The sequence below is a fragment of the Rhinolophus sinicus genome, chromosome 8, assembly GCF_057876585.1.
Source record: "Rhinolophus sinicus isolate RSI-liver-muscle chromosome 8, RSI-T2T, whole genome shotgun sequence".
Taxonomy (NCBI): domain Eukaryota; kingdom Metazoa; phylum Chordata; class Mammalia; order Chiroptera; family Rhinolophidae; genus Rhinolophus; species Rhinolophus sinicus.
The window spans coordinates 27,836,263-27,980,441 of NC_142508.1; the positions used below are offsets into that span (position 1 = coordinate 27,836,263).

General features: G+C 37.6%; 1 protein-coding gene and 1 pseudogene across 4 annotated transcripts; both read right to left on the minus strand.

Annotated features, from left to right (window-relative positions):
* Positions 1–5,334: 5,334 nt before the first annotated feature.
* On the minus strand, positions 5,335–94,884 carry MDFIC (MyoD family inhibitor domain containing). Of its 4 annotated transcripts, none has more exons than XM_019743224.3 (5): positions 94,588–94,880; positions 94,146–94,318; positions 74,982–75,104; positions 42,125–42,400; positions 5,335–7,948 (listed from the first exon to the last, which is right to left on the minus strand). In XM_019743224.3, the coding sequence occupies exons 2-5, from the start codon at positions 94,228–94,230 to the stop codon at positions 7,701–7,703; spliced, it is 732 nt and encodes a 243-aa protein (XP_019598783.3). In that variant the 5' UTR covers positions 94,231–94,318; positions 94,588–94,880; the 3' UTR covers positions 5,335–7,700. The 4 variants fall into 4 exon arrangements, with proteins under 4 accessions (XP_019598783.3, XP_019598781.3, XP_019598782.3 ...); XM_019743222.3 differs by having other exon boundaries at positions 94,146–94,321; XM_019743223.3 differs by lacking the exon at positions 94,588–94,880 and adding an exon at positions 94,452–94,580 and having other exon boundaries at positions 94,146–94,321.
* Positions 94,885–138,461: 43,577 nt separating this feature from the next.
* LOC109453467 (double homeobox protein B-like) lies at positions 138,462–139,004 on the minus strand (annotated as a pseudogene).
* Between the last annotated feature and the right edge of the window lie 5,175 nt (positions 139,005–144,179).

The following is a 144,179-nucleotide window of genomic DNA, read 5'->3' on the forward strand; positions in this document are numbered from 1 at the left end:
ATGTAGTAAGAGAGAAGCAGCACAATGGCTACGATTTCCAGTCTACCTTAGAGCCCATGTCAGGGGACCCACTCAAGGTAGGAAAGATGGGAGACAAGAGATAAAACAGAGACTTCAGATCCTGATATGCCCACCCCAGCTTCAAGCAGAGCAGTTGTGATTAAATCTGCTTATTATATTAAGTTATATGTAAGATTACTTAACAAATATACCCTTCTACTGAAAAGATCCAGGAGTAGAAATCAGGTTTCTTAGGTCTATCAGGAACTGTTACATTAGGAAATGAACGTAAGCAATCAGTTTCTTTCATCTGTAAAATGGAAGTAAAAATGTATATCCTAGATGAATCATAGGGTTGTGAAGATCAAATGAGAAAAGGGATATACTTTCCTTTTGAAAAGCTAAACAAGTTGTACAAACGTCAAGCCCTGTCCCTTTTGGATACTATCTTACAAAGCTGGTCCCTAAGTGTGTGTTTGCCAATCATCACATCCTCTCTTTTTGGCTATCTTTCCTCTCCACATGAAGCACTTCACTCAACTCCCAACTTAAACATCACATACAAAGAAAAGATAAGCAGTAAGAAAATCCCAACGCGTCGGCAATACCACTGCATGTTAAAAAGAAAGAAGTAGGTTCCGCGGAACTCTGCTTTCCTGGTGCCTGACTCCCTTTTCAGAGGTCCTATTAACTTCAAAGGGAGTTTCGTGCATGTAAATGATTCTATTTATTGGATGCGCCAACTCCTTCATATCCTCTGGGCACAATTAGAAATATCATAGAAAAATGAATGTCAGAGACTTGGATCCATATTTGGTATTCTATGGGAAATTTCCCGTAGTTACAGATGTTAAAAATCCTGCCCAATGGTCCAGTTATGAATTTGTAGTATTTCTTCTTCTATCATCCTTGGAATTATTTTCTCTCTGCTTTTAGAATATTCCTTTTTACATTAAATGAAAAATATTACCTTTAGGTCCAGAAAAGCTAGTGATAAAATCTTGGCTTGTCGTACAACTTGGTATAATTATAAAAATTTAGGCTGTATGGCCTCTCTCTTTCAAGGAATCGTTAGCCCTTCCCTGCGATTATATCATTAATACTTAGAGCAATCTTGTTCCTACTTCAAGTTCACTCTGGGAACTACTGGTAGAGTCCGTTTCTAGGGACTAAATTCCTGGTTGCCCAGTTTAATATCATATACACTAAAGCACACGGTAATTGCAGTGTCCATTGTAAATTCAGGCCATTATCAACACCCTTGTTAGTGTAGCTATAAATTCAGATTTTCGCCAGTTGAAATCCCCACAATGAAAACAGATGGTAGGTGTATGGACAGCTGTATACTGATTTGTTGTTTGTTCTCTTTATTTTTTTAAATTTATTTTTCAGTTACAGTTGACACACAATATTATATTAGTTTCAGGTGTACAACATAGTGATTAGATATTTATGTACCTTATGAAGTGATGCCCCGATAAGTCTAGCTGTTTGTTCTCTTTAAATTCAGTCGTCTCATGGTTCATGGTAGAAGTGTCTCTCTAACTAATTCTGACAAACAGCTGAATGTTCTCATCCCATCGTATCAGTGAATATAAGGACCTTGCAAGTGTTATAGACATGGATCCTGAGCAATATTATATATATTACACATCCAAGAGGGCAACTTAACTCTTTAACTGTACAGTTTTTTAAAGGGACAAAAAAGAGAAAAATGGGAGAAGCCTCTCAAATTAAATATTTAGAACTTATGAAAATATTTAGAAATTATGAAAGAGAAAATGTATACTATTAAACAATGGAAAACATTACTGGAAATGTGCCCACGTGTGATAGGTGGTGTGAAAGATACAAAGATTTTTTAAATAATATTTTGATAAGCAATACAACTTAATAAAAGATTCATTCCAACTAGCGGTATAGACAAACAAAACCCTATCAAATTAATTTGGATCCACTGACTTATTCGTAAGAAGCAAAGACAGTCTAATTTTAGTAAATATTTAGAGCAAAACAATCCGAAGTATATATAACAATCAAATTTCTAGTGAAAATGTGTGTAAGTAGGTTTATTTTGAAAGGAAAAGTCCTACTCTCAGTGTCATAACCGATTAAATTCTCCAGGTAATGACCCCATTTGCATAGTGAGCAAAACCCACAAGTGGGAATTTTAATGGGCACACCACCTGAGTACAGTAATTGAGAGTGACACAACTTGAACTAGTTTTGTGCTTACCCCACTGAAAATTCTACTCATATTATTTTTAATGTCAAGCTACAAGTCAAATTTCAAGTTGATGGATTTGTTCTTTTTTAAGCACTGAGTTTGAATAAAAGAAATGCTTTAATTCTGTTATGCATGGCATATCTTTGCTTTAACTAATCTGTAGTTCTGATTCTCACCATTACTTCATTTTCTTTAGTGATTGGAATTTAATTTTATTCATTAATTTGTGAATAATTAGGTAAGAAAATAATGTCCTCAGCAGCCAAATTGCTTTTGGATTTCAATTTAATGTATTTTTATCAGAATATGTATTATAGTTAGGCTGGCATAATAGTTTACTAAAGTGTAATTGTGTAAATATGCCCAATTATTCATCCTGATGATCTAACAAAATCTAATATAATATGTATTTATGGGTATTTCCCTCCACCTTCACCTCAACACCAATAAAACACAGTTCCTGCAGAGCTGATCACAGATGCCTTGTCATCTGAAGGTGTTCCTTTTGAAAGATACTCTCCTTATCTCTCGGGCACTCTTCATGTCCTTGAAAGAATTGTGCATTCTGATGGAGGGATTGTAGGATGTCCACATTAAATTATATAATAAAAGCGATCTCAAGACTCTCAGCGCCATTACAAACAGGTTGAACTGTGCTTTTTCGGTTTTGAGGTGACATTTTAAAACTTCTTTTGTTTCACTCTAAGATTGCTTGAGGTCCTAACGGTGTGTAGGTGTTTGACACCACTCCACCACATCTGTAATTGGCATAGCATCCAGCAGACCGGCTCTGTACATCTTTACACTGCAACCTACCAAGTTAAGAAATGTATTGGTTCAATATAAAACAGCAGGCTGTTTTTAGACATAGTTACTAGTGCACAAGCTTTAATATGGCTTTGCTTCATCGTATAATGAGATCTTTTGGTTCCCTGCTCAACAGGCTTTTATTCCTTTGCAAAAGGCTATGAACTATGTCAAGCGAATCAGCGGCTTTTGTACACCCTCTTTCTTGGCTTTGGAATGCAATTCCTTTGCTTCTGTCCCTTGATGCATCAGACAGAACTTAAGAACCTTTTCAATTTTTCAGGCTAAACCTAGAATTTGTTTGAATTTGCTTTTTACAATTTTCCTAATAATTACATTCTCAACAGAACCTTGCACAAAGACCTGCCTGGAAGTGAACACCTAATTGCTGAGCTACACTTTGTCTTTAACACATATATCTATACGCCACATTGGTAATGTGTCAAAGGATAGTTATCTAAAATGTGTTCTTCACGGTCACCTCACAACCAAATTCAGGATTCTTTCTCAGCGAGCATTGAGGGCACATACAATGGCCAAACGATGGAAGTAGAACTAGTCATCATGGTTCGGCTGGAAGGCAGGGGACGCCTCAGGTTACATGTAGCAGCATAGGAGCTATAGCTGTAACCCCAGTGGAAAATGTCACACTATCATCCCAGGTTGCTGAAGAATGAGGTGGTAAAGATTTCTGCTTGCCTGTACAGCCTACTTTTTCGGTGGGACTTGTCTGTGGCTATGCTTATAATCCTTTTCACCTCCAGATTGCCTACTGACTTCATTAAAATTTGATCGTTTATACAATATTTTGATTGACAGTCCTTTAAAGTAGAAAGAGCAGCCATCGTTCATTGGGAATGTTGCAATGTGAAGGAAGATACATGGTGGATTTAGTCATCAGTGATAGTTTTTGCAAAAACCATTCTTCACATTAAGGCTGTATCATAATGTTATCCCCTCTTCACAGCCCCTTGCATTTCAACTAAAATCTTTAAAAGTATGTAACCTTAAATAAGCAAGTAAATATTATTAGCGTCACTATTGGAACTGAGCTTTTACTCATGGGAAGTGCCAAACCTCTTCCCTAGGTTGAAACTTCCTGAGGGTTATATGACTCTCTTGAGATGCCTAGACGACACAGTCACTAAAAATATGCTGGTTATAGGGGGCATGGAAATAAAGGGTTAAGAGGACTCCCTTGATAATATCTGATATGTGATTTAAAAAATATAAATAGTAAGTGTGGAATAAACCCTATCAATATATTAACCACCTTTTCAAACAAACATGATATGCTTTACTACATTAGTGTAAAAGGAAGAGAAAAATGGATATTGTAGTGTTTGATGAAATTTTATCTTGCCTGTCAGATTAGATGTAATAAACCTACAGGCCTACAAATCACAGGTAATTGGAAAGGGCATAAAGGTCTTGAATAATTTGAAAAATAATCTTATTAATAAATAAACTTATTCATTAGCTGGTTGGGTAAACGTAAGCACTTAAACTGGAATTCAAGAAGGCAAGCCAGAGATTCTGGACTTGACTCTTACGAGTATTTATACGAGGCAGTAACTTTGACGTTTATCACATTAGAATCTAGGGCACTGATAGAGTTTGTGTGGATAAAGAATGGAACATTATTACATAAGGTTGCCTTGGTTACTCCTTGAACTGTTCAGAGAAATACTGAATATTTCAGTATTTCAGGTGAGGAAAATGGTATAGCTGATATACTGTAAGAACACAAAAATGAAATTATTATATTTCTAAATAGAAAGTCTTCTAAATAAAGTGATTTTGGAGGAGTTAAATACTAACTGTAAAAAAACTTCCTACTACTTAAAAATTAGGCCCACCAAAACCCTAGATGAAAATACTTCTGATGATTTACATTTGAGTGAAATTCATTAAATCTAATACCAAATTTCATAAATCTTTCATGTTTAATCTAAGCAAAATAAAAAAGTACCTTCATTTTTATAAATTGGGAGATAATTCCAAAGCAAATAAATGAAAACAAGTTACTAAAAAAAGGTATAAACTAGCATTTTGACCTATTATGAATCTTTTAAAGAACACTATGTTTTGAAATCATGTCAATTGTGATTTGCAGTATAAACTGATCTGAATGTTTCATAGTTCATGTTGGGTGTGTCCTGTGATTTACATAAGGAGACTAGGAAGTCTTCAGAAAGGGAAGTAATAAGATAAAGAAAAGCTTCGGGTTTTCAAATTATAGTTGAATTTGTTCAAATATCAGTCAAATAATATATCAATTAGAAAATGTTACAGCACAGTAGAGAAGTCATTTTTTTTTTATTTCAAAATAATGCATTCAGGATAATACAGGTCCAGTTTAAAAATACTTAAGATTCAGTTTCCACATTTAGAAAGAGACCAACTCTATTATCTGTAAACTATAGCACTTAGTCACGATCGCCATATAATTCAACAAAACATTTTACATACAGAAATTCTAAAATATATTGAAACTATTTTCACAATTGCATATACATATTTTTTCTAAACATACACAGTACTTTATGGAATGACTGTGGAGTAGACAATAGAGGAAAAGAACTATGAATATAAATATGAACAAAAAATTCTGCTAATAATGTTCTCTGTTACAGAGAAACATTTCAAAAGTGCTAATGTTTTTATCTCAAATAGTAGCAGAATATATTTAAATATTAGACAAACCACTTAGTTGAAAAATTCTTCAGGATAAAAAATGAAATATTTTAACAATTCCAGGTCATTAGAAGGCTTTATATGTCAATACATTGATGACACTGTTATATCCTAATATATAAGCCTAAGTTAACTCTGGGTATATGTAAATACTCAGATCTGGTTACTATGAAATAGTAGAGAGATGTTCTTATATTTGATGTAACAAATGAAACACGCTCTTTAGACAAGGAAGAGAAAGACAGCTGTTTACCAGAATTCTATTTAAACCAGAAAATTTAAAGGGGCGTGTGTGTGTAAATAGCACTAAATGGGGGATTCAAGAGTTTGTTTTTTTTCTTTTTTAAGCCCTTTAAGTAATGATATAAGTAGAAACTAGGTTTCATCTCAAAGGAAAACCATAGGTGGCATTTCCATGCTTTAGGTTTAAAAGTCTAGGTTGGCTAAAGGATTCCTAAAAATATGCATTTGTTTTTAGTATTAATTTGTTATTTAACCAGGAGAATTAAAAATAACAATCAATCCAATTTAACATAAAATTGTAATACTGAAATTGGTCACATTAGTGGATCGAGACTCCCACTACATTGGAAGGAATGGTCTGCACTGAAGATTAACTGTGTTTATAAAATGTAACATCGGTTAAGAAATAAACCAAAATAAATTAACATACGCCCCACCCCTCTCAAGAAAGACTTACAGCTATCAAATTATTTAAAAAAAGAAGAAAAACAAAGAAATAAGAAAGGAAGGAAGGAAGGAAGGAAGGAAGGAAGGAAGGAAGGAAGGAAGGAAGGAAGGAAGGAAGAAAGAAAGAAAGAAAGAAAGAAAGAAAGAAAGAAAGAAAGAAAGAAAGAAAGAAAGAAAGAAAGAAAATCTGAATAAATCAAAATCAGAATACTGGGATTTCAATATTAAAAATCTCTTAATTTAAATGCAATTTGTCAAAATTATTCCACATTTGTTATAAAATATAGTTCTTTTAATATGGATTATGTTTTGTTTTGTCAAAAATTTAATCATTACTTTTAAATTGTTTAAGAAAATGCATATTTTTAGTTAAATTTTATTTTTAAAACTATAGTCCTGCAACTAAAGAAAAAACTTACTTAAGGCATTTTTCTTAATTGCTTAAGTGCACACATAGTTCAAGGCTGTTCACCTAAAACTTCGTCCTAAATTTAAACAATTCATTCAAGCAGCAGGTGTATCACTCATCCTAAGGGGCTTCCGCAAATACCACATTCTCCTTGAAGACTGCTAAATATTCCAGGAGATATTAGCTGTTCTTTTCTGTGTATCCCCATACCTCTTGAGTGTCTCTCTCTCATAATCCTCACTTCAGTGTACCCTGTGGAATGTTCATTGTTTACAGGTCTCTTTCCTCTGCTAAACTGTCCTCCTCTGGGTGGGAACTGGATGGCATCCATCTCTGCATGCCAGCAGATTCTATACAGGTCACACTCAATATCTGTTAACAAGTGAAAAAAGTGGAGAACAGAGCATGGAAATCAACACCGGGGGCCCAACTATTGTTTGGGTGTGTTTCCCAAAGTTTATTTTAAAATAAAAAATGTTTGTTGTTAACCATTAATAGATACACATCAAAAATAAATTGTTTGCTTTTAACACCCACTGAGAAATAATACATTTGGAGCAAGGAACTCCTGAGAATGATTAAAAAAATAGAAATATGTATAAAAAGGAGGAGACATTTAGTTTTTCTTTTTCTTTTTGTTTTGATTTGGTCAAAATGTCCCTCAGTCATTGTAACCTATTAAGTTTAAAAGTAGTAAAATTTCACATATTAAACCATGGAGATTTGGTTAGAGCAAAAAGGATTTCAGAGATTACTTAAAATGAGTTAACAGTGCAAATACTGGGTTGCTCTTACCATGTGCTTTTCTTCCTCCTTAAAAGAAATATTTTAAAACACTCTCCAGTTTTAACACTAACAAAATATAAATATTTATGAAGGAAAACAAATCCCACAGCATTCCATACAGATTTCCAAACAGTCTGATGATTCACAACAGGCATCCATGATGCCACAATCCATGTCACAAGGGCAGTTACAGTCGTCCCCCATTTCATCTCCACAGCAACAGCAGCAGGCCTCGGAGGCACAGAGGCCACACGATGCTTGTCCCAGGACAATATTGCAGAGGGTCAGGAATTCACAGAACAAGCAGGCCAGGATACAGTGCACACAGCAATCTTCATTTTCAATCAGGAAGAGACCACAGAGTGAGAAAAAGAAGGAACACAAAATATAGAAATCATCAATAGACTGAACAATGTGTTGATCAAAATAAGTACTCCAGAGCCCAAGGACATACAGTCCTAGAAGGCTTCTGTGGGTTGGAAGCTCAAAAAGAAACTTAAGTTAAAATAGTCAATAGTATCGTGATAGCGTGGTGCGGTGTCAGATGGTTGCTGGATTTATCCTGGTGATCACTTCTGTAGGTATATAAATGTTGAATAACTATGGTGTACACCTGAAACTAATATAATATTGCATGTTAGCTAAATTTTAATAAAAAATCTTAAATGAGCAATCTTTAGAAGTAGATACTCCATGTATAAAGGAAAGACTGTAGTTGTATATACGAGGTCGAACAACTAGGTTCGCGAACTCATCCTAGAAAAAGTGCTACATGCCTCATTGCTGAATATCACTACGGTCACCTTCAAAGTACTCCCCTTGGGAAGCTATGCACCGATGCCAGCACCTAGTCCACCCTTCAAAGCAATGTTGGAACTCTTTTTCCGGAATGGCCATCAGAGCTGTCATCGTATTACCTTTGATGTCCTGCATGTCATCAAAATGTCTTCCTTTCAATATTTCCTTTATCTTAGGGTAAAGAAATATGTCACTGGGGTACAGATCAGGTGAGTAGGGAGGGTGTTCCAATACAGTTATTTGTTTACTGGCTAAAAACTCCCTCACAGACAGTGCCGTGTGAGCTGGTGCATTGTCGTAATGCAAGAGCCATGAATTGTCGGTGAAAAGTTCAGGTCGTCTAACATTTTCACGCAGCCTTTTCAGTACTTCCAAATAGTCAACTTGATTAACTGTTGGTCCAGTTGGTACAAATTCATCATGAATAATGATATCAAAAAAGGTTAGCAACATTGTTGCAACAAGTTCGCGAACTTAATTGTCCGCCCTTGTCTGTGCATGTGCACATGAAGGCTAGATTATCACTTTCTTCCACTGTGCCATGGTCCTTGGTCCTAGGGTCCACTTCTCTATCCTCCTTACTCATCTTCCCTACTTCCTAACATAGGATAAAATGATTCCATGACATTAAAGTCCTTCAGAAATTTCCTTTAACTGCTCCACTGATCCAATTCAAAATTGGAAGGAAAACAATGTAAACAACATATTCAAAATATTATTGACTAATTGGATCAATAGTTAAATTGAAATTCATTAAACTGAGATCAGCATGTTTTACTTTCCAATAAAATTGACTCAATTTCATGGTCTCAATTTTTTTTGGGTTTCACAAGAATTGAAGAAAACCTGAGACTCTCTGGTTGGGTCCTACCATTGTTTCTGTAATCCAAGTTCATCTGCCTATTTCTAACTAAGGATTTGTACCTCAGCAAAGTGAATGATGACACAGTTACATTGTTTTCCCATTTCCTGTGTTGCGAAGTACTTTACTTTTCCATTATTTGCCAAGACATCTCTAATAACGACCCTCTAAACAACAATGTTTAGTAAACTTCATGAACTGATATCAAAGGGTGAGAAATCAAACAGATTACAATCTATCAGTTTAGTTCACCAGATTCTAAACTTCTTTCCTTTAGAATTTTGGGACGAGAAGAGCAGTTGGAAGAAATCTCTATTTCTGGAGGACGTTAACACATGTCACAAAATCATTTAAGACCAATGTTATTAATACATTTGTCCAATTTCAGAAATATTTGAGAATTTTTACCAGAGTTGTTTTTGGGTTTGTGTGTTGTTGTTAGTTGGTTTTGTTTTGTTTTTAATTCAATGCAAACTTTAATGAAGGGATTCTGCTTTCAACAACAGCAACAATACAGAACAATCCCCACCTCCATCCCACTGTAACCCTTTGTGTTTCTCTGTATTTGGTTTTAAAACTGAGTGCCTTTGATGGGTTTTCAATAAGTTATGTGATCATCCATAATAAACTTCCCAGCTCCTTGAACATACCCATTTTTCTAACTCTCTAACTTCGTAGAGAGTCTCTAACTTTGTAAAAGGGGGAAATGCAGAAACAGTCATACTCTACATGCCAGATGACAAAAAGGGGAGAGGGTAAGAAAAGAACTCCAAAGGGAAATTCCAGAGTTGTTTATATAATTAAAGGCTAAAAGAACTCACCAATCTTTCCTTCCACTCTTCTCAGTGCCAAGCCTACTCTCACATACAATGGCATATAGAACAACTGGAAAAAGTTTGTACAGTTATGGAGTCTGCAGATTTCTCTCCATCTTCCCCTAATGTTTTTAGTAGTATCCAATCATATCAGTAGAACACTAAAAGCAGCCACATGAATCCAAGTCTGTAGCCTTGGAAAGTTCTAGGTTTCTAGAGAGTGTCTGTGTTTTCCCTCTTTCTACATTCTTTCTATAACCTTTTATCCTAAGTATCTGTCTTACATGTCTCTGTATAGTTGAGCCCCTCCAGGATTATATTACCATGATTTGTAAAATATTTAAATGTTTTAAAGGGCTAGCTTTATTGTTATTACTATTATTATTATTATTATTATTATTATTATTAAAAAAATAATGTTTAACTAGCAGCAAGCCAGTTCTATTCAATATACCTTCAAACAAATACCCATGTTAACTAATTCTAACATTTTTGACCTTAACTTTCTGTTCCTTTGTGGAATGTTTGTATTTCAAGACTGAACAGGGAAATTTCCAAAAACTCATTTGATACTGAAGAACCTTTAACTGAGTAATCTTAAAACCCTAAGAATAGTTATTGAGTATTGGAGTCTTTATGTATTAATCATAAAATACACCATACACAGAATTATATGTGGTGGATCAATCAATTTCACAAGGAAAATAATAGTCGTCCCACCCAGCCTTCAAAATAGAGGGTTAGGATGTCTTCAAAGCCTCCATTGGTCCCTTCCTATGTACAGCTTCGTGTCCTTAGATATAATCACTGTCTTGAATATTGAATGAAGCTTTCCCTTGCTTTTCACTGTACTTTTTTACAACAGTGAATGTGTAAACATCAGTTATAATCAGAAAGGAAACCATACCATAGGAATTCCTGAGTAGCATCATCTGCTCAACATTATGATTTTCATATTTCCCCTTGTTGATTCATGCAGCTATAGTTCACCTACTTTCCAGGCATATAGGATTCCATTGATTTACTATACCATAAGTTATTTATTCACACTACTATTTATGAATATTTTGGTCATTTCCAGTGTTTTTGCTATTCCAAACATGACTGTTTGGAACAGTTTTGTGCAAGTCTCCTATAGCACACGTGCTAAATAACTAGCAGTAAAATGGTTGGGTCACAGGATGTGCATATGTTTAATTTTATTAGGTAACACCAAATTTGTTTCCAAATGATTGCTCCAGACTTTACTCCTAGCAACCAAGTATGAGAATGCTCATTACTCCACATTCTCACCAATCTTTGAAATTGTCATATTTTCATATATGCCAATTAATTGAGTGGGAAATGGCATCTCATGGTGGTTTTCCTTTGCATTTATTTATTTACTAGTAAGTTTGGACATCTTTTCATGTTTGTTGACCGTTCATGTTTCCAGTTCTTTGAAACGGCTGGTCAGAGTGTTCGTGTTTTCCCCTCACTTTTCTATGGAGTTGGAAAGAGGCAAATCTTATTGATTTGTAGAAGTTCTTCATATATTCAAGATATCACTCCTTTGGCTGAGGAAGTGAAATGGCAGATGGTCAAGTTTGGCAAATTATTCAGTGAAAAGAAGAGGTGGGTGGCATTAACAAGATGTGGTTGCACAATGAAATAAAAAATTTTACTGTCTGATTCCAAACAAGGGAGTCTGGCCATGTCTATATGCAGAAAGTGAGAAGAAACCAGTAAGTAATCAGGATGGGGAGACTGAAGGTGACTGGTGTGACGTCAACAGCCTTCAGGATGAAGAGGGATGGGAGCAGCATTCCAAACTAAACCTCTCACTGCAACTCACAGGATATATTCATCTGGGAATTAAAATCTCTTCCAGATCTTAGACAATATTGACAGTTGACATATAGAAATTAGAAGCCCTAAACCAAGAATACAGTCTCTCCAAACTCCTACTGTTAGCCAACAAGATCTACAAATTAATTTAAGTCTGTTAAATTATCTTTGTATTTTTTAATAAACAAAGAAAAATTTTTAAATGTCCTTAGCTCTAAGTAGATCAAATACTCTTTTTCTAGCCTATTTTCTACAACATAATGTGATTTCTATAATGAATAGGTATGAGTGGTTTCCTATAGAATGCAGAGCCCAGTGTTACTGAAGGAAAAGTATTTGTTATTGTTGTCAGAGTTAAGAAATACGTTATCTCAGGAGAGGAGATGTTTCATCACTCTTTCATTAAACAACAACAACAGCAAAATTCCTATGTATTAAACTCTGTTTTAAGCTCTTCATAAATATCAATTCATTTAATTCTAATAATATTCCTAAGAAGCAGTGCTGGTAATATGCCAAGTTTACCAATACAGAGAGAGTTACAGAAAATACAGGAAATGTATCCAAGTCCCAGAGGCAGTAAGGGGCAGGTCCCACGCGCTAATTCAGCACGCTGTGTGTGTTGCCACTACAGGACTGGGTCATCTTTCTGGGGGAAGGTCAGTTATAACCCTAAAAGCCCTGATTTGTCTTGTTGATGTGTCTGTTTTTAGCCTTCAGTCAAATCTCTTTTCCTTTCTAAAGATGATTCTGAATTTCAGTTTTAATGAAAAGTTGATAGTAAATGTTAACCTTCAACAAGAAAGAGCAAAGTTTATGAGTTGGAAAACTGATAAACTGCCAGTCACATTTTTGAAATAGACATAAGAGAGAGAGATGGTGTCTCCATCAAAAGAAATCTGTGAATTTGAAATATAAAAATTAAAGTCCCTAGTTATATAAACAAGAGCAATGCAGAGATTACATAGAAACTCTAGTGGTAAAACATATGGCAATGACAGAGGTCTCAAAAGACTAAGCTAAGTAAATATTAAAACTTACGAAAAATAGACATCCTCTTTAAACATAGGTCGTTCGTAATTTACTAGAAAAACACTTTGGGCTACTCTGAAAAACCAGATCTATTAACAGGCCCCTAAAGAAGCCACAGACCAAAATGCATTTTAGAGATTTAAGTGATACTGAACAAGGTGCATTTACAGAGACACCTACCAGAAACTTTCATTTCCTGTACTTTGTAAGCAGACAACTACCTAGATATAACAAAAAAGAAACAAACAAAAAATGAATCCCTCAATTTAGTAATCTGATTTTTATTCCTCTCCAGAAATATTTTCCTTTCAGTTGTGTTCCAGAAAACGTAGTTTAGTTGTGACTTGGGGGTAATGAAAAGGTTAAAACAAACTGTGACAACATGGATGGATCTTGAGATTATAGTGCTAAGCAAATAAGTCAGACAGAAAAAGCAGAGAACCATATGATTTCACTGATGTGTGGTATATAAACCAAAAACAAGACAAGCAAATGAGAAACAAAAACTCATAAGACTCAGGCAATAGTTTAGTGGTTACCAGAGGGTAAGGGGGTGGGGGGGGGAAGATGAGGGTAAGGGGGATCAAATATATGGTGAAGGAAGGAGAACTGACTCTGGGTGGTGAACATACAATGTGACTTACAGAGGATGTAATACAGAATTGTATATCTGAAATTTATGTAACTTTACTAACAATTGTCACTCCTATAAACTTTAATTAAAAAACAAAAAACAAAACAAACGAAGAAGAAATAGTTTTTACAGTTTCTACCAGTACAACCCGCACCACCCCCAGGGGAATCAAGAATCATAAAAAGCATTAAGATGCTGGTTTTATTTGCATCAAAGAGAGGATTATAAGAATTATCAAACTAAGAAGACTTAAATGGAGAAACAAACTTTAAAAAAGATGAGTCCTCTGCATCCATGTAGCTCACTGTCAGAAATAATTCTGTTCTTGACGTTTTTAGTTTTTATGGTTTTATTCAGTCATATTTGCAGCTTTTGCCAAAAGAGTTTAACCTTTGAGAAGCTAGCTAGATTCCGGGAAGGGTTCCCGTTGCAAACCGGGCCCCATTCCGTGTACTCCTGAGAGGAGAGACAGCACAAATCTGGCAGCTACTGTACATGAAGGAAAGCAGAGGAGCGTACCAGCAGTGAAGCAGCTCAAGGGCAGCATGAAAGCAAACCTTTAGCAAGTTTGATTTAAAACACAAAGCTAGGAATTACTGCAGACAAAATCCCAACCGCAATCTGTGCGTCCTATAGGAAAGGTCATCAGTGTTAAACCCACGTGTCTGGCATGTCTGGAAACTGTCCAGCTTCCCAATCCCAGGAAGGTAACAACAGAAACCCACTTCCGCGGCATCTCAGATGCCTGGTGAAAATACCTGTGACTGATCCAAGGGGCTCTGTTGTATTTAAAATGAGACTGGAGATTTGTTTCTATAAGAACATGGTAGTTTAATAATAAAATCATCCCCAATTGATTTCCCCAATCACATGTAGCCAAAAATACTAGGAAAATAGAGAAAAGCAGTTAGTTACAGTGAGAGGGAACTTGAGTAAGAACCATCAGAAAACTATTTGCACAGTAAACTCGGCTCTGTTCTACACAACTCTCTTATATTTCGTAAGTTTCCTTCTTTTAAGATGTGGTATGACAGGTGCTCTGAATTTCTTGGAACAAAGACACCAAACAGCAGAGTACAGGGGGCACAGAGCAGCGAGTTCTGAGAATTTTTTGAGTAAATGCAGATTTGCATGTATTTCATCTTGACTAATCTCTAATAGCGTTTCCTATGACTTAGAATGCTTGAAAATACTTTCTTAATCAGGCTCATGTCACATAAACTATATACTGAGAAGCAGAGGTTCATTATCCTTTTTAACAGTGCGCCCCAAAGCGATGCAGATTAGATCACGAACAATCAGTTATGTGTGATCAGTAATTTAGGAAATTGCACTGAGCTCACACCTCGTTGTAAAGCTACAGAAAACCCACAGGTGTCCCCTTGTGTTTAGCTGCTAAGGCTACCATCTGCCCGGTGCGGGTACAAGGGGACGCCTTGGGCAGAGGAGGCCCCATTGGGTGGAGGCGGTCCCCTTCCCAGATAATGCTTTGCTGCGACTGTTCTTCCTGAATTCAAACCAAAAGCAGGCTAGCAGTGGGTTTTGGTAATCCCAAATCACAGCCAGGGTGGCTTAGTATCTGGCCGCTGTGAAAAGCCTGCTGTGAGGGACCAGTCACAGCCCTCTCCAGGGAGTTCTGCCTTTCACAGCGCTGGTGGGGGCAGGAAATGTTTTCTAGCAGGTTAGGGAGCTCTGCTCCAAGTGACCCTGCATCTCCAAACCAGAGGGCACCCAGCAACTGGCCTGCTGCCCCACAGTGACCTGCGCCCGCAGAAACTGAACGCGCACCTCCTGCACAGAACCCTGGCGCACCCTGTTCTTCTCCCCTCCAGGCCTTGCGTCTTGGCCAGAGCACAGCCAATATTTTCCTACTGGAGAAGAAAGTGAGTTAGCTCGGGGGGTAAAAGAAAGACAACTACATTTTCCACTGCAACACAAAGGCAACCACATTTACGGAAACAAAATCTTTACTATTCTCTTTCCTCTCCATAAACTCAAAAGAGCCTGGGGAAAAACCAGCAGCGTCCTCCCACACCCCACAACAGGCTCCTCAGTCATTTTCCTACCATGTGTCCAAATTCTGGAATCCATCCTCCTCCTATGGGATGTGCATTTGTATTTTCAATTACAGGAAGTGGATGGCACAGATTTTTTGCTTCTCTTATTCCTTTATCCTGCTGCCTGATCTGTGGTCGATTCATTGAATATTCCAAACTCTCAGAGAGATCTGATCCAGGAACTGTTGGTCCACCACTTAAGGAAGACAACATATAGAGGAGGACACTTTTCCTGGAGCTTTACACAGAATGCTGAAGAGGAGCAAAACTGCAGTTAGTAGCAGTGTTTATTCAAAACGCTTCACGTGTAGAGTTGGTGTGCGGGCAGAGAGGAGGGGAAAGAAAGGCTGAAAAATATTGATGTTGATGGTGCAAATAAATATTTACATCCGTTTATGGAATCTCTCCAATACTTGATGATCACAAATTTGATAGCTGCTAATAAAGTGCTGTCCCTGTAGGATCACGGAAGGAGTGAGACAATGCCTGGAACATTCTCAATGAAGCGTTTATCACGTAAGTACTTACTGAATGTTATGACTATGACAGCAACGGCACCCCCAACACCCTTTCTTTCACTCACTCTGATTACCACACATTCTGTCCTAACCTCAGGAGGTTTATAAAAGGCTTCAACTTGAAAAGAGAGAACCGAGAAGGAACTCTGTGAGGATCTATCTGCAGAGCAGTGCAGCAAAAATCTGCCCACAAAGAACGAGTATATCTGGTGTTTGGCTACAGCAGATTTAAAAACCATCATTTTTCCCATGTTTAAATTACTACCCATTTATCTTCTCAGGAAGCTAGGAAGCAAAACAGTAAGATCCTACTTTATTTGAACCTACGCAATGCTGACTATATTAAGTTGGCCAGTTGAAATATCTCTAATCCAAAAAGTTTAATTAATAACAAGGCTGAATATAATTTCTGGATAACAAAATCTACTTTAGGTCTTAAAAGCATTTTCTTAGAAAGAATCAATGTGTAACAGTCTGCTAAAGTTGGTCACAATACTATCTATGGCTAGAACAAAATACAAGTAGGTAAATCCTCTAATTTTGATGAAAACATAAAAATGATCTAACAAATCTCTCCCAAAAGCTTAATAGTTTTCCTATTTTTATTTTCACAACCATATTTATTTCACAATTCACATTTCAGTTTCACTTCTTATTTGTGCTTGTTTAAATATTGTGCAAGGTGTATTAGGAAAATAAATCAGTTTTTGTGTTTTTTAAAAGCCATATAGTACTCACTGGGGTAATCATGCAAAAGGGGATGATGATGATGATGATAAAATAACATTCTCGCCATATTGGATGCTTTTCTATTTATTTTTATTAAGATACATTTTATACCTCATAATGTTGTATGTCATTACTTTCAGGTATACTAATAATGATTCAGTATTTATATATACTGTGAAATGACCACCACAATATGTCTAGTGACCATCTGTCATCATATACATAGTTACACATTTTTTTCTTGTGATGAGAACTTTAAAGACCTGCTTTATTAAAAACTTTCAAATATGTAATACAGTATTATTAACTATACCCATGCTGTACATCACATCCCCATATTTATTTTATAACTGGAAGTTTGTACCTTTTGACACCCTTCACACATTTTGCCACCCAACACAAATCTCATGCTTCTGGCCACTACCAGTCAGTTCTTTGTATCTCTGAACTCATAGTTGGGTTGTTTTGTTTGTTTGTTTGTTTGTTTTGTTTTTTAAGATTCCATATATAAGATACTATGGTATTTGTCTTTCTCTGTCTGACTTATTTCACTCAGAATCATGACCACAAGGCCCATGTTGTTGCAGATGGCAGGATTTCTTGTTGTTTTTATGGCTGAATAACACTCCATTGTACGAGTATATACAGACGGTGCCAAAAGAATGTATACGTATTTTAAGAAAGGAAACCTGTATTAGAATGGTAATACTCAATAAATACTGATAACAAAAGATGAATACAAGTCACGTTTGACTTCTGCAATTACAAGAGGTGCTCAAAGTGGTTACCATCAGCGTCTAGACACTTCTGATTACGGCGAACTACTGCTTGAGCAGCGTTGACCAAACTGCCCATTTATATACATTTTTTGGCACCCCCGGTATATGTACCACTTCTTTATTCATTCATTCATCAATGGCACTTGGTTTGTTCTATATCTTGGTTATTGTAAATAATGCTGCAATGAACAGGGGGGTGCACATATCTTTGAGTTAGTGTTTTCATTTCCTTCAGATAAATACCCAGAAGTAGAATTACTAAATCATAAAGTAGTTGTATTTTTAATTTTTCGAGGAACCTCCATACTGTTTCCCATAGTGGCTACATCAATTTACATTCCTGCAAACTGTGCACAAGGGTTCCCTTTCTTCCACGTTGCTGAACACTTGTTATTTCTTGTCTTTTCATAATAGCCATCCTGACAGGTGTGAGGTGATATCTCATTGTGGTTTTGATTTGCATTTCCCTTATGATCAGTGATGTTTAGCATCTTTTCACATACCTGTTGGCCATCTGTATGTTCTCTTTGGGTAAATGTCTATTCAGATCCTCTGCCCATCTTTTAATTGGACTGTTTGTTTTATTTTTGTTTTTGCTATTGAGTTATAAAGTTCTTTATATATTTTGGATATTAACCCTTTATCGGATTATATAACTTACAAATATTTTCTCCCATTCTGTACGTTGCCTTTTCATTGTATTGACAGTTTCCTTTGCTGTGCAGAAGCTTTTTAAATATGATATAGTCCCACTTGTTTATTTTTGCTTTTGTTGCCTTTAATTTTGGTGTCAAATCCAAAAAATCATCACCAAGCCTGTGTCAAGGAGCTTACTGTCTATGTTTTCTTCCGGAAGTTTTATGGTTTCAGGTCTTATGTTCAAGTCTTTAATCTATTTTGAGATAATTTTTGTGTATGCAGTAAGACTGGTCCAGTTTCATTCTTTTTCATGTTGCTATCCCATTTTCCCAACGCTGTTTCTTGAAGTGACTATCCTTTCCCCATTGTGTATTCTTGGCTCCGTCTTAAATTAATTGATCATATATGCATGGGTTTATTTGGGTCTCTCTATTCAGTTCCATTGATCTTTGTGTCTGTTTTTATGCCAAGATCATGCTGTTTTGATTACTGTAGCTTCATAACATAGTTTGACACCAGGGAGCGTGATACCTCCAGCTTTGCTATTCTTTCTCAAGATTGCTTTGGCTATTTGGGGCCTATTGTGATTCCATAAAAATTTTAGGATTGTTCACTCTATTTCTGTGAAAAATGCCATTGGAATTTCATAGGGATTGCACTGAACCTGTACATTGCTTTGGGTAGTACGGACATTTTAGCAATATTAATTATTCTTATCCATGAGTATGAAATATCTACCCATTTATTTGTGCCATCTTTAATTTCTTTCATCAATGTCTTACAGTTTTCAGAGTATAGGTCATTCATTCCTTGGTTAAAGTAATTTTTAGGTATTTTATTCTTTTCGATGCAACTGTAAATGGGATTGTTTTCTTAATTTTATTTCTGATATGTCATTATTAGAGTATAGAAATGCAACATATTTTTGTATATTTACTGATTTCGTATCCTGCAACTTTACCAAATTCATTTGTTAGTTTTATTAGTGTGTGTGTGTGTGTGTGTGTGTGTGTGTGTGTGTGTGTTGTTTTTTTGGTGGAGTCCTTTGGGTTTTTTATACACAATATCATGTCATCGGCAAATAGTGACAGTTTTACATCTTCCTTTTAAATTGGATTTCCTTCTTTTTCTTTTTCTTGAATAATTGCTCTGGTTAGAACTTCCAATATTATATTGAATAAAAGTGGCAAGAGTGGGCATCTTGTCTACTCCCTGGTCTTAGAAGCTTTCAGCTTTTTACCACTGAGTATGATATTAATTGTGGGTTTGTCATAAATGGCCTTTATTATATCGAGATATGTTCCCTCTATACACACTCTGTTTAGAGGGTGTTTTTTTTTGTTTTGTTTTTACATCACAAATGGATGTTGAATTTTGTCAAATGCTTTTTCTGCATCTGTTAAGATGACCATATGATGTTTATCCTTCATTTTGTTAATGTGGTGTACCACATTGACGGATTAGTGGATGCTGAACCATCCTTGTATCCCTGGAATAAATCCCACTTGATCATGGTGTATGATCCTTTACATGTATTGTTAAATTTGGTTTGATAATATTTTGTTGAAGATTTTTGCATCTATGTTCATCAGGGATATTGGCCTCTAATTTTCTTGTCTTGTGGCATCCTTGTCTAGTTTTGGTATCAGGGTAATGCTGGCCTCGTAAAAAAAAATTTGGAAGTATATCCTCCTCTTCTATATTTTCGCAGAGTTTGAGAAGTATTCCTGTTAATTCTTTAAATGTCTGGTAGAATTCACCAGTGAAGGAATCTTGTCCTGACTTTGTTTTTGGGTAGGGTTTTTGATTACTAATTCAATCTCTGTACTAGCAGTTGATCTGTTCAGATTTTCTATTTTTTCATGGTTCAGTCTTGTTTCTAGAAATTTATCAATTTCATTTAGGTTGTCAAATTTGTTGGCATGTAAGTGTTCATAATAATCTCTTATGATCTTTTTTGCATTTCTGTGGTATCAGCTGTAACATCTTGTCTTTCATTTCTAATTTAAAGTAGTCTCTCTTTTTTCTTCATCAGTGTAGTTAAAGGTTCTTTTATTTTGTTTATCATTTCAACAAACCAGCTCTTAGTTTCACTGATCTTTTCTATTGCCATTTAGTCTCTATTTCATTTAGTTTCATTTGCTCTTTTTTTCTTTTCTCCCTTCTACTAACTTTGGGCTTAATTTGTTCTTCTATTTTCAGTTCCTGACGTGTTTGTGCATTTAGGTTTTTTCACTTGAGATTTTTCTTATTTCTTAAGTGGGCATATCACAATGCACTTCCCTTGTAGAACTGCTTTTGCTACAGCCCATAAATTTTGATATATTGTATATCCATTTCATTTGTCTCAAGGTATTTTTTTTATTTCTTCTTTGACCCACTGTTCAGTAGCATGGTTTTAAGTTTCTACATATTTGTGAGTTTTCCAGTTTTGTTTTTGTAATTGATTTCTAGTTTTCATACCACTGTGGTCAGAACAGATGCTTGATATGAATTTCAAGCTTCTTAAATTTATTAAGACTTGTTTTGTGGCCTGACATATGATCTATCCTAAATAAATGTTCCATGTGCACTTGAGAAGAATGTGTGAAAAGATTTATACTTTCATATGTTGTCCTGTTACCAATTAGTGCCGTTTCTTTTCAGCTTAAAGAAATCCCTTTAACATTGCTTTTGGATGGAATGTTCTATATATATCTGGTAAGTCCATCTGTATGTTTAAAGCCAATGTTTCCTAATTTATTTTTTGTCTGGATACTCTATCCATAAATTAAAGTGAGGTATTAAAATCCCCTATTATTATTGGATTGTTGTCTATTTCTCCCTTGAAGGCTGTTAATATTTGCTTTATTTATTTAGGTGTTCCTCTGTTGGATGCATAAATATTTACAAATGTTATATTATTTTATTGGATTGACCCCTTTATGATTATGTAATGACCTTCTCTGTCTCTTATTATAGGTTTTGTTTTAAAGTCTATTTTGTCTGATATAAGTATAGCTATCCCAACTGTTTTTGTTTGTTTGTTTTTTGGTTTCTATTTGCATGAAATATCTTTTTCCTTCCCTTCACATTCAATCTGTGTGTGTCCTTACAACTGAGTGAGTCTATTGTAGGCAGCAGCATATAGATCGGTCTTTTTCCCCCCACTCTATTCAATCACTCTGTTTTTTAATCAGAAGATTTAGTCCATTTACATTTAACATATTTATTGATTGGTATGTACTTATTACCATTTCATTGATTGTTTTCTGGCTGTTTTGTACTTCCTCTGTTTCTTCTTCTCTTGCTCTATTCAGTGTGACTTGATGGTGTCAGTGGTATGTTTAGATTTCTCTCTCTTTATCTCCATGTATCTACTATAGGTTTTTGCTTTGTGGTTACCATAAGACTTACACATAACAACTTGTGTTTCTAGCAGTCTATTTTAAGTTGATAACAACTTAAGTTTTAGTATACTCTAAAACTCTACATTTTAACTCTCCCTGCCTTTTATGTTTTTGATGTCACATTTTACATCTTTTTATCTTGTGTCCCTTACTACTTATTGTAGTTATAGTTATTTTTACTACTTTTGTCTTTTAACCTTCATACTAGCTAAATCTAGTATAATGTTCGTACTAGATTAATCCACCATGTTTACAACATTAGATTATTCTGAATTTTACTATATATTTACTTTACCACTAAGATTTATACTTTCATATGTTATCCTGTTACTAATTAGTGCCCTTTCTTTTTGGCTTAAATAAGTCCCTTTAACATTTCTGGTAAGGCTGGCTTAGTGGTGGTAAACTTCTTTAGCTATTGCTTGTCTGGACAATTATTCCTTTTGCTGTTCTGAATGACCAGTTTTTCCAGATAGAGTATCCTTGGGCGGAAGCTTTTTTTTTTTTTTTTTTTTTCCTCAGCACTTTGAATATAGTATCATACCATTCCTTTCTGTTTCTGCTGAAAAAAAAAAAAATGTGCTCACAGTCTTATGGGGGTTCTTTAGTATGCAACAAACTGTTTTACTATTGCTATTTTGAAGATTCTCTCCTTGTCTTTAACTTTTGACATTTTAATTATAATGTGTCTTGTGTGGGTCTCTTTGGGTTTATCTTATTTGGAATTCTCTGCTTCCTGAATCTATAATCTGTTTCTTTCCCCAGATTAGGGAAGCTTTTAGCCATTATTTCTTCAGATGAATTTTCTTGCCCTTCTCTCTCTCTCTTCTCTTTCTACAACCCCTATAATCACTGTTGATCCACTTGATGTTTTCCCATAAGTCCCTTAAGCTATCTTCACTTTTTTTCATTCTTTTTTCTTTCAGCTCCTCTGATTGGGTGAGTACCACTGCCCTAGATCTACTAGTTCACTGATCCTTTTTTCTGCTTCATGTGTCTGCTGTTGAATTCCTCCAGTGCATTTTTCAATTCAGTTTTGTATTCTTCAGCTCTGTGACTTCTATTCGATACTCTCTTATATTTCTGTCTCATTATTGAAGTTCTCACTGTGTTCATCCATTCTTTTCCTGAGTTTGATGAACAACTTTATGACCATTATTTTTAACTCTTCATCAGGTAAATCACATATTTTTGTTTAATTAAGGACTTTTTAAAGGTTTCATCTTGTTCTTTCTTTTGGAACATATACTTTATTTTCCGTAACTCTGTTGGCTTCTATGCGTTAGATAAAACAGCCACCTCTCCCAATCTGAAGGGTGTGCCAAGATCTGTCATTGTCCCAAAGGGAAGACTCAGTCAACACCTATATTCAGACTTTTTGGAAGCCAGACCCTCAGTTAACAGCCTTTAAAGTCTGCATAGATAGATAGATAGATAGATAGATAGATAGATAGATAGATAGATAGATTATACATATATATGTGTGTGTGTATATATATATATATATATATATATATATATATATATAATATATATATATATCTATCTCCTGTGGTACAACCACAAGCCTAAGTGCCACTGGCTACCAGGGACAGACAATCTAGAGGTGCCTCTGGTGGCAGTTGCAAAAATCAGAGCACCATGAGTGTACATTTTCCTTTCCAGGAGATACAGGTGACCTGGAGTGAGGCAGAGGGCGAGCTCAAAGATGGCATCCACCTGTCTGTGTTCTCCAGAGTGCATACGAGCAGGTCCCTAAATGTGTGCTAAACCTGACGCCTGCCCAAGCTGAAGGTCAAGCACTTGGGTCTCTTTCACAGAATCACTGCAAGTATGTTTCAGACTGCTATCTGTGCAATGCCAGGTGGGTGATAGGTGTCAAAAACAGTCTCTCTGGTGTTATAGTCCAATAGGACCCAGGAACTCAAGCTGTGCAGCCCACCAGAGCTAGGCGATCAAGTGGTGCCCTGGTAAGCAGCCATGCAACCCAGAGTACCAGACACATATGCAAACTTGTCTCTGGGAGATATTGGCAATCTGGAGGGTGGCGGAAGAAGAGAACAAATTTAGTGCCTGCCCTTTTAGGTCTCCAGAGAAGATTAGACTTGGTGAGCTGGAGAGAGAGAGGGGCAGGGGAGAGCACAGAGATGGTGACTGCCAGCCTCCATTCCCAGAGAGTACCCCAGCAGGCCCTTACATGAGTGTTAAACTAGATGCCTGACCCTCAGGCTGATGAAAATAAGCCTCTTTCATATAAAGTCTCATGCGCCTCTCAGTCGCCACCTCTGTGCTGGGCCCTGGTGGGGTTGGGTGAGTCCTAGCACACGAGCCTTGTACAAGCCATTTCTCAGGTCACCGTTGCCTGTGCATCTCAAGGACCTGAGCCCCGATGGTTTTCAAAGCTAGAGGTTTTGGGGGCTTACCTCTCTGGTACCGGTCTTAAAAGTTGACGTGCCCAATGTGGTTCAAACTCTTCACTCCTCAGGGAGAAGCTACAGGTTTTCAGTTCCCTCTCAATTGTGGGTGGTTGCACCACAGGTGGGGTTTATGGCGAGACTCTGTCTCAGCCTCTCCTACCAGCTTTGATAAGTTCTTTTTTTTTAATTTCATTTGCTTGATGTGTGGGATTCACTGCTGGTTTTTAGGTTTTTTTGTTTGTTTGTTTTGTTTTTCAGAAGAAACTGCTCCATATGTAGCTAGGATTTGGTGTGTTTGTGGGAGAAGGTGAGTTCAGGTTCTTCCTATGCTGATTACTTGAACCGGAACTCCTCGTATGGAATGCTCTGAGTCACTGATGTTCACCGATTACAGAGACCACAGGGTTGCCTGGCCACCTGTGAGACGAGATCCCCATGGCAGCTTGGGTACAAACACACACCCTAAGAGGAAGCTGGCGGCATTCCAGAGCTGGGGGCAGCATGACTCTCCAGGAACTTGAGCATTCCTTAGCAAGAGTCCAGAGAGCTGTGTGGAGCCGTGACTGTCCTGCCATGTCCCCAGGAGCGTCCCCAGCAGGAGGTACAGGCATCCCGCAGAGGAGCATCACTTTGAGAAGGCCCAGCGGGCATCCCAGGCCCTGACCAACGGGCATCAGCCTCACATACACTCCAGGCAACATGAAGGAACAAGCCACATGACACGGTACAGCAATATTCTAAGCAGGCACGAGTGGTAAACTCCGTGACTTATGGAATTAATTTCTGAATCATGGCGTTACTGTTTCCACATCCCTCCCTCTCCACCCATGTTATCTATTAACACCATTTGAGTTTTTAAGGCACCATCACAAGACTCAAATGAATAGCACAGTATGACATCGAAATTATAAGGTATAAATACCTCCACCTTAATTTAGCATACAAACAATTCCAGAGCCAAGGAACTCTACGAATGTGCTCTAAAACTGACAAAAACAGATATACTGGGTTTTCTTGTACAATAAAAATTTTGTGCCTAACTATATTACTTTAAACTGTGGTAAAGAAGATAAAAATAAAAACCCTCCTACTGGCTGTCTCCCAATCCTTGGCACTTCATCAGGGCCACCCCCAACCGAGGTTTTCCTGAGTCACAGCTCATCACCCACTCCGGTATTTCAGGCGGGCAAGTGCAGAATTCCCAAAAGAAACCCTGTACGTGCCTGTGGGGTTTGTTGCTGTTTGTATGTTTGCTTTCAGTAAGGCTTCTAGCAAGAGGGAAATACCATTATTGGGGGCAGATAAACAAAGATGCTTCCATTGATGATCACCCTGCCGTCTTCAGGATCAGCACAGACAGCCAAGGATTAGCCTATTTATTAGGATCCAGAAAATCAAAACCTATTTGCTAGACTTGACTCTGTCATTAATTGGCGAACTAGACTTGAACACATCATGTTGCTCCGTGTCCACATGCATATAAAGAAGGGGGAAACGATCTCCAAGTTCATTTCTAGCACTAAGTCTCTAGGATGATATAATCTACTTTCTATAAGCAATGGATTTTCAAGTCTAGCTCAGGATCTTTCATTGGCCTGGAAGAACAGCATTATTTGGCTTAACCCAACATCCAAAGCACAATGAAAAGTTAACAGTTAATGTTGAATACAAGGTAACTTCAAGTTGGCTAAGCCCAGAAGCATGTGTTAGATAAAGGACCCAGGCAGTGTGGAAGCTATGCAAAGGCAGACGCAAGAATACAATCGTTTTTGAGATAAGAGTAGCTCAACATTTGGAGGTCCGGGAAAAACAGGTAGAAAGCCTGCAAGTTTCCATTTCAGAAATGAGGATGGAGGCCAGCATCAGTGGCAATATGGTGTCAGTGGCTCAGGCAGGATGACTCCGATGAATGTAAGGGAGGTAGCACTCACAGGAGCTGATAAGACACTGGATGAGGCAGTGATGGGGAGTCAAGTGTGACTCCCTGGTTTCTGGAGCCATTTATCAAGGAATAAATATAGTAAGGAAACTAGTTTGGTTTAAAACATTTTGAATGTAAGACATAGTAGGTCTGAGGATACTCAAATGCAGGTTTCCAACATGTGGCTGTGGCTGGAGACTCCGGTCCGGAGCTCAGGAGACACGTTGGGGCGAGGGAGTGAGAGGGAGCCGAAAGTCCTATAGTGAGTGAACTATTATGTTGCCCAGGGAGAATGTACCCAGTGCAAAGACATGAGAATGAAATGGGACAAGAGCATTTGAGGAAAAGACTGAGGAGGAGGGGTAGGAAGAGGAAACTGAGGATTTAACAAGGGAGTAGAAACTCCAGGAGAGGGGGCTGCCATGGAAGCAAGAAAGAAAAGTAGTTCAAGGAGATTGTGCCAAACACCATGCTTAGCCGGAGAAATTTCAGTGATGTGATAGGGATGGAAATAAAAAGAAGAGTGATTGGAAAATGAGGAAGGAAGGTATCCTTTCAAGAAATCTGCGAAATGAAAGAAGAAAAACTACAAATTTGAAGAGCTTTGTTTTAAAGATAGTGGCAAAAAAATGAAATAGCCAATGTGGAAAATAGGAAAGAGCACGTCTGCTTCTCTGCACAGTGCACAGCTGTATCCCAGTACCCCAACGAGTGTCAGCCACACAGCAAACCCAGTAATGATTTGTTGAATGATTTAGGGATGCTGAAGCTTTGATGAGCAAATCTGAGAATCCAGGTGAGACCCGAGACCACACAGGTGAGTGTAGTGACTTTTGTGCACATCAAGAATTCTTCAGCAGTGCTCAGCTCCTCGCTGTAGACAGACAGTGAAAAGACAAACAATCCAGATTTTTGGTTCTGAAAGGCAGGTATGCCATAATGATATGCCACAATGACAGGGTCTCAAGCAACTTACAAGACTCATCAAGAGATCCATATCTGAATAAGGAAGAGGATGTATGGGAGGGCAGATCCATATAAAAAATAGATACTTTTAATGGTCAATTGGGGTCAAAAGCCAGTATGTTCATACTTATTTCTGACTAAGAGTATATTCTTTAAAAAAATAACAGAAAACTTGTCAAAGACACTAGGTTAAAAATAAAATGGGACTGGTCTACAGAATCTAGCACCCAGGTCTGGGCACATGGCAAACCCTCAATAAATACCTGTTGACTTGATGAATTTCATTTGTATGGCCTGAGGCAAAGATTTCTTTTTGTTTTACTTCTCCTGTCACTGCACAGAACACATTTTCTAGGAGATATCTACCATAGATGTTGAAAAGTTCTTTCTAAAATAACTACTCTTCTGTCATTCCAAAATGCAATTTCTGTATCCCTCACTGAGCATAATTATTAGGAAAAAAATAAACTTCAACTTCTAGTGTCAACTTTAAATTATGTTATGTTATAGGGATATTATTCCCCAAGAGGTCCAGTTCCTCCAGTTTGATTTCCCAAGAGAAGTTAGAGCAGAAATTTACGCAAGCTTAATATGTCTTTGGAAACTAATTTATTAATCCATTTTGCTCTTTTCTTTCAATTATGTTCACATTTTCCCCCAAATCCTGGATTTCTCAATCTTCTAGGAGACAACTACTATTTATTTGTATGAATATCTTCCCTTTCAAAATAGGGAATATGATTAATTTCCCTGAGCAAACTGTTTTATAATTATTCAATTTTATTCTTCTAATTGCCTTCTATATCCACTTGAGAGAATGTCTACCACCTTCCATTTTCCCTTCAGTAAAGAGTATAAGAAGTAGGGGAGCCAGTACAAATTACTGGGTCCTGTGCTGAGAAAAGGGCTTGAAACCATCTCATAAAATAACTGCGGAAGATTTGCCTGAGAGCCCTGGAACAAATGTTTCACCAGTCTGTTGACTTTTGATACATTTCTTCTGTTTTCTCCTGTACTTATTTATGGAGAGTTAAATTAAGATAACCCAAATTGTGGCATGTAAAACCATGAAGCTAATTTTCTGCATGCCTCTGTAGCCAGGCCTTGGGAAAAGTATGTCATTAAGACGTAAACATGAGAACAACAGTTAGAAATTTACTATTTACTGTGGTGTTTTTTTTTTTTTTTTAAGGTGGGCATTTAGATATGTCCTTTATTCTTATTTCAATTTCTTATGAGCAAAAAAAAATAAAGCTATTAAAAAAACAACTGTTCTCTGCATTATGAAAACCACACACAAAAATGAAAGATTATAAAACAAGTATATTACAAAAGATAGTATTTATACTACAAAGGATGCAAAAGGGCTAGAGCAGATATTCCTGTTTGTTTGTTATTTGTGTGTGTACATGCATATAAGATATTTTTAAATGTATAAAATAAAAATAATTTCCAAGGAATCCAATTATGTTGAAATAGCTATCAGAATTTTAAGAGTGGAGGTAGAATAAATATGTGCTTCTTTTTTAAACACATTAATAGTAAGATCTACTGGTGGTCTGATAAAGTAGCAATTAGCATCAACGATATTTCATGATTTCTGCAATAACTGTAATATGATCTGGAAGGATCAGTGACAAAGTCACAGGTACAACTAATACAACTGAAGTATACAGCTTACATTTAAAATTGAGGAAAATGCTAAATTTCATTTAAAACATAGAAGTTAATGAAATTAAGTTGATTTTTTTTTTTTCCTCATCAAAGTCACGGGCTCCTCCCAAAGTTAAGAACCCCTGAGCTGGAGGATCGTAGGTGAATCTTTTAAATAGCTTCCTGGTGCGCTCAAACCTTCTATATAAAGAAATTTTCAAATGTGCACTTGAAACCTATATAATTTTACTAACCGTGGTCACCCTAATAAATTTAATTATAAAAAAGAAAACTTAAAGTCTAAAACTAAAAATAGTGATACCAACAAGTGTGTTAGGCATTTAGGGTTCCTAAATATATCTTTCAAAGATGTACAAAAGCTTTAGAGAGAAAATTATTTAAACATATTAAGTAACATTAAAGAAAACCTATAAAGAAAGAAATGACCATATTCATAAAGAGAAGCTTTGATGTCCCGAGGAAGTCAGTTCTCTCCCAAATCAATGTGTAAGTCCCCATGGGTGTTTTGCAGGACTTAGGAAGAAGATTCTAAAGTTCATATAAAATACTCGTGTTTCAAGAATAGTCAAGACAATTTTAAAGGAAAGGAAGGGAGAGGAAGAGGGGAAATGAATCTTTTTTGAGCACTTAGCATCATGAGCCAGGAGCTATTCAGAGCCCCTTCCATGGATTCTCTCACTTAATCCTTCCCACACCCCTGTGGGGGCAGATATGATTGCCACCATTTCATAGAGGAAGAAACAAAGATTACATAATTTGTGTGAGGTTTAGGGTGACCAACCTTCATGATTTGCCCAGCACTGAGTTTTCTTCGATGTGAGATTCTTAGTACAAGAACTGAGAAAGATCCTTAAATACAGGATGGTCATTCACCTTCCCAAGGTCACACATCAGTAACAAGGTGACAGAGATGATATACAGACCCCACTCGCTGGTCTCAGGGTCTGCCGTCTACACCACTATGCCAACCAAACTAAACACTTAAAACTCTCTATAAAGTGCACAATACTGAAAATAGTGTAATACTGGAAGTAGGATAAATAAATAGTCCAATAGAACAAGGAACCCAGAAGCATATTTGTCTATACTTGGTGTTTATCAGAAAGGGAAAGGATTCAATAAATGTTATTAGGATGACCGAAAAAGAAAAAAACAAAAAGAAATTTTGCGAGAGTTTTTCAGAAATATGGTGATTTTATACCTTGAGCTCCCTTCTACCTTATTTTATTCTATGCTAGTTGAGAGTTATACAAATTAATTATAAAAGGTCCTCAAAGTGTATTAGTTTAACACTATATGTAGAAACTAATATTTGTGGAAACATTTCTAAGAGAAACTAGTACTTCTATGTTACTTTAACTAGTTTTAGGAGTCAGGCAGGGTCATTTGAGAATATAATTTTAAAAAACCAAATAGCGAAGCAACTATGTATTCTGAAAGAAATCAACTCAAATACCATGAGAATCTAATTCAATCTAGAAAAAAAAATATTATTTTTGAAAAAGTCTCAGGTCTTAGACAGCAATTTTTGGAGCTATTTTTTTAAAGCTATGTACCCAGACTCACAAACATACAAGCTAAGAAAAAAACTATTAATATCTGAAAAGAGTATTAAAACATTATTATTGAAATGTCATGAGTCACTGTCATTTAGGTTATTCTAAATTGTAATAAATTGGTCAATGAAATCAGGCAGAATCTCTAACTGAAATGAATCAGGAAGGAGAGGAAGTAAGAAAAGGAGAGCAAGGAGGGAGGGAAAAAAGAGAGATGGGAGAGGGAGGAGACAGACAGATGGACAGACATACAGAAGGTAAACTTTTTGGGGTACCAACTGGGCTGGCAGGCTAGAGCTTCAAAGATGGAAGGTTCTCTGACTAGTGCACAAAACAGACAGATTCCTAGACTTTGGTCCCTGTTCCTTCAGAATCTTCTTTTTTTAAAAGTTCCATGTTCAAATCCCCCTCCCACATTATAATTCACTATTGTTAAACATTTTAGTGACTATTTAGCCATCAAAACAATAGATCTTTTCAGTATATACATAACAGTGGAAGGCACAGAGAGGAAGGGATTGAAATAATGTGGTACTAAAACATCGGGGGAAAAAGTAGGAAATTTATGAAGGCACCAAAACCAAAAAATATAAAATACTGTATTATCAAAACAGTTTTAAAAACAAGGGAACATGAATATAATCCAGTTAGGCTTAAACTTTTGAATTTTCTCTTTCCTCCAGATTGTCCGTGGGCATTGAGACATGGATTAAGGTATAGATTATACAACAGTTTTTTCTACAGTTCATCTGCTGATTTAAATATTTCTATTCTTTTATCCTCAAAAATGGAACCCATTTTTTTTTCTAAAGGTAGAACACTTTAGCTAAAGTGGTAACATTTAGGCTAAAGTGAAATACAAAATATAAAGAAAATGATTTATTGTGCTCATTTAAACAGTTTTAGTGTAAGTGGTCACTTCAAATATTTGAAGACAAAAATTATATTTAGTGAACAATACTCTGATACTATTTTCCCTGTGAATACACTTCACATGCGACGAGACGCATGAGTCATCAGCCAGTATTTGTCAGATGACTCAAAACATCCTGCATATTCTGTATCTCTTCCCCAAAACTTCCTCCTTTGAGAATTACTGTATTATGCAGTGTCTAGTGCTATTATTGTAACTATGAAATAATTTTTTAAATCCTTCTAAAATGAATGGAAACTTTTAGCATATTTCACATCATTCCAAATGATAACATATGTTCTTAGAGGGAAGGTTTCCAAAATTGTAAATCTATGATACCAAATCCCCTGGTCATGTGGAAGATCTAGTTAACTCAACAGAAAGTGCCTCATAAGTATGGCACTGTACAAAAGCAGTCATTAGAAAAGATAGTCTCAAAGCATGGCTGCTTTCTACTAAGGATCTAAAACTGAGAGGGATGATGAGACACATAGATATAGTTATCGATCAGTAACGACAACATAGGGTACTTAGTAACAGATCTCCTCTCCTCTGTCTGCTCAAGGATATCCTTCTCCTGCATCACCAACATCTCCCCTCCACGAGCTCATTACCAACAAAACTCAACCAATAAAATCCCATTTCTAACGCATTCCCCTTTAGCTCACAGCCCTTTTACTAGTCTCCTCCAGAAAAACTCCTGGAACAGAGTAGCCTAGACTTGCATACTTTAAATTTTCTCTTTTGATTCTCTCTAGAACCCACTTCAATCAGACTTTTGTCCCCATCACAACACCAATAGTATGAAAGTTACCAATGGTCTTCACAGGACAATGTCAACAGTCACTTCTCATTCATCTTATTGAACTTCTCAGTTGCATTTGATACATGATCATTCCCTCCATCTTGAAATACTTTCTTCACTTGGTTTCTAAGATGTCCCGTTTATTGGTTCCTTCCCCATTATGGGTTATGCATCCTCAGTTTTCTCATGGTTCCTCTTCATTTTCTGACCTCTCCGTATTGGAGTGGTCCAGGGCTCAGTTCGTGGAATACTTAACTTTACCTTCCCAGGCAGTTCTTAGGCCTGCATGCATATAAGAATCACATGGGGAACTTCCAAAGGATGCTGATGCCTTGGCCCCACTCCATTGCATTCTCAAAGTAAAGCCCAGGAGGTTTTACTACAAATACCCAGGGTGCAAGGGTTGAGACCCCAGTACATGGCGATCTCATCCACTGAGCATTCTGTACTCTGATGACTCACAAAATGAGTCACGCTGCACACCTTTCCTCTGAACTCCAGACTCCACTATACAAACACCTATTTCACATCATCACTTGGACAGATAACAGGCATCTCAAATCCAACATGTTCACATCCAAACTCCTGATCTTTGTCCCAGAACCAAAACCTGTTCTTCCCACAGACTTCCAATCTCCATTAATGACAACTCCATACTTTTCAACTGCTCAGACCAAAGAAGCTGGGGTCATACTTATCCCCTATTTTTCTCTCACACTGAGATTTCATCCTTCAGCAAATCTTACTCTGCCTTCAAAGTACATCCATATGCACAACATCTCCCCACTACCACCCTCACCCAAGCCCATCATCTTCCCTCTGACTTGCTGCAGGAGTCGCACAGCAGGCTTCCTTTCTCTGGCCTTTGTGTACTTGTCATCCACTCTTAGCACAAAAGGCAGATGATACTTAAAAGTGGGAAGTCAAATCATGTTAGTTATCTGCTCAAAACCCACCACTGGCTTCCCAGTTCACTCGGATCAAAATCCAAACCCTGGCTTAGTAGGCACCCCATTACCTGCTCTCCCCATTCACTGTTCAGTTCTTATACATTTGATTTTAGGATAAGATGTGTGAATGTATCCAGTGTCCAATTACCTCCAGGAAATGCACAAGATGAGCAGGATTCTGTTCCCATGGTTCTGGAACATTTTTGTCGGATTCTCAAAGAAGCCCATGAACCAAAAATGATCAGAATCACTGTGTAAGAGACTACTACAATTAATCAAAATTCAATTTATTACAGGTTACGTCTCAACCTTTCCAAGTCTTTTAATGTGGCCTTTCACTTCACAAGAAAACATGAATTATTTTAAATACATTTTTGAATTAAGCTACTGTTTTCTATTTGTTTGAATTATGCAATGGTTTCCTTGCTCATCTTTCCTACACTTTTCTTCTAACACTCGCTGCTTGTTTACTTGTTTATGTTTTATTTCCTTTCTAATACTACATTATGTGTTAAAGCTATTATTAAATTCAATCAGGGCCCTTAACAACCTAAAGTAAAAGAAGCTTTCAACTTCCATCAACTTACGGTCCAAAAGAAAAAGGTCAAAGATTTGGAACTCCGGATCCTAAAAGTCTGCCCTGTCAACGCCATACATTCAAATGCAATTACTGCTCTGGAATGAGGTAGGAGCAGGATTTGAGACAGACTTTCAAATCATTTTAAACGTTACAGTCCCCCATACAAAGTCATTCTGTAGAAATTACTCAAAGGCTTCTGAGATGAGTGAACCACACACCCATGCAGCGTGGAGTCACCTCGGTTATCCATTCAGAAAAGGCCACTGTGCTTGCTCAGTGCTGCTGCTGTGATAACAGCTGTGCAGTCACACAATTCAGTGTATTGAGCTCTAGATCTAAACTCTATAGAAATGCTATGCCGGCTTGTCTAGAAGGTATCATTATAACCTTCTTAAAAGCTTCAAACTTTCCCTCTTGCATCCTTCCCACCCAAATGTGAACATACTCAAACCTTTCCCATATTAAAACACAATAACACAAAACAGCCTCCCTGACCATGGGCTTTGGTCTTTCTGGAGCTATCGTGTTTCCTCACATTGCACAGCCTGTATCAGTCTGGCTTCTCCATGAAAATGGCTCTTAATTAAACCACCAAATGACACCCACATTGTTAAGTCCAACAGAATCATTTCAGGACTCATCCTAAGGAAGGTGTCAGTAGTATCGGGGGCAGCATCTGTTGCAATTCCCCTCCTCTTCTTAAAACACCCCTTTCCTGGCTTCCATAACATCCCCTTTCCCATTTGTTTCTTCTGTGACCTTTCTTATTATTTTTCTCTCAGCCAGATAATCTTCCTCTTTTCTTTGCCCTCTGACCTTTCCCCTAGGTTATCTTGTCAGTGCCAGGGCCTCACTCTGACTTATTCTACCTGACATCACCTCTGGAGAAAAGTCTGAACTTTCCACGCATTATCTCCCAGGCACTGAAGCTGAACCCACCTCCCCATCCCATCAAGCTGGCTGGCCTCCAGTGATCCCTGAGTCACTCTGTTCTCATCCATCTGACCTTTTCTCTTAAATCTCTACTTAGGAAAATTCATGTAGATCCAGGTTCAAATATCCCCTCTAAGAAAACAAAGTAGTACACTTGCTTCTGACTCCTTCTTTCAAGCTCCAGTGTGTATTTCTGAATGCCCCTGGATTGTGTGCCATCATTTGAAACTGAACAGGTCTAAAACTCAACTCATGATCAGACCCAAACTACATTCAGCTGTCCTCATGCTTTCCTCATTTCTACTCATGTCCCCAACTAATGGAACTAGGAAATGAACGGCAGTCCTGCTCAGGATGCACATCTGACTGCTGCTCCACTTCTATGCAGCATTACCCCAGACCAGGACCCCTCACTCAGTCCCAAAAATAGAACCACTGCCTGCCCTTGGCACAGCTCTTGGTGATGACACCACACATCCGTCCTAGAAGGCCTCCCTACTCTACTACCTATTGCTGTTTGGCCTACTAAAAAGAGCACCTAAATGTTTCATCACTGTACAAATTAAAAATTAAGACCTTGCTGTATTAATAGGGTCAGAAGATTTGTTCGATTCTTTCATTTAGTCTATTATTTTGAAGCTGGTTTTCTAAATAGTCTCTTTGCTCTGACACCCCACACCCCAAAGTTTCTTGGCCAGTCTATCTGTATCTCCATTGTTTTATTTCCTCCCCACCCATCTCCTGAGTGAATGCTAAGCTACTTTAAATTCTTAGAGCAGTGGCCTAAAACAGCTTGGCTACAAAACCCAAAACGAGAGGTGGGATCCATACACAGCTGATGGTGTCTACCTCTTCCTTAACATGGCCTGCAAAGCTGTCAGCTATCATACAAGAAGAGATCTCAGATTTGACACATATTGTGAGGTGTTTCTATGTTACAGATATTAAATTATATACATTTCAGGACCTTGTAAAATCTTTCCTTTCCTCCTCATAAAATGGATGGGTATAAAAATAATTTACTATAAGTCATAATTTATATAGTTAACCTATTTTCCTAAGGAAGTATATTTAAATATTTACTTTCAGCCCTAGATTAACACTTTCTACTTATAAATACTTTGAATAGATAATTAATTTTTTTAAAAACAGTTGATTAACTATCTTGAGTAAATAAAAAGCAATGATTTATAATTGCAGAATGATTTATACTTTGGCATATTCAACTTTGATCATGCCTGCTCTACACACACACACACACACACACATACACACACACACACCATTTTCTTTGTGTTACTGTTGTTCCATTCAGTTTGTTGGCTGAGCAGTAAAATTTATTAAAATCCTGTTTTACAATGAACTGGCAAATATTACACCAGAAAGCAGGATTCCAAGCCTTTCTCCCCCCCAGTTACTCTGACATGGGATATAGAAGGCACTGTGCCTGAGAAAACAGAACACAACAGAACGAAACATCATCCAAGCAAATTGAGTGTTCTGAGGAATGCAGCACCATATCTTGCCAAAGTCCCAGAAAATTGGTTTCTGGAAGCTCAGATTATAGCATTATGGTCATATCATAGAGCCCTATTTTTATCCTTCCACTAAAATACTAGTACTTCCACAATTACAGGGAAGACCAAGAACTTTTTATGTGGAAAAATATGAATAAAATTTTACAATACTACTAAAATTAAGAATGAACCATTTAAATTTAAATTTCGATTTTCTAATATTTTGCTGGTTTTGGGATTTGGGGATGTGTAGCTGACTGAAAACTACACAGAACAATGAGAACACTGGATGGGGTGGGAGGCAGGGGGCTCGGAGTTCCAATGCTGCCTCAGCTGAGTTTACTTTTGCCTTTCTTTTAGATCAAATATTTGCACTCCCTTTTGTCTCTCCACATTCTCTTCCTTGAGGATTTCAGCCTTTCCTGAGGTTTCCGTCATAATGAGTAGAGCACGTGAAAGAATAAGCATCAATGCCCTCCAGTTTATATTCCTTCCTTGCTTCAGGATTTGCTGAGTGCTCATGATAAGCCAGGCGCCAGGCTGTGCGCTGGGAATTAAGAGAAGAACAGACAGGGTCTTTGCCTTCAATGAGATCATGTTTCAGTGTAGGAAGACAGACAGAACAACAGAGAAACTGCAGTACCATTCTGCATGTGGAGGGTACTGTACTGTGGGGACCCAAAAGAGGGGCAGTTAGCCCCAAATTGGGGCATCAGAATATGATGTCTGAGTTAAATTTTGAAAAGTATGTGCACAGGTCAAGAAGGCAAAGAAAGCTGTGAAAACACTGTAGGCTGACAAGCAAAGACAGTGAGCTGTGTTACTTAACTGTGTGTGCAGGGCCCCCCAGCACCACAGTGAAGGTACAATGTCAAGGGACCAGGTCAGGGTGTGCAGACCAGGAGAGAAGGGGAGGCCATGAGGTCAAAGAAAGATACTTTTACCATTTTACCAGGGATTCCTAAGGAACCATGTGACCACCTAGTGAGCTTTTCAAACTGTCCTGCTCACCTGGGGTACATAACCACCCAGACTGTCACCCAGAGTCATGGCTGTACTTCTACTGAGGGTGATGCCGTGTCTCTACGGTATGCTGAATAAAAATGCTACACTAGGAATACAAGGGGGAAACACACTGAAAAGGGGAGAGGGCGGGGAGGCTAAAAAGGAGAGAAAGGTCACAGAGGTAAGAAGCCAAAAGACTACTTTAAAGGAAAGGAAGGATCGAGAACCCGTAAACTCAGAGGGCTGGGCTGAATTCCCTCCATAGGTCCACAGGCTTCCTGGAGAGCTAATCAGCACCCCAAGGTCCATAAGTCTAACCGGGTTCGTTGGCTTTATCTGTGGTAATAGTTCCTGGCTAAAGCACAGAAAGGTTGTAAAGGTAACCAGCATGCAGGGGCAGCGCTCTCACAGGTGAGAAGGCGTCCCGGTGTCACATGACTTGGCTGTGGCATTTCTGCATCATGGAGAGAAAAGAAAGAAAATATAACGTTTGAAAGAAATAGACAGTGTAACTGATATAAAACGGTGTCCTTTAGGGAAGCCATATACAACTGGCTCTATCCCTTCAGAATTGCTGCCTGTGGCCTGGTTCCTTCTCACATTTCGAGTATCATTTCTCCTAATGCAGCTTCTGGCTCTTGGAACGAAATGCATTATTTCATGAGGCCCCTTCCGCCTTGACTGCCTCGCTCCACTCCCTAAGCTCACCTGATCCCAGGTGTCCTCGCGACACTGCCTCCTGCAGGAAGCTGGCCTTGCGACCCCTTCTGAGCGCCGCTGATAACGAGGCCCAAACAGGAGCTACCGTTTCAGATGCTTCGGCGGGCCAGGCAGTGCTCTCGCTCAGTGAAGGCCGCATCAACTCCACTCGCCTTCAAACAATCCTGTGAGGTCGCTACCACTACTCAGACACTGCGGCGCGGGGAAGTGAGGCCACTCCGCAAGGACACGTTGCCGGCGGCGGAGAGCCAGCTGTGAACCCGCGCAGACCGTTCCAGAGCCTCCGTGGGTCTGGAAACGAGCCCGACTCAGGCAGCGCCGCGTTCACGAAGCCCTGATGCTCGTGTGCATCGTTTGTGTCCAGTGAGCTGCGGGTCAGATGTGCATTTCTCTATACATATTGAATCTACAATGTCAACACGCAGTGTGCATTATCAAATATTCCTGAAAGCATCAAGTCTCTTCTAAAAGTATCTTTGTTGCCACTTCATTTTTACACAAACTCCTATATAGTTGCAACTGGCACACCTAAAATGTCTTAGGATTCACCATTCCTATTCTAAGAAGTGTCTTAAGAGTCTGATGAAAACCCTTGGCAATTTGAATGTTATATGATACTAAATTATACTATAATTATTTCAAAGGTCAAGAATCTTAAACATTTAGTCTCAAAACTCTACACCTGGGTGATGAAATCAGAAAATTAAAGTACGTATGAAAATATTTAATAAAACAAAACAAGTAGAAATCTACTAATTTAAAAACCTTTAAATTAAATGGACACTATTCTCCTAGATGGTATTTTTTCCCTGTATTGTAAAAAAGGAACTTTTTAAAAGAACATTTTTTAAATGAATATGAGACATTTTTTCCAGTGCCAGTTTCAAGGAAGTGTAGGATAAAGTGGTTTGGAATAAAACATTGTATCACTTAATAACTCCTGGGAAACTCTTTGAAGCTAATGCACTGGGCAGTGTAAATTAAAAAAAGGAAAAAAAAGAAAAACTGACTCAGACATAGTCCAGTCTTTCAGTAATTTGGAGTCTGGTGGGGAAGGAAAATGAACCCTGGATACAGGTGTGAGGATTGCTTTTAAAATTTTAGTAGGAAGGGCTTCAAGAAGGCCAGTCTATACTAATTGTAAGATCCCTACCTCACCTGCAGCTGTAACACCAACATTCAATGCAACATTGGAATGGCCAGTAAATCACCTTTTTCTTTTTAATAAGGACTTTAATAAGGCAAAATATCCATGGTTAATAGCATAGACAGTAGAGCGAAAATTATCTGGGTTTAAATCTCAGTTCTATCATGTGTCAACTATCTTTGGTGGATTCCCTTAACCTCTCTGTTCCTCAGTTTCGTTTACAATCAGATAATTACATATAGTTCATAGAATTACAGTGCTGTGGGGAGGGTTACATGAGTTCCTGTGAGCACAGCGGGTAGAACGATACTTAGTAGAACGGATATAGGTAACAGACTACAGGAATCAGCACAGATTAAAAAGAAAGTGGGATGGAGCACATGTGTATCTGCCCTCAGGCCTCAGGTGGGCCACAGGTAAAGACACACGAAAACATGTCACCAACACACTGCCTCAGTTATGTGGCCACGTCTAGCCTTCCTCTGGATGAGCAACGGGCACATATCTCAGCAATCTTTTCCAAACTTTGCAAAGAAGTCCTTACTGCTCTTACTAAAACACTAGGAACTGGTTAAATACTGATTTCCATCATCTGAACCAGAAAAACTCCCCTTTACTTGTTAATATTATTTATGTGCAATACAGAAATCATAACCACAAGCACCACCTACCTAGAAAAAAAAGCACTGGGCATGGTTAGCTGTTTTTGAGGTTTTTAGTGAATAATATTTTACTACTCATTTTGCTGTAAGAAGAACAGGCACAGATGTTGAAGACTTAAGAAAAATGTGAAACAAAAAGAAAAACAGGGATGTGAGAAAATTCTAGCTATTAAATCTCCTTATTGTTATTGCTTTAAAAATAATTTCTATCCATTTTTATTCATGTCACAAATTGAGACTGTTCAAGACTTACCGTTCTGAAATATAGGCCTCTTGAAATACAGATGCTACCTATTCATGAAAACCCTTTCTGCGGTTGCCCTATTCTACTCCGCAGGTATTAGATTTCTCCTTGGCCAAGGATCTCACATGGACCACACAGCAAGAGTCCTTCCTGACAGTGAAGGAGCTTTGCTGGAAAGAGAGCATTACAGAATCTTGGAACCAAAACTTACTCTGAAGATTTCTAATCCACACCATTTTGTAGAAAAAGCAGCCTCAGAGAAACCCAATTCCCTAGCTAGCTGATGGCAGAGCTAAGAATGTTTTCCTTTTAATTTGTCATCTACAAATTCTATACTTGTTTTTTGTTTGTTGTTTAACTATAGCACATTGCCAGAGAACAAACTTAACTTCAAAACTGAAAATCAGAAGAAACAACAAAACTTTAGGTCACAATCTTGAATAGCAGCAAAAAGCGTGAAGACATCGAACTCTGAGAAAATATGATCTTGGATGATGGAGTTTTCATCTATTCAAACAATCAAAATAAAATAAACCTACAACTGGCTAAGCTCTATAGCCTAATAGCAAAGTTATAGATAGGACATTGCCAATATATTTAGTCATATTCATTTGTGTTTCATGCTCTTCGTGCCCCCCCAATCCCAATCTGGAACAGATTTTATGATAGATCAGGATTACAAGAGACCCCTCTTACCCATCTTTATGGTGGGCCATAAGTGTGAGCGTGCATGTGAAAGGGGAAAATGAAGACAGGAAAAGGGAGAGCAAGAGAAAGAGGGATTGTAGAACTACATTTCATTTACATGCTATTGATTTTCCTCTTCCTTCACATATTGCTTGTGAAGCTGCATTCTTACATCAGAAATAAATTCACACATGATATTAGAAGCAAATAATGAAAAATTTTATAAAAAGTCCATAAGCAATTTCAAGTTGGATTGATATGCAAATGCTTCCATTCTTGATAATAAGTAAATATCAAATGGAAAATAAGAGATGAGGGGCATGATAAGTAAATTCAAATGTATAAAACAAGTGGATTTCAATTGCATTCAGTTATTTCACCCGATCACCTAAGAAGCAAAGACCCTTTAAAGAAAATTGCGTTGCCTCCCACCTCCTTGGAGAGCCCGTTAGTTAACAGCCTCTCTATACTTCAGAGATGACCATGCGGCTAACATGTCAAACTCATTTTAAAGTGTCAATCATGCCCCTTTCAATCTAATTAGTTTGGAAAGTAGTGTCACTGACCTGGAACTATGCAGACCATTTATTATCATATCATTTGATCAGCCTAACACTTGAGTTTGAGACACCTGTAACCAAAATGCAATGTCCTTTCTCCCACTCATTACCGGTAACTCTCAGTACAATTTCCTATTTACAACTCAATTTATCTCTATGCATAAGCATGGCCAATTTCACAGAGGCATCCACAAAAGTTCCCTTATTTAAGAGGTCATGACAATTAAAATAGAGAGGTAAAGGGAATAAGAAAAAGATACATATACACACACATTGCATATACATCGGGCGGAATACCTGAGTGTCCTGAGGCTCAAGAACAGCTGAGGGGGCGAAGGGGGAGCAGAGGAACATGGACATGCTGGGAGAAGGCAGGACCTGAAATCTGGGGGGAGACTGGTCCTTTGTTAATATAATACAGCAAGCCATTTTTATTAAAAAAAGTGTGTAAGTTCTAAACCCATTGTCATCACATGGGTTTGTGTTACAATAAAGGAAAGCTTTCTCAGGTTCGTAGTATTTAACCTGACTTTCACCTGGCCAAGGGTAGGATGAGGCAGAATTGAAGAGGTAATAACGAGTTCCTGAGAGGAGCAGAAGGCAAGACCACAGTGAGCTGGGCATGGGCGGGGTGATGGGGCAGTTGGTGGCAGCACCATGGTGGGGGGAGGCTGGTCAATCAAGCAACAGAGACCCCCAGCCCACTCCCTGGCAAGAACATGGAAATTACCAAAGCTTTTTTTGGTTTAAGATATGCATAGTTAAGAACTGATTTTCAAGACAAAAATACAAGCAGTTAATCTTATCTCAACCACAGAAAAACATATTGAATCAGGAACAGAAAATATCCTCATGTACATTCACCCACCACCACAACGTTGTATTCGTCTTTTTAAATGTGGTATTTTAAAAAGGAAAGCAGTTATAAAACAATGACTATCACTGGAGGAGACCATAACCTAAAAGCAGGATGTCAGCTACCCAACTTCCTTCATAGCCTGTGCTCTCCTTTGGGGGGGGGGGGGGGGGGAGGATGAAGTTGCATTTTACCAAATTCATGTTTGTCTAACAGATAAGCAAGGTTCTTATTTTGCGCTTGCTTGATCAAATAATTATTAGTGAATACGATTTGACACCTGGTCAAATAAAATATGCATATATTTCAAACTTACCTTCAGGTGAAGAGCCTGGCTTTTGGGAAAAGACAGCATTTACCCTACTCTTCTTATTGATATCGCTGTTCACAGACAAACTAGACTGAATTTTTCTGTGCATTTTTTGAGTAACAGGTGCTGAAAGTCTCCGAGTGTCTGCAGGCGCACGTCTGGCCCCGTGAGGAATCCCGTTGCCATTGCGCAGACTTTGGTGGCACTCCTTCATCTTGCCTGTTTCCTCCTCACTCGGTTCCTGTGCTGAAGTTTGACGCTGAGGCAGGCGCTGAGGTTGAGCTAATTTAAAAAACAGGAAAAGTGAAAACAGAAATTAATATTGGAAAATAACCAAATACATTCCATAACAGACTTTTTGGGATTTTCACCCATGATACTAAAAATGAAGAGGAAAATACGAATAAACATGGACATAATAACAAAAACTATTAAATGTAACCTAAATAATAAACAACATAAACAATAACAAATAAACATAGAGAAAGCATCCTTCCTAAAAGGGAAAATGAGAAAAGGGTCCTCAGAGGCAACTTTACATTTACACATGGGATACAAAAAGACAAAAAGTGTTTTGTTTTTTAAGCAAATTTAAATTAGAAAGCTGAAAAAAATAATCCACCACTCATTCAACAACAAAAGTGGTTTGTTTTTTATGTACTGGGTCCTCTGCGTGCCAGAGACACAGAAGTCTCACTTCACTATCCCTGATAATGGTAAACCACTCAATTATCTTTTGGAATAAAAAAAAGTGAATTCAGGTACCAAAGCTGGACAGAAGTAGAGAAATATAGTTGTTTTTCTTTTTAATTCCATTTTAAACCCTGGAGAAGACCCAATTTCTATCTTTATTCCTTAATTTGATTTTAAAATAAACCACTTATAAGACGTTAGAAATAGAAGAGTACTTTCTTAATCTGATAAAACACATCTACACAGTTAAATGTTAGCAGATGAGAAGTGCCCCCATCTAGGTCAGGACCAGAAAAACAAGGCCCACCTTCACCTCTCTTATGGAACATTACACTAGAGGTCCTGGTGAATGCTATAAGCACAAGAAAGAAATAACAGGTCTGAGTCCTGAAAAAGAAGCAGCAAAATTTCTGATACGTGTATATAATCTAAGAAACTATAAATCTTGAGAAACTAACAATTTAGCAAGATATTTACAGGATCAATCACATTAAATCAATAAAGTTTCTCTATGCCAACAGTAACCAATAACTTTTTACAATAACAAAACAAAAAAAAAGCCAACAACAACCACAAAACAGGAAAGTATGTAGGAATTAATAAGTATGTAGTATTATAAGTATGTAGGAATTAAACTAGAAAAAAATGGGCATAGATGTTATAACAAAAATTATACATTACTGAAGGACATAAACGAAAACCCTAATAAATGGAGAGTATAAATGTATTAATTCTGGTAGTGTATCAATTCTCTCCAATTTATTTATTTAGTGTAATTGCCATAAAAATTCCAACAGACATTTGTATAGAACTTGACAAGCTAATCCAAAAGTTTATAAGGAAGAGTGATCAAGAATCATGAAGGAAATTTTAAGGAAGAAAAAGAGGATTGTAGGAGGTGACTTACTAAATATAAAGCCTTATTTTAAAATGACCATAGCTAAAGCAGTCTGGTGCTGGTCCAAGCATAGACATACAGGTGGACTTCCTCACACATCCGCCTATGTGTATGCGCAATGTAAGTGCATGTATACCCCATGCAAAGAAATTCCAGATATATTAAATGCCTATACATGAAAAGTAAAGTTCTTTAGCTTAAAAGAAAAATATAAGAGGCTATTTTAATAGCTTGACACTAAGGAAGGACAAACTAATTTGACTCTTTGGATAATGAATCATAAACGCAGCAGAATAAAACCAGCCATCATTTGTGACGCCAGCATTTCTGAACACCTAACTGATTCTGGCCAGTTCCTCTATTCCACTCCTAGATTCCTCTGCGGCTAGGAGGCAGATATGTGACCGAAGTCCTACCAAGCAGAAGTATGATTTCCGTGCAGAAATGACCCATGTGCGATGCAGCCACACCAGCGAGCTGGAGTCTCTCGGCACAGACAGTGAAAAAGACCTTGACGGTCCTGGCAGCGGGTATGGTGTCTGATGGCCACTTCCCAGCAGAGCAGACCGTCAACGGCATGAGCCTTGGCTGTGTAACTCTTGGGAGAATCTCTGTGCTGCTAATAAATGTATTATCTCTTTAAGTGAGCCAAAATGAATTCTAGCGTTTGCAGCTGAGAGCCCTGGTCTCTCCCCAAAAGTTATCTATTTATACTGGTTAAATAATGAGATTATTAAAATGAACATATATCTTGAATGGGTAGCTCCTAAGCAAAGCTATCAATCATAGCATTTCAATTAAAAACAACAGAACAACAAAAGCCATTCATTGTCAGAGTTTACTATTTTATAATTTCCTAGGATTTCAAAATCTAAAACTGCTCTTTTAATGAATCCTCTTTTCCATTTATGATTATGAGTAGTTGTGAAATGTAAATTAAATCTGAATATTAGAACTCTTCAACTTAGAAAATGTATTGCCTGCAAAGCCATACAGTTACACACGCAAATGGTGATGTCTAAAAGGCACTGATTATGTGCCACCTGGAGACTAACTGAGGCGGGGTATATATTTCCAACAAAGAAGACAGTTTGCATTTAGCATGGTTTTGGCACACATCGTTTACCTCTGTCTTTGTTCACATATCCTATGTCTCTTGAAGAAAAGTATCTTCACTTATCAAAATATTCTACTCATGAATGCATATATATTTACTTTAAAATGCATATTTTTACTTAAAAAGCATGCTTTCATACCAAGTCTATTAATATTAATACCTGATTTATAAAACTAATATAAGAACTCTTTTAGTTTTTCAGTTTAGTAATAAACAAAGTGTAATTGTCTAAAAATTAAAATCACAAAATAATGGTATAAAATGTATCAAAATATTTTGTTTTTCTCCTAACTTCTGATGAAAAGGAAAAAAAGATGAAAAGATTACTTCTCTGTTAAAAGCTATATACGCCCTTCTCATAACTAAAATCAGCAACAGAGGCATCTGCAAAAGGAGATCTATTTATTACGGGTGAGCAATCATTTGATCTAGAGATTAATTTGCTGCTCCTGTAACTTCTTGTACTAAATAGAATGACATCCTAATGACTGCTACTGAACATAAAGCTAGTTATGCATATTTATTTAAAAGGATGCCAAAAAAGACAGTTAAACCTAATTTGGCGTTCTTTTCAGAGCACTTTTCCAGTAATCTCACCAAATAAATGGAATGTGTTGGGCCACTTTTTCTCTGAAAAGAATAGTTGAAGCAATCTGAGAGCTCCGCTAAGTTGAAATGTCATTGACCAATGCTAGGAGACTTCTTATCAATCAAAAATGTCCGGTCATATTCCATAATACAAGATAAGTTTAAAATTACCATGGAATAGTTAAACATTCTTAACAAAAATAAAGGTGGTAAAAGACAACTATGTCTTGCCACCATATTCTAAACCTGACAGATCTGACCTTTTTCTGCTATCAAAATTGACTATTTGCAAATTACTGGGTATGGCTGGAGTGATATTCAAACATATCCTTAATGATTTATCTACATATCAGTCTTCAAAATGATATCTACTTCTGTTGACAGATAAATGATAGTACATTCATTTTTGTTTCACTGTCACCTAATTATTTTTACTATCGTTTGTATTATGGTCAGCTAAGCAAGTATTACCTCTTCACTCCAGTTTTTTCTTATTCAACATTAAAACTTTCTTAGTTTTTTTTTTTTATTTTGTCAGATGCATAAATCAAATAAAAACTGAATAAACCTTAGATGTATTTGTATCTCAACAGACGTTATTTTAACTTCATTGAAAATTTTTCATGGGTGTAATTTGAATCTTACAGCAAAATTGTAACTAAACCCAAGTCAGAAACATGATTTTATTCTCAAAGAACAAAACCATCTGATTAAACTATGACTACTGGGCTCTAAACAGATTTTTTTGTCCTTATTGTGTAAAAGTTGTGTATGGCTTTAAAAAAAAAAAGCATGCTAATATAGGAACGACACAATGCTTCTTAAAACACAAGTGATGCCTGGGGACCCTCGCTCTCCCTTTAATGACCCACTGCTCTCATTCAGCTGTCTTTCTTTTTTCAAATCTTTACATATGTGACAGCTCTCAAAGTAGACCATAGACCATCTGGCATTTTCAGAGGTGTAACTTGTGCAAATTCAGCTCTATTGGGAGCACGCTGCTCCCTTCGCCTGCGTTATAAAGGGACAATACAATGTAGAACTTATGAGTTGTTTTGAATTATTCATTTTTTTGCCTGTATATTCAAGAAATTTTACAAACTCTGCATTTTGTACTACATAATCACATGTGTTAAAGGTACAAAGAAACTTTTTGACACCTCTTTTCTACAGAAAGCTGGCATTTTGTTTGATATGTGAACATTCATGCATCTGTTATATCATTCTAAACAGGATGGGTGCTTCTACAAAAGACCCCATTTTAAACTCACTCTATATGAGCAAAAAAAAATGTAGTCTTGATATTCAGTAACGAATGCAATACACATCAAAATTTCAAATACCAGTTTTATGAACATTCAACATCTCCAAATCTGGATAGCATTGGTCACCCGCTTACCAAGTGTGTAAAGAATTTAAAAAAAAATCATTGCGCATACAATGCAGCATGGTTGTAATTCTAATATCCATGATGAATAGCTACAAATGTCTTAAGAAATACTGTGCTTTAGGTTCAAATATTTTCAATCAGGAAGGAAACCAATGAATTAGATCTCATGATTTTCAATAAGAATAATAAATATGGGAGTAATGAGTCAATAGTATGAACTTCTTTTGGTAATTTTTTTTTTTAAACCTGGGTGACAATGTAGCTTAGTAATAACTACACTTTAACTGTGGCTGCTGGCGCAGCAACAGAAGCAACATTGTGCTATAGCATATAATCGGTGACAATGTGCAAATCATCGGCGTTGCTGGTCTCTTTACATAAATCAAATTTAATAAAATTAAAGAATTCTCATGCCATTTAGTCAGTTCAAATGGATATTGTACACATACAAAAAAAATCAAAATTAAATGCTTAGGATTTAAAATTGTCAGTAACAAAATGATCTAAATAGAACATTGGCGGGGGTGCGGGAGGAGGGAGGGTGGGAAATGACTTGGTACAAACTGAAATTACTGTTCCCAGGGATAGTTAGTTACAAAGATTTTACTGGGTGCCCAGTAACTCTGCTACTCTATCATCTATAAACACAAGCACACACACAGGACAGTGGTAGAAAATATACAATATATATGGTGTTTTATTATATAAATATGTCTAATATGCATGTATGTACAATAACAGCTTTATCTTACTTCAATATTCATTAATATAATAAAATTATATTACTTTATTTATTGTTGTAAATTTAGGCTAAAATAGACTAAAATAAATGTACTAATGGACAACTCTGTTCATCAGCTTGATGCAAACCTTTTGCAGAGGGCAGACCTGGGTGGCCCCTGCATCCTAACACCGTTTGGAAGCTCCTGGCATTTTTTCCCTGTTTTCTTAGTTCTCCTCCAAGAACCTTCTGAATTTTTTTATTTACTTCTTTGAGCTTATTATTTCTTTCATCATATATTGTATTTCCCATCTTCACTGTATTAATTGTATATATTAATATATTGAAACATATTTTGGAATTGTGACATTTTTTTAGAACATTGATCAATTTGAAAAACCCAACCAAATTCTGTGACTACATGACTGGGAACTCACAGGATGGAGTGGATTGTCTTATGATGATATCACACATCTAACAGCATTTCATCAGTAATTCAGTTTTCATTATTGCAAACTAAACACCAGGTGGCAGGGGTTGGAAGTACTTTCTCCCAAAACAAGATGATAAAAGTTTAGAAATTGTTTGGAAAATCAATCATTTTTCTTCATTTGATAAAGAACATTTAGAATGCTTAAACATATTTAAGTAGAGCCTGGAGGCAGAGAGTGCTAGCTTTTCACAATCCATTCTCCCCTTTGTCCTGGGCACTTGGCTAACCCACTTCCCTGCCTTCCTTGCAATTTGGTTCCACTATGTATCCATGTTAGTGTGAAGTATTGAGAGCAGCAATTACTTCGGCCCTCTCTAGGCCTTAGGACATGGGCGTGCCCTCCCTATCCTTTCTCTCTTGTACTTGGCAGCAACCCAGCTCTGACTATAGCAGAGGGAAATATGCTACAGAAACCAAACAGAAGGGATCGGCAGGGCAGCAGGAGGGAGTCTCTCACTGGCATGAAAGGATCACCTCATACTATCACATAAAAAATAAACTTTTATTTAGCCATGGGATAAATGCTGGGATCCATTGTTATAAAACGTTAATAGCTTATACCAAGGCCCACTAACAACTATGTATGGTATATATGCATGTAATATACCTAAACTACCCAGAGCCCAAGTGACCCAAAAGACAACACATTTAACTGGAAAAAAAGAAACGATACATTAGCAGCAGTAGAGAGACCATTGCCAGGTGCACGCCTGAGGTGGACCTCAGAAAGTGGCAGCTCAGCTTTGTGAGGCAGGAGCTCATTGTCACTGAGGGGTGACACTGTGTCATGCAATCAGGAGGAAAGAAAAAGTACCCAGCCACACCCGCCAGTGGAGGACCACTTTGTAACTGCCTAAATTTCTCTCCTTCCTGGGGCAGCCAGCCACCCTGCTTTGCTCATGACGCAGGGAGGGGCTGGTTTGTGGCACCTCCAGTTTGAAAGCCAGGACAGTCCCAGGCAAACTAGATGGGCTGGTCGCTTTTACATCAGAAGCAATTTGTGCCCAGCTGCTTCCCACACAAGTTGCTGTCAGCAGCAGGTGGTGATGCCTACCAACTCTGAATTCAACCACAGGGTTTGAATTCAGAGGCAGTGTTTCCAGGGTCTCTGATCATGAGAAACTTCCTGCACCTCCCTGGGCATCAGGACCTGCACTGGCAAAAAGAGAGCATGATGGAGCCTCACGGGTCTAAGGCGGTTTAACCTCGTGGTTCCCCACCTGTTCTTCCCTTTCCTCACCCTGCCGGCCCAATTGTCCTCCCATTTCTTTCCGGTTTACTATTTGGCTTGTATTTTTTATTCTGTGTTACCAGGTTTATTTGTTTGTTTCTCTATAAATCAACCTAAAACCTTCTTGTAGATGAAAGTTTACAAATAAATATACAAACATTCATTACCTTTCATTTTTTCAGAAAAATTACAACTTGATGGAAAAATAAAAGTAAAGATTAAGAAAAGTAATCGGCATTTTAAGATTTTCATGTGCTTCTAAAAAGTCCCCAGACAGTAAACCAATAAATAACAAGAATCTTGATTATATCCCCAAAGGTAGCTTTACTCTAATGCTTGTTTCTATCCTTACATGAATGTCGGCTACTGTACATCATAGTTTCTAGTGAAATCTACCTGGATAATAGGCGCCTACCGCTCACTCATCTGAGATCAGAATATTGCCGGTTTACGGCAGCAGGTTTCATTAAGGACAGCTGTCTGCGAGCTTTACTCATAGAAAGACCACACAGTCCTCGCACCATGAAGATGGGATTCTATTTGCTGTACGAACGCTTTTCCTCCGACTCAACTGACAAAGCTGCCCTCTGCTTAAAATCATTTATAATTGTATGATAAGTATATATAAATGAATATATATACACCTATATTTTACAGAAGATAAACAGCCTAAACAGTGTTTCTGTATGACAGAAAACATATTAATTCAATAAAAAGAGAACACGAAGGAAGCATCTTCCAAAAACCTATTTACATGCTGAAATTTTTATAATACTTATATGGTAACTTTGCAAGGAACAATGTAATGTCTTCATGTTCTTTTGAAGAATCCTGAGTTTTCTAATAGGTAATAATGGGTATATTCAGGACAAATATGTTTGGTTTTTTTTTAAGATATAAAAGGCATTTCTTTTGTTTTTTAAAGAATCAATTAGTGGGCACCAAAACTTTGAAGACCCCTACTTTTACTGTGCTATGTCTCAACAAACAGAAGCTGTACTCAATTCCCAAAACAATAGCAAAGTAACATCAGGTAGATAACTACTCATACTTCAGTCTTGTATTTATTATTATTTTTTTTTAGTTTCAGGTGTATAAAGCAATATAATAGTTAGACATTTATACCCCTCACAAAGTGATAACCCGCCTCCCCAATCTACTACCCCTCTGACATCGTATATAACTTACAATACTATTGACTATATTCCGTATGCTGTACTCCACATCCTATGGCTATATATACATATATATGTATAATTAAGTATATATATTTAATTATAGTTGACATTCAATAGTATTCAACTTCAGCTTCAGGTGTGCAGCACAGTGGTCAGGCATCTACACAGTCTATGAAGTGATCCTCCTGATAAGTCCAGTGCCCATCTGGCACCTACATAGTCATTACAACATTATGGATTATATCCTCCACACTGTGTTTCACATCCCTCTGACTACTTTGTGACTACCTATCTGTACTTTCTAATCCCTTCACCTTCTCCCCGGTCCCCACTCCTATCTAGCAACTATCAGTTCTTTTTTCCTATATCTCTGAGTCTATTTCTGTTTTGTTTGTTCATTTATTCTGTTCTTTAGATTCCACATATAAGGGAGATCATATGGTATTTGTCTTTTTCCATCTGACTTATTTCACTTAACATAATATTCTCTAGGTCCATCCATGTTGTTGCAAATGGTAAGATTTCTTTTTTTTTTTTAATGGCAGAATAATACTCCATTGTATAAATGCAGCACAGTTTCTTTATCCAATCCTCTATTGATGGGCGTTTCGGTTGTTTCCACATCTTTGCTATAATGAATAGTGCTGCAGTAAACACAGGGGTGCATATATTTTTTCTAATCAGTGTTTTGAATTTCTCTGGATAAATACCCAGGAGTGGAACTGCTGGATCAGACTTCAGTCTTCAGACCACTGGTTAGACATTTCTTAGAACTTGCTAGTGTTTCACCATAAGGTTGATAGGAAAAGGTGAAAAATAATTATTAGTCTTAAAAAACATCCCATTGTCTATCAAGATGGGATAAGGCATATTCAAGAATTATCTTTTTAAATAACATGTCAGATATACTCCATTTAACCAAGTTCAGCATCTACAAACATTAAGCAATGTATGCTACAGGAAAGATAGGGTAGTTAAGAGCTACGAAAAGCATACACTGAAAACCCGAGACGTGAAACTGCAGAACTCTCCCAGAGAATTTACAGACTGATTACAGCTTTCAACAACCACAAAGCATGCACGTAGACTCCGCACTAAGAAGCATGCGGTGCTCTTAGGTTTCGACCTAATACGCATGTTGACACACCTGGACGACGCAGAAAAGCTTTGTGACGTACATCCCAGAATGCAGTCCTGCCTTTGTGTGCTGTTAGCCCCACACCATGTGAGAAGAGCTGTCTGGCAAGACAAAGACACAAGTCAGAAAGCTGGAAACCAAGAACTCAGATCTAGTATGGAAACCTTCATCAGTAGTAGGCTGTTGAAATGCGCTATTAGCTAAGAAAAGGCAAGAATGGGGAAAATGAGATCATCACTCCATCCCAGGCTGGAGAATCAGTGATCAGCATAAAACAGTAGGAAAGTGCTTAGTTAAAATTCTTGAAAGGTACCATTAGTTCCTGGGGCACAGATTGTGTGCATACTAAGGCTGGAATTTTAGGGTAACTGTAGAAAACTACTCACATGTCAGTACATCGGACTTCTTAACGCTTTCAGTAGCTGCTGCAATAACACAATAAACTCCATTCCAGCTGGCCAAGGTAAAAGCCAACTGGAAAAAATAGGCAACTCTATTATGAAAGTTGTTTTTACCTGCAAGCAGCACAGCTCTGGCCAGCAACAATCAAATAAGGTTGCTATTGTGTAACCAAGGAAAGGTATTCCCCTCTGTACTGACAAATTTCAATATGCCTCCTTGCCTGAGTGGGCCTTGGTGAATAGAAAAGCGCTGGATTTCTGCCCCCACCTGCCTCGTACAATCCAGGTTAACAACTGCAAGCAACAGCCCTGGTACCAGTGACGGGGGACCACCAAAATTCAGATGGGTGTGCATGTTAGCTGAGTTTCAGCTGCCAGATCCTCTGTTACAGTCTAAATTCAGTGCACTGATTAGGGAAGTGCTGGAAAATGGAACGGTCTATGAGGTGGGAGCAGGAGCTGGGGAAGCTGAAAGCTCCAGGCTGTCCCGAGTGCCTCCCCAGCGCCCCTCAGTAGTTCAGAGAACTCCTTCACAAGAGAACACAGCCAGGAAAGGGCAGCTGCTGTTAAGCCTCCCCACCCACAGAAGCAGAGTGAGTGAAAGGAAGCCTTGAATGAGACCGAAGGAGACAGAGGAGCCCCGAGCTCAAGAACAAATGTGGCAAGGCAGCGGGCCAGAGTCAAAGGCAGCATTTGACACAACTTTTGGTGGCAGTTACCAGAATGTGACGTCCACCACCACCACCTCCAAAAAAAGGATACTGATGTTAACAAAGATGTTAAAGAAACGATGCTGCCAGAAAACTCCCTAGCCTACCAAATAAAGGGCTGTGACTGTCCCACCCTAAGGCAAGCCCTGAATCTAAGTCAGGGTTATCAACCAGAGAAGAACTAAGGCCGGGCATCAGCATCCTCCCCAAGCCCTTCTCAGAGACGCGCCCATGAAGCACCAACAAGGGAAGGCTGAGCAGATCATCTTGGAGTATGACTTCCACTGGCCACAGAACCCAGGCCAAGCTCAGGGAAAACTCACGAGAGACGTTCAGGACGTCCCTGCCACGTCACCTTCTGTACTGTCCTTAGCCAGCACAATATTCCCTCCACCAGTACTGTAGTTGAGAAGCTACGGCACAGCCGTCCCGTCCTTCCTTCATCATGAGACACTCACCTGGGTTTTAAGCCATACGTTGCAGGATCATGAGAAGGTATATCCAATCTTGATCAAGACCAGAGAAAGAATAAACACGATGCGGAATCTATGGATCAGGGAGCATGTTCACAGTAGCTCTAGACACATCATCTGGATATGCCTGATTTGTGTCACACGAGCAGACACAGAGTACACACACATTTGGTTGGATAACTGGATCTCATTCAATGGGAATATTTTGAAGTTATATATATGGGGACAAAAAGTATCTGTGAGTGTACGCACATAATGTGTGCTGCTCAGCAAAGACCTGGCCCAGAGGAGATACCCACTCTTGGTGCAGCTAGTGTCACCCCACTTGCTCTGGTAGCAGCATAGATAGTAACATGAGCAGGAGCTCAATTCACTGACAACAACCCTTCAGTCACATACATTTTGTGCACAGAGCTTAACAACAATGGGCATTTACTGACTTATTATAGAGCGAGCACCTTCAGGACAAGTGTCTGTTGTCTTCGGTCCCCTCACCTCACCCAGCACATCCCTGTTGACAGGCAGCCTCGTGCAGCACGCAGCACCCAGTGGACACCCAGTGAAAATTAACTGGTGATGATGAATTATATGAGCTTTTAAGCTGTCATTTGATCCCAGTATGTAACAACCTTCTTGAATAAATCAAGCAACAGTTTGGTATTCAATACCATTATAAACTTCATCCTTCACCTTCCTGAGTCTGGGGAATTGCTGTAAAAGCATAATATGAGGATGGTGCAGCTACAGCCAGGATTCAAGACATTCTCTGTTATAACAAGGGAATTAAAGATTCAGTTACAGATATCATAGTATGTGTAGGGAAATGCATCAAAAATACTAGTTAAGTGACCTTTTTGAAAACAGCAGAGAAAAAGTCAGTACCAAATTATATATCTAAAAGTTTTTCCTCCTCCCTATAATGAAAGTAAATCCAACTTAATGTACAAGTAAAACTGATATCTCCTTGAGGTTAGAGCAGTGGAAATGCAAATGAAATCCCACTTAGAAGATACGGAATTAGGTAGAGGAAACTATGAATTGCTAACTGAACATTTAAAAGTAAATGTATTTCCAGTAGCTTATACACGGTAAATCAGAAGAAAAGAAAATTCTGTCATTATGAATTCCCTAGAGCTTTAGTATAGCTCACAGCCCGCAAAGTTCATTGCTGAGTGTTTGTTATTAGCAGAGTTATTCACTCTTCAATAATTCCTTTAAGATGTGGCCTGAGACAAAGAAACCTTTGTGCTTTAGTCCTAGTAACAATTCTCATTACAGATGCAGCTTTCTCTGACATACGTAATCTGAAAATTTAGGACTCCAAGCAAAGTTCTAAGAATAGACTCTCAGACCTGGATGGTCTTAATTATCATGTCCAACCCCTGTAGGAGACCCTGGTGCATTTCACCATGAGGACGTAATGAACAAGCTGCTTATCCCATGTAAATAACCATATTCAGAAAAATGGCGCAATAAGTTATCCAAACCTGCAGAGATAGATTCACATATTTGAATTTTAAATTCTTTGTTATATGTGAACATTAGATTATAGCTTAAAGATAATGGAAAGCTTTCAATATGTAAATTAATAAGTAAAAATAACACTGTTTGCTCATTATTCTCATCTTGTCTTTTCCTGAGATGAAATCTCTCCCCTTCCCCTACCTCTCTTACAGGGCTGGTTTAAAATTTAGGGAATGTATAGGTTTTTGTTTTTATCAATATATTAAGACCATTTTAACCTTTGTAGGAATAAAATGCTACCCAAACATAAACACCAGGAAATGGCTAAACACAGAGAAGCAAACACATTAACCATATTTAAATATTAACATGAGTGAGACTAATTACACAAACATTTCTTCCTCTAGTTTTGCATTACAACCCACTAAATCTGCCAAGGTACCTTTGCCTGCAAACTAAAGTTATTATAACATAGTTGTTGGAGTATGTATACTCCAGTGTCAGCCTCTGTCCTAGGCATAAGGGATGCTACAGTGAATAGTATCTAAAAACACCTTGCCCTCACAGAGCTCACAGATATTTATTATCTTACATAACAAGAAATGGAAAGATAGGGCAGCTTTAGTGTTGTCAATTTTGCAGCTTCTGTATTTTCATTGTCCTTCTCATATATCCACTTTCCCATCTCACTCATAGTTTTAAGACTCTCTGACACAGCTCCAGACATCCCATCCATAGATGACAGCCTTGAAAACAGAGGGTGATCTTTCCAACCATCTCTTTAAGAACATGAAAATCCCTCTCCCAGAAATCCTCCAGGAGATGTCTGATTGGTCAGCACTGGGTCACATGCTGACCCCAAAGCTCCTTCCTCTCTTTCCCCGGAGCAAAATTAGTTTGAAGGTCTGTCCTCTCCACCCTACTGTGTGCTCCTCCTAGGAAGAAACACGTTGTTCTATAAGTGACTCAGTGAGCACTCACTAAGTGCTATAACCATGTGCCCAGAGCTTCTGAATCTCTGCTCCAGCACCTACAACAGTCATCACTTAGAAAAATGAATGAAGGAATGATAGAAGGAAAAGATAATGATCATTCTACAGATCCCAATTGCAGTCATTTAAATAAGTCTTAATAAGTACCTATTGCTTACCTAGAAAAGTAAACAAGGAAAACATAAGCACAACTGGTTTCTCCTGCAGTTGTATGTAGTAATGACTTCTTCTATTTCACCCAGATGGTTTTACAAACCTCTAGCGAGTATGTTCACCTTCCAAACCACCCCCCATAACTATTCCACACATTGTGCAATTTATAAGGCCATTTATTAGTTGCAATTCAACTGATTTGGAAAAATGAGAATGTCAAATTTATTCATCATCGTAGACCTCATATTAATTTCATCAATATTTCGTAGAACATTACTCATTTTTCCAGCAGTAGACAAAAACCTATGAATAATAACTGGAGCTAGTAAAAAAAAAAACAACAACAACAAAAAACAAAACAAAAACCTGAAACTATAAGAGATCTTTTAGCACTTGAAGATAAAGAGTGGGTAGACGTGCCCATCACATATAAAATGTTTTCTTTATGAGTTATGCATTCTTTTACCAATATTTACTGAACATCGACTATGTATCAGACACAGTGCCTATAGCTAGTTAAATAGAGGTGAACAAAAAGATATTAAACATGTAATTTATCGAGTAAAAAACAGAATATACCATTTGAAATTACGGTAATACTTCCTATCAAGGAAAAGTACTATAATACCATCAGAGAGAATCACAAGGGAAACTATTTGGGTTTGGATAGCTTGGCTCGGCATTTCAGCAGAGACCTGAGGGGAAGGGGCCTTCAAAGAGAATGCGTAACAGGATTTCAGACCAGGCGAACAACACCTGCCAGGCCTGGATGCGGATGAGGTAAGCACAGTTTTTGAACCGATGGAAACCAGCATGACTAGAGAATACTCACACAGTCCTCTGGACAACCGTTTATTTATTGCCCAATCCAAATTCTAAACATAAACAAATATATTAGAAAAATCCCAGAATGTGCTTCTGTAAACCCTTCCTGGCAATCTTCTTTCTGACACTGCGCTTCTTTACCATATAAACCATTACTATAATAAATTATTTACTTACAAGCCCACTCTCAGTATAACTGACCTGAAGTTGGCATAAATACTTAGTGAGAATCAAGACACTCCCAATAAGAGTTCTTAAAAAGTTACAGTAAGGGACCATCAACTGTATATAAATGTAAAATACCACCACAATTCAGAATATTAAGAAACACTTATGAAAATCTTATCCTTTAATTACTTTCCAAGAAAGAAACACATACATCCATTTCTCTGAAATGTACAAATCTATTACATTGAAATTGGATGGAAATTGTTTTGAGGCTACAGAGAAGAGCATGAATTATTTGATGTTCTTTAACAGTGAAATGAATGGTTGTGAGGGAATCTTGCTACTGTTCTTATGAATCTGCTCAGATTTTAGAAATGAGATCATCACTCTGATTTGTACTTATCTTCATGTTTTATTCCAATTTCTTAAGTCAGGTTCCTTTATTCACTTAAAACACAATTCTCCACCAGTAGCTCTCAACCTTTTCCAACTTCTCAGGGTTTATCTGAGCAACACACACCCTTTCATAATACCTTGTGTGATTTCAAAAATATGCTCTCTCTCCAGGGATTCAGCTGTCTTCACTGGAGAAGTGTAATTCTAATACTGGAACCACAGATGGGTAGACTGCTGACCAGGAGCAATTTTTATCATAAAGGCAAACTCTTAGGGGAGAATAAATGGGCAATTGGACAGTGAATTGAGTAAGTTTATCTACCTAGGGCCTTAAAAATTCCTATTAATTTCTAGTAATTATTTTCTATTAATATAGCAGCCTTTCAAATCCCACACAAACCGCATTGTGGTTTACACATTGCAAGTGGTAACTACATATTCTCATTGATCATCAAAAATTATAGCCCTGCTTCTGCTGCTAAGTACCTGACTATCTTTGGAAAAACTGTTTACCTCTCTCTGCTTCAATAGGTCAACTGAAAAAACACAGAGGTTGAACACACTGACCTCTAAGGCACCTTCCCTAACTTTATTGCAAGAGACTAGGTCCACGATTCATTGTCAACATGTAGACAAACAATGTATATGTCATAATATCTAGAAAATAAGGTGGAAAAAATCAGTGTAAGCACCCACTTCGTTAGGGCCTTATAATTTAGAATCTAAGCCTCCTAGGTAATATCTATTGACTTCAATATTAAAATCGTATTTTTCTAGAGAAAGAAGTGTAAGAGGGTGGAAGGTATGCCACCTAAATAGGTACATTCTTTGGAAACAAGATGAACCTGAAGGGCTGAGAGAAGTGACTGGGCACTTTCTGCCACCCCCAGCCAACAGTTACTCATTTAACAGGTTCACAGCCCCTAGGCCCTTAGCCAGGTGTCAGGAGCTCAGGGCTACTCTTAGTGACAATGGCAACCAGCAGGTAAGATTAAATCTCTTCCATTTTCTCCCCCAAAGTTGGAATATTAGTGGCCAAAAGAGACTATGAAAATGAATATCATTCTCTGTCGCTCTGTTCTGTGATATCTGGATCATGGCCATTAATGTGTAAGGGGAAAGGAGAATGGAACTGTGTACGTGTCTTGTCACTCAGGCAGTCGATTTCACTGCACCCTGTGGTCATTCGTTTCCATGCTCTGCTATGTCGGTGCCCAGGGTCTGGAGCCTCCCTCATTTAAATTCTCCAGAGCATCACTCTCCTGTGTCCTGTGAGGGTTGTGGTGGACGGAACAAGGCTGCTCAGATATGGGGGTTGGAGGAGAACCAGTCGTTACGTCTTCTGTATCCAGACTTTCAACTTATACTCTTCTCCAGTCCTAATTCCATCCCAGCTTCCAAGAACCCCATGCCTCCAAGTTTTGAACCTTGTGCGGGTAGTACTATCTTGGGTCATACTGACACTTAGGTTCTGATTTCTCAGAACTACAGGGTCAGTTCTTATTTTTCCATCTACTTTCCATCTTCCAGGAAATTCTTAACATCTATGCTCCATTGTTATTTCCCTTTTTGTGCTCTCTCTTAAATGTATGTATTTTAAAAATCATTATTAATTTATAATCATTTAAATCAGATTTCCAAAAGGAATGGAATATATATGTTTAATCTGCCATGTTGAGAAAAACATGTTTTATTTCTTCAAAATCAAACAAAAAAACTCAAAAAAATTTGGCAAAATGTTAACAGTTGTTAAATCTGAGTGGTTGGTACATCGATGTTTGCAGTATTCTTTTGTGTCATTCTATTTAAAACTAAAAATTAATTTTAAAATAAAGAGGGGTCTAGTCAGTGCAGGGGCTCATTTTTTTCACGTTTTTGTGGGAAACTAGTGATGTGTTTTTGTTTTAGGATCGTGTAAAATAGGCTATCATGTGCATCCTCGAATCTTCCCCCTAACTCCTGGACAGCCGAGGACAGAATCCAGAGCGTCTGGTTCTCCATGTAGTGTCTCTGTATCAGCCTCAAAATACAATTAAGGAAGAGGTCCCATTCTTTCCAAGGCATAACTCAAAGAAGTCCGTGGCGTCTTCCTTTAACTTAGAGACTAGTTACTCTCAGCATTGGGTATAACTAATTTCCATCTGGAGACTAGACTAACATTTCCATTTCGATTTTCCTGTTTGACCCTCCACCAACATCATGAGGTGGTGAGAGAAGGAAGCACCTCCATCTATATTCTAACGATGCAGAGGTTGAAGCTGAAAGACAAAAGTCACGTGCCCCATGGCCAATCAGTCTTAGTCGGGAGGAGAACCCAAGCCATGGACTGCCCTCCTCATTTGTCCACACACAGCCTTCCTTTAGGCATGGCTGCTCCCCTTTACTATGTCTGACCAGGAGCCTCTCTCCTGTCGGAAATGCAGCTGGCTAACAAGTCAGGCAAGCTTCGGGCCATTATTCCATTTTCACTTTTCCTCCAAAATTTTTTTTGGGGGTCTGTTTAGAATACGGGAGTTAAGCTAATTGGCTTGCCATGTGTGTACCTTCCCTTACTCAAAAAAAGCACCATGCTATGTTTGTACCTGTCGTCAGTGACACCTCCAGTTCTTCCAAACTCTTCAGGCATACTCATTAACAGAATGTGAGATTTCAGCAGTTAGTTTGCAAGGCATACTAGAGTGGATTGCATCAGGCCCAACTTAAAACTCTCGCTGTTGAAGCAGCCCTTATGAAGATTTACAAAAATTAAGTTATCTGAATAACCAACTTCTTTATGACATTTTCCAAGGGACTGAGTCTTAATACTGTGTGCCAAAAAAATATCACAGGAATATGCTGGGGGTGGAGATGCCCATAATAATGAGCCTCTCTTGCAAACAGACCATCCAGAAATATTTCCACATTTGTATTGATATGCAAAGAAGTGAAACATGGCACTGTACCTGCATTTGAAGGGGAAAAGCATAAAACCACCCAAAATGTTTAACATCATCCTTATCCCCCAGGAAATGCTATTCTAGAACTATAAACTACCCATTTGTTTCAATTCATTGTAATTTAGTGTTTCAAACACTAAAATGGACACTAACATCTGTCATTATTACCGACCAAGCTATAATCGTACCTACTCAGCCTGCCAGAGCTATAGAGTCTGACTCTGTGAGTTGTTATCCTATTTTGTTTTTTAGATCCAACAAGTGGTGGTTGGGCTTTTGTTTGTTTGTTTTCAGTAAAAAAAAACAAATAAATAAATGCAGAAAATGAGGACTCCCACATGTGTGCTTTCTGCACATTAAGTATGTACGGTATGAACTGCTCCATTTAAATATTTTTACTTTAACACTGTAGATGTCATCAGAAAAACAAACCAAATTCAAGACTTCTTCCCAGCGCGTGTTCTCACAAACCCCTCATTTTCTTTCGTCTTAGAGGGGACAGGAACTGATCATATACCCAGTGTTTATCAAAGTAAACAAGCCTGAGAGAGCTGATGAGCAAGGAGTGATGAATCCTTGGATAAGCAACAGGCTCCTTTCTCAGGAAGAAAACGTGTGAACGCATTCAGGACAATGGTGCACTGCACCAGCTTCAGAGCAAAACACGAGCCGATACAGCATTTTCTCCGTGTGTGTCAAAAACTCAGGAGTGGACGGTAACTGGGCTTGGGTGGGGTTTCACACCACATATACTGTGTCTATTATAGTCTGTATTCCACAACAAAACTGGAAGTTTTAAACAAACCCCTCAAGGTGAGAATGATTTAGATATTTTACTGTGCAAGAACAATGTAGTTTGGAATATTTATTCCGGGAGCAAAGTAATCCCATCCATAGAGGCAGTTTCTTCACTTTTACTTAATAAAATCAATTTATTCCAAACTCTGTTCCTCCCCTCTTCCCTCAGTATATTTATTTCACAATTCTAAGTCTTCTCACTCTATGAGTGCTGATTTTTCGGGAGACGATCCATTATTCAGTGTTTTATAAAAGAATAACTCTTAATAACGAAATGACCAAATCCTTTTAAGAGCTTAAATATTGTGATGCTGATTATTATTATACAAGCAAATGATTATTGTTGGTTTAATGGCTGCAAATAATTGTGCCAGAAGTTGTACACAGCTAATGGTTTTCCCGGCACGCCTATAACTATGCGTTATTCTTCTTTTAGTAACTGGTCCTAAGTGAGCAAACTATGAACTTTTATACCATAAGAATGGTTTAAAACTGCCCCTAATAAATCTTCTCAGTCTTATGCTATACTTCATACCATTGAAAGAAATAGCTGATATTGCACAAAGTTTTGAAATACACTGTTCTCCAAAGCGTATGCTTCATCAGCAATTTATTTTAACATTCACATCTCCCTCTCAAAGGGAATTGAAACTAATTATGTATCATCCCAAATGCCTAGATACCACTGATACCATATGAATTCATATATTATTCAAAAAGCTGATTTTTTTTTTTACTTATTAATATGACTCTTAGGTAAACTGTATCTCTATTATAAGGGACTTTACTCCAAAAACAAACTGTAGCGATAACAGTTGGGGAGATATTCTTTCCAATATATCCACAAACACTTAATTGGAAAGCTGCATATTCCAGAGATTTTTAACTGAAAGAGCTTACTCCAATTCGAGAGAGTGTCAAAGGAAGATGAAAGAAGGAGACATTTGTAATTCTTCAGAAAAACAGGTGAAAGGGTTTTCATTCTTAAAATTTTGACTCATATATAACATAAACCTTGATTTAGGTTTAATATTCAAGATTCCTAAGATCATCAAATAATTCCTTATAGCAACATCAAGTTTTAGATTTTAAAGTCCTTTTATAGTGCCATCCAACATCACTGTCCCATTTAACAATGCTCCAAGTAGAAAATATAATCGTTTTTCCCCCAATATTATAAAACTTAGATACCACAAAATGTCAAGATTCTCTGTCTCTCTTGGAATGAGACCAAGTTCTCTTGTCGGCAGTGGGTAAATAGATCTGGGGGGGGGGGGGGATGGAAAGGCTTTTTTCTAAGATATCAAGTATATATTAAGCCAGGAAATTGTCTTGACTTTATCATCAAAGATGAGGTTCTGAAGGAGTATTGTACATTGCAATTTTCCCCAACTTTTTTCTGACCCAACACAAAGGCACGATATAGTCACATCACTAATAGTGGCAGAACGGCAATAATTTCCAACTAGGGAAATGCATTAGAATTTTGGGCTCTGAATAAGCTAATAATTTGGGAAAACTGCCACCTCTCCTGTGATTTTAATGCAATCTCTAGGAGACCATAAACACCACAACGTCCCTACCCCTCCCTCTACTCCAGCCCATATGAGAATCACTGCTGGATAATCCAGGCATTAGTTGTGTGGCCCTAGCAAGATGCTTGACTTTTCTGAGCTCAGTCTCATCTGTAAATAATACTACCCCCCCATCCCTTCTGATAAAGCTGCCGATAGGCCAAGTTAGCTATAAGTAATAACACTGTAAATATTACTAATGCAAAGTATCCTTTGATCGGCATGAACTGTAGACTGAGAAGACTAGCTCCTTAAGAGAATCAAAGACAATCAATCCACATTTTAAGACAAATTACTATAGCTTAACCCATTCAAAACTGTCAGTCTCCTACAGAGAAGTTAAATGTAGTCAAAAAGTACAGATTTTCAACTACCAATAATTAACATATAAACATTGGGAATAAACTCTATGCATGCCCCTGGGCTATAAGCAGTGAGGGTACAAAGCTGAAGGAGATGCCATCTTGCCTCCAAGGAGCCTGTGGCTCAGTGATTGGGAAGAGAACCATCACCGTGCACACTCTAATTTTGAAATTAGCAAGTCCTTCAGGAGAGACGAAGATACACATTCTGTGAGTGCAGATGAGGGGAAATCACAGAAGGCCTGCTCATATGGCTGTAGATGTACGGGACAGGTAACATGAATAAAGCTTGGGAGAAGGAAAATACTGGACATGTAGTGGGAAGAGCAAGGAATGTACTTTTGCTACGGGAAAAGTTGGTGAAAGGAAGCAGTGGAGTAAAAAGTAAAATTTACTGTATTCCCACAGTCAATCATCCAAAATAGTCTACTGAAAGTCAACTGGTCCTGGAATGATGCTAATTGCTGGGGATGCAACTTAAAGCCAGCAGACATTAAACATGTAATAGCAAAAACAGATGTCAAATTGTGGCAATGGCCAGAAAGGAAAGTGTGCAATGAGAAATAGAGAAATTCATTTTAGATTGAGAAGATTGAGAAGGCCTCTTTTTGGAAGTGATGCTTAAGCCTGGAGAGAGACCTGATATGCAAAAGCCCTGAGACAGAAAGGAACTCAGGGTATCCAAGGCATGGAAAGGAAGCCAGCATCGCTACAGAAGCAGAAAGGAGAGTGGCAGAAGAAGGAGGAAATTTCAAGCAGAAAACATGTCCTGTCAGATGCTACAGAACAAATGAGGACTGCGAAGAGGCCACTAGACACATTTGAAAAGGTGATGTATCAGGATCAAAAGATGATTTTAGTTGTATTTAGCCTCCAGGACAGAGATCAATGTGGGCAAAGGAATCAGCATGTACCCCAGTCTGGTGTTCAAATATACTCTAAAATGCCTCAGGGATGAAGGAACTAGAATACAATCTGAGTCTTTATAAAACAGTAAGTGTCATAAAATCAAAAGGCAAGGATAGACCAAAAGTGGTAATCAACTAGAAATTAAAGGACAGGTGAGTAATAGAGCTGTCTTGATTAAGATTAGAGAACACACGTTTATGTTAGAGCTAGTCCTTCTGTTATATAACATTTTTTCTCTATGAGCCACAGCTCTTGGAACCTCAAGAGAGAAGACTGATGGTGTGGTCTGTTTCCTTGTTTCAGCGTAAGCTTGGCAGATGTGGCATCAGGTCATAGAATTTAGGGGAATAAGGAAAGATCATCTGCTGTTCCCAGAGGGCCATGAAAAACAGGCAGGTGAAGATAAGAAGATGAGTTAATACGGGGAAAAGAACATAGTTAGAAGATTAGGCACAATTATTATTAAGGGAAAGAGCAGGAAGAAATGAGAAAGTAAATTTCTGATTTCAAAATCTTACAATGGAGCAGATCTTGGTGATAACAAGGTCCAAGTTGTGTCCATATTTGAAAGGCGGTTAAAGTGAAATAGACGTAAGTAAGATGTGAGTTCAAGAAGGCCAGAATCAATATGATTTGAAAGAAATTAAAAGAAGTTTTTACATGAAACACTGGGAAGTCTTGATTTAGAGGACAAATAAGACACTAGTTAGGGATCAAACAGGTTATGCTAGAAGGTGGAGGAGAAGGCATGAATAGAGTCACAGTAATATAACACTCAACATCTCTTCACACAATACCTGACTCCCTAATTTAACGTTCTGCCATTTGCTTTTCAGTGTCACCTGGGAATTAATGTACTATCAACATCCCTTCACAGCAACTTTCCAGGTACTAGATTGGCAACTAGGCTCAAATATAACGGTAAAGTAATTAGAAGATACGTATTGCAGCCTGAAACTGTACATCCTGCCTTGAATTAGTCCGAGCAAATTCGGACTTTATGGCAAAAGTCAGTATTATTTAATCCTCTGTAAAAAAAAAAAAAAAAAAAAAAGGTTTTATGATACATACATACCGTATTATACATATTTCATTGGGATATATTTGAAATTTAATAAATTTAAAAGGAATCCTTCTGTTTAAAACTTAAAAGGCAAGTTATGCATGTTAAAATAAAATACACTGAACGGTTTTTGTTCTGTTTCTTTCAAAATGTAAAGCCAGACCAAAAATCAACCAGGTTAAACTGGCTAAAGCAAAAAACATTGAAAACTTAAATATGTCTGAATATGGGTCTAATTTTACATTTCCAGTAGTAAATATTCATATTCAGAGCTATTTGATTAGACGCGTAAAAATTTACTGGCTATGAGATAAATACAATAAGAAGAACCTAACTCAAAGGAAGGGTAGGTCAGTGATAATTACACATAATCACACCATTCATTGGGTGTGTTGTTGTCACTGCTGCTGTCTACATTATCACTCACCTTTGTGATTGTGACAGTACCTTTGTTTCCTGAAGGAATGTGGAGCATGTGACCTGCAAAGCGAGGCCTCTACACAGATCATACCTTAGTATCTTTTTCATAAAGATAGGAATGATGGGCAGCACCCAAAGAGGAGATATATGGTCTTACTATGACCACGTTGGCATGAAGGAATTACATGTGACAATCTGAGACAGTGGGAATCTTTCTTTTCCCTGAAATTTTCCAGTCCAAGCTCTCAAGAACCATAGAAAATGTATTTAATTCAATCATGTTCCACAGCAGAACAAATTTCTCCACCCACTCTGTTCTGTGGTACACTTAATGCAATTTTACCCTCTAATACCAGCATCTGAGATTTCCCTGACTTTTGTGTGTCTCACTGCACAACTCATGGGGACATGGGAAAACCCAGCTTCCGGTGGCAACCTGTGGAGCCAGGATTCACAACCACGTGCTGAGGACTCCAAAGGAACCCCGCGCAGGTCACAATGCTGAGTCGCAGCGGCGCTGCAGGAAGGAGACGGTATCCCTGGAAGGAGCGCAGGGGAGCTGCACCCACCTCCGCATTGGAACGCGCCCGCACCCTCCAGAGCAGCCCATGCAGGACATGTCTCACTCCTTCAGTGCCTGGATAGGGCCGACACCAGAGTGGCGAGTTGCCCTTCCAGCTATGCAAGCTGCGCATGCCTGTGACTGACATATCAGCTAATTTGCCACGCCCAGAAAAATGCCTTCCTTCTTGAATTTCAGGAACTTACTGGGTACAAAGTACGGTTTTTGTGCTTAGCAGAACTAAATCCTCCCCCCACCCTCAGCCAGGCCCGGCTTCATGGGCGTGAGCTCCCAGCTCATGCTCAGCAGGGTCCGCACTTGGTTTCATGCTCTGCTCTTGCCGTCTAGAAATTCTTATTAATTTTTTAACAAGAGGCTCTGCATTCTCATTTTGCAGGGCTCTCCACCTCCCAAGTTATGTAACTGGTTTTCTCTTCTGCAGAACCTGAAGGAACTCAGGCTCCTGGCTTACCTGTGACCTGACACATTTCCCATAGCTGACTAGGCCCTAATGCAGTTTGGAGAAGTTGGGCCCTCACCCTGGTGATTTTTGCTATGTGGGAGAATTTTCCTTTCAAAATATTATTGCTTTTAATATAATAAAATAATTTACCTAATGGGGAAAAAAAGACAACAATGCAGAAGAAAGTATACAGAATATTAAGTGGAAGTCCTCTTCACTGATATGTCCCCAATTTCACGTAACTCCCTAGAAGTAACTATTGTGAAGAGAAATCTTCCATTAAGAAAAACAAATACACACACTTATAAGTTCACACACACACACACACACACACACGCATATCCTTTCTAAAAATCCCAATTTTGTATGTCTACTGGAAATCCTTTAGAATCTTACAATAAAGAAAACCAGCAGCTTCAAACAATGTGTGTCATTATTGATTCTTTTCAGGGTGCTCAGCTTAGAGAATATCACATTACTATTCCACTCATCTACACCAGGTACTAAGTTTAGGGCAAAGCAACAAAGAATCAGAGATAGCCAACTGGCTGACTTCTCCTACACCATTAAGGTTCAATGAGAAATTCAAGAGTTTCAGACACACACACACACACACACACACAAACATACACACACACAGCCCCAGATTTCCCTCTTATTGGTTAAACTAATTAGATGAAACATCTGGATTTCTGTTCCAACATCTGCTAAATATGGCAATTTTTATAAAAACCTCCCAAATCTCTTCTAAATCTAGCGGTCTGGGTTTAGGATAAACTAGTTTATATTATAAATTAAACTATCTTAGTCTCCGAAGCTCATGACCACATCTTAGGTCTTGTCTTTATCTGGGGTTTTTCCACCTCAGAAATCTTAAATTCATATTTCCAATTCTCATAATCCATGTTCTCTTTCCACTTGTCCCATTTATTTATTGCATCCATAACTGTTTTGTTTTATTTCTTAAAAGATAGAAACCTTTAGTGATTGTGAGCCACTCTGTTTTGTTTTGTTTTTTCTTATTTTAAGACCCTTCTTATCATTACTTCCTTTTCTACCTCTCTGACGTCACCATCTGTTACTGCAAACTGTCTTTGGACAATGTCCTTAAATCCTTTGCTCCATTGTGCTTTCATCACAACTTTCATTTGTCCAAACTAAAAACCTTGGCCTCCTTCCCAGCCCCTGCCATCCACTTACCCCATATGTCTTACTGATTGTACCCCATAAAAAGCTGAATCCATCTACTTCTTGCAAACCTACCTGCCATCACCTCAGTCCCAGACACTTTCCATTCTCAGATTAATAACAAGTCTCCCAGGTGCCTCTTAATGCCTTCAGTTCTTCCCATTCTTATTTTCTAATGATTGCAAGAATAATTATCCTAAAATATAGCCAAACCACAATATACATTTGATTAAGTTGCTAATCCCTCTAATACCTACCTTCTAACCCTGTTAACAGATTATTTGCCTCCTGTCTCTCTCAGCACCTTGTCTAACATTCTACACCCCAGCTCACACAAAACTTCTCCAACTCACGTCAAACTGGCCAGTTTCTCTCTTACCATTAACCTGTGGGTGTTCTATTCTTTTGGCTTAAAACACTCAGACCCCACACCCCTCCCATGCTCTGCTTGAGCTGGCTAACTCCTTTACATATCATCATAGGCATCACTTCCTCCGGAAAACCCTCTCTGACCCCTCCCTCCCTCGAGCATATGTGTTTCTCAAATGTGAACACACAGCAACCTGCAACTTCCCATCACAGCGCTCATAACGCTCATTACCATTTCCAGATGAACAGTGTGTGTCAGCCACCAGATTGCAAACTCTGAATGCAGAGACAAGATCTGCACTGTTCACACTGCATCCCTACCATAGCAGTGTCGGCGTGCTATAAGCACTCCTTAGTGTAACTGACTTCTTCAGCTTTCAAAGTTATACCCTGGCTCCTAATCCTGAAAATTCAATACAATAACATGTTCTACAAAACATTATTTATGTGTAAATTCACAGAGTGTTCAGATCCAGGAAGTTTGAGGTTTGAGAACTAAAATTATCTAGACCGCAGCATTTATGATCTTGATCATTAACTGTTACTTATTCCTTCAGTGGTTAGCGTTTGCAGAGTGATGTGGAAGCTCCTTTCCAGGCCTCAGCTCTTCCCTCAGCTCAAAGAATTCCCAAGTGGGAAAGGAAGAAACCTGGATCCCTCACTGAGCCCTCACCCACCGTTTGTACTTCAATAATACCTCATTCCCCCAATAAAGATCAAACAATTTTAGGAATACCAGGAAGACACTGAAAATCTTTGACAAATTGTAGTAAGATATAAGCTGAAAACTGAATGAATTATCATGGTGTATGGTAAGAGTGAAGGGTAAAGTAACAAATTAGAATAATAATATGAAATATAATAATAAGAACAGTAATAACATATATTGAACTTTATAGTATACAAAACATTTAAAAAACCATTTTAGAAAGGCAGAGAAAGATATTAGAAGGAAGAAGGAAGGAGGGAGAGCAGTAAGGAGGGTGGGAAGGCAGGGAGCAAGCAAGGGAAGGAGAGATGAAGAAGGAAGGGAGGGAACTAACATTGTCTCAAACTTTTTTCTTACAGGTAGGAAAGAAAGATAAGGAATAAGGGAGCAAAACGGCCCTAAATAAAGTGCCATCCCTGCCCACCTGTGTAGACAATGAATGTTATCCAGAGCACTGCTGTATGTTCACTGAGAGCTCCTCAGAATAGTCTTACCAGTGAACAGCAGAGGGCTTGATTGCTTTAATATCACTAGGGTCACCTAAAAATACTTGGAACTTGACATGAATGAACCAGACTGGTTTGGGAGTAAGGGCATAAGAAGGAATAAACAGAATATGCAATGATTTAGAATCCTTGCAACAGCACCTTAAAGTCTGAAGCAATAGAAGCAACACGGGTAAAACATCTCTTCCCTCCCCTCATTAATTCAATATACATAAGTCATCAAGCATTTATTTATTAAACATAAACCATGTAGTATCTAAGGTGCTGACCATCTGTTGTGGACATAAATGTCAAGGGTCTCAGGAGACCTGGTCTGTGTACACAGCATGTCTAGACATATAACCCAATGGAACCATGGAGAAAAACAACAACAACAATAGAGCCTCAAAAGTGACATTTGGGACCAAGGACAACAATAATTACAACTGATAAATGTATTGAATGTTTACTCACTTAGTTTATGTTTATTAAGTACACAATATGCATCTTCTTATATAATCCTCCAAAATTACACAATGGGGTATATAGTAGTAGTACCTCCATTTTAAAAATGAAAGAGATCAAAGAGGTTAGGTAACTTGCCCAAAACCTAAAGTCATGAAACATCCAGGGTCTGAATCCTAGCAATTGGCTTCCATTGGCCTCCAGGACCCTAAACATAACATGCTCAAAACAAAAGATGAACAATGGTTCTCTCTAGCTTCTTGAGCAGAACCCAGAGGAGCCCAGACGATGCAGCCTGAAGAAGAATATGTTAGGGGACATGGGCTCCATTACAGAACACAGTCTAACGGCTATTTCTGACCAATGTGGGTAGCCATCCAAAACAGCTTAGGATTATCCACCGAACACTGAAACCTAACCATGAGCTGGATTTTGCAATAATTTCTGGTTAAAGATTCCTCTTTAAACAGCAATCGTCAAAGAGTCTGAACTGCAGCCACATACCTATTTGGTCAGCACATTGAGAAACAAAATTTTTCTGAGACAAATAGAGGAGGAAAAGACACTGAGCAAAACAAAAGTCACACAACTTACTCCCAAGATGGGCTCCTAAAATGAATGAGCATTAAGTATTAGGGAAAGAATAAGATTACCTAAGAAATATAACACGAAAGCTACTTCTCCCAGTTGTACTGGGTAGACTTATGGGGAAGAGCACTTGTTTATGGCCTCTTTCATATAAAGTGAATTCTAAAGAAAACCAAATAATATTTAGTGTATGTAATGTGCATGCAAACATAAGAGCTGCTGAAAAAAATTTAAATCAAAACCTCTTAGTGCTCTTTCCTTACCACCAAAGTAAGACATGTCCTAAGTATATACATCATACACCTGAGTACCTGCCTTTCTTTCAGTATTTTACATAGTGGATGCATTCTGTAAAATGAAGAAACGATATGCATTAAGGAGTGATCCGCAATAAGTTGGCAAAGACTCGGAAAAGAAATAATAGCGTTTCTAATAACAGATCCTGTTGATGTTCAGAGGAAACTCAGAGGATGCCAAGAGAAACGTTTCAAATAGCGGGAAGGGTGAAAAGCATGATGCATTGGCTCCATAAATAGGAAGCACGTGTGAATTAGGGAAAGAGGGCTCTCATTCTACTATCAATTAAGCCCTTACTATTATGAGAGCTAAAACCCCTTCAAAATGAAAAAATGGGTTAAATAGAATGGGGATTACCATTTAAGTAGAGCATTCTAACTTTGCTTCAGATCATGGGAATTCCACAAAATCACAAAGGGGAGAATTAGCTGAACAAAATAGTTTAATTTAATAGGAAATTTATTTCAGAAGAGAAGCTGAGGAAAATTTCTGGAGTTAAGTAATGACATTTAGAATTAGGAGACATTTATGTAAAAGCAATGTCCAAGGATAAAGTTAAGTAATAAAAATTTTCAGAAAGACCTAGAAAAATCTGAGATAGAGACCTGAGGCAGTTTAGAAAGAGGAACAAAGAAAATGTAAGCTCTCTCGCTATAGGAAATAATTAGAATAGTAAAATTTGACCTAAATTGAAAGAAAATATCACATGTGCCTATGAGTAGAAGCACAGGAAGACACACACACACACACACACACATACACACACACACACACACATTCCTTCCTACCTTAGAAATCCCCCAAAGACTGAGACCAAAGTGTTACTTCTGTTCCCTTTCTAATCTAATTAAAACATGAAATGTTGCCTATTGCCTATTATAGGTTTATACGTATTATAGGTTAAACAGAAAGATTAATATTAATTGAGGGTGTCACTTCACTGCAACATTTATTTAAGTAAGAAAGAGGAACAATGATTATTAAAACAAGACATATCTCTGAATTATTACATACTGTATCACATATGCTAATCTGAGGGGAAAAGCCAAAGTCTTAACTGGTATTCCCATAAAAAGATGCCCTTATAAACTCCAAAGTTTAATTTCATAAATTAAATTATATACCAAAATATTTTCTGAGAATATGAAAGCCTTTTAAACTGTAAAAAAGGATAAAAATTCATAAAATGAGAAACAAAACTTTCCAAGTATAAAATTTTCTCACAAAACTTCCATTTAGTTTTTAATTCTTTACTTATTAAAAAAAAAAAAAAGAAAAGCTAACTTGAGGGTTAGAATGTCTTTTTAACTTAGATTTCTAAGAGAAATCACAATGCATATTGCCTGACCAGACTGTGTGTGGCCTATTTATTTGAAATGTTGATTCCATATGGATTTCTTCTCTTTTACATACAACTTCCAGAAAGGATTCTCTCTAATAAGTCAACAACTCAAGGATGGCCAATTTGGAATCCAGGCCCTGGGAGCTAGTACCTCAGATCTGCTACTTGCAGTGTTTTCTAGAAGGACTGTAAAGGCAGACAAAGCTGGAACTTCTGTGTGGAGCACAAAGCAGTGTGAGCCACAAGTGGGTGGTCCGCTGAGATCAGGGTTAAAGTTCACAGAATAATTTGGAAATTATTCTCAGCATGGATCCCGTTTATGAGGCCTGAGAATACACCCTTTAATTAGAATACAATTTCCAAAGCAGCCACTCCCTTGACTTTCCATAGCTCAGTTATTCTCAGAAAAGTAAAAACAGCTTCATCACACTGACAGCTAACAGTCCCCTATAAATTATGCCTTAAATGTCCGACAAAGAAGACAGCAGCCATCCAGGACTAGATGTCAGCTCAGCTCTCACTAACCCTCTCAAGAACAGATAGAGAAAAAGGAGTCATATTAAACTAAGTCCCCTCCTTTATTTCTTGCTTATGCAGCTGAGCTGTCCCATGGAACCTTGGAAAAAGAGTGGGTTGTGCACTTGAAAATGATCCCACAGCCCAGCCAGCCTCATTTTTCTGATGATGCCTCCATCCCATCAACTCCACACTACAGTGGGAACACTAAAAGCAATTCCGTGAAAGCCAGCTGTCCATCCCTTCCACGGTGCTTAGGGAGCCACACAGGCCTGCTGGAAAGGGAGCCAGCCGGTGGTGACTCATTGCAGATGTCCCCTCCTCCCCCAGGCAGCTCTGAGCCAAAGCCTTCTTTCCAGGGCCTATTGTTATTACCAAGATTTACTGGACCCCAAACCCGGGTTATATGTTGAACCAAGAGGAAGACACACATCTCCCTAACAGCAAGGTTAAGAGACAGACATCGAAGTATGTGGAGATGGCCAAAGACTCTACAAGAAAGGCCAAAGGAGATTCAGGCATCTTTGTGGTTTCATGTTAAGGAGCTGAAAGAGCAGAAGCTATCACAACATCGAACTTTCAAATGCTGTCCAGACTTGAGTCGGGTTTGAAGGTGACATAAACTGTCCAATTTGGCAAATCCAGATATCAAATCTTTCTTGTAGACTGAACAAAATCGCTTTTGTCTAGAAAGTATAACCAGGAAAATAACCCAAAATATAGTTTTTGAAATTTGTTAACAGAATTCAATGTCCGATTATCACCCATATATATTTGGAAATTTTTGTCAGCTTAGGTTTCGGGCAGGAGGGGCCATTATCTTTGTATAATATATCCATCCATGTGTCAGCTTTCCCAGCAGCCTCTCTGAGGGGCCATAAATCTCCCTCTCTCTGCATTCCTTCAGTGTACATTAGTAGCAAATGAGACAGTTGTTCCCAAATGCTCCAGTGTTCCATGGTGCAGGCTGCATCATTATCTCAATAAAAAAACAATTTCATGCAATTTACAATATTTTTTATCACTGTCCACTTAATCAGTATAGACAATAGAGAGAGTAGTTCATTTCAAATCGATTTCCTTTAATGGTATGAATTTTGTGGCTAAAATGAGCTTCATCAAATAGCACAAAAATGTTTAACACATTAAACATGACTCTCCATATCCTTATGCAATAGTGCTTGTATTTCATTCACTTTTTGTCTTATGAGTTCTTATTCACTTTTTCCTAGTGTGGGCCTTGGGGAAGTAGGAAAGATAAATTGATTAAATGAAACATACACACTTAAAATTCTATGAAAAAAAAAAAGAGAAAACAATCATGTTCCCCAAAAGGTGGGGCTAAAATCATCTCTAAGACCTCTTCTAGCTCTCACTAGCTCTCTGGTTGTTAGGAAATCACAACACCATGTTTCCCAGCAGCAGAGTCAGTGTTTAGGTAGAAGACAACTAATACATGTTTGGGGAATAAATGGTTACTTGAAGTAGTATTTATTTGATTCTTTAGAAAAAGCTATATAAATCTTGCTCCTCGCTAATTTCTGAGTTTCATTTCCTTCCCATTCTATTCTCCAAGACAAAAGTGCAAAAAACCAAAGTGGTTCTAAAATAAAACTAAAATGTACTCACTTTTAGAGATTTTGTTTAAAATCTTGAAATTTCCTTCAATAGTGTTTTTATTGTTATTGTATGTTTTCTACTAAGTTGGTTTATCCCTTCTTCTTCTTCTGTTTTTTTTGTTAGTTTGTTTGTTTTTTCTTTTTTCCCCTGCTTTATTCAGTTTGGTTATCAGTTAGGGACAGATACTGGGCATTCTAGAGAGGAAAGGAAATATTCAAAAATTCAAAGTAAGTGTAATATGTAACACAACAAAGACTCTATATTATGGAGTTGTCTGAACTGAAAAACTAAACTTAAAAAAAAAACAAAAAAAACTAACAAACAAACAAAAAAACACTTGATTTCCAAAAAGGAATTATTTTCCTCTGTCCACTCTGGGAATAAGAATAAGACATGGTAATTTGGTTACCACTTCGAAAAACAATTCCAAAAGATTTACTCCTATGCTCTTCCAGGTGTTGCATAGCAGTGATCTTTATACTTACACATTTACTGCAGAGAATAATTTTTTACATGGTAAATTCACCTCGAGCCCACCTGGGGGTACTTAGCGACCAGAACCTGAGCTCCAGAGGAGAACATGACAATCACTCGGCATTTTGAATAGCACCCAAAGATGCTGGTATTTCGAAGTATTCCCAGGGTAAAATGAAAATATACCAAAGCTTTTGTATATATTTTGCAGAACAGTCTTAGGAAGAGTAAGAAAATAAAAAGAAATCAAGTAGAGATAAAGATGTTAATTTAAAAACAAGTTTGGAATCATTTGGCTACAAGAACAGGGACCAGAGTGGCATTGTCACAATACTGCTTGTTGTCCTTTAGCTCTGTCTTTCTATCTTTTTAGTGTCACAGTCCACTTATACTGAGAATTGTCTGACTTCCACTTAGTCACCGCTCAAGAAGGAATTAAGTGTTGTCTAAATCTCTCTGAGAACCGAGTCCAAAATTTACAGGTCAATTCTTCCTTTAATAAGAAAGAATGAAAACAGACAGAGTATTATTTATACCCTAGTTTTAGCCCTACATTTTAAAATACTCATGAAAACACTTTCAGATAAACTCTGATTTATTAGATTTCCAGCAAAATTATATGGTACAATTAACTCAGAGCACATTCTCACAGTCATATCATCAAATCACTCTGTTTTTCTCTAAAAGTACTTACTTCTGATGAGTTCGTCATTGGAACAATTTCCCCAAACAGACTGGTCTTGCATCTCTCCATGTGTGAAGCAGCTATTGGTGGCTTGAGTTATGTCTCTCTCAGTATTTTCCTTATCACATTTTTCTGAATAAAAAAAACATTTATTTATTACCATTAAATGTTACATATCTTTCTCTTTCTTTTTTTTTTCATTTTACAATTTTTTTTCTAATTGCAGTGCCATAATTGAAGAAACTAGGAGTGGTACCTCTATTGACTATTGCATACCTATTGATCCAATAACATATTTATTGAGCACCCACTATGTGCCCAGCATTGAAGAAACAGAGATGTTTACAGTAAAAATAATCTGTTAAGATTATTGTAAACAAATAATTGGAACACAGTAAGTGATCTGCTATGACAGAGAAATGTGGAAAGGTTACAATCAAGGATGAAAGTGAGTGAGTCCACACAAGTAGAGGTGGGGCAGTAGGGACAACACCAAAGAAGAGACTCTAAGGAGTGGTAGAGATGAAAGTCAAACTACCAATGGATGAAAAGTGAGAGGTGCAGAGTTCTCTCCATAGGAACCTGGAAAAGTCAAGGAGTGTGTTAGACATTCTCAGAGAGGGAGGGTGTTTAGAGTGAGGGATCTATATGTGGGTTTCTGGGCTCTCAGGGGAAAAGCCAATAAGTAAGGAAAAGTAACATCTTATTCAGAACAAAACTCAAGCAAAAGGAAAACTATAACACAAGCCAAAATGCATGTTATGAGAGGTATAGAGCACTAAAATAGTTCAAAGGAAGAAAAAGAAACTCATCAGGATTCAGAGCTCAAGAAAGGCCTACAGAAAAAGGTATGTTGGGTGGTCTTGAAAAGATTAGTGGGAATTGGAAAATAGAGACGGGAGAAAGTCCACCCTAAGTGAAGAACAGCAAAGGCAAACTCCACAAGCAGACGCTCGGGGAAAGATTTCAGCTCTAGACGGAAGTGCTTTGAGAGGGACACTAGGAGAGAGGACAGTAAAGGGTTGAACAGAGACATCGAATGGATATTTTAATGCCAAGGTGAGAAATCTAGGCCGAATTTAAAAGCAAGATAAAAAAGTAAAAGTAGCCATTGATGCTTTATGAATTCCCTAATCAGAACCATGCATGAGAAAGATTAATACATTTGTGCACACCTGTGGTTCTCAATCTTGACTTCACTTTAACTCACCTGGGAGGCTTTTACAAAAGATTCCTTAACCCCATCACCAAAGATTCTATCTCAACTGGGGGGGGAGGGGGGGGAAGGGCAGCGAGGAGGATTCATGTGATTCTACTGAACTTACATCGTTGCGAATCACTGGAGTATGGATGTCTAACAGGAGGAGCAGAAGAAGGTAAACGAAAGGGAGATTTGACATAGTCCAGGGAGAACTTCAACAGAGTTTAATCAACTGGATAACAAGATGGGTACGCGTGAGAAAATAACTAGGGGTTTGCACAGATAATCAGGATTAGAGACGACTGAGTTAGTCTGGATATGACTGAGAAAACCCGGAGACCAGGAGAATAATTTGTTAATTAAACAAATATGTATGTATAGTAGATGTTTAGGCATAATTCTAGGCAGAGAGGATATGATGAATTACGAGACACAGCCCAGACCTTCATGGAGTCTACAGTCTAATGAAGGAGTTCAGCGCTGGATATTTGAGTTTGCAAGGCACAAATAAAGTTATAGCTAGAAACAGTCATCTTCCTAAACTTGATTTCAGAAGCCGTCCAAATGACTAGGCTCACTAAAAGAGTGAGTATAGTTGTGTCTGTACAATTAAAAAGAATCAAAGAAAGAAGCTAGATGATATCAAGCTATGGAAGCAAGGAAAGGAAAGATTCAAACAGAAGTTGTTAGTCAACTGTATTAACATTTCCAGTGGAAGGAAAAAAATTTCTGCACATGCAAAAGTTTCTCATGTACCATGGGGATTTCTCAACAATTGAAAAGTCTGCCACAAAACACATTTAAACACATGAAAATAAATGGACGCCCACTTAGGACTAAGTCCAGAGGCTAAGAGCTCCAAAAAAATAGGGTCTCCAACGCTAAGTGTTTTTGGAAAGCAAAACCATATTCAGATAACAGGAAAATAGAAATTGGAAGCATGCTAAACCAGTATGTTCTAGATTTATGTAACATTTACTAAACATTATCATAGAGAAAATGATCTTCCTGAGATATGTTAGTTCCAATTAAAATCTTTATGCTTTAAAACCACTTCAAGAATCTTTCCACTGCTACAGTCAACTCAAGACCTTTCTGAGATTATCAGAACCGACTTTTATACAAACTCACTCATACACATGGACTTTCTCAGCAGCAGAGCCCAGGCTTACTGCCCTTACTGTTATGTAGCTGCCTGCCGCCAGGTGTCATGCTAGTAGGCTTGATTCAATTAGTAACTTAAACAGAAGCTGAATGAAATTAATTATATAATTTTGAGCTGTTCAAGTTTAATTCCATTAAAATTAATTCATGAAACCAGGGCATTATGAAGTGTTGCCGAATAAAAGAAAATAGGGATGAATAAATCCTCTAGACACACTTGACTCACATTTGAATCATGTCCAATATCCAAGTGCTAAACACAGAACCTCTCAATCTCCACAGAATAAATGAAATCGTCATGTGGTCCATATACACGAATTTAGTAGAAACCCACCAGTAAGAGGAAAATAAAGTTCTTCCTGTTCTAAATATTTTTAAGAAACAGTTTATCACATTTTTTTTAACTTTCTTTAACTGTGAAAGTCTAGGAGTAGATGACCCCAGAGTCCTTCTCAAATGAAAAAAGAAAAACTATCATTCTCTGTCTCATGTTCAAGAAGTAAAGGATATATAATTACCTTTAAATCACAATCATCAGTCTATCCAACTTTCCCTCATTTGAAAACTAAATGTCTTGGCTCAAAAGTTGGTGTCAGGCTTTTGCTATGACCCACAGCACCAGCCCAAAGCAAGGCTCAGAAAAAAGTCCACATATTAAATTTAAATTGACTTTCCAATTCTCCACTTCTATAAACTTCTGTTACCACTTGACTGTTCTACAACTTTCTAATATATGTACATTATTTTATGGAACTCTCTTTAACATTTAAGGAATACCTACATAGCAGCCTTATAAATGGTGCACAGTTACATCTAACATTGAAGAAATACAGGGAGAGTGAGATTTGATTGGTAGATAATTGTAAGATGGCACCATGCTGTCCAGCCATAGAACCAACCTTACCACAACTTGCAGTAGGTTAGGTCAGCTATTACTCATTACAGTGATGAAATAGCAGTTTCTAATAACAGATTTCTGTAATCACAATAGCTTGCTGTGTCACTTCTGAATTGCAAAAGCAGAGACCACAGCAGTCCTGGTTTAATCAATTCCTTTCTAGATTTATGAAGGTTTGTGGTTGCCATTCAGTTACTACGTAGGCCTGAATGAAGTATTCTGTAGACAATCACGTAATCTCAATGATGACTGAAGTCATCAATCTGCACTTTTCTACAAGGTTTCAATATATACGTCCAACAAGCATTCCTCCCCAACATAACACAATTCTTTCATCAAAGGGGGCCTTCATCTCAATTAGTATGATGTTCTTCTAAGCCAATGGTTCTCTTTAGCTTTTATTTTTTTTAAGAGCTCTTTAAACATAAAGAGGCACAGGTGCCAACCTCAGACATCTAAATTTGGGTGGTGTGGGGAAGAGGGCTGCCATTATCATATTTGGCCAGGTTGGAGGCCTCTGCTCTAAGTAAGCTCTTCTGTATGAAATCGTTTAGAGAAAACTTAGACGAGCCTATCAAATATTGAGATACACACCTTGCTTCTCGTCACCTTTTCACAATGCTTCAAGTAATCCAAAAATACAATTTTATCTAGTCGTTAATTAATACAGAGCTATTTAGTTCTGTCTCCATGTCAGGACAACTATGAGAATACAAAACCTGAATTACATATAATGGCAGTTAGTTGTGCTAATACATGAATTATGTTTTAGATATTACTATAAAGAGGGAAGACACTTTGAAAATAGCATTAGACCAAAAGACCGTCACATACCACTGGTATTTCCTTCCGAAAGGGTAGCTCCCAGCCTTTCTAGGGTGACAACTCTGCACACAGAAGTGCAGAAGAATCTTCAGATAAAGAAAAAAACAGCTTGTCCCTGACAACAATCCTCTAGCTGGGGGAACCAAACATACGCGTGAAACAATCAAGACACTATGAAACAGAAGGTAATGAAATCTGCCCTGGGTCATAGTTCTGGCTTAAGACTGACTGACCAGCTGTGTGACTGGGACTGGGCCTCATTCTCTTCAATGGGAAATGAAGAGATGGAGCGGGATGGTTGCAGAGGCCTTTTCTGGCTCTAAAATTCTGACTCTGCCTGAGGGCTAACAATAGAGCCAAATTTCATATCCACACGGAAGGGTGTTTAGAATGGAGTAGAGGGAATCACAGAAAAGCCTTTGTAAGGCATGGGATTTGAATTAATTCTCAGAGAGTGACAAGCATGAATTAAGCAAAAGAATCAAAGGACAAAAAGAGTTCTACATGATGAATTTAAATATTATATGTCCTATTCAGAAATGATTACCTTACAGTCATTTATTATCTTACAGTCATCAATACTCTTTATTTTTGGCTATTTTTCTAAAGAAGGGCATGAATGGTGAGAAGCAATCTCTCTCCAATCTCGATTATTCCTGCTGAAGAAGAATGAGAAAGATTCAGGTAAATAGAATTTCCATTTAATTTAAAATTCTCTAATGTTTTACCTAGTTGGCATTATCTAAATTTAAAACTTTGAGAGTTTTACTTATCTCAGACAGTTGGAGAATAAAGTAATTGAATGGTGATTAACAAGGAAGAAAAATTTAAGAGCATTAAAAATAAGTCAATTGAATAATAATATATGTAAAATATTATATGTGCCGTGTAGTAGCCATTCAGCTGGTAGGTGGTTGTTAAATAAGTATAAATAAAAAACAAAATACTTCCATTTGTTGAAAGAATTAACGAATTTTTGTAATTATAGTAGTAGCAATTTTCAAAGGACTTTAATATATAGTATTCATTTGATCTTCAGAACTATGAACAATATAAGGAAGAAAACATTAGCTCAGTTTTCTGATGAGACTACAGCGTGGGTCTCAGAGACAGATATTCAGTTGGAAATAGAATGTTAAAATGCAGACTTGGAAAGGATTTTTCAGTTCAGCTAATTTAATATCCACCCAGTGTAGAAAACCCCACTGCAACACTCAGCTCTTCCCCAAAATTCTAAGGAAAGAGAACAAGTTCTGTTCTTGGTCAGTATGGTTCATTAGTAAGGTAGTCTTCATTTTGAGCATAAATCGGCTGTCAGGTGATTTATAGCTAGTTCCAGTAGGTAGAAATAGTTAAGACTAAACTTTTCTATAAGACAACCATTCAAACTATTGAAGATGGATATTCTTTCCATCAGTTTGTAATCAAGCAAATATAACACCTCAAGAGCTAAATGCTTTTAACAGATAAAGTAACAGAAGAATCTAGGAACGTGCATGAGGATCAAATTAGCCTGTCAAAGTTACTGATGAACTTTCAAATATAGTATAGAGGTCTCTATACTCCAAGATTTTCCAAGGAATAGGGACAATTCTGTCATCTACAAGTCCAGATATATGAATCCTCCCTGATAATAAAAATACTGTTGTTAGGGTCTCTGTGACAGAAACCTATCCCTAAATTGTACTTTGAACTGGAGAAATGGTTAAGAACCTGGATCTGAAAGCATGATTCCTGGGCCCACCACTGACTATGTGAGTCCCGGATGTTTGGCAGATTCTTCATCTGTAAAATGGGAATAACAATCCCTACCTCATAAGGTGGGTGTGGAAAGAAATGAAACCCTGTCTGGAAAGCAGAGTGTCTGGTATAAAATACGGACTCGTTCACACTTGCTATTATTAAGTGCTATTGCAATAAGTGCCTTTTATAAACCTGCTATAAACTTACCAGAGGGAGGCTGTTGAGGGCAGTATCTCTTCAGTAATCCCTAAGTGAAAAACCATGCAAGAAATCTGTTTCCAGACTTAATATAAGGAAAACTATTGTTTCCTCCAAGAAGCTGTACGTTGTTGTTTTTTTCCTTATGAACAATGAAAATCATATTAAAGAAAATACTTTCTTTTTTATTCAAATTTACAAACAAAATTGAATAAATGGGTTTGACCCTACAGTCTAAATCTGTACATTTTAATTTTCTCCCAGGTTTGAAGCTCGTAGGCTACCTATATTTCATTATTCTATTTTAATCTTTTTCTAAAAACTCTTATAAACTGCCTCAAATATTTTACTGACCTACACAGAAGGATGTGTAAATGTATGAACTAATCATCAAATACATTTTCTATTTGTTATCCATACTTCATTTGCTTACTTCATGAAATACTAATATAAATGACAACACTTGGCAAATACTCTTATAAAATCTTATAAAAACCCCACAAAACATAATCAGTGTAAAATACACTTATTTCTTATATTTAGAGTATAGGCAACTTTCTTTGTGCTTAAATTTTGGGACTTTTGCATTTTGGATCTCATCTAGTTCAATTAAATATTTGATGATAACCTAGGACAGATTGTTTGTAATCTACATAATTTGTATATTCTTACTGCTATGCGATTTATATTCATATCTCCTTTATTGATAAAAAAATGTCTTTAAACAATTGCATTTTTACTCTTCCACTCAGTACCAGAATTATTTCAGATGATCTATGTGTATTTCAGTTTATGAAATCTCAAGCAATCTGAGAACAAAATCTGTGGGAAAAGTAAAAAAATCTGGGTCTGTATTTCCCAGAGGCTCAGAACAATGTGGAAATCTACAAATGCTTCCCAAATGTAACCTTTGAAAAACCAAAGATAAGGCAGCTTTCAGGAAGACCTGAGGCTCTGGAATTTTTCTTCTGCACTGATCCAAAAAAAAATTTTTTAAATCCCTCAAGCCGAATGACCTTTAAGAAAACCTACCTGCTTTGCGTAAGGTTCTAAAACAGATTAAAATCTCATTATCCAAAAAACATGTTGAGATAATCAAAACATTTTTAACAGATGAATAAAGAGATACATAAAATTTCATAATTTTATAAAGTTATTTTATTATATAATCACAGATACACTATGAATGTTGGTTCAATGAATTTAATGCTTAAATCAACTTAATCAATTATTACCAATATTTTGAAAAATAAGACTGAGCAAAATCTAAAATGCATTCCATCAAAGGGCTTCTTATGCTTTTAGAAGCTTATGGTGTGTTTAGATCCAAAAGAATGAAAAAAATGACATGGACTCAACTACACGTAGTTTACAGATTGGAGTGGGTAGAGAAGAGTGGGTTATACACACAGCAAAATTGAAAGTAATTACAAAATTACATGCATATGCAACTGAATATGCAAACACAAATGATAGGTACAAAATGTAGCAATAGTTCAAATAATATCTCAATAAATCAGGGCTCTAAAAAATGAGGGGGGAAGAAAGAATCAGGAACTCTGCACTTCAAAACAAGCAGTGGGGAGGTTACATGACAACAGGCTGATGCAAGGTGGGGGGGAATCAGGACACATTACCTCAGTCATCTTACTCTCCTGTGCCTTATATCCGAATCTAACGTTCCTCATCTGAAAAATATTTGTTCAGGATGACTGACCTGAGGCCTCCTTAATTACAGGTTTAATTGTATTCTTTCTACAAAAAAGTACACTCATGCTAAAACCAAACACTCATAGGCTCATGGAATTTGGAGTTATGTGGGCTCATAAAGGTCTCTTCGCCCAACCTGATAACATGAATTCATATGAAAACATTCAACATCCAGCATACCCAAAAATAAGCCAAGGAGAATAGGCATGTATACTTCCAGGAATAGGGAGGTAGCCTCAGAAGACAGCTTACTCCATTTGGGGACTACTTAATTATTCAAAGACTTTCCTCACAATTGGCTAAAATCTGCTTCCCTATAATTCTCACTGATTCATCATATTTTGCTCTTTGCAATCAAAGTCTAATCTTCCCTTCGTGCGACAGTCTGAAAATATGTAGGAAATATGTCATGTCTTTGACTTGATGTTCCCTGTGCTAAATACCCTCAATTCACTCAGTGGTCTTCAGAGCCGTCACATTCTATTCACTCTTTTTATTTTAAGTTTATTGGGGTGACAATTGTTAGTAAAGTTACATAGGTTTCAGGTGTACAATTCTGTGATATATCATCTATATGTCACATTATGTGTCGCCACCCAGAGTCAGTTCTCCTTCCATCACCACATTTTTGACCCCCTTTACCCTCATACCACCCCTCTCCCCCACTACCCTTTGGTAACCACTAAACTATTGTCTGTGTCTATGAGTTTTTGTTTCTTCATTTGTTTGTCTTGTTCCTTTGTTGTTTTCAGTTTTATATGAGTGAAGTCACAGGGTTCTGGACTTTTTCTGTCTGACTTATTTCACTTTGCATAATAATCTCAAGATCATATTCTCTTCACTCTTATAGAAATGCCAGTCTTACTCTTGTCTAGAAAGCTATCATGAAAGAGTTTGCTTACTGAATGCTGAAATCCAGAGATGCCTTATCAATAGCAGTTCCCTCACTTAGCAGTCAATAAACCCATTACCAAAAGAAATTGAGGACTACCATCTTACCCTGTTTGAAATGATGACACACACACACCCTTCTTTAGTCTTTTAGCATGATCACTATTATAAGTGCAGCAACTTTAAAAACTTTTCTGTTACCTCTCAGTTATACCAAGTGATTTTATCAAGAATGCTTTCTTTCCCAAGCTCTCTGGTTAACAAGAATGAAAGCCAATGGAAATCAGAAGTGAACCAAAGGGGGTTGTTCAATTTGTAAAGGCATTTCAAAGATACAATTTGTATCTAAATAAGTGACAGAGAAGAACATTTCAAATAGTGGGGAGGCCACAAATAAGATAATAAAAAAATTAAAAGTATATTGAAATTGATTTCTCAGACTTCAGGATGATGGATATGGATTAGAAGTTAGGGGATGTGTCCTTGCTAATAATTTCCCTAACAGCCCAAACTAGGAGCCCCTCATTTAACTCCCTAACCCAGCCTCTTGCCTTCTGGGCCACCTCTCTGGGACACCGCCTTCTTTGGATTCTCCTTTGGCACTACCAACCCATGCTGGCTCTGCAATCTTTGCAATCTAATTAACACCCACAGTTTCAGTCACTTCAAGGAGAATAACCTGCAGGTCCATTAACCTAGACCTGATTCCTGCCTGACCTATAGATCTGAAGTTTCAACTCTACATGAGTACATCTTTAGCAACTCAAACTCAGTATTTCCTAAAATTCATGTCCACTACTCTTCTGTCCCTACCTGTTTCTCCAACTGTGGTCTGTACCCCAGTCAATGGTATTCACAGAATCATTTTTCAGCTCCGTTTTCCCCTTATTCCTCAAGCCCCAACATAATCAAGTACCAGACCCGATTAGTCACAACTCCCCAATTTCTCTCCAATGTGTACTTCCTTTCCCACACTTACTACCAGTGCCTCCAACCTTTTTCTCCTCCAACCAGAAATTATTTCTTAACACCAAGATTGAATATGTGGCTCCTTAGCTCAAGTATTAAATTCATTTTGCATATGATTAAAAAACCAATAAAGTTATTGTAACTTTGTACATATATTAATGTGGTAACCTCCTACACCTTTCTCATGCTCCATCATTTCACCTGGTCTCTCAGGGGGAAATAAATAGTAAAACCCTTCAGAAAAGCTAACTAAAGATCCTGCATGTTGCTTGGGAGATGGAAGAAATAAAAACAGACTAGGTCTATGTTCATAGATATCCAAAAGATCAAGGGCTGATCCCCCGTGAAAAAGAGTAGAAAGACTATATTTTGGAACAGAAAAAGTGATGAGAGGAGGCTGGTTCCTTTGTACTCTGCCACCTCCTTCAGAGAACCTGTCACCAGCTCAACCACAAGTTGCCTTATTTTTAGTGCTCAACTATACATAATCCAAACCCAAAACACCTACAAACTGTGTATTCCTCAGCTGGAGCCACTAACAGTCCAACCCAGACAAAAACCAAGTTCTTTTTGCCACCCTGAGATTCTCCCTCAACTTGGATGTTCCATTTTGTACCCATCAGCTGGCAACTGGCCACAAACTAATCTCTCATTTGGTTTTTGTGGTAATCTTGAATTGAAACTTAGACAATTTAATTTGGCACATATTTATATCTCATCCTCTCACCTAGTCAACACGTTCCTTGTGAGCAAAACTACATATTAAACATTTTTAATCTTCCCAAGACTTTGCACATGATAGGCACACAAAAAATATTTGTTGACAGGGTTTCCCCTTCAAACCAATGTTGATAATAAATTAAATGTGCTAGCATGAAAAAATACTTCAGACTTTATTCATGAAACTACTAAAAACTAAGGCACAAAAGCACATGTATTTGAATCATCTTACTTCAGATCATGTGCGTGTGCATATGAAAACAGAAGTGGACTGCAAGTAGAAACCACAAACGAAATTAATGTTAAAATAACTCTTTTCATAGTTCCTACTTAGTGAACCCTAAGTGATTAGAATCAGAATCTAGAAAATACAACTCAATTTCAAAACCTTAAGGTTAAAAATCTTACCTCCTCCAGGTTATGTATGCTACTGTAAAAAAAAATAGGAAAAGTTTAAGTAACTTCAGTGAAGTGTTAATGGCAAGAGGGGGAGGAGGGGAATAAAGGCAAAGACAGAGACAGAGCAAAAAGGAAAGAGAGAGAGAGAGAGAGAGAGAGAGAACCAAAACACTGGTGCATAAGCACACGACTGGTCACGCTAGCAGCAGGGGCTGCAGCAGCGGCATTCCCTTAATAAAAAATGAAAAATTTAATAAAGACTTGTAGAAATAAAAACAAAAATTATGCCCCCTGCCTTTCTACAGTAGAACAATTACAGTAACTCAGAAACACAATTTGGTTGGTTTATCTCTTTTTTGCTGCTCTAATGAATTTTCCATTTGCAAATGGCATAACTTTCGATTGTGTCAATTTATGTTTCCATATTTTCCCCCAAATTTCATTATTATAAAAATATGCTAGTAAAATAATTGCACACTGTTATTAGATCTTTCCATGAAATCATCTCAACAAGATCCAGGAAATAAGGTTCAAAGAAACAGGAAAGGCCCTCACACACCCAAAAATTCCCCAGCTTCCCCAGTCACCCTGTAAAGGTCACTCAATCATATATATTAAGTCCTTGTATGTGAGCTGACCAAAAAGACTGAGGCACGACTCTTGCTGGCCGGAGACCACAGCCTGCCAGCTGCAATTCTGGCTTCCCTGGCTCCCCAGACAGCCTGAAACACCAGATTAGTTAGTACCAACACTCTCTTCCCACACACGCGAGATCCCCTTCCCTTGTCCCCCACTGCTTCCACCCTGCCAATCTCCAAGCCTGTACTAATTCCAAAAATCCATTCTACCTTCTTCCATTCCCAAGCCCCCACATGCTCTTTGAGGAGAAAGGCACTAACCATGCTGACCCTGTATACTGAACACTTATGCCACTGATTCTTAGCTAAACCCTCTGTGTTACTGAGCAGTCCTTTTGTTTGGACCAAATGGACTCCCTCTTGATTCCTTCATTCTTCCAAATCTTTTCCACACATCTCAAATGTCTTGACTCATCCTAACTGCACCCCTTGCTTTCAGCAAATATTTCCATCTAGTTCGCTGAGAAGATCAAGGCCTTCAATATTCTTTTTCAGATCCAATTTTCTCTAGGCTATCATTCATCGTTTCCTCCCATTGCCATTACAAAGGGGAACATTCCCAACGGTCCTAAGACTGGTCTCTTCATCCCATTCCTTCCTAGAATTTCACTCTTTCAATTACAAATGCCCACACACCACTTCCCCACCCCATGCGCTTTCAGCTTCAATCTCTCTGTCCCTGGCTTTCTTTCCATTAATGTGTGCTGAGCATACTCAAAATCCACATGTCAAAAAGAAGCCCTCTGTGCTTCTTTTTTCTCCCTCGTTTCTCCCTTAACAAATCATAACTCTTCTCATCTTCCATGACCACAAAACATCTAACGTGTCTGGACCCAATCCTAATGGACGCTTTTCCTGTATTCTCTTCCTTCTTCTCCCTAAAGCATAGTCATCCCCCAGTCTGGTCCTCAGTCCTCTCTCTCACTATCAAGCTCATCCATGAGCTACCTGTTGTGAACTCTCCATCTGTGAGATTAACCCTCAGCACTCCAGTAGTTACCAATTCTCTTTTCCACTGGCCAGCTGGCCATCACGGCTCTGGTTAAGTTCCATGGAGCCAACATGACCAAAAGACTCCACAGCTCCTCCTATATTTCCATTCAGATGAAAAGCAAACCACGGATCACCTTAAATTTCTACCTTTCCACTATCCCCATATTAAATATATTGCCCAACCATATCAATTCAAATCAATTGGGACACTGTAATTGACTTTAGGAGAATTAAAGATGAGTAAGTAAAAATCAATGCCTTCAAGGGGCTTTTACAGTTAAGTAGAGCTCTAGCCTACTTTTGCTATTGTTCTTAAATCCCTTTTCTCAATTCCATTCATACTGGTTTTGCTTAGGTCCTCTAATCTTTTGTCAGGTTATTGTAATATCCTCCTGGATAATCAATACTTTCACTCTTGTCCCTCCCTCCAAAATCATCCTTTGAATTACCACCAGATTTATTTTCCTAAAACCACCAATTTGATCCTGCTCTTCCCCTTTTCAAGAACTTCTAAGAGCTCACCACTGCCTGCCAAAGGGCTAAGCAGACTCCTTAGCAAGAGAATGGGGCCATGCTGAGAATGACTTTAGCCTACCTTCACAGCTTTACCTCACTGCCTGCTCCTTCCTACAGCCCAGCCAACTTCCCAGTGCCTTGCTCAGCATTCGGCAGTAATCCCCTCTCAACCTGCTTCCCGCCATCCATCTCCACCGAGCTGAGGCCCAGGACCATGCTTCCTGGTCCAACTCAAATCCAATGTTTCCTTGAGGTTTTTCCAAATGCCCCAGCTTCAGATGGTGTTTTTCTCCCATGTTCCCCACCCCATATTCTCTCTGCCTCCCTTACACCACCTATTCCTCTATCCCGTATTATAGGTTTACATAAATGCATGTGTTTCCCCCACAATCTTGCAACCCCCTCATTTCACTCATCAATCTGTTTTTCTCCATACTTGTCATATAGCATACACACACACACACACACACACACACACACACACACACACACACACCTTTATAGAGCATCTAAGTACAGCAGAAATAAGCAATGTAAAAGGAAACAAAAAGACTATGGTAGAAATTAAAATCAGTACTAAAATTAAACCTATATACAAGTGTCCTGAATTATAAACACACACATATAAATGCTTTCCCTATTCCCATCCTCCACCCCAAAACTGTTTCTTTTCATTGTTATTGGCTGCCCTGACTCACATTTGTTCTGGACAATCATCAAGCCCTCCATTTTCCCAATCATTTATTCCATAATATGTTTGGGGCCTGTTTCAAGGGCAGCAGTGCTTCTGCCTAACTCAAGATTTCACCCCATCATCTACTACCATAAAATGCTAGCTGCCAGCTCAGTTCATAGCATGCCTCCCCTCAAACTTTTTTTCCATGGGTCTCAGCTCAAACAGTTTAACTTTTCAAAAATGCTTTCTTAAATTTAAAGACATCTTCTTTAACCACTCCCTTCCTTCCTCCCACCTTCCCCTCTTGCTTTTTTCCCAGCTCCATCCTTTTCTTACTCATTGGATTCCTTTTCTTAGCAAAGGGAAAATGAATATGCCTAGCTGATAAGCCTTGCACTCTATAACTAAACTGATAAAATGAACACAAATTCCTTTAGACATATAAGGAAATTGGAAGGCTAGTTCTAAGGTGCTTGGAAATGCCCTCAGATCCTCTTCCAAATCTAGACAAGATTCTATAGTTTTCTAGGTAAGCCTGTCATCATAAGATCCTATGTTCAAAAGTGCTTCAAAACAGTTTCTAGTCCATTTATTTTGGTTTTGGTTATTTACATTTGTTTCTATTATTTTATGTTTTTGATGACTTATCATTATAAACATATGAAACTTAATAAAATTTAATTCCAACAATTTTTTGAGGTTTATTAGGAAACTAAATATAATTTATCACTCTGTTTCTATGAGAAAGGATAATCCAGGTCCCAAAAATCAGATTTACAAATGAATACATCTCATGTGCAAATTAGGGACTTCTTTCCTTTTTATTCCTTAATACTGACATCCCCAAAGAGAAATGTAGGGTGGCAAGCCAGTATACCTAGGGAGGTGGGAGAAAAAAGTATTAACATACCTATGCATATACTAATTCTTATCTCATCCTTTTCAATTTTTATTTATGTAGTTTTTCCGAATGTTCAAAATGTATTTTCAGTCAGGACATATAGTTTTGCAAAGGAACTTTTGGGGATGAATACTCAGGACTCATTTTTTAATTGGAGTATGTGATAAAAATGCTGGAGAGCACTAATAGAAAATATATATACATGGAGTGGTATGACTTGGAAAGCGGACTTTTTAAAAGTGTTTTGAAGCTTTTATACTAAAAAAAATTTTTTTAAATGTATCAATATCACATCTTTCTGTAAATAAACGCCTCCACAACAATGATTCTAACCAGAGATAAAGAGACCTGTTGCTTGTAAAAAATGCGGATCCTGGAGTCTTACACCCGGAGATTCTGAGCCCCATTACCAGTGGCCTTGAGGTTAGGGTGGTCAGTATCTCAATACCACTGAGACTGCAGGCCAGGTAACTGCTTGCTCTGTCCGGCCTGTCCCGGCCTGGGCATTGTGAGACGATCAGCATCACCTCTGGCCTCCACCTGCCAGATGCCAGCAGACCCCACCCCACTGTTATGACCACAAAACATGTCTCTAGACTTTCCAAATGTATCCTACAGGGCACAATCTTCCCCAGTGGAGAGCCAGACAGAACCTGTCTAAATATGGCACACTTTGAGTAATGCCATCCTTAATCAAAAAAATAAAATAACATGACAAAAGTAGAAGGATATGGGTATTATAAGCATAGACTGTATCCATTGAAATAAACAGGCTTCCCATAAAGGAAATCTGATTAGCCTCTATAAACTCCTGACAACTCAGCTAAGCTTCTAAGTCAAAGCTCTTCTCATGTAATTTCAACTTGAAGATTTTCTCCCTACCTTCTATTTTAAATTATTTTTAATTAACTTCACTGGCATTTTGCATCCTGCTATGAAAAGTCCGCCTAATAATCTCAGAGGACTCTCCCAAGAGAGACGAGTGCATTAAATCACACATTATCACATTAAAGTATATTCCAGCTCTCAGTCCAGCAGTCTTGGCAAATGCACTGGGGTGGGGGTGGGGTAGGGAAGGGAACAGACTCAAGTGTTTCACAGATTCCAGAGCCCATTATCTCCAATTCATAGTCTGTAGGGAAAATAGTATTGATTCTCTGCTTCAACCACATTTATCACAATGTCATATAATATGTTTTACAATTTGTGCTTCGCCCAGATTTCTGACTATATATGAGACCTTGGGCAAGTCACTTAAATTTTCTGGACATCTTTTCCAAAAAGTAAGCCAGTTGAACTAAATTATTTCTAAAGATCCTCTGTTACAAATTACAATTTTATGAATGAAGTACTTAATTAAAAGGCTCTTTTGACTATATGGATTGTAGTAACTATTGCACAAAAAAAGCAAATACCTACATTTTCAGTGTTGATAACACAATGAATTTTAAAATGCTTAATCCAAAAAAGAAAAAAATGATAATTAGATGAACCACGTTTACGAGATCCATTCTCTCCTAAAACAAAAATAAGTTTAGCTCAAATTGTCCTTCCCCTATGAGGATACTTACACAGGTACTACGCATGAGTCTGCAAATCAAACCAATCTTTCAGAAGCCAGTCACAAATAGGAAAATCATTTTCAATTGCATGTTTAGCTTCTATTATTTTATAACAGATCACAAATCAGCTGCTTAGGGGTCCATAGATGTGGTTGTTTGGCCTACACAAAAATTGTATGTAATTAGGTACCAACTTACAAAAAGGGAGAGAGAATATAAAAATCCATATTTCCAGTATCTTGTGAAATATTGGAAGATATTGACCCAAATGGCAGCAATGACCTGGCCCCTGAATGCTCTAGTGACCCACGATCCCCACTGCTCTCCATCCTCTGACACCCATCCTGGTTCCCCTCATAGACTGGAGCATGTGAGCTTATGTCCTTGCTCTGTAACAACTTTCAAAATTCACAGAAAAGATTTATAATGTTTTCAAAGCAATAGAATTTTGTTTACAGAGTCACAGACAAAGGGTAGATGTTTCAAAGAGACAGAGCTATGCTAGCAATAAGGAAAACCAAACTCTGAATGCCTGTAAAATGCACCACATTTTACATGTAGGTTTCCAACTAATCCCTTAAAAGAATATGGAAAGGATTCTAGAGTTGATGGGTGGTTCAGACTAGAGACCCCCTAAAATTACCTTCAACTTTAACATTGTATGGCTTTAACATTGTCAGCAGTAGAGAGCTCATCACAACATAGGTTATGTCATCTGTCTTTATGGATGTGTGTATATGTATATACGGGGGGTGCCAAAAAATGTATAAGTGGACACTTTGGTCAATGCTGCCCAAGCAGTAGTTCGCCATCATCAGAAGTGTCTGTATGCTGACAGTAACCATTGTGAGCACTTCTTGTAATTGCAGAAGTCAATCATGACTTGTATTCATCTTTTGTTATTGGTATATATTGAGTATTACAATTTTAATAGTATTTTTCCTTTCTTAAAATGTGTATATATATATGTATATATATCTTTGGCACCCTCTGTATATATGTGTAGATAGATAGATAGATAGATAGATAGATAGATAGATAGATAGATGATAGATAGATAGATGATAGATAGATAGATAGATAGATAGATAGATAGATAGATAGATAGATATTTAACTTTAATTGCAAGGAAGACTTAACCTTATCTTTCCTCTTCATGAAACGGTATTTGTTAGCTTTCATAAAACATTCCATTTTTCTCACAGATTTTAATATATAAATGTTAATATTAAGTTTCAATTAACTAAGCAGCCACATCCCACCAGACCATTATTAAGCTATTCTTCAGAAAAGATGATAAAGAATCCAAGGAAAGAGGAAGGAGGATGAAAGCACCCGAGGAAGGGCTTAAGAGTAGCATGCCCTGTTAGCAGAGCTTTTTCACCACGTGTTTACCAATAAAACCAACCTAACCAAAGGAGGCTACACCTCGAAGCTCTTTCCCTAGCCACCAGCTCCAACAATTGTTTTTCCTTCAGTACATCTTAGGAAGTCTGCTAGGTTGAGATACAATACTTTAACACGATCTTGAGGATTTTCTTTTTAAAAAATCAACTTTATATTCCATTTACAATTAAATTGATAACCTATTTAAAGGATGTTGGGAATCAATGTTAAACTAACAAAAAAAAGCAATATGTAACTTCGCTGCTGAGGTTAAACCAATTTTCAGGTAAAATCTAACCTAAGAGTCCCCTCCGACTGACAACGTGTGTTGTATGACGCCTCCATTTTCCTGCAGATCTTAGAGGCCTGCTCCATAACGTCAGGCCATGTGGCATGCCTGCCACATGGCATCTGACAGGTGCATTCAGCATCCCTGCAAGGTCTTCTAGCTGGTTTTAAAAAACATAGTATTTAAGCTGGACACTGTAGACATCAAATGAACTATTTCCAAATCAATCATTTTCCCAGTGTGTTAGAAGCTGATTTTTGACAGGCATTGTTTGACAACAGTGATTAACAGTTGAAGTGTGAACATCAACAGCCCATCCCGGAGTCGATAATGACCAGAGAGGACATGCCTGGGACAGGAAAATGACAGTGTCCGCAACAGAATGTGCAGAACATGGGTTGCTTCTGGGAAAACATGTTTATCATTCTAATTCTCTGATTTTCAGATCTCTGTTTTCTGTTTAGAAAAAAAAGTGACTCACTGTTTAGAAACACAAAACAAAGATAAATATAATTCAATTTTACAGCCCTGAGTGCCAGAACATTTTGAGTTAGCCATGGATGTTTCATGCTTTTACCTATCATGAGTTTCACATGAACTTCTTTTCCACGTTTTGCTGCATTTAATAAAGAGATTATGAAGAACCCCACTACATTACTGTTAAGGGGGAATAAAAGCTATCAGATATGCTTAAAAGCAAGAGTATAAAGTAGGTTTTTGAGCTCTGGGATATTAGTTAGTTCCTATCAGTATCAGAACTCCGTAAATGTGAACCGTCTGTGACAGAGGAGTGAGGCCCAATCTCAGTCACCAATGAAAACCTGATGGTACCTTCCAGAGAGGAAAGACAGTCTGACCTGTACACAGGATTGTTATGGAAGTTTTGCAGAAACGGGAGTATTTTCTTTTTTAGTCTATATGTGTTTACACTTTGAAAGAACACAAAGGAGCTAATTCATTTTGGGGAAGTGTTTCTTGAAAGGAATGTTTACTTCAAAACAGAACACTTATTGAAAACGTTTGTATGAGCAATTCCAAAGCAATTGGTCACAGAAACCTGGATTCTAATCCGAACTGCAGAGGAGCCCACAAGAAGCATGAGGAGGAGGGATGCGCTCCTGGGCCTGATGAAGACCTGAGAACTTGAGACGCTCCAGGAGAAGTGCTTCAGAATCCACACACCCGAGTCTTAGGACCCCCAAAGCACATGCTTCAAGAAGCAAGCCTGTCATCCTGTTTCTCCACAGCCAAAGGAAGGGGGAGTGGAGGCCCAGCGGATCCGCCCTCTTATCCGGTGGGGGATCTAGGCCAGGAATCCTGGCGAACTTGCTTGAGTAACACTAACTGTGCAAGAAGTTCCGAACTACGCGGTAGGAATCCGTCCTCCCCACACCACCGACCCACACGCATACACCTCCCAATCGGTATGTGTGGGAACACATCTCAAAATGCAGCGATGACAAAGAAGCTTGCAACTTGCAAGCGCGCACTCACCCTGGGCCGGGGCGCCCGGGCGCCCGTCACCCGCCTCGGCCCCGCGCTGGGGCCCGGGGGCCAGCGCTTCGCCCGCGCCGGACATGGGCCGCTCCACCGCCTGCCGCCTAGCTGGCCGCCCCGCGGGGCTGCCGCCGGAGGGCTGTTAGGTGTTGGGTGCTGGGAACTGACTGCTTCTGGAGGGGGAAAAGGGGGGTTTAGAGAAGAGCACACCCCCTGCGGGGCATTCCCTCCCCGCCAGCTCCCCTCCCCCAAACCCCACCCCTGGGAAGTTTTGATTTGAAACCAGGGAGGAAAACTGTTTACCCAGCAAGTTGACAGCAGCAGAGTCTAGGCGAGTCGCTGGGTAGCACTGAAGGGGGCAGGGGATTGGATCTGGGAGAAACTAGAGGGAGAGGACCAAACCCCCCTCCTCCTCCCGGCCCGGGAGACCGCCACCTACCTCGGCATCCCCCCCAGCTCGCTCAAAGCCCCTGCCTCCTCCTCTTCCGCCCCGGAAAGTTAGTGCGGCTCCGGCAGAGGCTGCATCGCGCCCCGGTGGCCTGATGGTGGAGGCCGCCCCTGCGTGTCCCTCCCCGCCTCCCTCTGGCTCAGCCAGACACCGCAGTGGCGGCAGCTGTGGCAGTGGCTGCTCCTGCCTGGCTCCGTGCTCTCCGCCCCCTCTTCCAGCCCGCTCAGCCCGGCCGCTTCTCTGCCAGGCGGGACTTTTCCCCCTCTGCCGCTCGTTCCCCTTCCACCCTACACTCCTGAAACACTTCTCCCTCTGTAGCTCCTTTTCATCATATCCGGATCGGGGAGGCCTCGAACTCTTGGCCCGCGGCCCCGAGGCTGGGGGCGGGGACCGGCTGGCTGCAGGCTCCCTTGCTCCCCACTGTCTGGGTCAGGAGGCCAAAGCCACAGGGCTGAGAGGGATTCCTCACCCGGCTGCTGGGAAAGGACTAAATGGGCTGGTCCCTGACTGTCCCACGGTCTCCCACCCAGAATCACCCCATCCCCTCTCTCCCAACTCCTTACTCTTCCCAATCCAGCCCCAGAACAACCCAAATTCTGGAAATGCCATGAGGGAAGTAGAAACCTTCAGGATGGACAATGCTAAACGAAAAGATACAAAAATCTCAAACTTTCTTGGTGGAATAGTGTGGTTTTGTAACTCTGACCCCCAGCTGAGTGTTTAATACTCTGACTCTGAAATTCCTTTTATTCATAAGGTTTTTTAGTTATTTGTTTATTTTTGGTCAAACAGGTTTCTGGATCTGGTAAAACCAGTTGCCTTGCATGAATGAACTCAGGCATCCAGGCAGGCAAGGCTGAGGGCCCTGAAGAGCCTCTGGCCCAAGGCCCCAGGCAGGCTGACAGGACCCTTCACTGCTGTGTGGCCAGATAAAAGCGTGTATAGCAGATCAACTCTCCATTTGGAAAGGAGTGTTCTGAGTGTAGCTCAATCTGGTGAGCCAATAACAGGTATAAAGTAATTTGCAGATAAAAAAAAGTACTTAAATAATATACTCAGATAACTTTTGCTCTTTATTTAATTGAGTGAAATGCAGAATTCATTTGTAGAAAGCTAGAACAAATTCATTCTTTGAATCCTTAGGACAAAAAAGGAATCACAGTAATGTTATCAAAATTGAAGAAAATGTACATTAGATATGTCTTTTTTCCAGGTACATCATTAATAAAATCCCAGGGATTCCATTTCTTCAAAATCCAATTGCAGTTGATTCCAATTGACTGAGAAGATCCATTTCTTAGCTTTAAAGAGGCAGTGCAACCAAACTTACTTTCAGTTAAACCTGAAAAACACTGCCTTTGAAGTTTCTGTCAACAGTTACTCAGACTGTATTCCCAAAAGACAATGACATTTGCTCAATGACCTATGACTAACATATTTTTTTTTTAATTTAGGGATTTCAGAAGTGGTGTGTATAAAAATGCCATAACTCTCTAGAAAACGTATCTAGGGCCCTGGACTGTTTGGATTTTGCATGATGGAGACAGATCAGTTCTGGGCTGACAGCACTGCCACTAAAGAACAAACATTTAGAAAGCATTCTATCTACTGCAGCACAATCTGCAACCAAAGCAGGGGAACAGAGAGCAGATGCTCTGGAAGATTCTGTTTTATCCCTTTCTTATATATTTCCTTGCCTCATTTTTGGTTGTTTGTTTTTTGCTGTTGGGGAAGGAAAAATTAATTTTCCTCCTACATTTCTAAATTCTTCTGGCAGGAGTAATAATCAAACTAACATGAGACAGATTGAGAAAATGGCCCAATTTATTACATTGACCTATGGGGGTTCCATAAGAACACAAGGCCCGAGGACACATGGGACACTTGAGGCTTAGATGCCTTTTTGGAGCTGAAGTGAAGAGGGGATTGTAGTTTGGAATTTGAAAGGCAGGCAGGCAATTCACAAGAAGATGGAAAAGCAAATGTTTAGTAAATAAATGTTTGCTGGGCCAGCTTTCACAATGGGTCCCAGAGAGGACTTTGACTAAATGGACCCTGCTAGGTTCCTCCCAACAGTCACACCTAGTTTATATTGAACTACAGTTATCTGTGATGCTAGCTCCCTGCCTGGAGGCTTCTGCTATCTAAATCCTTGTAGGCAGTAAAGGGGGGAGGATCAAATGTTCTTTGCCAGTCTTTTCTTTCTTAAAAATAACCAGCTTAAAATAATCCATATCTCAAGAAAGTGACAGTCAGAGATAAATATTTTGGAGTGGCAAACTCTGCTTCCCCCAGAGTTGCAGTCCATGAATATCAATAAGTGACAGCACTCTTCAAGAAAGTTATAATCAGTAATAAACACTTGTACATTTAAATTCACAGTAGTTAATGTGGCACACAGGGTAGGGAATTCAATAAATATTCCTTGAATTAAATGTAAACATCTTACCCTTTAATGGGGAAGAAATAAAATTCAAATAAAAATATAAGGAAAAAATGAGAGGCCGTAGGGTAGAATTGCCAAGATGGTCCAGTGCTGTATCTTGCTCAGTTGTGTGAGTTTGGGTGAGTTAGTCACCCTCTCTATTCTCCGGTGGCCTCATTAGGTAAGAATGAGAAGAGCAATTCTTCACATGGTCCCACAAAGACTAAATAATTCTCTTATGTCATTTGGAAGAATGTCTGATTTCAGGAAAGATGCCCAAAAATGTTGACGATTCTTATTACGCGGCAGAAGCGTTCTGCTGGGTAATGTTGAGCGCAGCATGACTGTACCACAAGGGCTCATCCAATACCAGGTCACTGGGCCATGCCCTGCCCACAGATTATCTCAATGAGTTCTTACATCAGCCCTCTCAGTTAAGCACCAGATTACTCCTCTAGGATTTGTCCTCAGGTCTGTGTGCCGTCTCTTTAGGTAAACTCAGGTGTCCCCTCCGGGGGGCCCAGGTGTCCACCAGCCGTGTATCTGACACACCAGAGGTAAGTGTGAGCTCCCAAGTGTTTCAAGCTGCCCCTTGCTGGACTTGTTTAGTCCGTCTGACTCATCACTTAGCTTCACTCCTATGAGCACTTTAGGGCCCTCACCATCTCATTCTTTTAGTCAACAAGTATACATGGAGGTGAGAGCCCTGTCATGGGCACGGGGGGTGCAGCAGTGGAGGTGATAAAGTGCCCATGGCCCGCATGGAGCTCAGAGTCTAGAAGAAAAGAGGGAGCAACCACTTAGCACAGTCACTGAGCCGGCCAAGAGGGGAGTTCTGGGATGCTGCGTAATACCTAGCAGAGATGCAGTCTCATCGAGGAATCAGGGAAACCTCTCCAGAAGAAGTTATGTCTCCACGGAGACCCGAAGGTGAAAGTGAAAAGGGGAGAAAAGACTGTCCCAGGCAGAGTAGCAATGTGGGTGGAGGCCCAGAGTTTTGAGAGCAGCCTAGTGTCTTTGAAGAATTGAAAGCAATTCAACATAAGAGGCTAACCAAATTGGAGGAGGGGGAGCAGAGGGTGGGTAATGGGTGGGTGATGCGGAATAGAACAGCAGAACAGGGTCTTTTTATCTTCTTTGAACAAGGAGGACATATTATCCAAGTTTCTATTTATAAAAGTCACGCTGGTATAATGTGTAAATGACTTGGAGGCATGAGATTGGAGCTAGGGAATCCAATTAGGAGGCAAGGAATGATGCTGGCGGAGGGAATGGAGGCAAACAGACAGGTAAAGGATGAGGGAGCTAGAGGATAATGCCAACTCCCAGGTTTCTGCATCCAGGTGGGCGGTGGTAATACCACCTGCAGAGATGGAAACATTTAGGAGAGGCAGATTTGGGGGAAAGCTGCTGAGTTAATCATGCAGATGATGCATTGTCCGAGGTATCTAAAGACAGATAACTGGAACCACCCAGCAGGCTGCTGGACCAGTGTCCGGATACAAGCACACAGATGGCACTTCACTGGCTCGGAGGTCTGAGTACCCAAGGTGAGCGTGCAGCGTAAGAGCAGAAGGCCTGAGATACAGCTGTGCCCCAAAGCTCAACCCAAATGTGTTCTTGCTGCTCCTTTCCATTTCTCCAAACCCTTCCCAAGGTCACAATACTGTTATCTGCCTGGCTTTGAGAATCACCCTACTTCGTGACTGCTGTTATCAGTGTCCCAGCCCCATTCCAGGTACCTCTGGGTACGGCAGGAGGGTTTTTATTAAGCCAGATTTTACCCTGGCTCATATTATAGCCACCTGGGTGGGTGGAAACCTTGGGTGGCGACCAGCTTTCCACTACATATACCCTGTCTCTGGCTCAAAGCCTTCCGCCATGTAAAGCCCAGCGTTCCTGACAGCCGTTCCTGCCCAGTGATGTCACAATAATGACGACATGATAATACGTGACCCCACCGTGAAAGAGGTCTCACGTGAGCCAAGCACATCAAATGGGTTACAAGTGTTTAGAAAGCATCTATGGACTACTCAATCCTCATCGTTCATTCATTCAACACTCATCAAACATTTATTAGGCACCCACTATACGTTAGGCCACATGCTAGGTTTCAGAGAGAAAAAAATGATTTGATGCCTTAAAAAGCAGCTAAATTAATTTTCTCTTTGGCAGAGGCTTCTCTGCTCAGCTAAAGTCAAAGCTATTATCCTTACATAGTTATCTGAAGCAGAGGTCTACAAGTGAGGTGTGTAACTGCATGTATCCTGGGGGGTGCACAGGACCATTACATGAAGTGAGAAGAAAATATTAGAATGAGCATTTATATTTGTTTTTGTTATTTGTAATTTCTATATGCATGTATATTTTATGATATATATAGTACAAAGTATTTGTGTATAATTTATAAATAAATATGTATTAAGGGTTCATGCTCAAAATTATTTTAGTTTGCTTTGTAAAAAAAATGGTTTAAATGCTTTAAGTCATTTAAGGTACATACATTCATTCAGTCATTCTCAGATTGTACCAAGGTTACTTTTTCTAGAAAACATGTATACTGACCTTGTGTAGAAGCATGACTCTAAGCAATCCCCAAACCCAAAGACATAGAGGCCAGGAAATAACGCTAAGCCTCTAAATACCCTAAATAACCTTCCTGACCTTTATATAGTGCCAACACAATGGCCACTGACTTTCTCCAAACCTACTAATTTTTGTGTGTGAATATACACTTCTAAACAAACTTTATTTTCCATTGTTTCAGTTCACAGAAAATTTAGGGCTCAGGGGCTTTGAGGAAAAGGAGGTTAGCTAAGGGAGCTATCAGGTCAGAAAAAGTGACAGCAGAAGAAATGACAGTTGACAGACAGGGAAGAAGCAGGCAAATAAACACATCATAACAAGGCTTGGTGAGTGCAGCTCCTGGAAACATTCGGGGACGGCTCCTAACGAGGCCTGACAGTTAGGGAGCGGTCAGTGACCTCAGCGTCGTGCTCTGTTCTTTAGGGAAGCAGATCGGTATTTTCACATTTCAGAAAAAATTCCACCAAAAAATGCTCACATAAAAAACTGTTGCTATTTGAAATAACTTTCACAGAATTACATTTTCATAGCTGCAAGGGAAATGAGCAATCGTGATTCTAAGGCAGTTCCTTTTAGCTATTTCTCCACCTCCTACTGCTCTGTTTGTAGAGAGCTCAGGTGGACACGTTTCGGTGACCCTTTCTTACTTCCAATCGACCCCTTTCTTCTTTTTCTCCACAATGTAGTGGCCCTTCCCTTAAATTGGTAACTGAAAAAATTGGTTCTTCCACTTTTTAAACATTTGAAAACTATCACTCTTGCCCAATTCCCTCATTTAACGTAGGAAGAAATATAAAGCCAAAATTTATTAATTATGTTCCACAAACAAATATTGAATGTTTATATCAAACCACATGCTGAGTAGCACATGCAATTCACACATAGAGGAAATACTGGGAGCTCACAGTGTGTAAGGTCGGGGGTAAGAAGAGAGGGCAGAGGAAGAGGAACAGGCACATCGTCACTGTCCTACAGGAGCATAAAGGAAGTGGCACCTAACTGCTCAGGCGTAGGTGGGGACAGTCAGAGGATGTTTCAGAGAGAAGAGGATACCACGCTGAGGACTGCTGATCAGCAACAGTTTGCCTTTCAAAGAGCTTAGGGAATTCCAGATTGAAGAGATGATGCCTGCAAGGCCCCCAGGTGAAAGCCCCAGAGAACTTAAATGACTCGGCAAAGTGAGGTTTGAGCTCTTGACTGAGCCAGCACTAAGAGCCAAGTTTCTGATATCCATACTTCTTGTTCTGGTTACCTGGATAAGTCCCGTAAATGAATCCATCACTGCTAAGTGATGAAGCCAAGCACACCTGCTCTTCTATAGTGGCATTCCCAAGATTTCCTGCTGTAAACGTGTAACCAAAAACTGGGCACAAAATCTCCTGCTGTTGAGTTAGCTTGAATGTCTTCCCTGCAAGCTCTCAACTGGCTGACGCCTGTGGCCTGGGGCACTGGCCTGCAGGGTATTTCCTTGTTTTCACTGTGCTTTCCTACTTGTGTTTTGAATGGAGAGAGATGTTAAGGCATCCAGTGGCTCTGTCAGATAAGTACTGTTAGGAGTGAAAACAGAAATGAAAATCAGCCTATCACATGCAATAGACAATAAGAAGATTTTTTTCTGGGTACACAGAAAGTGAACATAGATATACCAGGTATTGTGTTCAGCTACAAGATGTCACACACGCTGCTACACCCAGAAAATAACGCAGATACGTCCTGGACTTCATCAAGTTTTCTAGTCTTGAGGCAGATATGCAGTAGTAATCATGCACCAATACGTAGGTACAAATAGTGGTTATGGAAGAAAAATGTTGGAGTATCGTGAGAGTGTGTAAGTGGGACACAGAATTAGAGCCTAAGTCCCTCCTCTAAAAGAACTTAGTGGCACAGTAGGTTAAAGGATCAAGAGATTAAAATATAATGTGATTCATGCTATTAAGTAGAAATTGGGTCCCGTGACAGGACACAAGACAGGGCACTAAACCAATCTGGAGAGAGAGGAATTTGAAGAATGAAAAGCGTTTGGAGAAGATCCTGGATGAGGACTTCAGCACAGGAAGAGAGAAAGAAGATAGAAAGGGCAAGTGAAAAGGCACAGGGGAGGGTGAGGCGGGCACATCCAGGGAACTCTGAGCCTCATACCTGCTCTATCGTATTTCTTACAACATGCATGCCTGTATCAAAAAGGACCTCATTTATATATTGCAGAAGCTTTCACTTCATCTCAGAATTCTATTAGAGGGAATTTCTAAGATTTTTTACTCTCTAATAATGAGACTTTTCATTCAATTTCCCCTGGAGTTCCAACAAAAACCCATTTGAAGTTATCCCAAGATACTATTGGCAAAAATCCACCTGATGGCAGAGAGAGAGAGAGAGAGAGAGAGAGAGAGAGAGAGAGAGAGAGAGAGAGAAAATGCTTAGAAGACTCACTTGTATTTACACCATAAACTGCACCACCAATACCATCCACAGGAAAAAAATGTCACCCCATAATTCTGCTGGAATATGACATTGGCTCGAGTCCCTTGGTGACGTCTGTGTCTTCTTATCCTACAGTCTTTACTTTTTAGACTCTGAAAAGCAGAGATTCCCTCCCGGGTCTCTCTATAATAAAGAAGGTGGTATTTGGAAAGCCCACTAATAAGCAAGGGATATTTTTTTAAACAAAAGACAGGGAATGATACTTATAAAGGTATGATTATAAAATTATTTCAAAATAAAAGGAAATCCCCAAATCATATAAAACATAATCATTCATACCAAAGATAATAAGAACAATAGGTTGAAACAACCCATTACAAAATGAAACCATGACATTTACAGCTGCTGGAAGAACTTCGGAATATTGCATTTGGTCTGCACTGAGACCCAGAGTGCTATCCGCTTAGATGCTAGCTGATGGACATGCTCTGTGATCATTCAGCTTTCCAGACATGAAACCTCTTTCATACAAGGATGTGAATTCCTTCACAACCGAAGGAAACAACTTCTTAAGACCACCTAGTATTTTGCTTTGTTTTTTTCTGATAAATGAATCCTTGGAGAAGGTCTAGGATTTTCTTAGCATCATCTTTTAAAAGCCATTTTAAAAATTGAGTGTAATTCCCAAAGAAAGAATAACTACCTTAAACACAAGGCTATGGAGGATTCATAAATAACTCAAATTATGCTTCTTATTTTTAGTGTAGTATAAAGAACATAAATCACTCCCCTTCTTTGGCTCTGAGAAAGTCACACTTCCCAAGACTCAATGGCTCTGAAGTAAAAGAGCCACATTTGTCCCCCAACCTCTCTCACTATCAGGGCGACAATGGGGCACGAGGGAAAGAAACAACTTTCGATTAGAGAATCTGAAACCTTAATTCAAGAGAAAGATGAAAACTGTATTAAACTACCAGCTGCTTGAAATATTTCCCTAGTGGCCCCTGACCTAGGGTAACAGATACATTAAAAAAAAAATGCACATTTTAAGCAAGATGAAATGAAAGAGGTCCATGTTTTGGTCTCTGATGAGATTAACAACGTTCTTTGGGTTTGTTAAACTTCCTTCAAAAAGTGATAACCTCTATTTATCAGAATCTTGCTTCCAGGATTATGGATAATGCAGAAGCTTGACTCATAAATATATTAATAAAAACTTTAACCTGTTTATGTGCATGTAGTTTAGTATATTCAGAAGAAACCCTGTGGTAATTTCAAAATATGGAGTAAAAGAAATATAATTTCTTCTCATATTAGAAATATTTTCAAACTCATTTTGCTTCTCTAGCTATTTTAAGTGCATAATAATAATAGTGTACTCAATAGATTTTTAAAAATCAGTATTTTAGAAAGCCTGCTTTAAAATGAAATAATTATTTTGGGATGAGTTCTGTCATTGAAAAATCAAGCCAATAAATAATCAATTGTCTATACAATCAAGTTATATCTACTGCATTATAAAAATATTATAATATACTATGCACAGATTTATAGTTCTGAAAATGATCCAGTTGTCTAACGAAATTAAATTAAAATAGTTATTTAAACCATATTTCCTTTAATACCTAACTTTACAAATCGTAATGCATATTAATCGTTTATAACTGAAATATTACTTCATTTTCCTGTCAGTTAATGTTTATATTTTGCACTTACACATTATGAAGTTATATTTAAAGTTTGTTATATTTTCTCTTTGTCATGTAAATTTCTTAATATTAAATAATATAGCTCATGCATACCGAAGGCCAGAAAATACAACTTTCCGTGAAGTAGTACCTTACACTTTTTATTTCCTATGCTAGTTGAATTAGTAAGTACCTTAGCAGGCAGCATTTCAGGTGACCATCAGTGATCCTCACCTCCTGTGTAGTCCCTGTCCTTGAGCGTGGGCTGGAACTAGTAACTTGCTTGCACTGAGCAGAATAAGGCAAAAGTGACAGAATATACCTTCCAAGATTAGGTTACAAAAGCCTCAGAATTCCATACTGTTAGCATGCTGTCTCTCTCTACCCTGTGACAGGAAACTGAGCCAGCAGCCCTCGAAGAACTGAATGCTACCAAAATCCACACGAGTGGACTTGGAAGTGGATCCGCCCCCAGTTGAGCTTTCAGATGAGACCACAGCCTTGCTGATACATGATTTCAGCCCCTGAGAGACTGTTATAGAGAAGACCCAGCTAAGTCTTGCCTAGATTCATTACCCACAGAACCCATGAGATAAGAAATGGGTGTTAGTCTAAGCCACTAAGTTTTGGAGCAATTTGTAATGTAACAATACATAACTAATACAGTTAGGTAGCAAGTTTTGTTTTTTATTTCTTTCCACCTAAATCCACAGAGTACAATAGAACACCACTGAAAACTGTAAAGAGAGAGTTTAAGCCTTGGCAATTGCCTTACTGCTCAGCACTCAGGCTGATGTTCCAGGAACAGAAGATCATTGTTTCTTTGCTTCTCAACTCAGATAAACACAGAAGTTGTCCTTCAAACAAAGGGTAAATATGTGCCTACTCTGTTAGTTCTAAATTTTTTCCATCTTACCTTTAGGTCAGTAAATAAATTCCTCTACCTCCTTAAAGAATCAGGTATTTCATATTTTTAAAATTTGAAATATTACTATGTAATAAAATGCATAGATTATAATGTTTAGTTTGATAAGTTTTGACAACTGTATATATCTATGTACCATCATGCCAAACAAGCTATAGGACATTTTCATCACCCCAGAAAGTTTCTTCCTGCCATTTTCCTGTAATTACTACTCCTGATTCCCTCCCCCAATAACTATCTAATTTCTATCAACATGGATTAGTTTTGCCTTAATCTGAATTTCATAATAATGGATTTAAGCACTGTGTCTTCGATTGTGTCCGAGTTGCTTAGCCTATCATGATGATTTTCGTATTCACCCACACTGTTGCATGCATCAGTAGTTTCTTCTTTTTATTGCTGAGTATTATTTCATTCATGTGGATGTGCCACTATTTGTTTTTCCATTCTCCTATGGGCATTTGAGTTATTTTGAAGTTTTGTTTATTTTAAATAAATCTACTATGAACATTTGAGTACGAGTCTTTTGTGTACATGTTTTTATTTGTCTTGGGTAAATACTGGGGACTGGAATTTCTGAGTAAGCATATGGCTAACTTTACAAAAAACTACCAAAGAGTTCTTCAAAGGGGCTATACCATTGTACAATCCTATTAGCAATATAGGAGAGTTCTAGTTTCTCAGTATTCGTAGTAACATTTCATCTTGTTAGTATCTTTTTTTTCAACCATTGTAGTAGATAAAAATGATATCTCATTGTGGTATTAATTTGAATTTCTCTGATAACTAATGAGGTTGTGCATTTTTTCAAGTGTTTATAAACCAATCATATATCTTGCCCATTTTTCTATTGATTTGCTTGAATTTTTATTGTCATTTGTGTATGTGTATAAATATATATAGACTGGGGGTGCCAAAAAATGTATACAAGTGGACACTTTGGTCAACGTTGTTCAAGCAGTAGTTCGCCATAATCAGAAGTGTCTGGACACTGATGGTAATGACTCTGAGCACCTCTTGTAATTGCAGAAGTCAAATGTGACTTGTATTCATCTTTTGAGTATTACAATTTAATAGTTTTTTCCTTTCTTAAAATGTGTATACATTTTTTGGCACCCTCTGTATTATTTGTATACATATGTACATGTGTACAAACACATAAACACACACAGACACACACACGAAAGATCAGACAATTAAGTTTGTGAACTTTCCACCGTGTAAGAGCATGGTGGAAAGTTTGTAAACTTAATTGTCCTACAACATATATATTCTAGATACAAGTCCCTTGTTAAACATATGTGCAGTTAATGTTTTTTCCAGACAATGGCTATTCATATTCTTAATGGAGTATTTTGAGGAACCAAAAAATTAAATTTTGATAATGTACAATTTATCTTTTTTTAAGTGTTGTGGTTTGTGCTTATTGTGGCCCAGCCAACAAATCTTTGCCTACTCTGAGGTTACAAAGATAGTTTTCTTTGACAAGTTTTATGGCTCTGAGTTTTAAATTTAGGTCTATGATCTTTCTCAAATTATTCTTTTGTTCTATGGAGTGAGAGAGGGTTCTGGATTTACGCTTTTTCATACAGATATCCAATTTTTCCAGCACAATTTGTTGAAGACTTTCCTTTCCACATTCAACTAATTTACCAGTTTTGTCAAAAATCAAATAATGGTAAATCTGTGGGTCTATTTCTGGGCTCTCTATTCTGTTCCATCAATTCGTTTTCCTGGTATTACATGGATACTACACTGTACTTATAGTTTATTGTAAGTCTAGATATCATATGGTATAGGTCCTCCAACAGTGTTCCTTTTAAAAATTGATTTTACTTTGAAATCCTCTGAATTTCCATGTAAATTTTAGAATAATCTAATCTATATCTTGAAAATAGCCTCTTGGAATTTTGAGAAGGATTGCATTGAATCTATATATTAATGTAAGAAGAATGGACAAAACACTATTGAGTCTCTCAATCAATAATAATGTCTATCTCTCCATTTAGTTTTTGGGTTTTTGGTTTTTTAATAACAGTAATGTTTACAAATTGAATTTAAAAGTCTTGTACATGTTTACTTAGGTTTATCCCTAAGAATTTTTGTCACGAATATAAAGTTCCTAAAATTTTACCCTACTTGTAAGCAAAAAAGTTAGCCTGCCACAGTCACATGAATGCTGGCAGAAGACAAAGACTCTGGGTCAGAGGCAAAATATAGTTTATTACTAACAGCAAGATCAGCTGTCAGAGAATCAGCATTTGCACTGCTTCTCCAAACCTCAATTCCCACAAGATGATGCAAAAAGGATCATGTGGTCATGTGATAACTGCACAAGCTTAGAGACATAAAAGTTTTATAATGAGCAATAAGGAAATCTACCTTTTGCTGTGTATGGAGACACTATCTCTGTCTTCCAGAGAAGATATTTCTAAAAAAATATGTTTTGCAAAATGAAGCACCCTTGAAAAGATGGTTCAGAACAAAGACATGCAGTGCCTGCACTGGTAGGACATACCAAAATGAGAGAGATGCGTAGAGAATTAACCCCCCCAAAATCTTAAGTTTTAGGTGGTATTTTAAATGGAATTTTAAAATTTCAATTTCCCACTGTTCATTACTAATATATAGATAGTATTTGTGTATATTGAAAAGTAATAAAACAATGACCAAAATTATCCAAACTACCCTAAAATTAGAAAATGTACTCCTGGAAAATCATTACATAAAAGAGGAAATAAAAAGTGAAATTACAGGGCCAGCCCGGTGGCTCAGGCAGTTAGAGCTCCATGCTCCTAACTCCAAAGGCTGCCGGTTTGATTCCCACATGGGCCTGTGGGCTCTCAACCACAAGGTTGCCAGTTCAACCCCTCAAGTCCTGCAAGAGATGGTGGGCAGCTCCCCCTGCAACTAAGATTCAACAGGGCACCTTGAGCTGAGCTGCTGCTGAGCTCCCGGATGGCTCACTTGGTTGGAGTGCGTCCTCTCAACCACAAGGTTGCCAGTTTGATTCCTCAACTCCCCCAAGGGATGGTGGGCTGCGTCCCCTGCAACTAGCAATGGCAACCGGACCTGGGGCTAAGCTGCGCCCTCCACAACTAAGACTGAAAGGACAACAACTTGAAGCTGAATGGCACCCTCCACAACTAAGATTGAAAGGACAACAACTTGACCTGGAAATAAGTCCTGGAAGTACACACTGTTCCCCAATAAAGTCCTGTTCCTCTTCCCAAAAAAAATCTTAAAAAAAAAAAAAAAATGAGATTACAGACTCACTATGAAAAAAAGAAATAAAGAATATTTTGAGTGTAAACCTAGAAAAGACAGGAAAAGCTGTATTCCGAGGGAAATGTATAGCCATAAATGCCTTTTTAATTTTATTAAAATTAAAAGAAAGGTGAATAAGAAAATGGTATTCATCTTAAGAAACTTTAAAGCAAACAAGCAATATTTTAATCTATTAGATACCTTAAAGAAATAATGCTTTAATTAATGGATTACTAATTTTTTAAAAGATAGAATTGATAAATAAATCTAATTGATAAAGTCTATAAAATAAATAAATACAATGTGGTCTTGATTATGAATAAAATAGAAATACATATGTGTACACACACAAGATTAAAAATTAGCGTCAGAAAAACCTGTGAAGGAGACATTAAAATTTAGAAGAATAGAATTACCATATGATCCCACAATTCCACTCTGGGTGTATATCCAGAGGAAATGAAAATAGGAGCTCAAAGAGATATCTGTACCCCTATGTTCACTGAAGCATTATTCACAGTAGCCAACATATGGAAACAACCTAAGTGTCCATCAACAGATGAATGGATAAAGAAGATGTGAGACACATATTATAGAATATTACTCAGCAATGAGTAAAAAGGAAATTCTGTGATTTGTGACAACATAGATGGACATTGAGGCTATTATGCTAAGTGAAATTAGCCAGAGAAATACAAATACTGAACGGTATCACTTATTTGTGGAACCTTAGAGGGAAAAATATGTTGAACTCCTAGAAACATAGTGTAGAAAAGTGGTTACCAGGGCTGGAGGGAGGGTAAAACAGGGTTACCTGGTAAAAGGTTACAATCTGTCAACTGTGAGATGAATAATATCTGAAGATTTAATGTATAATATGGTGACCATAGTTGATAACACTGTATAGTATAACTGAAATTTGTTAAGAGAGTATAACTTAAATGTTCCCCCACACACAAAGATAAATGTTTGAGGTGAAGGATGTGTTAATTAACTAGATGGGAGAATTGTTTCACAATGTATATATATGTCAACTCACCATGATATACACTAAATATCTTACAATTTTATGTCAGTGATGCCTTAATAAAGCTGGTTTAAATCAATAAATATAAAATAATTATTTTATAATGATTATGAAAGACTAGGACATACAATTCTGTGCATGCAATTCCTCCAGGTTTGTAAATCTAGAGGAAATGGATAATTTTGTAGATAAATATGAGTTACCAAAATTAACACAAGTGGAAAATTGATCATACCAGTTACCACTGAAAACACTGGAAAAGTGATTGAAGAGCCAGCACTGATGAATCACCAGGATTACGTCACCGGCGCATCACTGACTTCCAGCTCATCTTCAAAGAACAGAAAAATTAAATGTCAAATACACTACTATGGACTAAAGAAAAGATATAGAAGTGCTCTACTCATTGTATAAAAGCTGAAACAACATTAACTCCAAATCCTGGTAATCAACATAATCAAATAAAAGTACCGATAAATCTTACTTATATTGAAATTTAAAATAAAGTAGTACAAAATGGAATCTACCATAGTCCAAAGAATAATAATGCATGATAAAACAATATTTATTCCACTAATGCGAGGATGTTTCCATATTGAGAAATCTATCAACTCAATAAACTGTCAAATAATTTGAAGAGAATAATACCAAAAAAAGCATTAGATAAAATTCAACAGTCATTACCTGTAAAAGCATTAAGTAAATGGAACTGAGGAACTTCTTAAATGTAATACCGTCTTTAATAAAATCAAAAGCAAATATTACTCTAAATAGCTAACATTAAACCCAGTTTAATAAAAGGTATTAAGCGATATTATCTATTACTTAATATTGTCCTCAAAATCTAGCAAATACAATACAAACGAAATGAAATAATCAGTATAAACATCATTGGGAGGTGGTAAAACTCTTCTTTTGCTGCAGTTGGATTGCATACCTAGAATTATGAGACTAGTAAAAACAGTAACTTCCATAATGGTAATGTGAGGATGGATACGAAATAACTATTTTTTTTTTTAATTCAGTAACTTTTCCCTAATAGGCAGTAAGAAACTAGAAATGAAAATGACATTTTTATTACTTGCTCAACAGTGAAAGAGTTTATGAAATCACTACAAATAAATTAACAAGAGAGACATATGACCTATATCAAGTATAAAATCCTGTTAAGACATGAGAAGATCTCAACAAATGGAAAAACAGCCTATGTTCTTAGATGAGAAGGTTTAATATTATAACATTTCTCTCAAATGTAATTTATATATTTAATGTTATTCCAATTAGAATTCAGTTATATATTTTTGTTTTGTCTTTATTTTGGAGTAAAATAATCTTAAAATCAATATGGAAGAAAAAATACCTGAGGATACTGCATGCCCTCCCTCAAGTATATAAAGGAGAACATTAAGGGGACTCACCCTACCAGTTATCATAAATTTCTGTATAGTCAAGTAATCAAACCAATATGGTATTGACAAAGGAATAAACCAAGAGATGAAGTGGAACAGATCTAGAAATATATATATGACAAAGGTTGTACTCAATTTAATGGGCAAAAATAAATCATTTAATAAATGATGCTGATGCAATAATTTATCTTTCTGGAAAATAAAGTCATACCTTCTTTTAAACCACGAGCAAACAATTTCAAACAAATTTAAATGTAAAACTAAAGCAACATATATTTTTGTGGGAAACTACGCAATTACATATGTAGTCCATAGGTAAAAGTGTATCTACAGGGGACATATCTTACCAAGACAGAAAAACTACAATTCATACATATATATAAAATATAAATAATGCATATAACATATATGTATGTATCATTTATATTGTATTATATAATCTAAATAACACACACACACACACACACACACACACACACACACACACACATATATGGTGAGGAACAACAAAATCCATTGTTACAGGGTCCACTACAAATTACAATGCTGGCAATAATGTGAGAAAGATTGCTTTTTAAAAAGTAATCTGGCCATTTTAGTTAAAATGAGAAATTATATAGACCTTTGTACCTGTGGCAACTCCTGACACTCTGTCCCGTGGAAATGTAATCCCAGTCGGTGGAGATGCACACACAGTATTGTTTACCGCTGCACTGTGCTGAGAGGAAAGAACTGGAAATAATGTGAGTGTCCATCACTGAAAGAGTCATCGAATATATTCTGCAACAGGCCCCATCACACTCATGCAATATCATTAAAGAGGAAGAAGGAAAGCTCAGTCAAAACAGTTCTCGGTGGGTACTGTTCAGCTATAAAAGCAAAATGCAAACACGTATGTTTAATAGACTATATTATAAAACACAGACCAAAAACAAACAAAAATCCCCTAAGTATAGACATAAATATGCATTTACATGTAAACATATTACATAACCTAACCTCTGTGGTCCCACAACTCCAGGAGCATGATCCATTATGCAAACTGTGTAATTGCTCGTGTATTTTTGTGTGTTGCTTACATTATAGATATAGATACAGATATGGATATGATATGAATATGGATGTGGATACAAATGTACATATAGACATATGATGAATTTAAATATGACTGTATGTACATAAAATACTGAAGCATGAACTTTACTTTGGTAGCATGGTAGCATGGGTTACACTGGGCACGTGGAGGATACAGAATGTCATTTTATTGAGAGAGGAGGAGTCCAAAGGAAAAAAGGAAAAGGCTATCTGTGTACACACACACACGCACACGCACACGCACACACACACACACACACACACAGCCAAAATGCATAACTTTATGCCACTTATACATACTTTAATTTGTGTCTTGTATAGGCCTTAAATAAAAATTAAGGACTAAAACTAACTATTTCTAAAATAATCATCATCTCTGACATGTATGGAGCTTTTACCTTGTGACAGGTACTGTGCTCAGTATCTTAGCAGCATCAGCTCACGAAAGGGATCCTGATTGGATGCCTATGTAAATTTAATTCATGAGCATATTTCTCAACTCTCCACCCCACTTATTCTGTTGAAATCTGACTGAATATTACTTTGTTTATTGTTCATTAATTCATCTGACCCAGGGAAGATGACATTGATTCCTTGCTTAGTATAGCAGATAAACAGCATCTGTTTGTATTTTATCTTTACTTGATGTTAATATTTATCTTCATTCATATTATTTTCCTCATAAACCTTCAGTTAACATTGCTAGGGTCACATAAAAGTCTTTGTTGTTGAGATATGGGTAAGAAATATACACATATATATGGAGGACCACTAGGCAATTACAATACTTTGGTAGTGAAATCCCAATTAAAACATGCTGTTATGTCTTTGGGTAAGTCATAGCACTTTACCATGGCTGAGAATTTTAAAAGGGGCTTTAGTAGTTAATTTTTAAGACCACTATCTCTAAGATTTCCTAATTCTATAATTCTATTCATGAATATTCAGAATTGGAAATCTATGTTCTTTTTTACTTTTATCCTCTAATTTATAACATATGTAGTGGTGTGTGTGTGTGTGTGTGTGTGTGTGTGTGTGTGTGTGTGTGTATTTGTTCTCTATAGATGCAAATTACTCCAAAATTTAGTAGATGTAAAAAAATAACACTTACTATGTAATCATTTCTGTAAATTAGGAAACTGAGCCTGGTTTAACTCTCTGGCTCTTGTTCTCTCAAATGGTTGCAGTCATCAAGGCTCCACTGGGAATGATCCACTTCATAACTCACTCATGATATTGTTGACGGAATTCAGTTCCTTGTGGTTGTCAGACTAACATGTCAGTTCCTCATGAACTATATGGTCTACAGCCTTCATGTCAGTCCTTACCACTTGGGCCTTTCCATAGACTATCTCACATGACACCTAGCTTCATCAGGGCCAGCAAGCAAGAGGGCAATAGAGAGTGCCAGCGTGACAGAAGACGTGATCTTTTGTGACCTAATTACAGAAGAAAAACCCCAGCACCTTTATATGTTTTAGTGGTTAAAATCAAGTCACTATGTCCAGGCCACACCTAACGGGGAATGGATTACATAAGAGTGACCACCCAGAGGTGGAGATCATTGGCAGCCATGTTGAAGCTTCTTATCATAGTGTGTTTAAGTATCATAATATTTCTGTGATATTCTCTAGCATTTGCCTGATGCAGATATTTGAAGACGCTAACACTCTGCGGTTAGAAAAATATATATATAATACCAAGAATCTACTCCCGAAAACTGTATTTTATTGAAAAACTTTACTGAAGTATAATTGTGTGTGTGTGTGTGTGTGTGTGTGTGTGTGTGTGTCTTTTCTAAGAAACTTTGCCTATACTTAGGTCACAGATTTTTTGTTTCATTTTGTGTCAATTTTGGTAAATTATATTTTAAGTAGTAATTTTCATTCTTAATATTCGTTTGTTATCCGTTTAATATCTATAGGATATGACATGATAATCCATCTCTCATTATTGACCTCTCCCCTCCTCCTTCTCTCTCAGTCTCTCCCCACCACCCTCCTCGCCTCCCCTTCCCCCCCCCCCATTTCTCCCTCCCTCTCTCTCTTTGCTTGATCTGCAAGCTGAAAGATGATCGACTTTATGGATTATTTCACTGAACCATCTTTTGGCTTTTAAATTTTCTCTATTGCTTGTCTGTTTCATTGAATTCTATTTGTATCTTTGTTTTCTCTCTTTGCTATGCACACTGGGTTTAATTTACTCTAATTTTTCGGGGTTGTTAAGGTGAATCATTGATTTAGAATTTTCTTGCTTTTGCACATAAAAATATAAAGTTATAAATTTCCCCTCTAAGTATTGCTTTAGTTCTATACCACCAAGTTTATATTTCCAAAATCTCTTAGCCTTTGTTCACTGAATTTACCCATAGAAATATGTTTTCAATATTATTCAGTTAAAAATATCTAATTTCCCTTGTATTTTCTTCTATGATCCATAAATTATTTAACAGTATGTTATTTTCCAAATATTTGTAGTTTTCCTGGATATCTCATTATCAATTTCTAACTTAATTTTTTTCTGCTCAGAGAACATACTCTGTATGATTTCTATTCTTTTAAATATATCAAGACTTGTTTAATTGCCCTTCATGTGGAGTATTTTGGTAAACACACCAGGAGTACTATATTCAAGTATAATGTTCTGTAATTATCAATTGGGTGAAATTATTTTTACAGTATTTTTCAGATCTTCTATGTGTTTATTAATATTTTGTCTAGCTTTTCTATCAATTGCTGAGAGAGTGGTATTAAAAATCTCTTGTGAAATATAGTTCTCCTTGGACTGCTTATGTTCCAATATATTTTTGCTGGGTATGTCAGCACTACATAACTCTGGCCCTTCTTTATCTGGGCCATTTCCTGGGTTGATGATGCCACCGGTAACCTTAAGAAAGGAGGTATCACCACCCAACCCCCAGAAAAACAAACGTGCTTGTTTACTGCATGCTATAAAAGCAGTGGATTCCCCAATTTCAACATTCCTCGTCTGCACTGCACACCCATCTGGTTTCCCTTGGGAACAAGGGAGCAAGTAATATAAATATGCTGACATTTGTGCTGCTTGCTGTGAAAAATAAATTCCTTTTTCTCTTACCCAGGAGTCTGGTATTTTTCAGCCACCATCCATGAAAGAGTAATTGGCTAATTTAACATCTTATAAGTCAAATCCTAGACCTAATATTTTACTATGATTGTAAAATTATCTATTTCTCCTTTTATTTCTATCAATTTTTGATGAAGTAAGAGGCATACTGGATAAACCCATATATTAAAGAATTGCAGGTTGCCTCTAGGAGCTATTGGAAGCCTCTACTATCTGAAGATGGCCTCCTGTTGACTACGAGCAGCAAGTTGGGATTCTCAGTCATAAAAAAAAAATGAATTCTGCAACAACTCGAATGATCTTGGAAACAGTTTATTCCCCAGGAGAGCCTCCAGATAAGAGATCAGCCTAGCAGACACCTCAGTTGTAACCTTGTAACCCTGAGCAGACGATTCAGCTAAATTGTTCCTGGACTACTGATCCATGGGAACTATGAAACAATAAACATATGTAGTTTTACGCTCTTAAATGTGTGGTAATTTGCTATACAACAATAAAAATATTTATAGCTTCTATAGATTGTATTTTTCTTGAAATGTGTCAATTTCCCTGGTTCTTTCTATGTCAAGTAATTTGGGATTCTATGTGGGATATTGTGAGCGCTATATTATGGAGACTCTCTGGATTTCTTTATATTTCTTTGAACAGTGTTGGTATTTTTGGCTTGGCAGGCAATTAATTTGATTTGATTTTCAAACTGAAAACTCTTGCCTCACCTATGGCATCTCAAATCTCAATTCAATTTTTTGATCCTTATGCATGATTCAGAGACTTGGGCAGAATTTATATACATAGCTTGGGCTTCCCCTTCTCTGGCTCTTTTATTTCAGGGTTACTTGTCATTTCCCTATCGCAATAGTTACCTTGAGCTGTTTTCTATTTCTTATACCAGAAAGACTATGGGTTTTCAACCAAAGCTTCAACTTTCCACCTTTATTCCCAAATTGCAAAAACTAGGAACACACAATACACCATATCCTTCATTCAAGTTTGACTCCTTTCCAAAATCTCTTAGCCTTTGTTCATATTTGCCCATAGCCTTCAGAGAGTTGTCTTTTCTATTTTCTACAAAATTGATCATTGTAGTATTAGAGAACACTAATCTTTTAATAGCTTATTCCTCCATAAGGGAATCAGAGCCTATAGTTTGATCAATAGATCATAGATGGAAATGTCTTACAAGCATTGCATTTTATTAAAATATGAGCTATATTATCCAATCTAAATCATTCCCTATGTTTGTGGAGTAGCTAATATTCTTTAACAAAATACTACACATCACATTACTATGCATCAATGGACTCATAAAAGCTTGTTAAATTTTTGGTATATATTTAATATTCTGATTTATACCATAATGTTTCTCTTTTTGTTTCTTCAGTAATTTCATTGAATGATTATTAATAAAACTGTGTATTCTGCCTTTTGGACCCTTATTATACATTGACCCATAACATGTCTATTATTCTTCATACAAATTCAGAGTATATCTTATAACGGTTCCTTTGGAACCATTATCCATGTATGCTGTGAATGCATATTAACAGTAGAATGCACTTGAATGATATGAATTCATCATACTGAATGTATAGTAAAGTCTTTATAAAAACAGTTATAATAGGCAAAGGCTATTTACTAAAGCACATTACTTACAATTCTACCACTCATTAAATGTTATTTTAAAATTTTATAGCAGGAAATAGAAAACCCAGGTTTCCAGAGAGCGACATAAAAAATTATTTTTATTATTACAAGATCCTTCCTGCTGATATCCGCAACAGAATACCAGTCTGACAATTAAGTTTGCGAACTTATTGCATCAATGTTGCTAACCTTTTTTTTTATATCAGACGGATTATTCATTATGAATTTGAACCAACTGGACAGTTAACCAAGTTTTCTATTTGGAAGTGCTGAAAACGCTGCGTGAAAAAATTAGATGACCTGAACTTTTCGCCAAAAATGAATGGTTCTTGCATCATGACAATGCACTAGCTCACACAGCACTGTCTGTAAGGGAGTTTTAGCCAGTAAACATATCTGGCCAAAGGCAAAGGAAATATGAAGGGAAGACATTTTGATGACATTCAGGACATCAAGGGTAATATGATGACGGCTCTGATGGCCATTCCAAAAAAAGAGTTCCAAAATTGTTTTGAAGGGTGGACTCGGCACTGGCATCAGTTCATAGCTTCCCAAGGGAAGTACTTCAAAGGTGACCATAGTAATATTCAGCAATGAGGTATGTAGCACTTTTTCTAGAATGAGTTCGCGAACGTAATTGTCATACCTCGTAGGTAAAAGAATTAGCAACATTACTTTCAATGAACATATTTTCATTGTGCTCACTGCATAGCTATTTTTTTAAAGGCCGTGTAATAGATGCAAAAGTTTGGATAAATATCTGAAAGTCTCCCAATTCTGAGAAATGTAAATGAAATTAAATTTACAGACATTGAACAAATCATACGGAATCACATCTAGCTAGTTTTTCATTGACTAAACAATAATCTAGACATGCCCTTTAGTTTCCAGAGGAATATTTGAAGGTCTGTGGGTCACTGAATAAATAAAAGCAGTAAGATCTGTGAGTTTTCATGTGATTTTAAATACTTTGGATAGTTTTATAGGGCCATAAACAGAATAACTTTGAGTATTTGAGAAATGCAAGTCCTCTCTAGAAAATAGAGTATTTTATGTCCCCCTAGCACAAGAAATCATATTTCTCCATAGCATAAAGCAAAAGAGACAGACCTCTGCATTCGGGAAGTGTATTAACATGAGCATAAAATCTAAGATACCTAGTCAGAAGACTCTGGTTATATATAGTTTTCCAGAGTCACTTCATAATCTAGATAATGTTGCTTCAGCCAGAAATCATTGTGCTCTGTATCATGCACTCATGTGATTAACACAAAATGCCTAATAGCAAATGGTGAATTCTTTAAGTAAATATAACACTTGTCCGTTGCAAAATAAAACTGTCACATCATGGAAAAAGAAAGCATTCTCTTAAATGCAAAACTTTACATTTATAGAGAAGTAGCTTTTTCATCAACATGATAATCAGATTAGTATCAAAATTATTAAGATTATCAAAAATATCTGTGAGAATGAGTACTGAAAATAGGAATAGGACCAATATGATGATGTCCACTCTCAGCACTGTTATTCAACATAGTATTGGAAGTCCTAGCCAGAGTAATTAGGCAAGAAAAAGAAATAAAAGGCATCCAAAGCACAAAGGAGAAGTAAAATCGTCACCATTTGCAAATGACATATAATATGTAGTAATCCTTAAAGGCTCCACACAAAAAAACTGTTAGAATTAACCAACAAATCAGTACAGTTGCAGGATACAAAATCAATATACAAAAATATATTGCATCTCTATACACTAATAACAATGTATCAGAAATAAAGAGAAATTAAGAAAATAATACCATTTAAAATTGCATCAAAAGGAATAAGACATCTAGGAATAAATTTCATTAAGGAGGTAAAAGAACTGCATTGAAAACCAGAAGACACTAATGAAAAAAAATTGAAGATAACACATAAAAATGGAAGAATATTCTACGCTCATTGATTTGAAGAATTAATATTGTTAAAATATCCATACTACCCAAAGAAATCTACAGTCAATGCAATCCCTATCAAAATCCCAATGTCATTTTTATAGAAATAGAACAAACAACCCTGAAATTTGTGTTGAACAACAAGAGACACCAAATAGCAAAGGCAATCTTGAGAGAAAAAGAACAAAGCTAGACACGTCATGCTCCCTGATTGTATGCCATATTACAAAGCTACAGTAATCAAAACAGTATGGTATTGGCATAGAAACAGACACGTAGACCAATGGAACAGAGAGCCCAGAAATAAATCCACATATATATGGTTAATTAATTTATGAGCCAATTAACAACAGAGCCAAGAATATACAATGGGGAAAGGACAGTCTCTTAAAGAAATGGGGTTGGGAAAACTGGGCAGTCACATGCAAAACACTGGACCACTTTCTTACACCATGAACAAAAAAACTGGACCACTTTCTTACACCATGGACAAAAATTAACTCAAAATAAACACTTGAATGTAAGATCTGAAACCATAAAACTTCTAGAACAAAACACAGGGAAATCTCCTTGATTGTTATTTTTTGGGGGTTGACACCCAATCAAAGACAACAAAAGCAAAAATAAACAAGTGGGACTATATCAAACTAAAAACATTGTGCGCCACAAAGGAAAACATCAAGAAAATAAAAAGGCAACATAGAGAATAGGGAAAAAAATAAAGGCTTAATATGCAAAATATGTAAAGAACTCACATAACTGAATAGCAAAAAAACCCCAAACAATCTGATTCAAAAATGGGCAGAGGAGCTAAACAGATATTTTTCCAAAGAAGACATACAAATGGCCAACAGGTATATGAAAAGGTCCTTCACATCACTAATCATAAGGGAAATGCAAATCAAAACCACAATGAAACATCACCTCAAACTTGTTAGAGTAGCTATTACCAAAAGACAAAAAATAGAAATAACAAGTGTTGGCAAGTTGTGGGGAAAAGGAAACCCTTGTGTACTGTTGTAGGAATGCAAATTGGTGTGCCACCATGGAAAACGGTATGGAGGTTCCTCAAAAAATTAAAAACAGAATTAGCATATGACCTAGCAACTCTACTTCTGGGTATATAGCTGAAGAAATGGAAAATATTAATTCAAAAAGATATATGAAATGAATACTGGGTTATACACATCTTTGCAAATAAATGTTTTTAAACATGTATTAGTGTGATATAGTCCCATTCATTTGTTGTTGCTTTTACTTCTCTTGATTTTGGGGTCAAACTCATAAATTCCTCTCCAAGACCAAGGTCCATAATTTTAGTACCTATGTTTTGTGTATTTTATTGTTTTAGGTCTTATATTTAGGTCTTTGAGAAATTTTGAGTTAATTTTTGGTTTTAGTGACAAATAGCAGTCTTGTTTCATTCTTTTGCACATGGCTTTCCAATTTTTCCAGCATCATTGTATATTTTTTACTCCATTGTATGTTTTTTAACTCCTTTGTAGAAAATTATTTGTCAATACATGTGGGTTTATTTCTGGGTTCTCCATTCTGTTCCATTGATTTGTGCATGTATTTTTCTGCCAATACCATACTGTTATGATTATTGTCACTGTGTAGTATAATTTGAAGTCAATGACTGTGATATCTCCAGATTGTCCCCTTCCAGGATTGCTTTGACTAATTGGAGACCTTTTGGACTCCATAAAAATCTGATGATTTTTCTGGTTCTATTTCTTTAAAAAAATACCATTGGGATTTTGATGGGGATTGCATTAAATATGTATATTGCTTTGGGTAATATGGCCATTTTAACTATGTTGCAGCATTATTTACGGTGGCCAAGACATGAAAACAACCTAAGTGTCCTTCAATGGATGATTGGATAAAGAAGATGTGGTAAATATATACAACGGAATACTACTCAGCAAGAAGAAAAGATGAAATAGTGCCATTTGTGACAACATGGATGGATCTTGAAAATATCATGCTAAGAGAAATAAGTCAGATGAACAAAATCAAGAATCATATGATTTCACTCATATGTGGGATATAAAACAGAAAGCAACAAATGAACAAACAAGACAAACAAATAAAAAACTCATAGACACTGAGGACAGTATGGTGGTTGCCAGAGAGAAATGGGGGTGGAGGAGGTAGAATAAGGCAAAGGGGTCAAATATATGGTGACAGAAGAACTAACTCTGGATGGTGAACACACAATACAATACACAGATGATGTATTATAGAATTGTACCCTGCAAATCTATCAACCAATGTCACCTCAATAAATTTAATAAAATTTTAAAAAGACATATGCACCCCTATTTTTATTGCAACATTATTTATAATAGCAAGATATAGAAGCATCCTAGGTGACCATCAATAAACTAATGGATAAAGAAGATGTAGTACATATACAGAGGTTGCCAAAAAAATTATACACATTTTAAGAAAGGAAAACTGTATTAAAATTGTAATATTCAATATATACTGATAACAAAAGATGAATACAAGTCACGTTTGACTTCTGCAATTACAAGAGGTGCTCACAGTGGTTACTATTAGTGTTCAGACACTTCTGATTATAGCGAACTACTGCTTGAGCAACGTTGACCAAAGTGTCCACCTGTGTACATTTCTTTGGCACCGCCAGTATATAATGGCATATTACTGTGCCATAAAAAAGAATGAAATCTCGCAATCTGCAGCCACAGGATGGACCTAGAGGAATTGCGCTGAGTGGAATAAGTCAGATGGAGAAAGATAAATACCATATGATTTCACTTTTGTGTGGAATCTAAAAAACAAAATAAATGAACAAATAAAACAAAGAAACTCATAAATAAAGAGAACAAAATGATGGTTGCCAGATGGGAGGGTTGGTGGGGGATGGGTGAAAAAAGAGGAGGAAATCAAAAAGTATAAATTGCTTGTTGTAAAAATACTCCCAGGGATGTAAAGTACAGCACAGGAAGTATAGTCAATAATATTATAATAACTACGTATGATGCCAAATGGGTTCTGAATGTATCATGGTGACAACTTTATAAGGGATGTAAATATCTAATCACTATGCTGTAGACCTGAAACTAATATTGCCTGTCAATAAATTTTTAAAAATTAGAAGTAATTGTTGGTGAGGTAGTAGAGAAAAGGGAACCTCTTGTGCACTGTTGTGGAAATGTAAATTGGTATAGTCACTATGGAAAACAGTATGGAGGTTCCTCAAAAAATTAAATGCAGAACTACCTTATGACCCAGCAATTCCACTTCTGGGTATTTATCCAAAGAAAACTAAAACACTAATTTGAAGATATATGCATCCCCATGTTCATTGCAGCATTATCTATAATAGCTAAGATATGGAAGCAACCTGAGAGTCTATTAATAGATGAAAGAATATAGAAGGGCAGCCAGATGGCTCAGTTGGTTAGAGCGCAAGCTCTGAACAACAGGGTTGATGGTTCAATTCCCACATGGACCAGTGAGCTGCGTCCCCCACAACTAAATTGAAGACAAGAAGATGCCGCTGAGCTTCCAGACGGGTGGCCAGATGGCTCAGTTGGTTAGAGCATGAGCTCTCAACAACAAGGTTGCAGGTTCAATTCCCACATGGGATGGTGGGCTGCACCCCCTGTAACTAAGATTGAAAACAGTGACTGGACTTGGAGCTCAGCTGTGCCATCCACAACTGGATTGAAGGACAACGACTTGGAGCTGATGGGCCCTGGAGAAACGTACTGTTCCCCAATATTGCCCAATAAAAAAAAAAGAATAAAGAAAATGTTTTTGTGTGTATATATACATACATACATATATATATATACATATATATATATATATACTATATATATTATATATATATATATAATATATATATTATATATATATATATATTATATATATATATATATATAATATTATTCAGCCATAAAAATGAAGGGAATCTTGCCATTTGCAACAACTTGGATGGATCTTGAGGGCATTATACTAAGTGAAATAAATCAGACATGGAAAGAACCATACGATGCACTTATATGTGGAATACAAAAACAAAAACAATCAAAACACTGAGCTCTTAGCTACAAGATTTGTGTTTGCCAGAGGCAGTGGTGAAGGGGAGGGGTTTGGTGAAATGGGTGAAGGGGGATCAAAAGGCACAAACTTTCAATAATAAAATAAGTCATAGAAATATAATGTATAGCATGATGACTATAGTTAATGATACTCTATTGCATCGTTGAATTAGTTGCCAAGAGAGTAAATTTTAAAAGTTCTCATCACTAGAAAGAAAAATTTTTGTGCCTATGCTTAGTGGTGGATTTTAGATTTATTGTGATCATTTCACAATATACACAAATATTGAATAATTATGTTTATACTTGAAACTAATATTTTTTATGTCAATTATGCTTTAATTCAAAAACAGAAAGAAAATGGGACACATAGAGAAAGAAATCAGAAACGTATTTATAATACATTTATATTTTAGAGAAAACAGTGCCCATTATTATGGATGTATGGTGACATATTCCTCTTTTATCCAAAATATACTTCTGTTTTGTACAAGCTGGTAGATTCCACTAGACTAGATTTAGAACATCTTCCTTAGAGCAAAATCATCCCCAACTCCATGTACAAAACACATAAATATCAATAAGTGAGTCACTTTAAAATTTGTATTGGTTTGTGGAAACTTCTGTTGTATGTGGCCTGGGTTGGATACCTGCATGCAGCCAGAGGGTTTAGAGAAGCGGTTTGTAAAACAGTGCAAGAGACACTGCTCGGAGAGGTCAGCCACATCTGTCTTACAGCTCAAGCTATTTCTCACATCTTGCAAGGTGCCTGGCTCATCATAGGCACTCTGAACATTTTTGAATGAATAAATGAATACCTTAAGATGTTGTTCCTTTTGGTAACCTCACCTAGTGTTATGTAGACAAAGCCTTATGCATTCAATTGTGTTAGAATTGCTTTGACAATAAAGGTATGTATGGCATATGAAATGGGATAATAAAACACATTACATCGCCTATTTCAGAAACAGTGTAAGACAAAAATTCCCAGATTAGGTGAGAGTCATGAATTTGGGATTCCGTTCAAAGTTCTGCCTTTATCTTGCAAGTTTGTCTTTGGGACTCATGTCAGTATAACTTCATCTTGTAAAAGTACCTGACCAGAATCATTTAGCTCCCAAGTTCTTTTCAGCAGTAAAATTCATACAATAGTACAACCTCAAATGTTATGGAATATTTCTTAATTGATGACAAAATAGATGCCCTAAGTCATTCTTTCAAACCATTATATAATGAAGTATTTTGCAATGTTGACCCATAAAACAAATATTTTCAGACATTTACACCTTAGCTAGGTACTATGGACTGTCACATACTCCATTGTTTTTTCTGAATTTTCATCATTTCACCATCATCTTAGCATTTAAAGATATCATTTAATTTCATTGTTCTTTTAAATAGAAATGAAAAGAAGTAAAGAATGAAAGTAGAAATGACAGATGGAGGCAAATATTTCAATTCCTTCAAAAATAGTTAGGTTTTCACTCTTTATAAGGAATAAAATTCTGAAAAACTAGCTATAGACAAATGGTCTTCAAAAGTAGAAACCTATGAGGCAAATGAAAATTGAGATAGGGTTATGACACTGTGACATGAGAGTTAGTTCCTTGAGAGTAGAAAGCAGGTTTTCTTGCATTTCTTTCAGTTTTTAATTGTTTTTGTTTCCTAGACCTTATCTCGGTATTGGGCAAATGTGCTCAGTTAGTACATGTTTGTTAAAAATGATAAAAGGAAAAACAAAAACAACAAACTTTTGAAAGTTTTGAAAGTATGCACCTCGTATAACATTTACCAATAATGTATTCATTTCGTTTTAGTTTATTAAATATATAAAAAAGCTGCTATATCTAGGCATTGAGCTAAGCACACACACACAAAAAGGAAGATATGATTGTTCCCTAAATGATTTGACAGTACGCATAAGAGTTCATAAGGGGTCATAAGAGAGAGAAACTGTGAAACACAAAATGAAATCTATACTCATAGAAAATACTGAGGTGTCTCAGATGCACCCACAATAAACAGAGCTGGGCGGCTGTGCTGCTGTAATAAATAGTTATATTTTACATCAGTAACCCATCTCCAGCCTATTGTCATCGTCTCTTGGCTCGATCACTAACCTTACAGGAATTATTTACCACTTCATGATCAGATTCAGTCCTCATAAAAAGACATATTACTCAAGGACGCATCTGCTTACCTCTAGACCTAGCAGAAAAGCAACAAAAATGTAGTCTGATTGCACTAACTTTGTCAATATCATAGATATAAAACATTCATAATAGGTAATTTCTCAGGCTTTTAGTAGGCAAGCTCTGTGTGTGTGTGTGTGTGTGTGTGTGTGTGTGTGTGTGTGTAGTGTACAAATTATTGACTATGTGCAATTCTTACTAATCATTACTTGTTTTCTCCTCTCTTTCCCACACATATATTTCTATCCTCTTGTATCTCCCTACATAGAAACCCTTTGCTCTTTCTCTTCCTTCCTTATCTCCATGTCCTACTTACAATATTTTGAGAGGCTACCATGATAGTCTGGCTTCCAGGTTTGAATACTATTCCTGAAGCCTCAAAATTGAATGGTAGTGACTGCAACTGTGTACCTAAGACAGAACGTGGTAAAAGCACTAAGAGAAGGCTATAGTTAAGGAGAGCCAATTGCTCCTGCCTGGGAAGCAGGAGGTGGCGTAAGTGAAAGGAGACACCGTGTTTTCCCAAGTTAGGCATCCTGCACACAGAGCTTACCCCTTACTGGACTCAACGTCGCATAATTAACGAAATCACATTATTCATGAAACCCCACAATTATGTCCCCCTGAACAGTTTTGCTTTCCCTCACTGAACAGCCAGGGAAGCGTAGTGAGGGCTAGAGGAATTCAGAATAATCCTCCAATATTATGTCAGCCATCAGAAAGTATGCTGGGCAACAAGGATGATGAGATTTCCAAAACAGACAGTCACTATTCTTTTACCAGGGTAAACCCACATCTCAGAGTCAGAGGCAAATTCAAGAAGGATGTAATTATACAAAGCTCCTCAGTTGTTGATTCCCCACCAAAAGAAAAATCATCCAAAGCTGCACATAGATCCAACTGCCTAAGTGAGTCAAGCCATTTCCCAGTCATCTTGCTTTTACACCGATTCATCAGGCCCCTTAGTGTCTTCCTCCAAATGCTCTGTGAGCAACACGCCTTCCTCTTGTCCTGTCCACACCATCTCATTGGGAGCAGTCACACTCCATACTTGGACTGTTGTAATAGCTTCACTACTAGTTCTCCTGGCTGCTTTTCTCATTTTCAATCCACTATACATGCAAAACGTGGATGAAGTCTTCCTGAAACCTTGAATTACTATTCATCGCCTTCTAAAATTTTGTTTTACCACTTCATTTAAGGTAAAGTTCAAAATCCTCAATCTCTCATTTAAGTCTCCTATCTCGTTTTCCTTATTTACATTCATCTTGCTTTTCTCTACCCCAGAAGTGTCCTCAGCTCCCTCTGGCCCTCCTTTCTCACTCCTAAGTGTAGCCAGATGACTGTCAGACCCTGCCTGCATAATAGGTCCTTTTCCTTCTCTTTAGCTTTCTTAACCCTGCCTATCCTATTTTCACCAACCATTGTATGTCATATAGAATTTCCAGTTCTGAATTGTGTTTTCCTGGGAAAGAAGGTGTGGGAACCCTGAGCTTTAGGGAAAACCATAAATGGTCATTGTGTTTAGGAAATGCTGTCCTGAAAATTTGAGCGTGGAGATAAGTATCACATGATGGGCAGAATTTGAACAAAGAAGAATGAGTCCAACTACTTCTCTGACAAAGAGGCAGCTTGGGAGGTGGTAAAGTCTGAGGGATCTTAATTCTGACTGTTTTGATTCAAAGTCTGTCTCCGTGCCTTACTGTCTGCACAGTGGGCCAATTACTTGTTATGACTCTGGCTTAATTTTCTCCTCAGAGGGTGGTTGTGAGGATTACTTAGTTAGCACTTAGTAAATACACGCTATGCCCAATACTATCAGTAATAGAGCAAAATCATACCAGTAGTATGATACTTAAGCAGTACTGGCCAATAAAGGGATTCAAGCTATAAAAGTAGAAGAAGGAATCACAAAGAATAAGAGTCCTGGGAGATGAAATAGAGAGGGTCAGGGCAGAGTGATAAATAGCCAGTGAACGCAGTCATCAGAAGTGCCTAATATGATGGTCCTTCCCATTACGCTCTTTCTCTACAACTTGATTTACTCCCATCAGCATGCCACAGAGCTAAGTACATTGTCATGGTAATTGGTGTACCAATGACAATGGCTCACTAGTTAATAAGATCTGGGCAAAGAAATTTTCCTACATAAATTAATAATCCTCACAAAAAATCCTAATAGTTGTATTATTTTCCCCATTTTGAAGATAGAAAAACCAGGATGCTGAGAAATTAAGTTATTTGCTCATTCACACAGCTAAACATTCATACAATTTGATTAATTGGGTGGTTTACATATTTCCTTTGCTAGCAGAAATCTCTGTCCTAACCCTAGATTCCAATGTTCAATTTCTACATGGATGTTTTTCAAACTTAAAGAATGAAAACGTTTAACATCAAATTTTTCTTTCTCCCTAATTTGTTTTTCTATCAACTTTGCCCTTTCAGAAAATAATTTATCCTACCGCTCTACTCCCATAACACTTGCTTCCTTTCTTTGGGCACTTGCCACATTATATACCCCTAGCTGCCCTATAATGTGTGACACATAGTGATGCAAACGTTGACCTCCTTGGGTAAAATAAATGTGGTTTTCCTTTCCCTACAGTGGTCCACTCTTGGGCAGATACTGAGGAGAGCAGTATCTGTAGCAGAGTACACTTAGGCTGGCTTCTCAGAGTTCTGTTCTGCTGTGATATATTAAAAGGGGTTTTCTGACTGCTTCTATTGTATGAAGGAATGAATTAAAGATGCGACCGAGTAGACAGTAAAAGGACTCCAGTCCCTAAGTTCAGTAGAATGCTGGAATGAGGAGCCTATATGAATAGTATCATAATGTAGAATATATTGCAAAGGTTTCTCTTTCAAAGGATGGACATTTCCTGATCTTTCTGGGTAGGTATATGCATTTAATGTTTCTGATATGTGAAAAACATTTATTTCTATTAATTAAAGTTCATAGCTACCTTTGTTAGTAAGAATGCCAATTCCATATTTAAGTCTCAGAGGTATTGATAAAGAGTGAAATGTAGTTCCCAACAGTTGTCTGTTAAGATTTAAGAAATTGATGAAAGTTAACCTTATAGTGGATGTTGCATTCTTCTATAGTGCGAAAGCTTCTTGAGGATGGGTAAATTTGTAACTCATACCTCTGCCCTTTGTGTGACAAGTAGAAAGTGATGGCACTGATACATAAAGATATAAACTTACAATGCTTCTGCATAGACAAACTAGTTGAAACTGTGTCTTAAGATAAGCTACTTGTGGAAGAGAATGTAAGATTTTTAAGAGTAGAATGCTTGGGAATCTCTAAATGAGAGGCAGGAGGTAAGAAGAGGATGAGAAGCCAGTATAGTAGTTGGGAAAAAGTAATCAGAGATGTCAAAGGACAATTAGGAACAATGAAATGCTTCCTTAGATTCCTCCCCTTTTCCTCTCTCCTGAATCCTTAGGGAATTCCACATGGTTCTGCTGGGGCTTTCAATCAACATACACTGTCTTGTGTTCACAAAGATGGATGAGCCTTGACCTGGACAATCAATGAGGGCCAAAGCTAATTCCAAGGGGAGTCTTTCCCAGACATGTATAGAGAGTTACTGGAAAAGAGAATTTCTCTTTCCCCATGATTTACAAACTGTAAGAATATAACTGAAACTGTGGGTGGCCATATTGTCTGCCAAATGGAGATCACTCCTTTATATTAGGAGGAAAGAGTGTGACACACAGAAGGAAGCTGACAGGAGCGATCAGGAGGTGACACGAATTCTATTAGTTATGGATTCAGTTTGAACTGAGAATGGATGCATCCCTATTCTTTCTAGTTCCATGAGCTAATACATTCTCCTTTTGCTAAAGTGAGTTTGACTTGGGTTTTTTTGTCACTTGTGACCAAACAACATGGTTGATACAGGAAATATTAGGTTGGTGCAAAAGTAATTGTGGTTTAAAAGGTTAAAAATAATTGCAAAAACTGCAATTACTTTTGCAGCAACCTAATAGCTAGACCTGTTACATAGGTAACTGTAATGTCAAGGAGATTGAAAAACGATGAAATCAAGAGATTGAAGACAGGAAAACAAACTTTGCTTTTGATTTTTAATCCTTACCAGTAATCTCTGAAAGTGGAATTTCATTATATCACTGAGGATAAAAGCTAGTTTTCAAGTGATTTATTAAACATCTAGAACTAGAGTAATTTTTGAAACTTTTTCTTGATTCTTGCCGCCACCACCAGCACCCCACTCACACTCAACAAAACCTCTAGACATTTGGTTACAAATAATAAACTAAATTCTCAATATTACAATCTACCTAATGTCAAGTTCAGAAATAAGGCTGTGAACTACACAAGAAATTTAACTTTTGTTCAGTTTAAGTATTCAGTTAAATGACTAGGAAAAAAAATTTTCACTTATAAACTATCATATATTCATCTGTCAGATGAAAGGTACTTAACATAAAGCTTATTTATGGGATACATACATTCTTGGAACCCAAAACATCACTCAAAATTACCCTTTCTAATAGACCAATAATAATGAATTAAATGCATAGAGAGTCAAATGTCTCCAGTTGATATTTGTTAAGATTTGAAAAGGACCCTACACATAAAAGGTAATTTATATTATGCGAAACAAAAACATACCAAAGAACATTTGGAAACACCGTTTTTCTCAATTGGGACTCTTCCATTGAAGGCAGATCTGCTCTGAGTTCTTTCACTCTAGGTTGTGAAATGAATCACTACATGGCTCTCTGGGCAAAACAGGGATCCCTTTCTTACTCTCAGGACATTTTTGCTAAAGAAACTTATTATGAATCAAAAGTAGGCTAATATGCAAATTTAATAATCTCTTCACATAAACTCCTTTCTAGCCTGCATTTAAATCTAGAACACTGGGCATGTTATGCTTATGTTTTGTAAATGAGAGTTAATCATTCCTTTCCTTTTTGTTTGTGACTGGTGACCTTTTTGAGCCAGCCACTTGCAGTCTTACAGTTTGGTACATTCTTATTCTCTGGGCTTTCACACTTTTTTGACACACCCTGCTTATGTACTTTTAGAATAGAAAACTCCATTTCAGAGCCAGAGGGCATGATTCTCATTCTTCAGTAGATTTGTTGCATGCTTTAAAATATTGCAAATTTTGATTGGGTTTTCTGATCTGAGCATACATTGTAGCAATGTACTTGTTGAAGGGGAAGTTTCCTGAGCACAAAGAGCATAGATTTAAAGACATACACTATCTGAATTCTAAATGCTAATTTTCCATTAAAATATATAGTTAGATTGGACATAGCTCATCAAAAAAAAAAATTGAGAGAAAAGAATTAGAGACAAACAACAACCAAAAAAATTCTATTTTCTAACAATTGTTCTTGGGAATCTCTCTTGCTTTCAGTAAATATGTCAGTGATCATCTAAAGACATGCTTTTTTAATACTGCCCAGGAATACTCAATTTGCAAATATCGTAAGACACAAATTGTACAAGAAGAAAGAGAAATGCCTCTGCATGAAAAGCTAACTCTGCTATATAATTAGAAAAAACAGGATCCATTATTCACTTTGAAACTTAAAAACCTGACAATAAATTAGAAATGTCACTTGCTATTTTATTAAAGACATATACTACATTACCAATAAAGCAAATTTTATATCAACCACTATCTCAAGAGCTAAATATTCTCAAAATGAGGTCATCTCCGTACCTTGTCAATAAGGTGCAATATGATAAAGGAATGAAAAATAAATTAGCTTAGACAATAAAATATTGCTCATATAAACCTGTTCATATATGCCTATCTACCAAATGTGAAACTAGGTTAAAACAAACAAATGGTTAGTGCCAAATAATTTAGCCTTATAAGAGTACGATAAATCTATTTTGTACTAACTTTGAAATATCTCCAAGGCAAATTTCTGGGTGAAAGAAGCAAGATATAGAATGACATATAAGCAGAACTATAAATGCATAGAAAATGTAATGGATGAAATACTCCTAAACTATTAACCTTGTTTCTGTAGTTATCTCAGGGAAAGTGCTTAGAAATAGGGAGTTGAGGGTAAAAGAAAAATTTTCTTGGATTATCCTGTCTTTTGGGGGGGTTGAGGGGGGGTGTGGGAAGTCTTGTTTTAAATCTTTTACATTAAATATTATTGAGACTGCCAGACAAGATGGCAGAGTAGGTCAATGCTCTATTCACCTCATTCCACAACCACAGCAAAATTACAACTAAAATATGGGAAAACCATCCTTAAGAACCACCTGAGACTTGCAGGACAAAAGTCCTAAAACAGGCTATAAAGAAGAAGCCACAGTGAAACTGGTAGTAGGGAGACAACATAGGACAGCCAGGTCACACCCCCACATGTGGCAGTTAAGAACCAGGAGGGACATCTCTGCTGCAGAGGTCCCGCCTGAGGAGCAAGGGGTCCCAGCCCCACACTGGGCACCCCAGAACACCAGTGCCAGGAAGAGGAGTCCCCAAAACATCTGGCTGTGAAACCAGTGAGGATTGCATCTGAGGAGGGCTGCTGAAGACCTGGAGGCAACAGGTCTTGAAGGTTCCATGTACAGATTCAGTCACTCACAAACTCACTTGCTCTGGGCTCCAGCATATACACAGCAACTGAAAAAGTGCCAAGACATATGGGAAAGAACTAAATTAACTGGACTCAGGGTGAGGGGTAGAGGGGCATGGGTTAGGACAGATCTGTCCAGAGATGGAAGTGCTGGCAGGTGCCACTGTCCCTTTGTTGAGACATCCTTCCCCCAGACAGCAGTCAAGCACCAAATCTGAGCTCTCTGTTAACCTGGCTAACACTGGTTGCCTTGCCCTGGTGATTCCCTGAGACTCCACCCATCCAACTCCTGGACCTACCCATCTGAAACTCTTCCAGTGACTCATTCACACAAGCAGCCTGGTTCTGCTCATGCTGCACTTTCCTAAAATCTCTCAAAAGACTTCAAACCCAAAACAAGCGGAAACTGGCCTTGATGTGCCCTGTACCTCTTGCTAAATGGCCTCAAGGATGGGACAAGTGGCAACCAATCCCAACTTGCATTATAACTCCCATCAGGTAGCCCCAAGACTGGCATCAGCAGCAGACTGGCTTGGAATGTAGCCTCAACTAAGCAGCCACAAATTTGCCACAAGTGGCAGCTGGCCTCAGCTCACATTATGATGTCTACCAAAAGATCCAAAGCATGACACTAGTGGCAGCGAGACTTGGTTGCCAGCATAGCCTCTTCCAAGCACCTCCAAGCCCAGAACAAGTTGCAACCAACAGCAGATCACTGCCAGATGGCCCTAAGCCTGGCATAAGTGATGGCTGACCATGAACCACACCAGAACCTCTCCTAAGAGCCTCCAGAACCAACATATCTGGTGGTCAGCATCAGACAACACAAGAGCACAACTCAACCAGCTCTACATATGACACACCTGAAGAGCAGACTAGCCTGGTACCAGAACTCTGTTACAGTGACTCCAACTCTGTGGGATCAGCCCCCACACAACAGCTTCTCTGCTGTAGTCATGGCCAGCTCTAACAGTTAGTCAGCCTGAAGGTCAATCCTATGCACTGATATACCAGTAGCAATCAAGGCTCAGCAACAACAAGAGGGCACAAACAACCCACAAAAGGATAAGTACTGTTGAACAGGGAGACTGTACCACTAGGCCCCACAGGACACCTCTTCAAAGAACAGGAAATGTAGTAGATCTACCTAATATATAGAAACAAACACAGGGAGTCAGCCAAACTGATGAAACAAAGAAACATTTCCTAAGTGAAAGAATAGGACAAAACTCCAGATAAATAACTAACAAAAATGAGACAAGCAACCTACAGATGAAGAGTTCAAAACACTGGTTATAAGGATGCTCGATGAACTCAAGGGAAGAATAGATGAACTCAGTGAGAAATTCAACAGTGGGTTAGAAAACATTAAAAAACAGACAGAAAACATAAAAGAACCAGTCAGAAATGAAGAATACAGTAACTGAAATTAAGAATGCATTAGAGGGAATCAACATGAGATGAGATGAATCTGAGTACTAACTCAGTGAACTAGAAGACAAGATAATAGAAAACAACTGGAACAGCAAAAATGAAATAAAATAAGATTTTAAGGGACCTTTGGGACAACATCAAGCATACCAACATTTGTATCATAGGGACCAGAAGGAGAAGAGAGAGCAAGGGATTTAACTTATTTGAACAAATAATGACAGCAAACTTCCTTAACCTGGTGATGGTAATGGACATACAAGTCCAGGAAGCACAGAAATACCCATACAAGATGAATCTTAAGAGGCCCACATCAAGACATATCAAAACTAAAATGCCAAAGGTTAAAGACAAAGAGAGAATCATAAAAGCAGCAAGAGAAAGGTATTTAGTTACCTACCAAGGACCTCCCATTGACTGTCAACTGATTTCTCAACAGAAACTTTGCAGGCCAGAAGGGATTAGTATGAAATATAGTGATGAAAAGCAAGCACCTACAACCAAGACTACTCTATCCAGCAAGGCTGTCACTTAAAATTGAAGGAGAGATAAAGAGCTTCCCAGACAAGAAAAAGACTAAAGAAACTCATCACCATTAAGCCAGCATTATAATAAATGTTAAAGGGACTTCTTTAAGAAGAAAAGATCAAAAGTATGAGTAAGAAAATACAGGAAAGAAAAAAATTCTCACTGATGAAAATAAATACTTAATAAAAGTAGCGGATCAGCCAATCATAAAGCTAGTAAAAAGATTAAAAGGTAAAGTAAAAACAATGATAAATTAAGGAAAACACACACACGCGCACACAAGAAGTAAAAAAGAATGACAAATTGACAAAAACATAAACATAGAAGAAGTGAGTAAAAATTGCAATGATTTTAGAATGTGTTCAAATTTAAGTGACCATCAATTTAAAATAGACTGCAATAAGCATTGCATGGTATATATGAAGCACATGGTTACCACAAATCAAAAATCTATAAGAGATATACAAGAAATAAATAGAAAGAAATCTAAACATAACACTATAGAAAGCCATCAACACACAAGAGATGAGAGAATAAGGAACAGAGAACTACAATAATAATCCAAAAACAATAAATAAAATTGAAATAACTACATACCTATCAGTAATTATTTCAAATGTAAATAAACTAAATGTTCCAATCAAAAAGGCATGGCTGAATGGTTAAAAACAAGACTCATACATATCTGCCTACAAGGGGCCCACTCAGATCGAAATTCACACGCAGACTGAAAGTAAAGAGATGGAAAAACATACTTTATGAAAAGATAAATAAAAAGAAGTTGGGGTAACAGTACTTATATCTGAGAAAATAGAGTTTAAAACGAAAGATGTAACAAGAGACAAAGAAAATAATTTCATGATAAAGGGATCAATCCAACAAGAGGATATAACACTTATAAACATCTATGCACAAAAAGTAGTAGCACCTAAATATAAAGCAAATATTGATGGGCATAAAGGGAAACATTGACAGTAATACAGTAATAGTAGGGGATTTTAGCACCCATTGACATAAATGGATAAATCATCCAGACAAAAAAATCAACAAGGAAACAGAGGCCTTAAATGATATATTAGACCAGATGTATTTAATTGATATTTTTAGAGCATTTCACCCCAAAGCAACAGAATATACATTCATTTCATGTGCACACATAATATTTTCCAGGAATAGAACACATGTTATGCCACAAAACAAGTCTCAATAAATTGAAGAAGATTGAATCATATTAATAATCTTCTCTGATCACATGGTATAAAACTAGATATCAATTACAAGAAAACTGACAAACACACAAACTCTTGAGGTTAAATAACATGCTACTAAACAGTGAAGAATGGATTAATAAAAAGATCAAGGAAGAAATCAAAATATACCTTGAGACAAATGAAAATAAAAACACAACTGACCCCCAAATCTACGGGACACAGCCAAAGCAGTTCTAAGAGAGAAATTCATAGCAATACAGGTCTACATTAAGAAATAAGAAAAATCTTGAATAAACAATCTAACCTTACACTGAAAGGAACTAGAAACGTAACAAAGCCTAAAATGAGTAGAAGGAAGAAAATAATAAAGATCAGAGTGGAAATAAACAAAATAGAGTCTAAAAAAATACAAAAGATGAATAAAACCAAGAGCTGATTCTTTGAAAAAAGAAAATTGATAAACATTTAACCAGACATATCAAGAAAAAAAAAAAAAAAAGGACCCAAATAAATAAAATCAGAAACAAAAAAGGAGAAGTGAGAACTGACACTGCAGCAATACAAAGGATTATAAGAAACTACTATGAACAATATATACCAAAAAATGGGACAATCTGGAAAAAATATAAATTCCTAGAAACATACTATCTTCCAAGACTGAGTCAAGAAAAAACAGAAAATCTGAATAGACCAATAGCTACCAAAGAAATTGAATCAGTGATAAAAATATCCCAAAAAACAAAAGTCCAGGAATGGATGGCTTCACAGGTGTATTTTACAAACATTCAAAGAAAAATTAATATCTGTATTTCTCAAACTACACCAAAAAGTTGAAGCGGAGGGAAAACTCCCACTCATTTTATGAGGCCAGCATTACCCTGATTCTAAAACTAGATAAAGACATTACATAAAATAAAATTATAGGCTGATATCCCTGATGAACATAGATGCAAAAATCCTCAACAAAATAGTAGCAAACCAAAATTAACAGTACATTATAAAGATCATACACCATAATCGGTTTGGATTTATTCCTGGGATGTAAGTTTGCTTCAAATCCATATTCAATTAACGTGATACTCCATATAAACAAAATAAATAAAAATCACATTACCATATCAATGGTTATGAACAAAAAGCATTTGACAAAATCCAATATCCATTTATGATAAAAAACTCAGCGAACTAGGGATAAAGAGAACATTCCATGACATAATGAAGACCATATGTGACAAACCCAAATCTATTACCTTTCTCAGTTTTGAACTGAAAGCTTTTACTTTAAGATCAGGAAAAAGACAAAGATGTCCACTCTCACCTCTTTTATTCAACATAGAGTTGAAACACATACTGAGAATGAATACAAAAAATAATACTGAAGACCCAAGAAACCAAGGAAAAGGGCAACATCATGACATGATGGATTACAACCTTGGAGTAGGCTTGATCAGGCCCATTCTGGCCCCAATTATAAAGTAAGGTCAAGCTCCGAAGTTCTCACTGTGGCACACTGACAGCTCAAGGGGGACCATGAACACCGACAGCCTTCCATTGAGCCCTGTATATAAAAGGCAGAAATCCCTGGCCCTGGGTTCCTCAGACTGAACTCCTCCCTCACTCTGTACAGGTGATGGCTGAAATGCAGGTTTCTGTCAGAACAAGAGAGGCACCAAGGAGATGTATAACATACCCTCATGGTTTCCTTTCATGGAATATCTACCCTGCTGGTTTGCTGGGTCAGGGGTATAAATGAAGGAGAAAGAAACCTTAAGCTGAGTGCCTGTTGCTATTTTTGTCCATATTTAAACTCGTATTAGTATTTGTGTTCTCTCCCAGCCTCACAATTCTCCATGATAGATAACTTTTTCATTATCTATGATTTTTCAATTGAAATTTTTTTCATGAGACTTTAAATAAAAAATTTATTAGCTAAGGTTATTCAAAGTCAAGAGAGGTCAGCCAAATTAGGTTTTTCAGTCCTTAATATATTAAAAAAAACATAGAGGGGAAAAGCAGGATTACAAACATTTTGATATATTTAAAACATTTATATCTAATAAATTAACCTTTTTGCATAAACATACATCTCATGTATTTTTTGAAAATAAAATTTAAAAGTCTAGATTTGATGACTTTTTTTCATGTTGCCGCAATTCACCTTTCAAGTTAGACTCAGAGAACAAACGTCTGGAGCACATGAATCCTCACTTCATTTATCAGGCTTATGCATATCCCTGGATACTCTCCTTAGTGATAACTTTGCAAAATAGTCAGAAATATTCTATATGCTGCCATTTCTTATAGGCATTCTCAATAAAAATGAAGGATGTGTTAAGTTTGACGCTACTAGGGAAATTCTACAAATCAGAACATTCCAAAGAAATGAATAGGTACTGTACTATTTAGACTAGCAGGTCCCAAACACAAAACCAAAAGCCCCTTGGAACTTTCCAAAAATACAGATTCCAGGCTCTGCCCACAGGGATTCTAAAATAATATAATTCTGTCTTTTAAGAACTCTCCAGTAATTCTAATGAAACAACAGATTTGGTAACCACTGCCTTTGACTAAAGCTCTTCAGTATCCAGTATTTTAGTTGGGCTTTCATTCTATTAATATTTTTTTTATATACACTTCTGGTCTTTTTTCCCCCAAGCACAGATCTTTTGTTATATAGTCACAATAACATGGTGATTCATTTTTTCCCCCTTTTTAAAGTTGAAATGCACCAATTTTTAATATTCTTAAATTCTAAGTCATTTGATTCCTCAAAACAGTAATGTATGTAAATAACTTAACATATTTTACATATATAAATAAAAAAACAGAACAGTGGTACCAACTTACAATAAATATTAATAGGTTGAAATTTTTTAGATTACTGAAAACAAAACTATGCTCATTTGAATATTTTATATTGATGTTCGCCAAATCTAGAATCTCTGAGAAGGTCAACAAATTAAATGGAAGAGAGAGAATTACAACCGCTTTTCTGTACTGTAAGTGAAAGAAGTTTTAGACTAACCATAAGAACTTGTAGAATCTAATTCACAAACTTGAGAAAGTCGTTGATTGTCTTTTAGAGAAATTCTGAAGTGGGATGTTTAATGAATTCTATGTTGAGAATAATTTTAAATTCCAAAGAGACTATGGAAGAAGTGATTGTAAGTCTTTTGTTTTTCTGTCTTAATATTATATAATTATGTATTCCATATTTTACATGGAAATAACTATTTTTTCATTTTATTATAATATGTATGAATACAATTTGTTAAATTAAATTTCATTCCCCAGCAAAAACAACATTGTTCCATTGCATGTATTATAGTTACTTACCGGGACTAGAATGAGTAGTATCTAAAAATGAATTTGTCAACAAAATGAAAAGGCATATGTGCTCCAATGTTCATTGCAGCTTTATTCACGGTGGCCAAGACATGGAAACAATCAAAGTGCCCTTCGATAGATGGTTGGATAAAGAAGATGTGGTATATATACACAATGGAATACTACTCTGCCATGAGATGAAATAATGCCATTTGCTACAACATAGGTAGATCTTGAGATTATTATGCTAAGTGAAATAAGTCACACAGAAAAAGTCCAGAACCGTATAACTTCACTGGTATGTGGGATATAAAACTGAAAACAATAAAGGAACAAGACAAACAAAAAAAGAAACAAAAACTCACAGACACAGTCAATAGTTTAGTGGTTACCAGAGGGTAAGAGGGGAGGGGGGTTGTAGAAGAGGGTAAAGGGGATCAAATATATGGTGATGGAAGGAGAACTGACTCTGGGTGGTGAACACACAATGTGATATATAGATGACATATTACTTGAAACCTATATAATTTTACTAACCATTGTCACCCCAATATTTTTGTTTTGTTTTGTTACAGAGTAAAACCTTTATTTGGGTTTCCAAGTGGTTCCTCTTGCCCCCTTCATTGGTCTTGTACTGAATAGGATGACTTAATTGTTCATCATGCTTTAAATTGCATAGATTCTGCTTCCAAAGAAAGGAGGCCTGGACCAGGTTCTGAGAATGATGTTGTTTTCCTCCTCCTGAAAGTGAGCTTTGCATCATGTGGAGCAGAGCCTGAAAATCTTTACTGAGGCACAGTTGGGGTCCTGGAGTGTCCTTTTTCTGTGGATCAGAATAGGAGTCAGAAATTTTCAGGACTATCTTTTCCTGAAAATCTGTGGAGCAGGAGTTGACCTAAAGGCTTGAGGTTTCTACATTTTGGTGCAATTGACTGAGGGGATGAGAAGGTTCTCCAGCTGACTGTGTGTGCTGTGGCCATAGTGGGTCAGTGTGTCCCTTCTCCAGGATCCCATTATGCAATCAGAGCCTGGCAGCACTCATCCTACTATTGCATAGTGTAAGACAAGTCCACGTGACCCAGATCCTACAATTGATGTTTTTTGTGCTCAGGATGCGGCTGACAATATTCCTTCAACTGCAGTGCTCCTGTGCCAGTCTGTTGTTTGTGATTCTGGCATTTGTCTTGGTTTGGGGGCAGAAAGCAGTGTGAGTATTGAGAGGACCCTCCTGGAGTCAGTGGTATTGGCAGGTAATTTGTAAGCATCTGAGTAGAGGGTGAGTTCTTCCTGTACAGCCTGCATGAGCTGCACCATCATGACACTTGGTCCTTGGCTCACACAAGGGCCGAAGGACACATGGAATAAGAGAAAAACAGGTAGAAATGAGACCAGCCTGAGACAGTGGACGGGTCAGTTTAGAGCTGCTGAGCTGTCAGGTCTGGTGTCCCACGTGGGCCACCTAACAAGGAATTCACAGGCTCACTTCTGCTCTGCTCTGGGGACAGAGATCTTTGGTTCTGAAACCGCATTTGTATTTTTTATTCCAGAATGCCTGTTTGTTTCACTAGTATTTTTCTGGTTGCAATATCAGGGAATCAGTTCCTGTCAAAGACTTGAACTAGGATGTTTGATTGAGATCTTGTGGTGGATGTCTGGTTTTGTGTGGCTTCTTTTGGTGAGTATTCTTGAGTCCGAGTCTTATGATGGTCCTGTCCCTGGGTTTGATCTTTTCCTAAGGACCATCCTGATCCCAATTATCTCTGTTTTACCTTGTGGTTTTTAAACCAAATCTGAATGTTATACTCTGGAATGCCAGTTTCCTTGGCCAGCTGTTCCCTAGCAGCTATATCAGGGTAAGGGTTGTGTTCAAACCATTTTTGGAAGATATTCTTTTGACTCTGGTTGTAAACAATCCTGTCTTACCATGTTTCTTTTTGTAGTATGCCACTTGCAGTACTGTTTAAACCTGTCTGGGGAAGAGTTCCCTGTATTCCACAGAGTAGATAGTTGAGCAGCTCTTCAAGACATAAGGCTTACCAATCTAAATTTTAATTTAAAAAAGAAAAGGCAACCTAGCAAATGAGAGAAAATATTTGCAAATCATATATCAGATAAAAACTATATAAAGCACTCATACAATCTGATTTAAAAATGATCATAGGATCTGAATAGGTATTTTACAAAGAAGACATACAGATAGCCAACAGGTATGTGAAAAGACGTTCAACATTACTAATCATAAGGGAAATGCAAATCAAACCATAATAATATATCACCATACATCAGTTAGGATGGCTACTATCAAAAAGACAAGAAGTAACAAGTGTTGGCAGGTTGTGGAGAAAAGGGAACCCTTGTTCTCTGTTGATGGAAATGTAAATTTGTGTAGCTACGATGGAAAACAGTATGGTGGTTCCTCAATAATCAAAAATTGAACTACCATATAATTCAGCAATTCCACTTCTGGGTCTTTAAATGAAGGAAATGAAAAGATATATCCACCCCCATGTTTACTGTAACATTATTCACAATAGCTAAGATATGAAAGCAACCTAAATGTCCATCAGTGTGTGGATGAAGAAAATGTGAGATTATATATAATTTTGCGATATACATATAACATTATTCAACCATTGTAAAAAGCAAATCTTGCTGTTTGTGACAACTTGGATAGAACTTGAAAGCATATGCTTAAGTGAGACAAGTCATACAGAGAAAGACAAATATGTATGATTTCACTTATATGTGGAATCTAAACAGACAACCAAACTGATACAGAGAACAGATTGGTGGTTGTCAGAGGTTAGGGTAGGGGGCAGCAAAATGAGTGAACAGGGTCAAAAAGTATAATCCTTAGATATAAAATAAATAAATCATGGGATGTAATGTACAACATGAGGACGACAGTTCATAATCCACCATTGTATATTTGAAATTTGCTAAGAAAGTAAATCTTAAATATTCTCATAACAAGGAAAAAATTTTAAGTATGTGTGGTGATGGATGTTAACTAGACTTGTGTTGATCATTTAACAATATATATAAAATATTGAATCATTATGTTGTATACCTGATACTAAAATGCTATGTGTTAATTATATCTAAATTTTAAAAATTAATACTAGTACACAAGTCCCACTTTTGAAGATGCTGTCTGGGATGGAAATTGTAATTTTAAAAGCTCTCCTGATGGTTCTCATGAACAGCTAGGACTGAGAACCACTGATCTACGGGGAGACAGATACACATATCAGGTTCAGGTACAAATCAGTTCAACGGTCAGTGACCCAGATTCAGCATGTCACGTCAAGATGTAAGGGACCCAGCTCCTTCCATCTTGTTGCTCTACATTGCCTAGATCATCTCAAGGCCCAAAGTGACTCTGCCAGCTCTAGCCATCATGTCCAAATTCCAGCAAGCCAGAAAGCTGAAAAGGAAGGAGAGCATGCCCTGTCTTAGTAAGACAACATCTCAGAAGTTGTACATATCACTTTGCCTTTTGTTCCAACTGTCAGAACCTAAATGGATTAGCTCACTCCTAGATAAGAGAGGTGAGAAAATGTAGTTTTTATTTTGGGCTAGCATCTGCTCAATTAAAAACCACAAATTGTATCACTATATGAAAGAGGAAGAAAAAATATAAAAAATAATTTAGTTTCTTCCTCAGGAAGTTAAAATTCTATTGCAGTTGGTTAGGCTGTGAGTAATTGGTTACGAAATTGGCAGATGAGATTTCCAGTAAAGTTTCTGGATTTGCATGGAGAAAGTTAATATTTCTTGCTGATTTTCTCACTACTATTATTTCAGGATGGTCTTTCCAAATATTCCTGTATTAACTAAAAATGGACTACAACCATTTTGTTGGCACCCAAAATAGCAATTTCAGTTTCAAAGAAAAGAAAGTGAAAGGGAAAGCATAAGTCTAGGCAAAAATAATTCCTTCTCAAATTCAAACTTACTTGCTTTGTTTTCTTGTGTCTTATCCACAGGCCAAAATGATAAATATGTCAGATACTTTTCCTCAACTGTCTCTTCAGTGTCAAGTTTAACTCCAATGGATTCTGTAAAAACCATCCCCTTGTCTCTCTGAAGGCACATTTAGGAGATCCTACGGTAGCCTGGAGAACTACTTTCAGCAAGTCTTACATGAAGTTAAGAGACACCAAAGGCCAAGATGAAGGTATTTAAGGTGATTCATTTTCTAAGATAATGGCAGCCATGCAAGGGAGGATTGGCTGCCAGTAGAACCCAATTTTGAGCAAATAAGTCATCATATGTGAGAAAGATCTAGATGTAGAACTGTACAGGAGCAAGTATGCTATACTGTTATTAGTTAATTATAAGCCCACAATATATGTGGTTTTGACCATGAAAAGAATTCTATTTTGCATAGACAAGTGGCATCTTAAAATACCAATATAAATCTATTTCCTTGAACAATATTTTAAGATTATTTTTAAGTAATTTTTTTTTTAAGTACAAAAAGGAGTAATGGAGGGATCTGACAAAGAGCACTTGAACCAAGTGAATAAAGTTAACAGCAGTTGTAATGGACAAATTGATATCAGGTGCCTAATATGTGCCAAAGGACACAAAATTGCTGCCGCGATATTATTGGCCAGAAAAACAAGCAAATGACAATCTAAATCTAATCATGAAATATGTAAGTTTTATTCAAATGTCAAGCCAAATATACCACTAATATTCTGTAATCTCTAATAGCTTATCTTTCTTTAGCATTCTAAAGATCTTGCTGCTTCTAATGAATCTTCATTTTCAGAAACATCTGAGTTATTCTTGGCTGTTACTGACATCCTGTTTAGATGTCCATTTTCTTCTTCTTCTTATAATTGGGGAATATTGGGGAACAGTGTATTTGTCCAGGACGTCAAGTCACTGTTTTTCAATCCAGCTGTGTGTGTGTGTCGTGGGGTGCAGCTCAGTTCCAAGTCAAGTTGTTGTTTTTCTGTCTAGTTGTGGAGGGTGCGGTTCACTGTGACTCAAACTGGCGACCTGGGTGTTATAAGCACCTCACTCTATCCACTGAGCAAAGTGGCCACCCTAGATGTCCATTTTTTAAATCCTAGTCCACGCAGAGCTTATGGGGAATCCAGATGGGACCTAAAAACTGCAGTCGCCTTCTCTGCTGTCTCAGTACCCACTTCATTCCACATCGGAAGCTTGGACATCAATACCTTCCCAAGTTGTAAGGCACAAACGGTACATTTGTGGTAGTTGCAGGTCATCAATTAATAATGGGAATTGTTCAAGACCTATAAGAAGACTGGAGAAAATGGAGAGAAGGCTCTGGGATACAGGAAAGGAGGATTCTAAAGAGATAACCTTGACAGTCACAGGAAGAGAAGGAAAGAAACAGTTGTTAAAATCAAACTTGTTAGGCAGGAATAGCAGAGATACGGAAGTAAACTTCTGTATGTTCTAAGACCATGGCATTTCAGGAGGAAAGAGGACGCAGCCCCTGACCCAGGACATGCACATACCGGTGATCCTGCTATGTTTTCCTCTTCTTTCACTGGGATTCTCCCCCAGGTGAGATTACGTGGAGAGATTACATATGTATCCTGAGAATATGCCCTGAAAGGCTTCAGCACAGAACCTTCACGTGCTACCACATCCACAGGCAAACGGGCGTGAAATACAGAAAAGTTCACCCTTGCCTGTCGCTTGTCTCAGGAGAGATTCAGGAACAAAAAGCTCCTACAAACAGACCAAATTTGGAGTTTTTCCTTCCCGATCTTCAGGGGTTCTCTTCGCCCCCAGGTGCCCCAAGATTCTGCTGCAGCATGAATAATATGAACTGCCCTGACCACCCCTGCCAAATCCCCTGAGAAGACCCCATTGCTCCCCATGGACCAAAGGCTGGCCTCATCTGTCATAGATACACTCAGGAGTCCGCATACTAAACCCTGACCTCACGATACATTCACCCGGAGCACTTAATTACACCAACATGGCTATTCCATTCAGACCACTTGATAAAAATCTGTGAGGGAACGCACAGGTGAGCCTACTTTTTAAAACTCCACACGTGATCCTATTTGGAAGCCTGGGCTCAGAGCCACTTTTCTAAGCCTCGCTTCTCAAACTTTGATTGTATAAAAATTACTTGGATAGATGTTAAGTAGACTTACTGTGGTGATCAATTCACAATATATACAAATAATCGAATCATTATGTTGTAAACCTGAAACTAATGTTTTATGTCAATTTTATTTATCTCAATTAAAATATCACTTGGAGATAATAAAACAAAATAGACTAAAAATACAAAATGGAGAATTAGTCCTCCCTGGAGCTCTTAACCCCAGCCCATAATATGACCTGGACTTTTGAAAATTATGACTCTTCTAGGAAGGAAAAAACCAATGAAAATAATACTTAGAAGAGATCCTAGATAGTACTTTTTTTTTCCCCCCTCTGCTCAGGGTCTAGGTTACATTTGAAGGAGAGGAGTTATTCTAATTTTGTTTTTTTCTTTTTACTTTTAAAAATATAAATAAATGTGGTTAATATGAGGAGAAAAGATCGTTTAAGTTACTAGGATATTCTAGGCAGTAGTAGCTGCCCTATTTGCAGACTTTTCTAGAGCAGGAACAGAGAGGAACATGGGGATAGGGCATTCAGAAAAGCTCTTGGAAGAGTTTTACAGCCATCAAAAACCCACGTAAGGGAGCTAACGATTC

Bases quoted from the DNA above. Each gene is read 5' to 3' on its own strand.
- MDFIC (XM_019743224.3), bottom strand. From the start codon at position 94,230: ATGTCCGGCGCGGGCGAAGCGCTGGCCCCCGGGCCCCAGCGCGGGGCC. The intron at 75,105-94,145 runs GTGAGTGCGCGC...TTTTTTATTCAG, and splicing joins CCCGGGCGCCCCGGCCCAGG to AAAAATGTGATAAGGAAAAT. The intron at 7,949-42,124 runs GTAAGTTTGAAA...TTGAAAATGAAG, and splicing joins GCCAGGCTCTTCACCTGAAG to ATTGCTGTGTGCACTGTATC.